This window comes from Antechinus flavipes, chromosome 3 (genome assembly GCF_016432865.1).
Source record: "Antechinus flavipes isolate AdamAnt ecotype Samford, QLD, Australia chromosome 3, AdamAnt_v2, whole genome shotgun sequence".
NCBI lineage: Eukaryota > Metazoa > Chordata > Mammalia > Dasyuromorphia > Dasyuridae > Antechinus > Antechinus flavipes.
Window position 1 is genome coordinate 141,388,392 of NC_067400.1, and position 144,179 is coordinate 141,532,570.

Consider the following 144,179-nt stretch of genomic DNA (forward strand, 5'->3'; position numbering starts at 1 on the left):
ACCTACAGTTCAAGTAGGATTCAGATGGAGCTTCTCCAATTCTAAATACAGTGACCCTTTTATATCATATTTCTTCCCATAACTAATAATTTATTTCTCCCATCCCAATTTTAGATGTGATTATTACTGGGTTTATCATTACACTACTACACTTAACCAAGATGCATTAAAATGCTAGACATTTTTTTTAACTGAGAGAGTCATTACAGTTTAGTCCATTTCAAAGACTAATAAAATCACAATATAAAAGCAGCATCTTTAAAGATATTTTCATTTCTGAGCTTTTTGCAATTTTTATTTTTTTTTAATATTGAAGTATATAAACAAATACTTAACCTGTGTACAGGTCAGCTACATGATGCAGTAGATAAAGTATAGGGTTTTAGAATCATGAAGACAGCTTCATGAGTTCAAATCTGATCTCAGACACTTATGTGACACTAGGCAATTAATTTAAACCTGTTTGCTTTAGTTTTATCTGTGAAATGAGCTGGAGAAGGAAATGGTAAATCTTTCCAGTAATCTTTGCCCCCAAAACCCAAATGGAGTCATGAAGAGTGAGATGACTAAAATAATCAAACAACAGAACTTTAATCTGTTCCTTCCTTTTTTCAATCTCACAGAAAAAAATAATTTTCATCTCCCATTTTGTTATAGTTTCATTAAAGGATCTTTTATTTGAGATACTATTATATTATAGTGGAAAGAAAGGTCAGACAATTTTCAAATACATTATATATATACATATACTTACAAGTGTTAATTATTTCATCTCAAATCATTTAACTTCCAAGAGATCCACTTTCTTCATCTTTAGAATGGGAAGAGTTATAATCTGATCTGAGCTGATCTGAATAAAATCATTTTTATAAATCTAAAAAAAATTATATTGATTTAAGTTTCTACTTTGATAGATTCAGGTAGAATAATCTAACAGATTCAGCAGAATCTGATATATTTAAAATATTAATAATATATATGTAATACTTTATGATGTAGAAATAAAATATTTATACTTTAGAATATTATTTGAATTTTTATAAGACTAGATTTCTATAATTTTTATACTTACCTAAATTCTATGTTGATGAAATGACTATTTTACTACATATGTGGTTATAAAAGGTTTATCTCAAATAAGGTAACTGAATGTTATGTTCTCCCAGGCCTCATCTGAATGAACTAATGGATAAGGTGGGACTGACTAGATGCTCTGGAGAAGCTTCTTTAAAACTTACTGAGATCTTGTAGGATTGATGATGTCTTCGCCAAGTCAGGATACTCCATACTGACAAAATCTCAGAGCATGAGGGTCAAAGACAAAACATAGATCATTAATATAAAAGTCAATTTTTGGAGAAACAATTGTTATTATATCAAGTAGATTGGAGTCTGAGAATGGCATAATTCAAGTTTAGAATAAGAATTTACTAATAAGGTATTACAAGAGCCAAAGGGCAAGCTAGAAGTGAGTTAAAAGTAAAACAAAACCTATAGACCACATTGTTTCTGAATGTGCAAAGAATTCCTACAAACACTGTCACAAACCACACTGTGAACTTCCTTTAAAAGTGGTAATAAGCCACTTAACCCTATCCTTTTGTTTCTTATAAATGAACTTTGTTTGCAAATATTTCTCACTCTTTAATGGCATTTTTCAATAACTCTACCTAATACATGACTCTATTGTATCTTCAATAACATGTTTCTAATTGTGGGAGTGAACTTTATCAAAGGAAAATGTGAAAAAAAAAGTTTGCCTTCAAACACATGAAAAAAATATTTATGTTGAGTGAAAGAAAATCCTGGGGAGAGAAATAATAACTGGTTTCAGACACTAGGTAAAAAATAGTATGACTTTAAATCTCAGTTGTACATTGAAGTTTAATAATCAACTATGAAAATAAAATATTTTAATTAAAAAGATAATTTCTTGATGAGAATTCCCATCTTTGCAATCAAAGATACTAGTCACAAACTGGTTTATGAAAACTGGAATAAACTTTAGTTTTATATTCCCAGAACACAAATCCCAATTTTGTGATTATGTTAGTAGTCTTATCCATCGTGATGCATTATAATGAACAATGTCTCTAGAGTTGAAAGATATAGAATTAAATCCAGCCATTAATGTTAACTACTAATATTATCTTGAGTAAGTCCTTAAACAGTCTAAGATGTTTCCTACTTTGAAAATTAAGCATTTGTCTCAAACACACATATACACACTTACACACACACACACACACTCACTCTCTCTCACACACACATACCCACTCATATAATATTTGCTACCTAGAAAGGCAGAGGCTGGAGTGTCTCTTGTATTTAGGATTTCTGAGCTACATTTTCTCAGCTGATATAATATGTGCACTAACGTCTGCATTGTTCTATCTAGTGTTTTTTTTTTTTTTTAGGAAGAAGAAGTCACTTGCTTGTCCCAGGAAAAATAAACTAACCTACACTTAAAAATGAAATAAGTCAAAGATTCCATGAAAATCACAAAGTTATCTTGCTTTATAAAGAAGAGGTTGCTGAATTTTTGCATACCTCTTTTTGGGGGATCAACTTGGTCCTTATAATTTTATAGCATTTGGCTTCTATCGTTTGGTAATTATGACTTCTGGTATTACTGTTGTTGTCACTCTTTCTGCTTATATTTTAGTAGTCATTATATCCTTTGTGGTCTATCTCCAGACTTTTCTACTCCACTCCATCCTTTAAGCAACTTCCAAAGTGATTATCTAAATTGACTTTCAGATCATGTCACTTTTTGATTCAGTAAATTCATTAGATGTCTCATATTCAGGCTCAAATATAATACTGTCTTTTTAAATCTCCTTTTTATCTTTTAAATCTCCATAATTTTACCCCTTCCTAGCTTTCTAATTTTATATTCTATTCCTTTCTACATATTTTATTATCCCTGGCTTTCTTGCTTTTTCTTATACTTGACACTCCATCTCTTAAATATTCTACTTCTTCACATAGATTTTTCTTATTTCAAGACTCAGCTTTAAGTCCTGCCTTCAAGAGGTATTTCCTGCCATACCATCACAATTGCTACGTTTTTTCTGGGCTTGCTTCCTATTCACATTCTATATTTTTATACATATATACTTATTTGCATGCTAACTCCATCATTATAATATAAACTCCTTGGGGGAAAGGACTGTTTTCTAAATTTTGTTTTTATTCCCAGCATTTGGAAGAGAGTTTGGCAAATAGTAATTCCTTAATATATATTTGTTGATTGATCTTTTCAGTAAGCCAGCTCTCTATATTATTCATATTATTATTTTAGTAATAGATAAAAAAATCCAAAGTAGCACATGGGTAAGGATAGAGATTTTGGATATAGCAATAGCAACCTTTTTCTAAATTGATATTAATTCATTCATGGCTGTACTTGCATCCAGTTATCACACTAAATTTACGGCCACCTAAATGTGTTAGCATTTGTATCAGATCTTTCCATTTTCTTCACAAGACTAATAAGATTATTACTTACAATTAATAATAGCTTACATTTATATAGTACTTGCTGTATGCCAGGCACTGTCATTAAATGTTTTGCAATTATTGTTTCATTCAAATCTTATAAAAATCCTGGAAGACAGTTAATAATAGTATCAACATTTTACATATGAGATAACTCAGCAAATAGATGTTGTGACTTACACAGAGTGACACAGGTAGTAAAAATATGAGATCAGATTTGAATTAAATGGTTTCTTAGTCTGGGCTTGGGGCTATTTAAACTTCACTGAGTAGAAAATTGAGTAGCAAAAACAGAGTATGCTAAATAAATACATTTCTGAAAACTTGAAAACTGATGCAATCAATTTATGTTTCTGCTAATCTAGTTAATTTACTGAGGAAAAAGTTACATTTATCAGGCCTTTTTTATTTTATTTCTTTATTATTAAATTATGTCAGTTGCTTTGGATTTGGTCATGCCAGACTAATGAGAGGAAGCCACCAAATCTGCTCCCAGTTTCAATCAAATTAGAGGCTTTAGCTTTGCCTTTTGCTAGGTGGGTGACTTAGGTAATTGACTATATTTCTGAGTTTTTATTTCTTTATCAACACCCAAGTGACAAATCAGTTCGGCAATTACAAACTGTGTTAGAAAACTCAACCTTTACTTTGGAGAACTGTGGTGATCTGGTTCTTCTCAAAACGCAGCCAGGTGATAAAAGTTCAGATCTTTTATTGTCTCTAATATAGCCCGGTTAGCTTAGAGCCCTCCGAATATCTCCAAATCCAAAGGTTTGTCCTTTAGCCTCTGCCTCTGCTTTCTTCAGCCTCCAGCCAGCACAAAGATGGAATGAATCTCTTGTCTCCTTCACTTGGGGCTTGGCTAGCTTTCTGATGAGTCTTTCAGACCAGCTTGGTCTCAGTGGGGGAAGTGCAGGAGCCCAGCCACCTACCACAGTGGTGTGAGATGAAGATGAATCTGGTTGTCCACTGAACTCTCACTCGTAGCTTCTTCCTCTGAAAACTCTTCTTCTGCCACCAGCCAGCCAAGTGGAAAATATTCCTTCTTGCCTGGGAGAGAGGGCTTCTGGCGTAATTCCGCTGAAATCTCCCAAAGTGCTCTGTGTCTGCACCAGAGTGCTCTTCTCCAATCCAACTGAACTCTCTTCTGCCACCAAATGGAAAATATATTCTGGAATAGATCTCTCTTCACTGGCCTTATATCTTCTGAGAGAATGGGATTATGGGTTTTCTCCCATAGTGCTCTCTGGCCCAAAGAGCTTTAAGGGAGGTGTGAATTCACAAAGTTACAAAGTTTACTTTGTGAAGCTGGCATACTTGTGAACTCCAATGAGTAAAGGTGTAAACACAAGCATTGTACTAATTACTTCTACTTAGTACCTTGTTTCAGCTTCTGTCCCAAAAAATCTTCTTGTAAGATCAGATCAACTCTAATTAGTTAGCAGTTTGTAAAGATTCCAACAGAGAACCTTAAAATGTAAGAAGGAGTAGTAGACAAAAAAAAAAAAAAAACATAAATAAGAATTTTGCAAAGTAGATTATGAGATGAGTTTAGGAGAATTCCAAACAACAATATGGAATTAAGGAACAAGATTTCACTTACATTTGGGAAAACTAAGGAAAGTTGCATAAGCTAAGCTGTCTTGGAAAGAAGAATTTGAAAAGGCAGAAAGGTATGGGGGAGGAAGCAAATATTAGTCATAGCAATATAAGGAAAGAAAGATTACACAAAGTGATATGGGGAGAAAAAAGTATCATCTTCCTAATACCCAGAATTTTTGAAGATTAGGAATGTGGAATAAATAAAAAAACTTCAATGAGAGTTAGATGATGGGTGGTCTTGAATGCCAAACAAATAATTGTTTTTACTTTAATCACCAAGCAATATTTTGTTTTCTGTTTATTTTCAAAAATAATGTTTTAAACAGTCCTACTCATTAGAATGGTTAGTTTTAGAAAATTAAATTAATTAAAATTGATTATTTATTTAATTCAATTAAAATATTTAAGTATCTGCAAAATATAAATCAGTATTGGGGCAGAGGAAATTATAATAAAGGTACTTCAGCCATAAAATGTTTCTAAAAGCTATTTCTCTCCTTCAGCTTTAATTTTTATTATCTAAAGACTAACATTCATATATCACTTATCTAACTATCTGTTATTAACAGTACAATGAACTTCAGGGAGACAAGAATAGAGGTTAATTCTTCCATACACTAAAATTTCATGCATTTTAGTTTCAGGAAAATCTCAGACTCTTACCCAGAAGCAATTTGCAATTCTTTTTAAGTTGAATCTTAAAAGTTTGGTTATCCATTTTCCCATCCAAAATCAGGTTAGAGGCAAGAATTTAATAGAAAACAAGCCTAATAGGTTTCTAGTGACAGGTAAGTGCAAGACCATAACAGCTTTTTTTTTCCCCAGGGTACTAAAATTTAGATAGTTCTGAGAATAATTAAACACATTAAACAATCTGAAAATAAGAGTACTTAATAAACATTAATGATTTGTCTTATTGAAAGGCTGAGTGAAACAGGCAGAACCAGGAAGACATTATATACAATAATAGCAAAAATGTGCAATGATTGGTTCTTCTCAGTGGTTCAGTGATTCAAAGCAATCCCAACAGACTCTAAATGGAAAATGCCCCCTGCATCCAGAAAAAAAAAAAAAAAAAAACTAAGGAGACCAAATGTAAATCAACACATGCTATGTTCAGTTCCTTTTCCTGTTTTATTTTTTTAATCTCTTCCATGCCTTTTTTTTTTTTTTTATGTTGCTCTCTCCCAATGTGATTCTTAAGGCACTGTGTGTAAAAATAAATAAACAAATAAATGAATGAATGAATGAATGATTAGTCCTGTTTTATATAGTCCCCATCTCATGGAACGCCTCATTGCTTCAGCCTACCCTGCTCTGGTATTACACCTTTACTAGAAAATGGTATTCCCACAAGAAATTTCTTGGTTTCTTTATCCCGCTTTTGGCCCTTCGACATTAATTTGTTTTCTGGCTTCATTCTTTACTCCACAAATTTGTCTTTAAAAATCCGTTATGATGGTCTGTTTCATGCTGTTTAGTCATAGTAGTTTTTTCTTAAAATTTCCTCAAGGATTAAAAGTGATAGTTAACGGCTCTCTTAAGTTGTAATTGTATTAGTTCAAAAGGAAAACTGATACCGAAACATGTTTAGGTCCTCAGGAAAAAAAATATGTGTTATCATCAGAGATGATGGAACTTTACACTCCAGCTAACATCATGGTTCTTTTTGTGTCGTGGAATGATCTAAAAAGGAAAATGAAAGCTTTCCTTTATTTATTTATTTTTTTAATGGGTGTCATAGTATATAGAGTGTTGTACCTAGAATAAGATCTGGATTCAAATCCATCATTTAAATTTTTCTTAGCTAAGTCATGTCAGCATATATCTTATATATCTTAGATTCCTCATTTATAAAATATAGATGCCTACTTTCTAGTTTTTGTGAAGATTAAATAAAATAATATTTTAAAGTTATTTATCAAACTTAAAACATTATATAAATTGTTATTAATTATTATTAATACCCTGAGCCCATAGTTTCTAGCAATTATCTTTTTAAAAAAATCTATATCAGTATCACACAATTTTCCCCAATTGACATGGCCATTATTCTGTCCTGTGTGCCAAATATGAATTAATTATTATTAGAAAAATGTTCCTATCTGTGATTTGTATTTTCTGAGGTTGTAATTTTTCATGTTGTTGAAGCATGGGGGGGGGGCAAATTATATAGTTCCTGTACTCAAGGAACTTATATTTTATGAATTATAGGTGAAAAAGCTGAGATCTGAAAATGCTCATTCATTTACCCAAGATGTCAAACAATTAATACATATTATCATTTTTCATAGTAACAATACCTTATTCCATGGTGCTATGTGTTCCACATCTCTCCTCTGCACCTCCCATTATACTATATATAATTCTGGAAATATTTTAAAAACCACAGTATATTACTTGGGAAGTCGATGACTTTTCTTACTCCTGAAATGTTCAGACTCAAACAAAATTAAAACCAGAGTGGGGGCTAAAGCCTAATTTTACTTCTATGTAATATATCTTAAGAGATAGTTTTATGTCAGAGCAAGTGACCACCCAGAAATTAACTGACTATTGGACCGGATGACAAGAGACATACCTTCCATATTTGGAGTTATGTGCCCATGTTACTATGCAGCTGAGGGAGCCGTTAGTTCCTTTTCATTTATGAAGAGACCCTTGTTGAAAGACAGCAATTGAGAAGTAAAATGGAAATCTTGCTCTTAAAACAAACAAAAACAACCCAAAACTCCCACAATAATCTAGGTGGGAACATAAAATGTAACCATAAAAGATAATCATAAAGTTCTAATCTCATAAGACAAATACAATAAAATCAGTAATAGAGATCTCAGAAAGGAAAGATCGCTTCCAGTTTAGGTGACCAGGTAAGGCTTTATGAAAAATCTGAGATTAGCCTTAAAAGATGGGAAGAATTAATGCTATTTCAATGTGTGTGATCGCTATGTCTTTCCCTAAATCCTCCATAAAAGTTCTTTTCAAAGCACTGCTTCTGAGTCTTTAATATCTTGTGGAAATCAATACAGCAATTGCACTGTTGATCTTTAATCCCTCATGAACCTTAATTGATGAGCTTCCTTTTTTTTTTCCAAGATGTATTTGATGAGTTAGGTCTTTTATGCCATTTTTCATGCAAATTGTATCCCAGAATCACAGAATTTAAGTGTTGGAAAAGAACTCTTTGCCTATATATTAAAATAGGCCATGGATTGAAGACTCATCTACATTCTGGTTGCTCTTCTCTAGGCATTCTCCATTTTATCAGTATTTTTCTTCAACTATGGTACTAGTTACTGACTACAATTCTTCATATGAAGTCTGACATTGACAGGGCTATTGAATAATTTTTCATTCATGTCCAACTCTTGATAAAGGTGATGGAGTGATTTGTGATTTTCTTGTTCAACTTATTTTATAAATGAGGAACCAAAGGAAAAAAAAAAGATTAAGGTAATTTGCCCAGGGTTATATAACTAGTAGGTGTCTAAGACAGAATTTGAACTCAGGAAGATGTGTCTTTTTGACTTCAGGCCCAATACTCTCTCTCTTCTACTATCTAGATACCTGATATGAGCAGAGTAAGATTATATCTATCATATTATTGGAAACTATCCCATTCTTAAAGCAGTCCAAGTTTTTATATATATATATATTTAGGATACTATCCCATTCTTAAAGCAGTCCAAGTTTATATATATATATATATATACATATATATATATATTTTTTTTTTTAGGATACCCAAGCAAAGACTTATTCCTACTGAACTTGAATTACAATCTCATAGCACCCTACCACCTCACCCAACAAATATACAAAAAAAAAAAAAATATCGATGTCTGTCCATGCTTCCCCAATTTTAGATATGTGAAGATGATTTTTGATTTTCAAAATTGATTTATTTGGGGGAGTTTAAATTATATCATTGAACTTTGTCTTATTATATTCAGCTTAATGTTGATACTTAAGTTATTGTTGGCCATTTGAATTCATCAAGGATAGCCGGGTGTTTTCTTTGTATGTCTTTACATGTCATGAAGAGGGATTTTTTGTTAGTCATTTGTGGTCTATTATTTACATATAATAGTCATTCTCTCTTAGGGAAAACAAAATAAGATTGAACAATTCTACTGCCTTTTCCTTTCTTCAGTTATTCTTATCCTATCCATATAACAAAGATCTATCCCATCTTTTATTTCTTTTCCTCCCAATATAGCTAAGAAAGCCTTTTTGTAATCCTTAATTTCTAACATCAGTCTCAAGTTTATATGAAATTGAATTTTCTTTATATCATTTTCACAAAATTCTGCTGTTGTTTTATTAATCTTATGTTCCTTGGCCTTGCTTTAACTGTTTCTTTCTTTCATAAATCTAAGGTAGTTAGAAAATTCATTGTGTACCTACATTGATTTCTTCAAGTAGCTATTGTTCTTTTTTTTCAATGAAATTGTTTCCTATTGTATCTTCAGAATTTCATTCTTGAGTATTTCTCAACCCTCTGGACTTACTTCATCTAAAACATTACAATGAGCTAACTATTTAAAATATTTAATTTAACTTAAAACTTTATAATTTATAAAACTTTTTTTTTTGCAATACCCTGGAATGGTTGAAGAAGCAAATGTTTTACAGAAGAAGAAACTAAAACTCAGCAAAATGTATTACTAATGTATTTCTTCAGTACCTGTGTACAGTAGCTATATATTTTCCTAAGTATCTGTGAAAATAGAATTTGAATTCATGGTTTCTGAGTCTTGATTTAGAATTCATTTTGGTATAGTAAGATGTTTTTCACCTGAATAATCTAATTCACAGGCAGCTAAAATGTTCTATGCACAGACAGTACTCTACTGTATGAAATAAATCCCAAGTAACTGCTGTCAAAATACATTAGTAATGTGGATAGTTGTCAGGAAAAGTTCTGCCAAAGTACTGCTATTTCCCCTGATGAAGATCATAAAATCTGATCTGATTGACTTGCAATTTGTTCTCATACCAGTTTAAAAAAAAAAAAAAAAAAAGCTTAGGCATTGAAACTGACACTGACTCAAAAGCTACCTAACAACTTCACAAAAAAGATGGGTGAGGAAAATTTCAGAATTGGGAAAATATCATTATTATACTGTAAATCAATTGATCCTTAATAAAATAAATCTTCTTAACTCACTTGTGTTACATAATATTTTGATGAAAAATTTCCTTAACTTATTTCAGTTTCTTCCCCACTGAAGTACCATTGATGTTTAAAAGATGCCTATGAAAATTGAAAGGAAAAATAAAAAGATCTTGGATCATTAATATTTAAGGGATAATATAAGTATATACATACATTTTATGCATATTCACATACATATGTTTATATAAAATTATGTACATATATTTGTATGTATTTATACTTCAATATACTTAGACTCATTAATTGTATACATGTATATATTAATTTACTATTTACCATATACATATGAAATACAAATGAAATACATTATAAAATAGAAATTTTCAAACATGAAGCAAAATGAAATATTTTTCAATCAACATTTTCTTGTAAAATTTTCTTACATTAAAATATAATAACAAACATTGTCATCAAGGAGATTTTATGAGAGTAATATAGCTGAATAGACTTCATTAAAAAATCTTGGTCTAATACTCTGTGATATAGAAACTCAGTTTTATTGTTCCAAGACACATTTTTTTTTATTTTTGTTTTTAATATCTTTCATAAATGCAAAAATGTTTCAAAGATGTGTAAATCAAAATTGAAGAAGTATGTTATTAACTGGAACTCTGATTAATGAAGCTTGATCTTCAAATCATTCTCCAACTATATAAAAAGAGATTTTGTTAAATTTTAAAATATTCATATGTTTTCTTTTTCTTTAATATTTTCTTTTATTTTATTTAATAATAACTTTATATTGACAGAATCCATGCCAGGGTAGTTTTTTTTACAACATTATCCCTTGCATTCGTTTCTGTTCAGATTTTTTCCCTCCCTCCCTCCCTCCACTCCCTCCCCTAGATGGCAAGCAGTCCTATATATGTTAGATATGTTATTCATATGTTTTCAATTCATAATATTGTTTTCTTTCACACATTTCTCCATTAAAACAAACAAATAAACAGTTTAACATCTATGCTTGGCAAATTTATATCTCCTTTGATGTCACTTGTTTTCACAAAGTAAATGGAAAGTACTCCATTTTTATATTTTAAAAAATTAATTCATACTTATTAAAATTCTTAATATGTAATGTTATTAAACCAGTGAGGAGATTTTGTTTTGAACTTAAGTGTGAAGAGCTTTTATAGGTAACACATTAGCATCTTTTTTTAACATCCCAGAAAATAACAAACAAATTCAGAAGGAAAGAAAATTATCAACATTTCTATATACTAGAGAAGTCCGGAAGAATGAAGCCCAAGAGAAAAAGTCAGACCTGGCAATGAAGAAACTGCTGATAATTTGAAGATAACAATTTCAATTGAGAAAGGAATCAAGAAGATGAAGAAGTTGAGAATTTGGGAGATTAGAAAGTTAGTTCTTCTCTGATTATGGGTTTTTTAATATGAATTTTTTCACTTTATTTTTGTAAATGTATTTTTGTAAAGTTTTTTATATATTGGATAGCTATTTTGATGGCTATATATTGATAATAGTTGTATCTTCATATAATGGGTTTTCTTTGTAATACTATATATTTTGTGAACTTAAAAACATTATATTGCTAAAGTATTGTTTGACTTAAATAAGCTGAGAAAAGTTCCATGACTTTAACAAAAGATAAAGAATTCATGATCTGAATAAAAAATAAAGAAACTTGGATGTGTGGTTAAGAGACTGGGGTTTAAATCTTTCATTATGTTGTTATTAACTAAAAGACTATTCCATCATGTCACCTGTAAGAATCTTATCCTTCTTATCAGTCAAGTGGGGGAAGCAAGATTTCAATTACATACTTCAAAGAATCATCCTCAAAAATGATAATGATGGTTCATTTATTTTGATAGTAATATCAATTCCAATGCACATCATCATTAGCAAACAGTAATTCACAATTTCAAATGTCATGGAAAATATAAAATTGTCTTATAGTAGCTTTTCATTGTTTAAAGAGAAATAAGTAAAAAGAAAGAAAAATGAAAGTCCAGAGAAAATATGGTAAAATTGAAATAATGTTAAATTTTAAGTTAGACCAATTGTGTTCAAATTTTGGAACTGCCGATTACTACCTTATGTGATTTGAGAGAAATTGATTACCTTCTCTTAGTTTTAGAACCAAAAAAAGTTTTAATTTATCTGTATAAGGATTGGACATAATAATAATAATGGTAATGGTAATGATGATAATGATGATGACTTTATAATGTGATTCAGGATTTTCATAGTGCTTTAATTATATTAATACATTTTAATCTTCATAAAACTCTGTACCATAATTACTGCAATAATAATTAGTTTTGTTAATAGTATTGTTGTTTGTCATTCCTTCTCAAACAAGACCATGACATTAGAGAGATAATACTATGGCATGCAAGTGAATTGAATTTTCATGGGAGAGGATTGTGCAAGGGCCACTTTGTAGATGAATAAATTGAAATAGAAAGGGTCTACAAAAGAAACTGTCAAGGAGGAGGTAAGGTTTAGAGCTGAGAAGTATCTTAGAGTACTTCTAATCCTCTAATTTTTTTATACAGATGAGACACTGAAGCCCAGAAAGTCTGGCAAAGATAACACAAATAATAGGTAGTACACCTTAGTCATAATTAACTTCAAACATATGCTAGGCTATCATGTGACATAGAAATTAGGTCTGTTCTCTCCAGTCACTGATGACAGAATTAACAGCAATTAGCAGAAGTTATACAGTTGCAAATTGTAGTTTTTCAATAATTAGAACTAATTAGAACTGTAGTGGGTTATGTAATCATAGAGAATTCAAAACAGCAGTATTTCTTCAATGGAAAGAATCGCTTTCATATTGTCTCACACAGAGAGTTGTAAAATACATTTTCTATATGTCAAAAACAGACATATTATATTTTTAAACCAATACATAGAATTATGATTGCATGATAAGCTATTATCCAAATATTATAAATATGTTAAAAGGGAAAAGGCATTCCAGATGTCTAAGATGCCTGAGGAAGCTGGATGGCAGAGTGGATCAAGCACTGGACCTTGAATCAGGAAAATTTAAGTTCAATTTTGCCTTAGACACTTATTAGCTATGTACCCTTGGACAAAATTTAACTTCATTTTGCTTCATTTTTCTCAACAGTAAAATGGAGATAATAATTATAACTCTCTTCTATGGTTGTTGAAAGGATAAAAATAAGATATTTGTAAAGTGTTTAGCATAGAGTCTGACTCTAGTAAACACTATACAAATTCTGGCTGTATTATTATCCTTACCATTTATTATGTACCATGTATCATTTCAGATAATAAGAAGTTTAAAAATAAATCACACTTGTAAAATTTACTTTTTTATCCATTGGAATGAAGCATATTAGATTTTGGGATAAAAGTGATGTTCAGAGATTATAAATAAATTAGAGGAACATAGGATAGTTTATCTCTCAGACTTGTGGAGGAGAAAGAAATTTGTGACCAAAGATGAACTAGACCATTACTGATCACAAAATAGAAAAATTTGATTATATCAAATTAAAAAGCCTTTGTACAAACAAAACTAATGCAAACAAGATTAGAAAAAAAGCAACAAACTGGGAAAACATCTTCACAGTTAAAGGTTCTGAGAAAGGCCTCATTTCCAAAATATATAGAGAATTGACTCAAATTTATAAGAAATCAGGCCATTCTCCAATTGATAAATGGTCAAAGGATATGAACAGACAATTTTCAGATGATGAAATTGAAACTATTACCACTCATATGAAAGAGTGTTCCAAATTACTATTGATCAGAGAAATGCAAATTAAGACAACTCTGAGATATCACTATACACCTGTCAGATTGGCTAAGATGACAGGAAAAAATAATGATGAATGTTAGAGGGGATATGGGAAAACTGGGACACTGATGCATTATTGGTGGAGTTGTGAATGAATCCAACCATTCTGGAGAGCAATCTGGAATTATGCCCAAAAAGTTATCAAACTGTGCATACCCTTTGATCCAGCAGTGTTACTTCTGGGCTTATATCCCAAAGAGATACTAAAGAAGGGAAAGGGACCTGTATGTGCCAAAATGTTTGTGGCAGCCCTGTTTGTAGTGGATAGAAGCTGGAAAATGAATGGATGCCCATCAATTGGAGAATGGCTGGGTAAATTGTGGTATATGAATGTTATGGAATATTATTGTTCTGTAAGAAATGATCAGCAGGATGAATACAGAGAGACCTGGAGAGACTTACATGAATTGATGCTAAGTGAAATGAGCAGAACCAGGAGATCATTATACACTTCGACAACAATATTGTATGAGGATGTATTCTGATGGAAGTGGCTTTCTTTGACAAAGAGACCTAACTCAGTTTCAATTGATAAATGATGAACAGAAGCAGCTACACTTAAAGAAAGAACACTGGCAAATGAATGTAAACTATTTGCATTTTTGTTTTTCTTCCCAGATTATTTATACCCTCTGAATCCAATTCTCCCTGTGCAAAAAGAGAACTGTTCTGTTTTATAAGCAAATATTGTATCTAGGATATACTGCAACATATTTAATATATATAGGACTGCTTGCCATCTAGGGGAGGGAATGAAGGGAAGGAGGGGAAAAATCAGAACAGAAGAGAGTACAAGGGATAATGTTGTAAAAAAATTACCCTGGCATGGGTTCTGTCAATAAAAAGTTATTATATATAAAAAAGTGATGTTCAAGATCTTTTACCTCATTTTTTTTTCTTATGATGAAGAAACTGAACCCAAAGGAAATTAAATACATTTGTCAAAATCACATGGAGAGAAAATAGTGTTACCTGCTGGATCTAAATCTAAGTTTTCTAATAGCAAATTTTGTATTCTTTGTCCTATATCATATTACTTATACAAATGTTAGCTGCTAGAAATATTATTTCCATTTTCCTTTTTATATACTACAATTTTAACATAAATCAATAGCATTTTTATTTCCCCAATTAGTACTATAATAAATAATATAAATTTAACCTTTTTTGAATTTGAAGGTAATATAGAAGATATTATGTTAAATAATTGAGTTCTCCAAATTTTACTTAACTTTTATGACTGAGCATAATTTAAATAAAATAGCTTAAGGTAAGTATAGCTGCAAAAGCCAAACAGGATAAAAGCAAAATCATATGTGAAAAATACACAAACCTTTTTATTCTAGCAAAAATTGACATTTATGTTCTTTCAATCTTCAGAGAATATGTTAAAATAGAGAGTGTATTATAGGCATGAAGTATAGCCTTTGCAAATTCACAAATAATGATAATGGAGTTCTGAAAATAAAAGATCAGTAACCAAAAAAATACATCAAAGAGAGTACCACATAAATAAACTGATAAGGCAGTTTGAGATTGAGTTGTGAATATCTTTAGATGCTGATTAGAGAAATTTGAAATCATAATAAATGTAATAAAGAGCTAATAGAGTTTATTAATGGTCAAAGAAAATGAAAGCTTCAAAAATTTGATTTAGAAATATTCCTTTATCAGGTGATGAAAGGGGGTAAGAAGAGACTTGAAGAAAAAGGAGAAAGAAGACATTACAGTAAATAAGGAGTTGAAGGGACCCCATAAATCACTAATAGGTACCAGATTGAGATATATAGAAGTAGAATTGATATCACCAGGCAGCTAACTTGATGTATAGAGTGAAAGTAAGGAATGATAGAAAAATCAGATAATAAATGTGGATAATTACAAGAGTAAGAGTTACTTGATACAAGTTTTAAACAGGGATGGGTTTGGCAGAAGGGGAAAAAAATTGTTGAGTTTGAGATATACATGAATAGATCAAAATGTCTGTAAGAATTAGACATTGATGAGATGCCTATCCATGGAGAATGGCTTAAGAAGTTTTGAAGGAATACTATTGTGTTATAAGAAATTAAGCATATAGTTGCATATAACACTCGAACTGGAATTAGCAAGAGCTATGTTTAAATCTAATGCCAAGTATCAGCTATGTGACCTTGAGCAAGTCTCCTATATTCTACTTATATTAGAAACCTCAACTTTAAAATGTGGATAATAATAGCATCCACCTCATACATTTGTTATGAAGATCAAATGGCACATTTGTAAAGTGCTTAGCAAAATGCCTAGCACATCATATGCAGTGATGCTTATTCCTTTCTCTCAATGAGAACAATCTTTCTTTTGAAAACTCCACATCTCTGGCTATTCTCTTTAGTGTTACTATTATTACTTTCACAATTCTTGAAAGTGTGGTTCTGCAAAAAGAATCTAAATTATTTTAGTTCCCTGATGCTACTTCAATTTTCCGACAACATCACTGAGCAAGCTCTCCTTCTTTGAATTTCACTCAATCCTTTTTTCAGCAAATCTACATCACAGTTGCTGCCATATGCAGGCTCCCACATCTCTCTCCATTCCTCTCCCCTACCACTATTTCTTTGCACCAATATTCTTTAACTTACTCACTGATGTGCATAACCTCCCAGTTCATTTTCTATGACCTACTCTACTTCTACTTACACAGCATCTGGAAGAAATCACACAAGGACATTGACTGGGTAAGATTATAAATTTATGTTATCTGGCTTCAAGTTGGATGCTACTACATCAAAGAAGTCTGTTTATTTTCCCATATCAGTTATCCCACTCCCAACAAATGCTATTGTAAACTTTTCCCTCCTTCAAACTCACAAAACTCTTCCCATCAAGAACTAAATAACTTATTTCTTATTTTTATTTGAAAATTGAGGTTATGTTCAACTGCTGAGATGCAGTATAGAGTGAGAAAAATAACATACATGAATGCAGAATATACATATGTGTATATATATGTGTGTGTGTGTATATATATATATATATATATGTATATATACATATACATATATATATATATATATATGTAAAATCTCATTCTTTTTGCCTAGATCAAGAACCCATTTTGATCTTATCTTGGTGTACAGTGTTAAGTACGGGTCAATGCCTAGTTTCTGCCATACTAATTTCCAATTTTCCCATTAGTTTATGTCAAATAGTGAATTCTTATCCCAAAAGTTGAGGTCTTTGGGTTTGTCAAACACTAGATTACTATACTTATTGATTATTTTGTCCTGTGAACCTAACCTATTGTACTGATGACTAATCAATTTCTTAGTCAATACCAAATGGTTTTGGAGACTGCTGCTTTATAATGTAGTATTAGAAGAGGTAAATCTAGACCACCTTCATTTGATTTTTTTTCATTAGTTCCCTTGAAATTTTTGGCCTTTTGTTCTTCCAGATGAATTTTGTTGTTATTTTTTCTGTCAGTAAGATAGTTTCTTGTGAGTCTGATTGGCATAGCACTAAATAAATAGTTTACGTAGTATTGTCATCTTTATTATATTTGCTTAACCTATCCAAGAGCACTTAATATTTTTCCAATTGTTTAGATCTAACTTCATTTGTGTGAAAAGATTTGTAGTTTTATTCATATAATTCCTGACTTTGCATTGGCAGATAGATTCCCAAATATTTTATATTATCAACGGTTATTTTAAATGGAATTTCTCTTTGTATTTCTTGCTGTTGGATTTTGAGTGATGTATAAAAATGTTGATGATTTATGTAGATTTATTTTGTATCCTGCAACTTAGTTAAAATTGTGGATTATTTCTAATAGTTTTTTAGTAGAATCTCTGGGTTCTCTAAGTATACTACCATATCATCTGCAAAGAGTGATAATTTGGTTTCCTCATTACCTACTCTATTTTTTTTTAATTTCTTTCTCAACTCTTATTTCCAAGGGTAGTAGTTCTAATATAATTTGAATAATAATAGCAATAATGGGAACCTTGTTTCACTCCTGATTTTATTGGGATTGCCAATACCTAAACCAGGTAGGTCAAAAACAGAGGAAAAATATTATAGGCCAATCTCTCTAATGAATATTCATGCAAAAATCTTAAATAAAATAGTAGCAAAGAGATTACAGAAAATAATCTTCAGGATAATACCTCATAACCAATTAGGATTTATACCAGAAGTGCAAGGCTGGTTCAATATTAGGAAAACTATTAACATAATTGACTATATCAATAACTAAATTAACAAAAAAAAATGATCATCTCAAAAGATGCAGAAAAAACATATAATAAAATCCAACACCCATTCCTATTAAAAACACTAGAGATTATAGGAAAAATCTTAACTGTAAAATGTGGATAATAATAGCATCCACCTCATTATCTTATCCTTAAAATAGTCAGTAGCATCTATTTAAAACCATCAGTAAGCATCATATATAATGGTGATAAACTGCAACCATTCCCAATAAAAAGGGCAAGTTTTCATAAGGTGGTCAGAAAAAGTAATAAAAGTACAATCTCAAATTCTCTAAAGAGTTTTAGATTTATACAAGCCATTCTCCAACTGATAAATGGTTAAAGGATATGAACAATTTTCAGACATAGAAATTAAAACCTTTTGTAGTCACATGAAAAATGCTCTAAATAGCTGTTGATTAGAAAAACTCAAATTAAGACCACTTCCCACATCTCAGTTTGGTTAACACGACAAGAAAAGATAATAATAAATTTGTAAGAGATGTGGGAAAACTGAAACACTACTATACTGTTAGTAATGTTGGGAATTGATCTGACTATTCTGAAGAGCAATATGGAACTATGCCCAAAGGACTATCAAAGTGTGCATACCCTCTCATCCAGGAGTTTCACAAAGAGAACATAAAAAAGGAAAAGGAGCTCACATTTGCGAAACTATTTGTAATAGTGCTTTTTATAGTGGCAAGGGACTGGAAAATCAGTAGATGCCCATAATTTTGGAAATGGTTGTATTTGCTATGGTATATGAATGTAATGGAATATTATTTTTTTCTATAAGAAATGATCAGCAGAATTATTTCAGAAAGGCTTGGAGATGTTTATATGAACTGATGCTAAGTGAAGTGAGTAGAACCAAAAGAACATTATACACTAGAAGATTATATAATGATCAACTCTGATGGACTTGGTCTTTTGCAACAAGGACATGATTCAGGCAAATTCCAAAAGACTTGTGAAAGAGAGTAATCTACAAACAGAGAGAGGATTGTTGAGACTTAATATAGATCATAACATAATATTTTCATACTTTTGTTGTTGTTTGATTCCTTGTATTTTCTTTCTCATTTTTTTCTACTCTTTGATCTGATTTTTCTGGTGCACATGATAAATGTGAAAATATGTTTAGAAGGATTGAATATGTTTAACTAATATGAGCTTAAAAGGAGGGGGTAGAGAGAGGAAGGAAGAAAAATCTGAAACACAAAGTTTTGCAAGGGTGAATGTTAAAAACTATCTTTGCATATATTTTGAAAAAGAAAGCGATTATAAAAAGAACTTTAGAATTGATTTTATGACATGGAAGATATTGACATAAGGACATCAAACATGGCATCCTTTCATCAGAGAAGGTGCTGTGCTCTTTGAGCAAAGGAAAATTGAATTAGCTAAGAAGAAATGCAAAATGCACAAAGTTAAAGAAGCTATTTCAAATATTTTGTGTCTAACCTGTGGCAGAGCCTTCCAAGTTTATATTGGTGTATCAGCCACAATGGGATAAACTTTAACGTGATTTTAACATAGTGATGTCATTTTGGTCCTCTTATAGAATGAAGAGCAACAAATGATGAATGAAGAACCATTTCAACTCTCAATGTCAGCTCAAGGTTTTGATATTTTCTTTCTGATCAATTTCTTATTCTCATTACCCACAATTTCTGAAGCCATTGCTGCTTCTGCTGTAGTCAGAAGAACCTCCAATTCACACAGCTAGTGTTGCAACTGTATATGCCTCAGCCAATGTCACAGATCATTCCGGTAATAAATTTAAATTGTCTTAAGCTGAAAAAATAGCTCAACGGAACTTTTTTTTTTTAAAAATTATGCTCCCCTTAAATTCAATTTTATTCAGTATTTTAAAGTTGTTTGGTGGGTAATGTTGAGAAATTTTCTCAGAATTACTGTCTCTCTTTTACCTTTTTGTCTGGGACACCAATATTTGAATAAAATGATAAAAGAATTTTGAAATCATCTTTTCCATCCTTTAAACTCTCATTTTCTTACAGAAATGAGCTAAATGTAAAAATGTAATAATAATAAGAAGTTAGATAAGTAGGTTAAGTTATTTTAAAAAGTGTTAGTTATTCAATTTTCTGGGAAATTATATGAATAAATTGAAATTCTTTGATTTCTTAATATTTCAAAATGTTCCATCTCCCTTGAGACTCTACGAATAAATGAGATGAAAAGAGAACTTATTTATAACTAATATCTTATAGAAATCAGAATTTTCAATGACCAATTATATGCATTTTACCTTGTATTTTCATATTTATATTTAAATTTAATATGTTCTTTGAAGAAATGTAAAGTGTTAAATTTGTATTTACACGGAGACTGATAACAGGTAGATTTGCTTTCTTAAATCTTTACCTCAACAATTTGCTGCATCTTGGTATAAAATGTTCTTTTCCCCATCCAGTGTATGTTTAGATTGATTTCCTTCATCAGCATAAATTTCTTCATCTCAATTACCTTTGTCATTATTATTTAATTAGAAGTATTTCTAGCATCCTAGCTAGTTGGCTTTGATGGATGTATTATTTAAATATGAAACAAATATTATTGATAACTTCAGCAACAATAGATGAACTTTTCATTTATTAATTAAATTTTGACAGATGCATTAATTGTCTTTGCAATCAGTAAATAAAAGTTATGTCAAGCCACGAGTTTAATTTTTACCTTCAAAATCCTCATGTTTAATGGAACTTCTTTTAATCAAGGCAGATTTGCCCATAATTGGATTTAGTTATACTTGTGCCAAAATATATTGTAACTAAAGTGACATTTTATTCCATTTGCCCATTAAAACTAATTATGAAAATTTATCTAATCAAGAAATTATTTTTGATAATCACTACACATAATTATTGAGTAAATATAAATACTTAAGATTTTCTAAACAGGATCATAGATTTTCAAGCTAAAATAGAATAGAATAGCAGAATATTATCTGACAAAATTTGCTTCTATGTCAACTAGTTTCATTCAAATTAAATTATGTCATTTGAATTAAACATTGCTTCCAAAGAACTCTCTATTCCTATGTTTAAAGGGAGATTTTGTAACCTGTGTTTATTTTGTAGGAAAAAAAACAAAACACCATCAGAACATGAAGCCTTCTGCATGATAAGTAGAATACTTGAAATCTCATAACCATGCAGAAAGTGTCAATTTTTGAAACTCAAAACCTTCTGGATTATTTGAGTGTCTCTGCCCTCTGACTGAGATCTGGAAGATGGAGCATTAAACTCGTCCCATAGTCTTCCTTTATTAAGTGCTCTTAATTTTTCAGTTAATTTTTCAGTTTTTTCATTAGTAGCTCTTATTACCACCTTAAACTGCATTCAAACATGGGATGCTATAGTTTCGTGAGCTTTTTTCCTATTACTCTGAAATCATCTCTGTCTCTTATTTCTGTGTCTGTTATCTATTCCTGGAATGCTTCCTTCTGATGACTGCGTATTTAAAATCAGCCGTAATCAGGAATTCAGGTTAAGGGGAAAATCTTCAATCTTTATTCTCAGTAGAGGTGAGGGGGGATTGCGATAGCAATATGGGCAAGAAGGATTGTGATAGCAATATGGGCAGTTGTGACAGGAAGCCAGCTAGCAGCAGGAGATCAGAGCTGAAGGGCAGTCGCAATGGCAATACGAGCAGCTGTGTCAAGAAGCCAGACAGCAGTCTCTCTTTCTGCTTCCCTTTCCACTCCCTTGCCTCCACCCAGCAGAATTGTCATTTCCTATACAACACATCAGGACTTGCACAAAGAGTGGGTGGGGGCCATTCTTTCTCCAAGCATATATATTAATAGAGTATGGTCCAATTACTATTTAGTCTCATGTGCTTGGGACCTCAGTGCATCAACTCAAACCTCAGCCCATTACACTTCCCTACTTTTTATTTCTACCTCTTAGTTTTCTTAGGACTGTCAGGACTTAATTCAAATCTTAAGCCTTCCTTCTGAGACCTTTTCTCAGCCTATTCAAGTAATAGTGCTTTCCGATCTACAATGACCTTTCATGTACTCTATGTGTGTGTGTGTGTGTGTGTGTGTGTGTGTGTGTGTGTGTGTGCATGTATATTTATCTATAGTTATGTGTATATATACTATATACACATGTGTGTATTGTTTATGTATGTATCAAATTGTTTATGTTTATCATTGTAATGAAAACTATTTGGGAACATGGGGCATTTTTTGTCTTTCTAGGTATCACTCTGTTACTGTGTAGCACAAGCCCTGAAACATAGTAAGCTAATAAATGTTTGCTTACAGAAAAACTGACTAAATTTTTCCTTTTTATTTTTTTAATTTTTAAAAACTTATTTAGTATTTGATTTTCCCCAAGTACATATTAAAATAATTTCTAACATTTGTTTTTAAATCTTTGATTTCCAAATTAAATCTCTTCCTCTCTCTCCTCTCTCTCAATGAAAAGGAAAGAAAAAGGCCAGAGGAAATGATAGTGATATAACAAAAATCAAGAAAAGAGAATCAATCACTTGGAGAAGAAGGAACAAAAGATACTAAAGAAAATAACTCTTTAGAAAACAGAATTGAACAACTAGAGAAAGAAGTACAAAATTTCTATAATCTTCTCTTCAGTCTTGAATTCTAAACTAGCTGTCCCTCTTCATTGCTCTACAATAATGAGGCCATTAATATTGACAATTAATTTCAAAACTTTTATAAAATGTACTCCTTATATTTATTTCACATAAAATAAGTTCTACACTGGTACCCCAAAGCTCACTATTTCACAAAAGAATGAATGACCTAAACTTTCAAGAGTTCTCCCATACAATCTTAAAAATGATAAATCTTTAAGTTCCTTAATGACTATTTTCTAAAACTTCAAAAATCTACTAAGATATTTTTAGCAGCTGATTATCTGATTTAGTTTACATAATTTTAGCATAACCACAAAAAAGGATAGGGGGAAAGGTGTAATGTATTTTTTCCTTTCTCTTTTCTTATAATCTAACATCCTGTGGAAAGCTTAAAGTGGTAGTTAGTCCTGATTATGGGACTGCTTCAATTATGAAAGTTAATTAATCTTTCTAAATGTTATAAACTTTTTGGCTCAGCTCTTAGAAGTGTTTTTAATGGGCTGTATTTTAAATCTTTCAAAGTAACAAAATCAAGTTTACAACACAAACATGATAGAGACATTTCATATTTTACAAAGACACTGACACAGAAAAAATGACAAGAAGGATACAGACAAAGAATTTTAACACAGTACCCAATTAATTTGTTTGATCAAGGTATACAAGTTACTGAGTCTTGCAATTAGACATGCAGTTGAAGTTTTAGAGTTAGGAAGAGAAGCCAATTACCAAAGGTGTGCAATTAAGAAAGGATATCTTCACCAGAGAAACCTAAGACAAATAAGATCACCAGGTTAGCCACAGAGTTTTGCTCACAAATAATTCTTTGCTCATCCAAGGTTAGTTAGAAGGGATGGAGGAAAGATAAGGGCAGATGACTCACTTAATGAGAGGGGGTTTCACACTGCAGAAATAAATTTCCAGTGGCATTCTAGTCTGTTTCCTCTTGTACCAGAGAGTCCAATGGCCTAGGTCCATGTCCCACCTACTCCTCATATTAATTGACATGAGCCAGGTGGAATTGATCACTAACTTGTCCGTGACTGAATCTGAAGAAATAATGCTAGAAATAGGAAAGCTGAGGATAAAAAAAGAGTTTTAATTTCAAAGTGAGGGAAATGGCTTGCAAACAAGGACATATTTGCTGTAGATCTATCTCTAGTGAGACAGATAAGGCAGTCTTGGGCCATTCAATACTCATACTTCTGTCTATGTACTGAGATGTCACCCTGACAATAAACAGTAACAGTAAACAATATAACAGGTTTGATGCATAGCAGGGATTTATAATAAGAAAAAAAAGTAAGGATTTTTGTTGTGGTTGAAATCATCCAGAATGAGCAAAAATGGTTTCTGTTATATTCTGAAGGGGTGACCCATTCTCAGCAATACAGTAATTCCAAAATTACTGTGCATCTCCAGAAAAAGCAGAGATTGAGTCATTGCAAACTACCACATTTTTTCCCTTCATTTCCTTTTGTGGGATTGGCATTTTTTTAACATGGCTAATATGGAAGTATTTTGAATGGGTGCACATATATAATCTATATAAGATTGTTTTGTTTTCTTTTGCTTTTTTTGTTTTTTTCCCAAAAAGAGAATAGAGTAAGAAGCATTGGAAAGAATTTGGAACTCACTTTTGAAAATGATTTAAAAAAATTGTTCATATATAATTGAGAAGAATATCAATTCAAAAATTAAATGGCAGGACTTCCTTGGGGTGGAACCAAGATGACAGAGTAGCCAGGGAGCAGCTTGAGCTCTCAGTTTCTCTTGAAAATTACATGAATCTAAGGCTCTGAAATGACTCTGACAGAATAAAACCATTCTCCATCTCAAGCTGGACTGGAAAAACAAAGAAAGATTAGTCTCACCAGGGTGAAAAGGGTGGTCATCCCAGCTCAGAAAGACTCTGAGAAAGCTGGTGGGAGTGTGTCTTAATCATAGAAAATCAGCAACTGAGATCCTTAGTCCTGATTCAGTATAGGAACATAGCAGTAGGGCAGTTCCTGGTATCAGCTGAAAAGGCAAACTCTGTGAAATCAGGTTGTTTTCTGAAAAGAGCAAATAAAGCTATCCCCTAGGAACAGAAATGCCCCCCGTGCTCAAAGTCATGGCTCAGAGCTATATAGGAAGCTTAGGACAGTTTTTATCTTACCCCAGGAGCAGAGCTTGTCCATAAAAGTTAAAAAACTGAAATAGTAAAAGAAAAGGAATGAAAATGAGGAAGAAACAGAAAAGAAACTTGATCATAGAAAGCTACTAATAGAGAAGACCAAAACACTAACTCAGATAAGGACAAATGTCCACAGAAGAAATTTCAAAGAATGATATCAATTGGTTGCAAGTCCAAAAAGGCTTCTTGAAAGAGCCAATAAAAGACTATAAAAGGCAAAATAAGAGGGGTAGAAGAAAAAACAAGAGAGGTATGCATAAAAGAGTTAACAATTTGGAAAAGAAAGAAAAAAAAAACTGAAGAAAATAACTTCTTATAAGATGTAAAGGGCAAGAACTCTGTGTGATTGATTTAATCCTAAAACAAGGTGTTAACTCAGTGGAATTGATAATACAATGGTTATCTAGTTTAGTATGGGAATTCTCTAGTTCAGTATGATTGATTTAATCCTAAAACAAGATGTTAACTCAGTAGAATTAAAGTAATGATACTATTAGTATAGTTCTACAAGTTGGAACCACAACCTGGAAAATAGATCCAGAAGAGAGAATTTAAAATTTATTGACCAATTTGAAATCCATGACCAAAAGAAGAGGCTGTATAACATTCTTCAAGAAATCACTATTAAAAACTGCCCTGATATTCTAGAAAAAGAGGGGGAAATACTCATTCAAATAATCCATCGATCACATACACAAAGAGATCCCACAAGGAAAATCCTAAGGAACATTGTTGTGAAAGTTCAGAAATATAATCTCAAAGCAAAAATACTGCAAGCTGCCACAGAAAAACAATTCAAATATCAAGGAGCAGCATTCAGGATTATCCTGGATCTGGCATCTTATACCATAAGGAATCAGAAATTATTTAAGACAAAGGACCTAGAGTTACAATCAAGAATTAACTACCCAGCAAGACTCAGCATCATCTTTCAAGGGATGCAATGAATCTTTAATGAAGTAAGAGAATTTTAATCATTTTTATTGGAAAAAAACTGACTTTTTTTTTTTTTAATTTTATTTTATTTAATAATAACTTCGCATTGACAGAATCCATGCCAGGATAATTTCTACACGACATTATCCCTTGCAATCACTTATGTTTCGTTTTTTCCCCTCCCTCCCTCCTCCCCCCCCCACAGGATGGCAAGCAGTCCTATATATGCTAAACATGTTGCAGTATATCCTAGATACAATACATATTTGCAGAACCAAACAGTTTTCTTGTTGCACAGGGAGAATTGGATTCAGAAGGTAAAAATAACTCGGGAAGAAAATCAAAAATGCAAATAGTTCACATTCATTTCCCAGTATTCCTTCTTTAGGTGTAGCTGTTTCTGTCCATCATTTCTCCAATGAAACTCAGTTAAATCTCTTTGTCAGAGAAATCCACTTCCATCAGAATACATCCTCATACAATATCATTGTCGAAGTGTATAATGATCTCCTGGTTCTGCTCATCTCACTTAGCATCAGTCCATGTAGGTCTCTCCAAGCCTCTCTGTATTCATCCTGCTGGTCATTCCTTACAGAGCAATAATATTCCATAACATTCATATACCACAATTTACCCAGCCATTCTCCAATTGATGGGCATCCATTCATTTTCCAGTTTCTAGCCACTACAAACAGGGCTGCTACAAACATTTTGGCACATACAGGTCCCCTTCCCTTTTTTAGTATCTCTTTGGGGTATAAGCCCAATAGAAACACTGTTGGATCAAAGGGTATGCACAGTTTGATAACTTTTTGGGCATAATTCCAGATCGCTCTCCAGAATGGCTGGATTCGTTCACAACTCCACCAACAATGCATCAATGTCCCCGTTTTCCCGCATCCCCTCCAACATTCATCATTGTTTTTTCCTGTCATCTTAGCCAATCTGACAGGGGTGTAGTGATATCTCAGAGTTGTCTTAATTTGCATTTCTCTGATCAATAGTGATTTGGAACACTCTTTCATGTGAGTGGTAATAGTTTCAATTTCTTCATCTGAAAATTGTCTGTTCATATCCTTTGACCATTTATCAATTGGAGAATGGCTTGATTTTTTATAAATTTGAGTCAGTTCTCTATATATTTTGGAAATGAGGCCTTTATCAGAACCTTTAATTGTAAAGATGTTTTCCCAGTTAGTTACTTCCCTACTAATCTTGTTTGCATTCGTTCTGTTTGTACAAAGGCTTTTTAATTTGATATAATCAAAATTTTCTATTTTGTGATTGGTAATGGTCTCTAGTTCATCTTTGGTCACAAATTTCTTTCTCCTCCACAAGTCTGAGAGATAAACTATCCTATGTTCCTCTAATTTATTTATAATCTCGTTCTTTATGCCTAGGTCATGGACCCATTTTGATCTTATCTTGGTATGTGGTGTTAAGTGTGGGTCCTTGCCTAATTTCTGCCATACTAATTTCCAGTTATCCCAGCAGTTTTTATCAAATAATGAAATCTTATCCCAAAATTTAGAATCTTTGGGTTTGTCAAACACTAGATTGCTATAGTTGACTATTCTGTCTTGTGAACCTAACCTTTTGCACTGATCAACTAATCTATTTCTAAGCCAATACCAGATGGTTTTGGTGACTGCTGCTTTATAATATAATTTTAGATCAGGTACAGCTAGACCACCTTCATTTGATTTTTTTTTTCATTAATTCCCTTGAGATTCTCGACTTTTTATTGTTCCATATGAATTTTGTTGTTATTTTTTCTAAATCATTAAAATATTTTCTTGGAAGTCTGATTGGTATAGCACTAAATAAATAGATTAGTTTAGGGAGTATTGTCATCTTTATTATATTTGCTCGGCCTATCCAAGAGCACTTAATATTTTTCCAATTATTTAAGTCTGACTTTATTTGTGTGAAAACTTTTTTGTAATTTTGCTCATATAATTCCTGACTTTCCTTTGGTAGGTAGATTCCCAAATATTTTATGCTATCAACAGTTATTTTGAATGGAATTTCTCTTTGTATCTCTTGCTCTTGGATTTTGTTGGTGGTGTATAAGAATGCTGAGGATTTATGGGGATTTATTTTGTATCCTGCTACTTTGCTAAAATTATGAATTATTTCTAATAGCTTTTTAGTAGAATCTCTGGGGTTTTCTAGGTATACCATCATATCATCTGCAAAGAGTGATAGTTTGGTTTCCTCATTGCCTACTCTAATTCCTTTAATCTCTTTCTCGACTCTTATTGCAGAGGCCAGTGTTTCTAATACAATATTGAATAATAATGGTGATAGTGGGCAACCTTGCTTCACTCCAGATCTTACCGGGAAAGGTTCCAGTTTTTCCCCATTGCATATGATGCTTACTGAAGGTTTAAAATATATGCTCCTAACTATTTTAAGGAAAAGTCCTTTTATTCCTATGCTCTCAAGTGTTTTTATTAGGAATGGCTGTTGGATTTTATCAAATGCTTTTTCTGCATCTATTGAAATGATCATATGGTTTTTGTTTGGTTGGTTGTTGATATAGTCAATTATGTTAATAGTTTTCCTAATATTGAACCAGCCCTGCATTCCTGGTATAAATCCTACTTGGTCATAGTGTATTATCCTGGGGATGATTTTCTGTAATCTTTTTGCTAATATTTTATTTAAGATTTTAGCATCAATATTCATTAGGGAGATTGGTCTATAATTTTCTTTCTCTGTTTTCAGCCTACCTGGTTTAGGTATCAGTACCATATCTGTGTCATAAAAGGAGTTTGGTAGGACTCCTTCATTCCCTACTTCTTCAAATAGTTTATTTAGCATTGGAGTTAATTGATCTTTAAATGTTTGATAGAATTCAGATGTAAATCCATCTGGTCCTGGGGTTTTTTTCTTAGGGAGTTGATTGATAGTTTGTTCTATTTCTTTTTCTGAGATAGGAGTGTTTAGGATATTTACTTCTTCCTCTGTTAGTTTAGGTAAGCTATATTTTTGGAGGTATTCTTCTATTTCATTTAAGTTGTCGAATTTATTGGCGTAAAGTTGGGCAAAGTAACTCCTAATTATTGCTCTAATTTCCTCTTCGTTAGTGGTGAGTTCTCCCTTTTCATTTTTAAGACTAACAATTTGATTTTCCTCTTTCCTTTTTTTAATCAGATTTACTAAGGGTTTGTCTATTTTGTTGGTTTTTTCATAGAACCAACTCTTAGTTTTATTAATCAATTCAATAGTTTTTTTACTTTCAATTTTATTGATCTCTCCTTTTATTTTTTGAATTTCAAGTTTAGTGTTTGATTGGGGGTTTTTAATTTGTTCCTTTTCTAGCATTTTTAGTTGCAAGCCCAATTCATTGACCTTCTCTTTCTCTATTTTATACAAATAGGCCTCTAGAGATATGAGATTTCCCCTTATTACCGCTTTGGCTGCATCCCATACATTTTGGTATGATGTCTCATTATTATCATTTTCTTGGATGAAGTTATTAATTATGTCTATAATTTGCTGTTTCACCCAATCATTCTTTAGTATGAGATTATTTAGTTTCCAATTATTTTTTGGTCTACTTTCCTGTGGCTTTTTATTGAATGTAATTTTCAATGCATCATGGTCTGAAAAGGATGCATTCACTATTTCTGCCTTACTGCATTTGAGTTTGAGGTTTTTATGTCCTAATATATGATCAATTTTTGTATAAGTTCCATGAACTGCTGAAAAGAAGGTGTACTCCTTTCTGTCCCCATTACATTTTCTCCAGAGATCTATCATATCTAATTTTTCTAGTATTCTATTTATCTCTTTGACTTCTTTCTTATTTATTTTGTGGTTTGATTTATCTAATTCTGAGAGTGCAAGGTTGAGATCTCCCACTATTATAGTTTTACTGTCTATTTCTTCTTGCAGCTCTCTTAATTTCTCTTTTAGGAATTTAGATGCTACACTACTTGGTGCATATATATTTAATATAGATACTTCTTCATTATTCATTCTACCCTTTAGCAAGATATAGTGCCCTTCCTTATCTCTTTTGATTAGATCAATTTTTGCTTTAGCTTGATCTGAGATCAGGATGGCTACCCCTGCTTTTTTGGCTTCACCTGAAGCATAGTAGATTTTGCTCCAACCTTTTACCTTTAACCTGCATGTATCATCCCGCTTCAGGTGTGTTTCCTGTATACAACATATTGTAGGATTCTGGCTTTTAATCCATTCTGCTAACCGCTTCCTCTTTATAGAGGAGTTTACCCCGTTCACATTTATGGTTAAAATGACCAATTCTGTATTACTTGCCATCTTGTTAACCCCGGTTTATGCTTTTCTCCCTTCTTACTCCCTTACCCCCTCCCTTACCCCCCTTCCCAGTATTAAGCTTGTGAGCTCCCCTTGCTTCTCACAGCCCTCCCTTTTTCAGTATCCCTCCCCCCCTTAGAGTTCCCCCCCCCCAACTTACCCCTTTCCCTCCCAGTTACCGTATTCCCTTCCACTTAGCTTATTCCTTCCTTTTTCACTTTTCCCTTCTCACTTTTCAATGAGGTGGGAGAAGTTTCACCATAGATTGAATATGTCTAAAATTCTTCTCTTAATGCCAATTCTGAAAGCAGTAAAATACTCACTATTTTCATTCCTCTCCATTCTTTCTCTCAGATATACTAGGTTTTCTTTGCCTCTTCATGAAATGTAGTACCCCCACTTTCCCTTTTTTTCTAGTACAATGTCCTTTCCACAACTAGTTTCTAGAACAAGGTATACATGTATTCTTTATACATCTTTACAGCCGAAATATAGTTCCCAAGATTAATCTTTACCTTTTTAGATTTCTCTTGAGTTCTGTGCTTGTAGATCAAATTTTTTGTTAAGTTCTGGCTTTTTCATCAGAAATAGATGAAATTCGCTTATTTCGTTGAATGTCCATCTTCTTCCCTGGAAAAAGATGCTCAATCTCGCTGGGTAAGTTATTTTTGGTTGCATACCAAGTTCCTTAGCCTTTCGGAATATCATATTCCAGGCCCTTCGATCCTTTAATGTGGATGCTGCCAGATCCTGGGTGATCCTTATTGTGGCTCCTTGATACTTGAATTGGGTTTTTCTAGCCGCTTGCAGTATTTTTTCCTTTGCCTGAGGGTTCTGGCATTTGGCCACTATATTCCTTGGTGTTTTGATTTTAGGATCCCTTTCAGTAGGGGATCGATGAATTCTTTCAATGTCTATTTTACCTTCTGTTTCTATGACTTCTGGGAAGTTCTCTTTGATAATTTCCTGGAAGATAGTGTTCAGGCTTTTTTTTTCATCATACTTTTCTGGAAGTCCGATGATTCTCAGGTTGTCTCTCCTGGATCTGTTTTCCAGGTCTGTTGTCTTCCCCAGAAGGTATTTCACATCCTTTTCCATTGTTTGATTTTTTTGGATTTGCTTGACTGATTCTTCTTGTCTCCTCGAGTCATTCAATTCCAATTGTTCGACCCTGATTTTCAGTGAGGTATTTTCTTCACTCACTTTTTTAAGATCTTTTTCTAATTGTCCAATTGAGTTCTTTTGTTCTGTGGAATTTTTTTCCATTTCGCCAATTTTGTTTTTTAGAGAGCTGTTTTCTGTTTCCAGTTCACTAATCCTATTTTTCAAGGATTTGGTTTCTTTATCCACTCTCTCTTTAACTGACTTCTCCAGGCTCTTTTGCCAAGCCTCCCTCTCCTTTTGCAGAGCCTCCCTCTCCTTTTCCCATTTTTCTTCTAGCTCCCTTGTGAGAGCCTTTTTAATTTCCTCCATGAGATTCATCTGTGCTGAGGGACATAAGGTCTCCTCTTTCGGGGATTCACCTGGGGACTGTTTGTTTTTAGTCTCCTCAGGGTTTGGAGTCTGCTCTTTATCTGTATAAAAGCTGTCCAGGGTTAAATTCTTTTTCAGTTTCTTGCTCATTCTGTCTATTTATCAAAGACAAACTATCAAAGAAACAGAAGGAAAAAAAACCCCTTGAATGGAGGCTGCTTTCTTTGGGGGAGGGGCAGGGTATTCGTGAGGCACAGGTCCTACTGTGCTATGGCGCCTGCGCACTGAGATCCGAGCGCTCTGAGATCCGAGCGGGCTAAGACACTGTGGGGGAGGGGTGGCCAGGTCCCGAGAAACTCCAGCTGTTTGGGATTGTATTCTTCACCCCCGGTGTTTTTAGCTTCTCTGCTGGGCTGCTGATTTGCTCCTATAGCAAAGCTCTCACCGCAGAGATGGCTGCGATCGCGTCCTACCCCCTCTCCGCTCCACCCGGTTCTGAGCTGCTATCTGTGCTCTGGTTGCTGCTGCTGCCCGCAGACTGCTTCCAAATACCGTCCCCGCCCTCGCGCAAAAACAGACCTTTCTTGACGAGTCTCAAGGATGGTTTCTCTTGGTAAGTAATTGTATGGTTTTTTTTCAGTCGAGCATTAATTCCGAGGCATGAAATGAAATGAATAGTGAGAGAAAAACACGGAGATTACACAGAAGTGTATTTCCTCTCCGCCATCTTGGCCGGAAGTCCGGAAAAAAACTGACTTAAACAGAAAATTTAAAATATAAATACAAGACAAGAGGACCATAGAAAGCATCCAAAGCAAAGATGCAACAAAGTATGAATCAATTCTTTGATGCTTATACTAATTTTAGCCTAACAATTGACAGTATAGCATGATCCATATGAGGAATCCATATTAGTTACATCAAATGGAGAAGTTTTGAATACTGTGGAGAAGTCTCCAGAAAGGTCCACATTGATAATGACATTGAGTCACTCATTATGAGAGTTAGCTTGGCGTTTGGAAGGCCTTGAAGAAAAGTATGAGAGAGGAGAGGTATTAGACTACCTACTAAAGTAATGAGCTATTGTGCTGACTTCATTACTGTATGCATATGAAACCTGGACAGTCCATCAGCACCATGCCAAGAAACTTAATTGCTTCCATTTGAATTATCTTAGGAAGATTCTGAAGATCACCCACCAGACACTGATGTCCTTTCTCAAAATAACCTGCCCAAAATACAAGTTTTATTGCACATAGTGCATTCCATTTCCCTGGCCAGTGTTCATATGCCAAATGTATGCTTGCCAAAAAAACTTTTAAGGAGAACTCAGATAGGGCAAGCACAAACAAGGTGGTCAGAAAAAAAAGAAATACAGGACATTCTAAAGGTCTTTCTTAAGAAGCTTAGAATTGATTGTATGATGTAGAAGACACTGATAAAGAATGACACAGCATAGAATACTCTTATCAGAAAAACTGATGTACCCTATAAGCAAAACAGAATTGAATTAGCTAAGAAGATGCACAAAAATAGAGAATCTACCTCCAATGTTCATAGGTACTATTTGTGTTAAACCTGTGCAGAGCATTCCAAGCTACATTTATCTAATCAGCCAGAATGCAAAACAAAAATGAATCACTCACTCAATGTTAAACAATCAGATTTGATTTTAATTCTCAGTAACACCCCTTTTCCAGATCTATTTAAACATTTGATATGCTCCAGGGAATGTCTTTTCATTGCAGAGGGAAAACACTCACTTCACTTTCTTCATTCTTTGCTAGCCATAATTAAGGGATATTCCACAAACAATAAAAACAATTAATGGAACTGCATATACTTTTTATTATAACTTTTTTTTATTTACAAAATTTCTGCATGGGTAATTTTTCTTTCTTTTTTTTTTAAATTTTATTCAATAATTACTTTATATTGACAGAATCCATGCCAGGGTAATTTTTTTTTTTTTTACAACATTATCCTTTGCACTTGTTTCTGTTCCAATTTTTTTCCCCTCCCTCCCTCCACCCCTCCCCTAGATGGCAAGCAGTCCTTTATATGTTGGATATGTTGCAGTATATCCTAGATACAATATATGTTTGCAGAACCGAACAGTTCTCTTGTTGAATAGGGAGAATTGGATTCAGAAGGTATAAATAACCCGGGAAGAAAAACAAAAATGCAGATAGTTCACATTCGTTTCCCAGTGTTCTCTCTTTGGGTGTAGCTGCTTTTGTCCGTCATTTATCAATTGAAACTCAGGTCTCTTTGTCAAAGAAATCCACTTCCATCAAAATATGTCCTCATACAATATCGTTGTCGAAGTGTATAATGATCTCCTGGTTCTGCTCATTTCACTCAGCATCAGTTCATGTAAGTCTCGCCAGTCCTCTCTGTATTCATCTTGCTGGTCATTTCTTACAGAACAATAATATTCCATAACATTCATATACCACAATTTACCCAGCCATTCTCCAATTGATGGGCATCCATTCATTTTCCAGTTTCTAGCCACTACAAATAGGGCTGCTACAAACATTTTGGCACATACAGTCCCTTTCCCTTCTTTAGTATTTCTTTGGGATATAAGCATGGGTAATTTTTCAACATTGACCCTTGCAAAACCTTCTGTTCCAACTTTTCCCCCTTTTCCCCCCACCCCCTCCATTACATGGCAGGTAGATCAATATATGTTATATATGTATAAATATATGTTAAATCAAATATATGCATACATTTTATATAGTTATCTTGTCGCATAATGAAAATCAGATCTAGAAAGAAAGAAAAAAAACCTATGAAGGAAAACAAAAATGCAAGCAAACAACAACAGAGACAATGGAAATGTTATACTATGGTCCACATTCATTTCTCAATGTTCTCTTTCTGGGTGTAACTGATTCTCTTCTTTGTTAAACAAGTGGAACTGGTTTGAATAATCTCATTGTTGAAGAGAGCCATGTCCATCAGAGTTGATCATCATATAATCTTGTTGTTGCCATGCATAAGGATCTCCTGGTTCTGCTTATTTCACTTAGCATCAATTCATGTAAATCTCTCCAAGCTTTCCTGAAATCATCCTGCTGGTCATTTCTTACAGAACAATAATATTCCATGACATTCTTATACCACAATTTACCCAGCCATTCTCCAATTGATGGGCATCCATTCAATTTCCAGTTTCTGGCCACTACAAACAGGGCTGCCACAAACATTTTGGCCCTTTCCCTCCTTTAAGATCTCTTTGGGATATAAGCCCAATAGTTACACTGCTGGGTGAAAGGGTAAGCACAGTTTGATAACTTTTTGAGCATGGTTCAAAATTGCTCTCCAGAGTGGTTGGATCCATTCACAACTCCACCAACAATACATCAGTGTGCTAGTTGTCCTAAATCCCCTCCAACATTTCTCATTAAATTTTCCTATGATCTTAGCCATTCTCAGAGGTGTGTAGTGGTACCTGAAAGTTGTTTTAATTTGCATTTCCATGATCAATAATGATTTGAAGCACATTTTCATATGACTAGAAATCATTTCAATTTGCTCATCTGAAATTGTTCATATCCTTTGACCTTTTATCAGTTAGAGAATGGATTATGTTTCTTATAAATTTGAGTCAATTCTCTAGATATTTTAGAAATGAGGCATTTATCAGAACATTTGAATGTAAAAATGCTTCTTGGTTTGTTACTTCCCTTCTAATCGTGTCTGCATTTGTTTTGTTTGTACAAAAACTTTTTAACTTAATATAACCAAAATTTTCTCTTTTGTGATCATTAATGATCTCTAGTACTTTTATGGTCACAAATTCCTTCTTCCTCCACAGATCTGAGAGGTAAGCTATGTTGTATTATTGTATTTTATTTATAATCTCATTCTTTATGTTTAGATCATGAACCCATTTTGACCTTATATTAGTATATGTTGTTAAGTATGGGTCAGTGCCTAGATTCTGCCATACTAGTTTCCAATTTTCCCAGCAGTTTTTGGCAAATAGTGAATTCTTATGCCAAAAGTTGGGGTTTTTGGGTTCAGCAAACATTAGATTGCTATTGTTATTGACTATTTTTTCCTGTGTACCTAACCTATTCCATTGATCAATTAATCTATTTCTTAGCCAGTACCAAATGATTTTGATGACTACTGCTTTATAATATAGTTTTAGATGAGGTAAAGCTAAGCCACTTTCATTTGATTTTTTTTTTCATTAATTCCCTTGAGATTCTCGACTTTTTATTGTTTTATATGAGTTTTGTTGTTATTTTTTCTAGATCATTAAAATATTTTCTTGGAAGTCTGATTGGTATAGCACTAAATAAATAGATTAGTTTAGGGAATACTGTCATCTTTATTATATTCGCTCGGCCTATCCAAGAGCACTTAATATTTTTCCAGTTCTTTACATCTAACTTTATTTGTATGGAAAATGTTTTGTAGTTTTTCTCATATAATTCCTGACTTTCCCTTGGCTGATAGATTCCCAAATATTTTATATTATCAACAGTTATTTTAAATAGAATTTCTCTCTATCTCTTGCTGTTGGATTTTTTAGTGATGTATAAAAATGCTGATGATTTATGGGGATTTATTTTGTATCCTGCAACTTTGCTAAAGTTGTGGATTATTTCTAATAGATTTTTAGTAGGTTCTCTAAGGTTCTCTAAGAATACCATCATATCATCTGCAAAGAGTGATAATTTGTTTTCCTCATTACTTACTCTAATTCCTTTAATATCTTTTCACATCTTATTGCCAAAAGTAGCATTTCTAATACAATATGGAATAGTAATGGTGATAAGTGGGCAACCTTATTTCACTCCTGATCTTATTGGGAATGGTCCCAGTTTATCCCCATTACATATAATGCTTACTGATGATTTTGAATAGACGTTACTGGCTATTTTAAGGACAAGTCCAATTATTCCTATACTCTCTAGTGCTTTTTATAGAAATAGGTGTTGAATTTTATCAAATTCTTTTTCTGCATCTATTGAGATGATCATATTTTTTTTCTTAATTTGGTTACTGATATAGTCAATTATGCTAATTGTTTTCCTAATATTGACCAAGCCCTGCATTCCTGGTACAAATCCTACTTGATCATGGTGTATTATCCTGGGGAAGATTTTGTCTAATTTCTTTGCTAACATTTTATTTAAGTTATTTGTATCAATATTCATTAGAGAGATTAGTCTATACTTTTCCTTTTCTGTTTTCATCCTACTTGGTTAAGGTATCAGTACCATGTCTGTGTCATAAAAGGAATTTGATAGGACTCCTTCATTCCCTATTTTTTCAAAGAATTTATATAGTATTGAGGTTAATTCTTCTTTAAATTGATAGAATTCACATATAAATCCATCTGGTCCTGGGGATTTTTTCTTAGGGTGTTGATTAATAGCTTCTTCTATTTCTTTTTCTAAGATGGGACTATTTTACTTCCTGTTCTGTTAATCTGCATACCCTATATTTTTATAGGTATTCATCCATTTCACTTAGGTTATCAAATTTATTGGTATAAAGTTGGGAAAGGTAGCTCCTAATTATTGCTCTAATTTCCTTGTTATTAATGGAAAGTTCTCCCTTTTTATTTTAAGACCAACAATTTGATTTTCATCTTTCATTTTTCTAATTAAATTTACCAAAAGTTTATGTATTTTATTGGTTTTAACATAGAACCAACTCTTTGTTTCATTTATTAATTCAGTAATTTTTTTTTTACTTTCAATTTTATTAATGTCTCCTCTAATTTTTTAGAGTTTGAAGTTTAGTATTTGATTTGGAGGGTTTAATTTGGTCTCTTTTTTAGATTTATTTTTAGTTGCAAGCCCAATTCATTGATCATCTCTTTCTCTATTCCATGCAAGTAAGTCTCTAGAGATATAAAATTTCTCCTTATTACCACTTTGGCTGCATCCCACACATTTTGGTATGTTGTTTCATTATTGTCATTCTCTTGGGTGAAATCATTAATTGTGTCTTTCATTTGCTGATTCAACCAATCATTCTTTCAGATGAGACTATTTCATTTCCAATTATTTTTAGTCTATTTTCCCCTGGCTTTTTATTGAGTGTAATTGTTATTGCATTGTGATCTGAAAAAAATGCATTTAATATTTTTGCATTTGATTTTGAGGTTATTATGTCCTAATATACCATCAATTTCTGTATAGGCTCCATGAACTGCTGAGAAGAAAGTGTACTCCTTTCTTTCTCCATTCAGTTTTCTACAAAGATCTATCATATCTTTTTTTTTTTTAATTCTATTTACCTCATTGACTTTCTTCTTATTTATTTTGTGGTTTTATTTATCTAATTCTGAGAGTGCAAGATTGAGACCTTCCAGTATTATAGTTTTGCTGTCTATTTCTTCTTGCAGCTCTCTTAACTTCTCCTTTAGGAATTTAGATGTTGTACCATTTAGTTCATTTATGTTTAGTATTAATATTGCTTCATTACCTATGCTACCTTTTAGCAAGATATAATTTCCTTCCTTATCTCTTTTAATTACATCATTTTTTTTTCTTTTTCTTGATCTCAGATCAGGATAGCTATCCCTGCTTTTTTTTTTTTTTTTTTAATTTCACCTGAATCATAATAGATTATGCTCCAGCCTTTTACCTTTATTCTGTATGTATCACCCTGCTTTAAATGTATTTCCTGTAAACAAAATAGTGTAGGATCCTGGCTTTTAATCCAGTCTGCCATGCGCTTCCACTTTGTGGGAGAATTCACCCCATTCCCATTTACAGGTAAAACTACTAATTCTGTAATTCCTGCCATCTTATTATGCCTAGATCATACTTTTCTCTTTTCTTTTTACTTTACCCCTCTCCCTAGTGTTTACCTTAGGGGTACCACTTGTCTCAAATAGCCCTCACTCTTTGGAATCTCTGACCTTGAGATTATCTCCCTCTTTCTTATACCTTTCATCTATGCTTTTTGTATTCCTTTTTATTTAGCCTACCCCTTCCCTTTTCATTTTTCCCCTCCAAGTTTTCAATGAGGTGAGAGACGTTTGTAAATCAAATATGTCTAATATTTTCTCTTTGAGCCAAATCTGATGAGTATAAATTTCACACAATATTCATCTCCTTCCTTTCTTTCCCTCAGATACAATTGTTTTTCTTTGCCTCTTCATGAGATGTAATTTCCCTCTTTTTACCTCCATTTTCCCTTTTTCTGGCACAATCCCCTTTTCACCTCTATTTCCTTTTTTATATTATAACAGTAAAATCAAATTATACATGTACTCTCTATGTATGTCCATAACAGAAATGAAGTTCTCAAGAATTCTTTTACCTTTTTAATGCTTCTTTTGAGTCCTACATTTGGAGTTCAAATTTTTTATTTAGCTCTTTTTTTTTCACCAGAAATAAACGGAATTCACCTATTTCATTGAATGGCCATCTTCTTCCTTGGAAGAAAATGCTCGGTTTATTTGGGTAGTTTATTCTTGGATACATTCCAAGTTCCTTTGCCTTTCACAATATCAGATTCCAGGCTCTTTGATCCTTTAATGTGGATGCTGCTAGATCCTGAATGATTCTTATTGTGACTCCTTGGTATTTGAATTTCTTTTTTTTTTTTTTTTTTGGTTGCTTGTAATATTTTTTACTTGGTCCAATAGTTCTGAAATTTAGTCACAATATTCCTTGGAGTTTTAATTTTGGGTCTCTTTCAGCAGGTGTTTGATGAATTCTTTCAATGTCTATTTTACCTTAGAATTCTATGACATCTGCACAGTTCTTTTTGATGATTTCCTGAAAAATAGTGTTTAGGCTCTTTTTTCATCATTATTTTCAAGGAGTCCAATAATACTTAGATTATTTCTCCTTGATCTATTTTCCAGGTCAGTTGTTTTCCCAAGCAGGTATTTAACATTTTTCTTTCTAATTTTTTGATTTTGCTTGACTGATTCTTGATGTCCCATTGACACATTCATTTCCATTTGTTCAGTTCAAATTTTAATGATTTTCCTAATTTACTTTTTTTTTTTTTTTACTTCCTTTTGTAATTTTCAAATTGGGTTTTTAATTGAGTTGTTTTGTTCTCCAGATTTTTTTCCATTTCACAATTTTTTAAGGAGTTTTTTTTTCTTTTTCCAATTCACAAATTCTGTTTTACTAGGAGTTCTTTACCTTTTTCATTTCACATTTGAGAGAGTTATTTTCTTTGTCCACTTTATCAAATCTTTCTTTTAATGAGTTAGATGCCTTTCCCAGATCCTCTTGAAAAGTTTTCTTTTCCTTTCCCTATTTTTCTTCTAGCTCTCTTTTAAGATCCTTTTTGATTTCTTCTAGGAGATCTTTGTCTGTTGGGGATCAGATTATATCAACCTTTTGGGGTTTTGTCTGGAGACAATCTGTTTTTAGTCTCCTCAGGGTTTGAAATCTATTCTCTTTCACTATGGAAGCTGTCTATAGTTAGAACTTGCTTTTCCTTTTTACTCATTAAAAAAAAAAAATTGGAATCTGCTTTTAGGGCATGGGTGTTCTAAACTTCCTCTCCATACCTGGACGGAATAGCAGGTATTCTGGGTTCAGTGGCTATGCTGGGATTGTGCTGAGTCACACCAGGTACTAGGTGGGTGTGGCCAGGTCCTGTGAAAGTCTGGCTTTGTGTTGGATGTTTCATATCTTCTCTTCTGATCTACTGTCTTATAACCAGAGCAAAATAAGCAACACTGAAGTAGAGTTCTCCCTGTAGCTTCTCTGCCTGCTGCTATGGGAAAGGCTCTACCTCAGTGTTGGCTATTCAGTCTATGGAGATCACACCCCTCTCCCCATCTACTCAGCTTTTGCTAGCCTCTGTGTTCTGCCTCCCTGCTTGTGCATGGCCACTTCCCACACCCAACCAAAACAGACCTCTCTGGCAATCATTGATATTATCTTCTGGGGGTTAATTTGCTGCACTCCCAATATTCATGAATTCTGTCAATGTAGCACTATTACAGAGGATGAAGTTCTTATTTCATTTGAGGGTAATAGGAGAGTTCAGAAAGAAGTCCTCTCTGCCAGCTTGGCTTCTCTCCCCTGCATATACTTCTCAACATTTTGCCACTTTTGTGTACAGTATCAAATATCACACACCACTGGCATACTCTTCAATCCTCAAGGCTAGACAGAACTGTAAAGAAGAAAAACTGACATCAAGATGCTTCTCCAAAAACAACAGAAACAGAGAGCCACAGGTAACTCCAGAGAAGTTCTAAACTTAACTTTACATACTATTAATTTTTTGAATTTTGATGAAAATTCACTGGGTTCAGTAGACAGGTTTTATAATCCACTGAAAGGGCAGTGTCCAGTGTGAGCAACTCCAATATGTTTAGATAATCGCCAGGTGATGCAGAGAGATCCAGAAAGTAGTGAATGGAAGGGACCAGACAGACTAACCACTTGAGACAGAGGGTTTGCTTGTATTTCTACAGATGGAGAAAGAATCAGATGGGTGTCAATGAGCCATATCCACCTTGTCTATTGGAGAGAGATGGAAAAAACATTGGGTGGTTCCATCTGACTATGTGTGCTACTGAAAGAGCATGGCAGTTCACCCTATGTGTGTGGAAATTGACTCATGAACATAAAAAATCACTAATGAGACCAATGCAGGACTTCAAAACCTGCAGGAATACCCTGACTTATGAAGTTATGGACAATAGATTGGTTTTTGTTTATCTCTTGGATGCTGAAGAAGGGGTGTGTGTGTGTGTGTGTGTGTGTGTGTGTGTGATTGTTATTTATATACCCTTCTTCTAGGACTCGTGGAAATCTTTTATGATTTCATGGTACATCAACTATTTGCTTGTGTAATTCTTTCCCTGTAGATTTATATTGTTTGCTACATCACTAATTGCTTGTATGATTCCTCTCATATTGATCCATATTGTTTATTACATCACTACTAGCCTGTGCTATATTACTACTTGCTTGTGTGATACCTTCCATGCTGATGGATTTATATATACCTGTTTCAACTAAAATAAAAGACACTGGGAGATATAGAGAGCCACAGTCAGGGGGGAACTCTTGGTGAGAGTTATACCTTGGTGAGGTATAAAACACTTCAGCCCAAAGGGAACCTGCTGACAATGTCTTGTTCAGCTTTCATCTTTCCTTGGAAAATCTCAGTCTCATTCTTCCTGAGAAGTGGGATGGGGGGTGTCTACTTGAAGTAAGGGATACTTACAGTAAAGAAAAGCATTTACATATTAATAGCAGGGTGCTTATAATTAGCACTTGGGGAGTGTACTGTGGTGATATAATGATACTATAATTGGCACCTGCTTAGTATGCTTAGTGATGTAATTGTACTAATGTATTTAGGGGCTGAGAGGACTTGAAATAAACGATCCATCTTTGACCCTTCTCCTGGGTCCCTGCTTCATCACTCCTCCATTATGACCAAAGACTCAGGCTGGTCCCGAGATCCTCCAGAGAGCTAGTCTGGACTGTATATTTTGGCACCCCACCATGGGGGTTCTAAAAAGAACACTACAGTTATGGTATATGAATGTTATAATATATTATCATATATATATGTGTGTGTGTGTGTGTGTGTGTGTGTGTGTGTGTGTGTGTGTGTGTATGTGTGTGTGTATGTGTGTGTGTGTATATATATATATATATATATATATATATATATGTATGTATGTATATCAGCAGAATGATTTCAGAAAGGCCTGGAGAGACTTGCATGAACTGATGCTAAATGAAACAAGCAAAACAAAGGAACCATTGTACACAGCAACAAGAAGAATATGTGATGATCAATTCTGATGAACGTGTCTCTTTTCAACAATGAGGTGATTCAGGCCAATTCCAATATTCTTATGATGAAGAGAGCCATCTGCATCCAGAGAGAGGACTGTTGGGACAGAACTTGGATCATAACAGTATATTCACCTGCTTTTGTTCTTGTTAGAATGCTTTTTGTTTTGTTTTTTGTTTTTTTTTCTAATTTTTTTTTCCTTTTAGATCTGATTTTTCTTATGTAGCATGATAATTGTGAAAAAAATATGTAGAAGAATTGAAGAAGTTTTACTTGCTATCTAGGGGAGGAATTTTGGGGGAGGGCAGAAAGAAAAGATTTGGAAGACAAAGTTTTACAGGGGTGAATGTTGAAAACTATCTTTTATGTGTTTTTAAAATAACAAGCTATTATTTAAAAAAAATATTATCTTCCCATACATTTTGAAAATAAAGTTATTATTAAAAAAGAAAAGCATTGTAGCTAAAAATACAACGATGAAATTATCTTGCTGTTAAGAAACTCTATTCAAACAAGAGCAGAGATGAAATATATAAACTATTCATATAAAGTCAGCAAATATAAATATATACAAAAATGTTACATTTGAGATACTTTAGGACAGAGAGTACTAGCTTTGGCAGAATCAGGATAATGCTTCATAAAATAAATTTATGATATGAGAAGTCAGGTTAAGAAAAAAATTCATAAAAGCATTGAATCAATTATATATGATTTCAGAAAATTTCATTTAAAACATTGTGAAGTATTGGACATCAGAAATCTTGTAAAGAAAAATCCAATATAAGATAGATATAATCCAATATAAACATTAAAGTGTTCTAAAACAAATCTTTTGAATTATCAAATAATGTGGCGAGCCTACCTCCAAATTCCTCTGCCATCCACATGATATCAATCTTCATTTTATAATATAGAGATTGGACAAATATTAATTCTTATTGGCTTACACAAAACCTAGATTGCCCTTTCTTCAGTATAGTGCCTACTATGTGGTGGCAATTGTGCTAAGTCCTGGGGATAGGAACAAGGAAAAAATCAGCACTCTCTGCCTTCAAGGCACTCAAAATAAAATTGGGTAAGATAACACATACAAGAAAGCTGAAAAAGAGGGAGTAGTAGCCAGGGATTCCAGAACAGGAACATTTTTTTCTTGGAATTTTTCTATGAAATTATCACGAAGTTTGCAATCCTTTTATAAATAAGACTTAGGTGGAGTTTATTTTTCCTCTTCCCCTGCCTCCAATCAGAAGTAAGAGGTAATGGAAGGCATTCTATGAAAGTAAAGAATATCAAAACCTAAATCTGTCTTCATGGAGACAAGATTTCAGGTGGTCAACCTATGGAGTAGAAGGCTGTCTTATTCTTTGGAGCTGAAGCCAATTCTGGCTAAGGATGAAGAGTAGAGTTATTAAGAAAATTGTATTCCTTTTATTAAAAAAAAATGGCTGCAAGCTTTCTATGAGGAAGGACTTTGGAGTAATTGATCACCCTCCATTTGTTAACTTCAACATTGTGGTGTTTAAAAAGATTGGGAGATACAGTTTGTGAGTAATTTAATACATTAATTAATAAGGTTATCATGTTATAGAAACCATAGTATCTTCATTTATAATGAGGACACTAACTTTCAAGATTTCTGTCAAAATTCCCTTGTAAGAATTCAAATTGAGCCATGAGTATAAAATAAATTGAATATCCGCTATTGCTTTTATTACATTTCCCACACACACACACACACACACACACGCACACACATTCAAAGTTAGCATCAGGACTGTATGTCTAACACAGGGATAGGTATACTCAGCATTATAACTGAGTATAACTCAGGTTAGATTTCATTATTTTGAAGCCTGAGCAGAAATATCAGGCTGGAAGTGGACTATTTATCCCTGCTCCTATGAAGAGGGGAATACACATGCACATTTGGGGAGTGGGACTTGACTGTGATTCTAAAGTGATCCTTTTCTTTCAGGAATTTGTCAATGCTTGTGCAATTATAGACCATTCAGGGTTTGGCACCACTGATGCATCTGAAGTGATAGCTTAAAGCCAAGAACAACAAATAATTCTTGGAAAGGTTCCCGCATGCTGCTCAAGAAGAAGCACTTGCATTATGCATGTAAAATTTTTTTTAAAAAAAGAGGCAGGAATTGTTCTAACTAATAGAAATAAGTAATGGGAAAAAAATTAGTGTGTGTATACTTTCTTTTCCCTTTCTCTTCCATGAATGACATTCTTGTTATAAATGAATGATTTTGATTGATTGTACTGTGTAGTTATGCTAATTTTAGATTTAACCTATTTGTAGATGTTTCTTTATCTGGAATATATCTGATTTATCTGAATGATAAGGAAAACTTTCTAGGTTTCTGTCTTAAATTTATTTTATCTCTTTCTTACTCTATTTAGGGTAGTCAATCACATATGCAAAAATAAATGGATACACATGCATTCATATATGCATAAGTATATATAATATCTATATAAATTTATATCTATAACTATATACATACATACACATATATATATATGTATATATATATATATATTTATCTAAATCATACAATATATTGCTATATCTGTAGAGATATGTTTGGTGATCAACAAATATGTTGGCCATAGCAACAACTAGAAATTACTTATTAGACTTGAATAACATACTGTCTAGACTGATAAAGGGAATATCACTCTTTTGTTTTCCTTTTTGATCTTTTTATTTTATTTTTTTTCTTTTTGCAAGAAAATTGGGATTAAATGATTGCTCAGGGACACACGGCCAGTAAATTTCAAGTGTCTGAAAACAGATTTGAATTCAGGTCCTCCTCACTCTAGGATTGGTGTTCTATCCACTTTACCACTTTTCACTTTCATGAAATAATGAAGTAGCATGTTGTTATGGATAGCCTAGGTGTTCAAATTCAACTTTTGGCAATAGTTTTATTGTTCCTGGATAAATCAATTAGCTTCCATCCACCTCTGTTAATTATGTAAAATTTAACAACTAAAATCTTGATCAAGACTTCCTTTGAGTGATGATACCATGGATTTGTTGCATTGCATATTCACGCGTGTAAATCTAAATTGATGGCTATATATTCTATCATATATATTTGACATATGCAGTGATAGAAAACTATAATGATATATTGGGAAATAATTATTTTCTTGATTAGAAGAGTGAACATTTTAAACTAGTTCTCAAATTGTTTGAAAATTTCACAGAAGGAGAAAAGGAGAAATCTGAGGGAAAGTGAATAAAAATAGTGGTTTTGAGATCATAACCTCATTATATAAAAAAAAAATCTTGTCATTTCATCAGTATAGGTACTCCCTCAACAAAAATAGTTACCAGAAATCGTGGTTAAATATTATATCTCTTTGCCTTATCTCAGAACTTTGTTAGACTAGTTCTTGGATGACAGTGCATGGCTTGTTCTGTACTTTCTAAACCTGACAGACTTTGGAGTAATAATAAATTATTACTCCACTGGAAAAGAATTCTAAAAGTGAGGCTTTTCTAAAGTTTAAGCTGAATAATCAACATGAGACGTCAGTGGAGCTATGCTATCATTAAAATGCAAAACATTAAATTTCCACCTCTCCTAAATCCACACACTAAAAGTCAACAAATGATCCATCTTGAGTGAGTCAAGCAATTTTACCTCATGCTATGTCAGAACTGCAGACTTAAAACCTGATTCCTGATTCATCGCTTGAGGTTAGGAGAGCAGATCTGGCAGGAAAAATAGGGTATCTTTTGGAACATTGCAATTGATTGTAGTCTAAAAAAAAATATGAGTTGGCATTTCTATGTTGGTAATTCCACTCCTTTCTGACAATTAAGGATTTTTTTTTGTTTGTTTTATGGAACTCATCTGCTTCTTCTAATCTTTTCTAGGGGATCAGTAGCACTAGACTTGTCTTGTTAGAGGAGATCAAATATCACCTAATTATACAATGATAGGAAAGAAGAGATGTCATATCTTTGGCACCAGGTCAAATTCATTAGGGTTTACAAACAATAAGCAAATGAGTCAAAGATTAATGGGTTGAGCAACAATTTAAATATATATATATAATATATATATATATATGTTTGTTTGTATATTTGGAGGAAAAATTGCATTCTTTAACAAGGTAAGTTCAGGAAAATACTAAATTATAAAGATTAGTATAGCATAAAATCAATTAAATTGCAAAATCAATATAGTAGAAATCAAAGGTAATATTAATTTTTGACTTTTCACACTAATATACATATACACACACACATACATATATATATATATATATATAATTGGTTGCCCTCTTGTTATGTCTATATACATAACATTTCTTGCATAGGCCTTTTAATATTTATTCACATTGTGAACACCCTTTCTTCATTACCTCTTTTCTTGGATTGTTGTACTTCCTAATTGATATCCCTATGTCAATTTTCTGCACTCTCCAATTCTTTCTCTAGAAAATTAACTAAACAATTTCAGTAAAACCTAGATTTCACCCCATAATTCAGTGAATTCTAGCAGTTCTCTATGTAGAGAGAAAAACGATTTTTTTTTTTGCAACATTTAAGACACTTTCCAATTTCTCACCAATCTATTTTTCCAGGTTTATCATGTATTACTTAAAAAAATGATTCTACAGCAGAAGTTTCAAAAATGCCCTTCCTAGGCTTCATATGGCATTCAAAATAACCCAATGAAACTTGAATCACATTAAATTATGGTTTCTATGTAATTTTAATGTGTTGTATTTATTTTTAAAAAGAATTGTAGAAAAGCAGGTATTTATCAAAGTCAATATGCATATATATGTCTGTATGTATAATATGGTTTTATCATCCCTATTTCTATATTAATTTCATAACAATGTATAGTCAAATACTCTTCTTACTGTTCTTTTAATAAGAAAATGTATCTCCCAAACTTAATGTATTATTATAGGCAATTCTATTTCTCAAATGAATTTTCTCCCTACCACTTCTTTTAAGACTTTGTGTAGGAAAGTAATGGAAAAAAAAAAACATATTCCACCCTCTTGTTGATAAGTTGAAATATATATTTTATCAAATATTACAGTTTTGCTTCTTCCTGTTGATAATATTCTCAGATTTACAAACAAGGGAAGCAGATAGTGTTCCTTAGTTATTGTCTTTGAAAGGGGCAAAGAACATTGATAAACATTGCATAGTTGATTGAATATTTTTTTTTGGTTGATTTACCAGATCTTCAGCACCTTGGCCTTAATCCTGTGCTGTGGAAGAGGTACTATAAGTGAAGAAGCACTATAAGGTAAATAGATAATTATTCATTTTGCAGAGTTAGAAATCAAGGTTTCTGTGAGGGTAGGTAACAATCTAGATTACCTTAGAATACCCAGACATTTGATAAGATATTCAGAACTAGAACAAAAATGCCTTGATTCCAACTTTGGAAATGAAAATATATATATAAAAAAAAGAAAATTCACCTTTTGCTTATAGCACAATTTAATATGATGCAGTGATTATCAGAATAATTGTTAAATTAAAATCAGAAAATATATTATTGATATTATGTAGCAACTTTATAATATACTACTCAATGAAAAAATTATTAAAACCCAAATTTAGTATGTCAGTTTTTTCAGCTTTCAGTTGTACAATTTGGAAGTTATGGTGCCATTCAAAATAATTGAGGCTTCTATAAAATTTGTGGAAAATTAGTCATTTAAGATATAATTAAAGTGGTTTTTTAATAACTTTCTAGAAGCCTGAAGAAGGTAATTTTTAGTTACCGAAACAGTAATTAAATAATTCAAATTAAAGCAGCTCTTTGCAATATAACATAGGGAACAATGTCCTATTTAGTAATATCTGACTGAATATGATTTCACACAAAGTGAAATACAATTCCATTATAGAACTTAGTGCTCAGTTTCACTGAGGATTTGCCAGTCTCAATTCATCTATCCTTTCAATATTTCACAATTTCATCATTTCATTGAATTCTCTGAATGTTAAAGTTATTTTATTTCTTCTTTCTTTTCTCTTTTTCCTCTTTTTACATGAACCTCAGTACCATCAAACTAAATAGATAAATCACAGGATAGAGTTGCCTAGAGCTTTTCATTGAAGGTCACTGGGAGGGATATGAATTGTTATTTTTCCATGTTGAGCTTTGCAGGGATATATTTATCATCGAAGACATTCACATCTACAAACAGCTTAAATCTCTGCTGTGTTACCAATAAACATTTGATACACCTTCCACTTACAGCAAGAAAACAATTATGGATAGAGTTTTATACTCTCCCTTAGTGTGTGGTTAGGAGAATGATTGGATTTATTGTTGGGAAAAAGCATAATAAGGAAGATTGCTGAAATAGAATAAAATCCACACAATTTTAAATTAAACAGTAATGTTTGATGTGGTATGAAAAATGCTGAACTGAGTCAGAAGATGTGAATTCTAGTTTTGACTTTTCAATTCAGTCGCTCTGTGGTATTAAAAAAAAAAGGGCCTTAGCCTCTGTAGGTAACAGTTATTTCATCTGTAAAATGAGAATAATGGCCTTGGTGATCTTATAGTCTCCTGCTAGTTCTAAAATTCTATGATCCTAAAGAATTTCCTAGATAATCTCCTCAGCCTCCCATTAGGCTTCGAGTTGTATCAAACTTCATTTTCTCAACAAAGACATTTTTAGTGGGGTGTAGAGAGTCAGAAAGGAAAAATGTAAATCCTTTGACTTCTTTAATCCTCTCTGGTCTAGTTTCATATCTAAGTTTTAAACCAAACCTGTTGGCTTTAGTGGTCATGAGCCTAGTAATCTTGGTTTATCATCCTGCAGTTTTTGGTAGCTTTTGACTTATGGAAAAAAGATAGTAAGAAAATGGAAGTAGCTGCTTTTCATTTATTTCTAAAGGAATTGTAAAAGTGTCTTGTTTGTAATTCAGAAATACTGTGGATTAGCTGAAACTTGTAAATTGTAGCTCTTCAATTCCCTCAAAGAATAGAATCTTGAACTGCACTTGGTTTTTACATAACATCTGCTCTCTGTAAAGGAGGCATTTTTCAACTTTGTAACAATTTCCTATACTTCAGTGAGAAGACTATATCTATATATTTATAATACACTCCCTTATATACAAATGCTTTAAGGGAGAGAGAGGTTCACAGAAAAATAGAAGTATCAATTTTAATGGTTTATAAAATGAAAATGATTTAGGTGAATTGAAAAGAATTTAGAAATTATAGTCTATATAGACTATAGACAAGAATTCGAGTTTCATTTGGTGATTTTCTGGTTTCTTCAAAAGCATCAGTTCCCCAAACTTTTCAACAATGGTGTTCAAATACAAAAGAGAATCCTTAAACAACACATAAAGATCTCCATAGAGCTCATATTGACTTAGAAAACCACATGCTATATTTTTTAGTTATTTTGTTAAATATTCATCAATTCCATTTTAATCTGCTTCTGCAAGAATATTGTGTCTGCAATATACCAAAAAGCCCATATTCCAGTTTTAAAGGAACTGTTTTCTTCAATTGATTTTTTTCTCATTTGTCAATTTGTATTTTTATGTGAGTGTGTTCTTCAGTCAATCTTTGTCCTTATTCCCTGCTTTTGACTTTCTCTTCCATACCTCTCATTTATTTTCTCTTTTTTCTTCTACATTTCTTACTTAACTTTTAGAATCCTTTTTGAGCTCTGCTAAGAAGATTTTTTTTTTAGGTTTGAGACCAATTTGGATCCCTTCCTTTTCAGTTTTCTCATATAAACATTTTGTACTCTTCTGAGTTAAAATTTTGATCTTCCCTGTCACCATACTAGCTTTCTGTGACTATAGGTCATTTTTTATTTCTTGCTAATTTTTTTTTTTGCAACCTTGTGGAGATATTTGTATAGGGGAATAGAGAACTTATCACTGATATTAAACCTTGGGTCCTCAGGTGCTGGCTACTTGTTAACCACATTGTCTAGTTGCACCTATTGTTTGCCTTTTTCCCAAGGCTGGCAAATAGCCTTCTGTCTAGGGCTGTTGTTTCCACTATTGACTTGTTGTAATACTGGCATGTTAAACCCTAGCTGAGGTGCCTTGATTGCTGAGGCTGTGCTGTGGTTAAGAGCATTCTACTGGCTTGTCTGGACAACCTCAGCACTGGGCTGCTCCCCCCTTTTACCCAAATGAGACAGATCTTTCCTGAACTCTTTCTAAGTTATCTTAAATTGGATAATTGTTTCAATCCATCTAATTGTGAGTTATATATCACTTCAGAATCTGTATAGAGATTTGAGTTATCATTTTATTACATGTAAACTGGGGATAGCTCAAGATATTTCCTGGCTAATTTCTGCCTTCCAGGCTTTACCTCCTGATAAAGTTCTTAATAAGTTACATGCATCATGTTGACATATAGAAAGATAAAATATTTAATGTTATCATTTTAACTTCATATTTTCTTTTTAAATTTTTTCTCTTTATTCTTGTGCTTGAAATTAAAATTTTCTATTCAATTCTAACATTTTCAGCAGAAATTCTTGAAAATCCTTTATTTTATTAAATATTTATTTTTTTCCATGAAGGATTATATTGAGTTGTGCAGCATATATGGATGGTTCTCAAAGGTTATCTCAGCTGTTTTTTTTTTTTTTTTTTTTTTTTAGAATATCATATTTCAAGCATTTGAGTTCTGGTACATGATAGCTGCTAAATCTTGTGTGATCCTGACTATGCTACATTGTATGTAAAATATTTCATTTAGAATGCATGTTTTATATTTTTAAAATATGAAAAATCTATGTAGATATTTATCTCTCAGTATCTCTCAGTTTCTATTATATTATACATTAAAAGGTTCAATATTATCAGGAAAATTAATTTTTGATTTCTGAAAGGCACTCTGAATTTTCCAAATTTCCTTAGACATAGTTTGTTTCTAATGGAATTTTAGAATTTTAGAAACAATGATGTTTCTAATGGAATTTTCAAATACCTCACTAATTTCTCCTAAGATTTTGTGCATGGTTAAGACAATACAATTAACAGAGATGAGTAGAGAAAGATTTCATTCATGAGATGATTATGAAGTGAATAGGAGAAGTCTGAGATGATAGGTAGCCTAACCAGGCTTCCTTCTAGAGCGTTTGAAGTATATATTATGCAAGTAAGTCCTGAAAGCAAAAACTTTTGCTTATTGATTATGTAACCCTTGTGAATAACACAGAAAATCATTGTCAATCAATATTATGTTACAATTTGATTATCAAATAAAATATATTTTTAGTTTCCAAAACTAATATTTATTTAAAAAAAAACTGGAATGGAAGTCAGAAATAAATTTTTTAAAAAAAGAAGCAAAAAACAACACATACTACTCATTGGGACCAAATCTAATTGATACAGCCTTATTAGAGTTTGAGGTGGGAGAGGTACATTTAAGACAAGCAGAAGAGAGCAATATAATTGCACTTAGAAAGATGATGAAAAGAGAAGAAAGAGGAGCAACAAGAAAAATTGTTAGAAACTAAATGCTTTGTCTTGCAAAATCTAGGTTCTACTAACTTTTGAGTGACTTTAGTGATTTTTCAATTTATTTTGTTGTTTGTTTCATCTTCATCATTCAGTTCAACTAGAGTTCCATCAACCAATAAACCACAAAGTCCCGTGATGACTTCCTCATTTGTATGTCTAATATATTATTCTCCTCCTTGCTCTTGACAACACTCTAATTCAAGATATTTTATTCTATGTTTGGGCAAATGCAATAGCTTTCTAATTGGCTTCTGACTTTTTATCTGAAAATCCATTTTACCATTCATTTTCAGAATCACCTTCCTAATCTTTCTATCTTTCATTGCTTGTGAAAATGTCCCTATTGGGCCTTTATCCCAAAGAAATCTAAAAGAAAAGAAAGGGACCCACATGTGAAAAACTATTTGTGGCAGCTCTTTTCATAGTAATAAGAAACTGGAAACTGAGTAGATACCATCAATTGGAAAATCACTGAATAAATTATGGTATATGACTGTTATGAATATTATTGTTCTGTAAGAAATGACCAACAGGATGATTTCAGAGAGGCCTGGAGAGACCTACATGAACTGATGCTAAGTGAAATGAGCAGAAAGAGAAGAATATTGTACATGGCAACATTAATATTATAGGAAAATCAATTCTGATGGACATGACTCTTTCCTACAATAAGATGATTGATGCCACTTCCAATGATCTTATGATGAAGAGACAACTACACCAGAGAGAGGATTGTGGGAACTAATTGTGGATCACAACATAACATTCTCACTCTTTTTGATGTTGTTCACTTGCATTTTGTTTTCTTACTCATTTTCTTTCCTTTTTGATCTGATATTTCTTGTGCAGCAAGAGAATTGTATAATATGTTTACATATATTGGATTTAACATATATTTTAACATGTATAATATATATCGGATTACTTCCCATCTAGGGGAAAGGGTGGGGGGGAAGGAGGGGAAAATCTGAAACACAAAACTATGCTGCAGTCAATATTGAAGAATTATCCATGTATATGTTTTGAAAACAAAAAAAAAAAACTTTTAATCTAGCTCTCCATTACCTATAATATTAACTTTAGAGTCTTTAGTTTAAAAACAGACAGACCCCTGCAGCTTCTCTCAGTGACAGCTACACCCTCTCACCCCCTGAATGTGACAAAAGGCATGAAGGCATCCTTTATGAAAAAAGTTGTTGAAAGATCTAAAGATGCAATAATAAAAATAATTATTTGAATATGAAAGTAATATTCGATTACATAAAAATTATAAATATTAAAATCATTTCATAAGCTTATTAAAGTAAATAAGGTTTAAAGTGACCTTCAGTCTATAAAATCAAATCAATGAAATAGAAATTATTTTTAGTGAATAAGTCATGTCTCTAGGAATAGATATCTTATTTTAAAAATATTTTTGAGCATCAAGGTTTTTGTTAAATATATTGGTAAATAGACAAGAACTGAACCTAACCACTAACTGCCCTTACATTTCTTATAAGATTCATATTCATATGAAAATTAAAGGAGATAACAATTTAAGACTCAGAATATAAAACTGTTACATATAACTGACAAAAGGCTATTGGAATTTGATGTAAAAAAGGAAGGGGAAAAGTGAATCAATATAATCCAATATAAATTTCTATTTTAATACCTTTCCTGACTTCTCACTACTTTTTGTATGTCATTTATTTTAATATTTAATAACTCTTTTTTAATCCATCCTACTTATCGTTGTTTGCTAAAAGATAATTCTAAAACTGCTAAATTGAACTACTATCTCCCTTTCATAATCATGTAACATAACTTGTTTCTCTTGAAAGCCTTTCATTGCCCTCTTTCAAATAGTTAAAATCAGTATGATCTTTACAAAACTCACTTTAAAGAACAATTATAAGCTTGTCGATTCTAACACTTTGTAAATTTTTATATATCCTTTTTACACATATAATTTTTGACTGTACTTTTGTTGTGCACATGTCATGTTTGCATATTCTGTTTTAGTTATTGGATTTTTTTACTGTATCCACTTACAATGAACATATACTTTAAAACAGAAATAGTGTGCTATCAAGTTTTACTCTCTCCTAACTCTTAGTATATTGGTTTCTAAAAAAGAACAGGAGCTTAATAAATGCATGTTAGATTTAATTTAATTAAGATGATTCTATGGTCAAATGAAAAGTGATACTCAATATTAGATATAGTAATCAATGGATGTTTCAAGAAATAGACAAGACCTGAGCTGACTTCTTAAAAAAGATAAGCAAAGATGTAACACTGGAAATAACTTTCATGGAATGAGCATTATATGTATAAGACAAGGTATTTAAAATATAATCTGATTATGAAACTCCTTGAATGCCACAACTAGGAGTTACTATTAATAAATTATTTAGTTGCACAAAATGTGTGACAGTTCTTTGCATGATATATATATATATATATATATATATATATAATATATATATATATATATATATATAATAAAGATAGAGGAGAATTTATATATAACTGCCTAACTGGAATATCTTTTCAATAATATAATAAATAAGGTAATATGACTTTAATCCAGGTGAATGTGAAAAAAAATTTTTTAAAAATTAAAAGGATTTGAAAACAGATTAGATAAAGGAGGTGGAAAAAGCAAAGATCAGGTTTATATTTCAAGCTTGATTGACTAGAAAAATAGTGATTTAATTTTTTTTTAAAGTTGTTGTATTTCAATTATAGCAATTATCCCTGGTATCAGTGAGTTAGGTCTTGATTAATTCAAATTATAAAACCTATGAAGTAGTAGCATTGTTTCAATTTATATTGCATTGCTAATGTGGTGGCACATTTTACAGAATTATGAATTTGAATAATAGCAATTTGTATGTATACAAGCACTTAATCAGATTCAATAGTAACATTAATTATGGCCCAATTGTATCAATTTTCTTCTTGCAGATTCAGAAGATCTTAATTTATTACTAAGCATTATTCTTAGTAGTGGTAAAATCTAAAACATTAAATTTATGTTAATTTAAAATATTTCTGTTATTCTTTTTTCCTCCTCAAAGCAGCATATAATCAACATATACTATGCTAGACTTTTTATAAATAGTTTCATTCCTTTATTTCATGTCTTGGTCCTTGGATCTGATTCTCATCAGAATTTTTTTAGTGGTTGCTACTGTGTAATTAAGATAATTCACATTTTATAAAAAGAAGTCTACAGGATATCTTTCTATATCTTTCACATTACTCTGAAATGAATCTAGTTTCTTTTTTAAAACACACAAAATAATAGAAAGGAAATAATGAAGATTATGACAATGTGAATATTTATATATTATTCTTTAGATTTCCTGATGTAACACTACTATTCCAAAATGCTGAACACATGTATACATACATGTATGTGTGGCAGTGTGTGTGTTTGTCCAGCAGTACAGAGTCATGGAACTCTCTTATTGAAAGTATGACAACTTAACCCAGCTTAACTGAGGGAGGATCCTGGATATCACCCCAGGAGAAACTCAAGAAATCTAAACTTGCAAAGTGAAAATAGGGATATTATGGAGATTTCCCATTTCTCTAATATCTTCCTCTGGGAAGCCAGAAGCTGTGAGAAGGCAAATGATAAGTGCCCAAAAGGACTATTGAAGGCTGGGGCTCAACTCTTTTTTTCCCTATTATCTTCACTCCAATTTTCACACAGAGAAGGACATTCATCTCTAGCAATAAGGAGAGACTTTCATATCAATGAAACAGGTGTTTCAAAAGTAATGTCTATTTTATGTAGTGAAAATAAAGAAAAATAAATGAATGTATGCATCAAATACATGTAGAAAATACATGATTGGGGTGGAGCCAAGATGGTGGTGAGAAGCTAGGAAGTTGCCTGAGCTTTCCTTAATTTCCCTTGGAAACAATACCCAATTCAGCCTCTACATGGATCCTGAAGTGGCGTAAACCACAAAGGGATGGAATTAAACAATTTATAAGCTTAAAATAACTTCGAAGAACTGCTAGAAAGATCTATCTCATTTGAGAAAAAGGGAGTGCAGGCACAGCACAGATTAAGCAATCAAGACCTCTAATATCTGGCTCAAACAGCCAGTGACACAGCAGACCAATTGTGAGACCTAAAGCCCTATTGCAGAAGGTAAATTGGAAGCCCCAGAACTCAGGTACAATAGACAGAGTAGGCCAGGCAAACCCAATGCTATAGGCAAGCAGTTAATACTTCCAGCCACAGCATGGAAAGTCAGTGACTAGACCGCTGTTACACAGCAAAAGACTTTTGGGACAGTGTCCCCTAGGTTCTAGAAGCAAAGATCAATTTTTTAAAAAGAATAAATATTCAAAAAGAACTCTAACCATACAAATTACTATGGGAACAGGGTAGATCAGAATACAAATTCAGAAGAGGACAGCAATGGCAAAATACCTACATGTGAAGTCTCAAAAGAAAATATAAGGAAATAAAATAATTAAAAAGTTGGATTTTTTAAAAAAGAGATTGAACAAGCCATGAATCAATTTACTAAGGAAAAATCTCCAGTCAGATTGATTTACAAATGAATTTTGAAAAATGTTTAAAGAAAAATTAATTCCAATTCTATATAAACTATTTTGAAATAAAGGCCAAAAAAAATTCCTGACATGATAAAAATATGGTGCTGACACCTAAATGAGGAAGAACCAAAACAGGAAAAAAAATTGTAGAACAATTTCCTTCACGAATATTGATGCAAAAATTTAAAAAAAAATTAGCAGAGATTACAGAAATGTATCATGAGAATAATTGCCTATGACCAAGTGAGATTTCTACCAGGAATGCAAGACAGGTTTGTTATCTAGAAAACTATAAACATAATGTACCTAATCAATAACAAAAGTAATAGAAATCATGTGATTATATCAATATGTTTAAAAGCTTTTTGACAAAATGTGGCACCCATTCCTATTAAAAATGCTAAAAATTATAGGAACAAATGGAATTTTCTTTAAAATCATAAGCAGCATCTATCTAAAACCATCAGCAAGCATTATATGTAATGAGGATAAATTAGAAATATTCCCCTATAAGATCAGAGGTGAAGCAAGTACAATTGTTATCACCACTATTATTCAACATTGGACTAGAAATATAAACTTCAGTGAGAAGAAAATTAAATTTAAGGAATGAGACTAGGAAATGAGAAAACAAAGTAATCACTTTATATAGATGATATAATGGTGTACTTAGAGAATACTAGAGGATCAGATAAAAATTATTGTGTAAAAGTGAAAAACAAAAGAGCAACATATACAATAAACAATAAATAAATCATTTGCATTTTTCTATTCTTATAACAAAGTCTAGCTTTAATAGATATATTTCATTTAAAATAATTTTAGGCAATATAAAATATTTGGTTGTCTGTCAAGACAAACCAAGTAACTATGTGAACAGAATTGCAAAATGCTTTTCAAACAAGTAAATTCAGATCTAAATAATTTGAAAAATATCATTTGCTCATGGGTAGCCTGAAAAAATATTTTTAATAGCATTTTATTTACAGGTTATATGTATGGGTAACTTTACAGCATTGACAATTGCTAAACCTCTTGTTCTAATTTTTCCCCTTCTTTTTCCCATCCCCTCCCCCACATGACAGGATGACCAGTAGATGTTAAATATATTAAAACATAAATTAGATACACAATAAGTATACATGACCAAACTGTTATTTTGCTGTACAAAAAGAATCGGATTCTGAAATATTGAACAATTAGCCTGTGAATAGCCTGAAAAAATATAACAAAAATGGGGAATCCACCTAAATTATTTTATTAAGTGCCATTACAAAGAAACTGCCATTTGTTTATAAAACTAGAAAATATGATAATAAAATCCATTTGGAAAAATAAAAGTTCAAGAATATCAAGGGAATTAATGAAAAAAAAATGTAGAAGGTTTCCTAGTCAGATCTAAAAGCATATTATAAAGGAGCAATTTTCAAAACTATTTGGTACTGGCAAAGAAATTGATCAGGGAAATAGGTTAGATACATAAGACACAAAAGGCAATGACTATAATAATCTAATGTTTGATAAAACCGAAGGCACTAGTTACATAAATTAGAACTTACTAATTGACAAAATCCACTGGTAAAACATAAAATAGTAAGGCATAAGCTAAGCATAAAGCAACGTTTTGCATCCTATACCAAAAAAAGGTAAAATGGGTCTATGATCAAGTTATAAGCACTGATCCTATAAGCAAATTAGGACAATAAGGGAGAGTTTACCTTTTACATTTCTGAAGAAAGGATAAATGTATAACCAAAAAAGAGTAGAGAACATTATGAAATGTGCGTTGGATAATTCTGATTACTTTAAACTAAAAAAAAAAAAAATTGTGCAAACAAAATCAATGTAGCCAAGATAAGAAGAGAAGCCCAAAACTGGGAAACAATTTTTACACCCGGTGTTTTTGATAAAGGCTTCATTTCTGAAATATATAGGGGAATGAATAAAATTTATAACAGTAAGCAAATATAAAAATAAATAAACATAAAGAGGCAGTTTGAAATGAAGAAAGTAAAGCTATGGGTAATCATATAAAAATGCTCTAAATCATCACTGATTGGAGAAATGCAAATTAAAGCAATGTCAGACTATCATATCATGCCTTGGCTAAGAAGACAGAAAAAGAAAATGAAAAATGTTGGAAAAGATTGCGATAACTGGGGGACTAATGAACTGTTGGTGGAGTTGTAAATTGATCCATCCATTCTGGAGAGCAATTTGGAACTATCCAACAAGAGCTTTAAAACTGTGAATACTCTTTGATCCAGCAATATCACTCCAGTATTGTATCCCAAAAAGATAATTAAAAAAGGAAAAAGGTGTTAATTGTTCCCTAGATTTTTGCTTCCATTTTACTTTAGGGTACATTGATTTTATTTATGCAAATTCAATGTAATCAAAATGATCTATCTGACATTTCACAATGTTCCACTAATTTTTATAAAGTTCATAATATTCTCCATTTTTATCACAAATTCATTCTTTCTCTAAAAATATAAAAATAAAAATTCTAATTTTCTTATAAGATCACCTGTTTTATCTAAAAAGGATTATCTGAAAGAGCTCTTTTTGTGGGAGCAAAGAATTGGAAATTGAAAGCATGCCTCTCAGTTGGGGAATGACTAAACAAGTGACACATGAATGTAATTGAACACTTTTATTCTATAAGAAATTTTGTTCAGGCAGATTTAAAAAAAAAAATACAAACCTAGAAAGATTTACATGAACTAGTACTGAGTAAAATGAATAGAACCAGGTAAAGACTGTATATAGGAACAGCAAGATTGTCAGTTAGACAACTATGAGAATCTTATTCTCAACAATAGATTTATTGAAGACAATTCTAATAGAACTTGGATAGAAAGTATCTTCCATACTTTGAGAAAAAAAAAAAACAATGGAGATGAATATTTATCTAAACATACTGTTTTCCTTTGTTTTTGTTTGCTTTCTCAAGATTCTTACTTTTTGTTCTAATTATTCATTCAAACATGATTAATATGGAATTCTCTTTAACAAGAAATTACTTATATGATCTATATCATATTGCTTGCTTTTTGGGGGAGAGAAGAGGAAAGGGAACAAGGGAGAAACATTTGAAACTCAACATTTTTAAAAATGGTGAAAACTACCTTTGCATTTAATTGTAAAAGATCCTATTAAGTTAAAAAAAAAAAAGAAACACATGATGATCTTTAGAGAGAGAAATAATGAACTCTGAATATGGATTTTTTTTAAAAAATATTTTTCTTCTTTTATGTGTGTGTTTTCTTTTTCAACATAGCTAATATAGGTTTTTCTTTTGCATAACTTCAAAAGTATAATTGATATTAAATTGTGTTCTCAATGTGTGGAGGAAGAGGAAGGACAAATAATTTGAAACTCAGAATTTAAAACAAATGAACATTTAAAAATTTTACATGTAATTGGTAAATATCTAAGGAAAAATATGTATGTATATATGTGTGTATATATATATATATATATATATATATAGTTGTGTATACACCCATAATTTAAGCAGTTTCTTTAAAAGAAAATCTATGCCTTCTTTTATGATTTGGTGTAGGTAGGATGTAGCATGTATTTTTTTTAATACAGTTTAGTTTTGCCTTAATTTTTTTTAGTCAGTTAGTATTTTATCCTTCCCAGACTCAAACTTTAATTTTCCTCATTGCTGATTTAAATTAAATGTCCCTAAGAACAAATGACCATTTATTTTTCTAGCCTTATGCCTTTGGTACTTCAGCCCTTAAAGAATTAAAAAAAAAAAAAAAAAGATAACCTAAAGGCCCACACACAGTATAGATCAGAGAAGTCCAATAATTAGTGGATATTTTATCCTTTATAGTCCTATATAATTATTAATTATTTTATCCTTTATAAATCTTATATAATTATAATATATAATATATATGTATAATTATAATGTATTAGAGCAATGATAATGCCCTTACAAGTTGCATATATTAATTTTGAGGTGCCACCACTACTCAATAATGGTAAAGATACCAAAGGCAAATCCCTTTTCAAACCAAAATGCTACTTGTAATTTAATCTTTCTAATTTTTTTATGGATAGATAGAGAGATTATAAAAATATTAATAATGAATCAAAAGATATTTTACCCCAAATAATTATATTGTAATTTCAGGATCATCAATTATAGAAATAAATCATATTTAGATACTTTTCATTTCAGAAATCAAAATTAATTTAATATAATGAAGTCATTTTGTGATTTAAAGAAACAAAACAAACAAAAAACCTTAGAGTGTGCTCTACCAAACACATAAGTTATGATAATCTTGCCCATTTTATATACTGGCTAGTATCATAGAATATGTGCTTATTTGTCCAAGAATTGCATGTTTGTCAGCTCCACTGAGATGAAAGGCTGTATTTGATCTGAAGCAGGCTTTATAGTATACCATTTCACTAAGAGCCTTGATATCACAGTGAATAATATAGAAGTCTGAAAATATGGATTACATGAAGGGCCATAACCATTTAGAAATAACAATTACAATACAAAGTAATAGCATTTTTCCCTCTGAAAGTGTATATAGATAATTTATATTTACATAGAATTTGTATTCAGCAGAAAAAGTTACATGGGTGTAAAACCACCATTCAGTTCTACAGTAAAATTATTATTTGGAATAATAATAAGCAATATGACTACACTTTATTGTGGCATAGATAAAATGGCTTCTTTGCTAAACCTCAGTTTTCTTATCTACCAAGTTATACAAGATAATGAACAAAGTGCTATCTGCTTTTAAAATTCAAAGGATTCTATATTTTGAGGAACTTCAAAATTATCAAGGAAAATGAATGATTGACCCCACCCCTCTTTCTAGCAATGATTCCTATTTCATTAATGAGTGGAATATCTCTAGAGATAAGATACTCTGTGGCAGAATCTCTATTTAGAAATAAATGAGTAAGACTGATAGTCTGTTTTCTGCTGAATAGTAGCTATACCAGTTAAAATTCATTAAAAAATGATCACTTGACTTAACTTTGCCATTAAAAATAGAACAGACTCCTGGGAGCCAAGAAGGTGGAGTAAGCAGTAAATTGCTACAACTCTCCTTTATTCACTCCCAAACAATTGTATCCCGAAACAAATCTTGAAAAGCAGAACTAGCAAAAAAGATGGAGTGAAACAATCTTTTATCCTCAGAAACTTGGAAGATTGTCAAAAAAAAAGTTTATATATCTTACTCAGGCAAAAGAGAGATACAGTCCAGGAGAGGATGTGCCCTAGTAAGCCAGCAACAAGACCCAACTTAGTGAACCAATAATAGATTCTGAGTCCCAGTGCTATGGAGCAGGCAAATGTTAGCACCAAGGCCCTCTGCCTCTATCTTTCAGAAATGCCAGAGAATGGAGAGACTTTAGCTCTAAGAACTATCATAGACTTTACCATTTCTTTGGCAAAGAGGCAACCTCAAGTGTCCAAACCTATGATTAGCATAGACTGGGCAAACAGGCAGCCATCAGCAACCAGCATCATTTGCTTTAATGTAGCCTTGGGGAAATGCAGAAACACCCCATCATTCTCAGCACATATTAGATATCATCACTAGGGGCTTGACTGGCCACCAAGTAAGCTGCTAAACACCCTATGACCTCCAGCAACACTAGTTGCTAAACCCCACCTCCAGCACCAAATAAAATCCTCCATGAACCTCAGGAAAGTATTATTACAACTTCAGGTAAATAACCAGGGTCTGTAGCTCTTGGCAGAAGAAGCCTAGACAAGTCCTTTCCAACTATTGGAGCAGAGCTCGAAATAAAAATAAAATGGAAAAGGCCTCAAAAGATGAACAGACAAAAAATAATAACAAAAAGAATCTATCCATAGAAAGTTATTATGATGACAAGTAAGGTCAAAACACAAACTCAGAAAAAAGGCTGCAATGTCAAAATACTTATGGGCAAAGCCCCAAAGTAAAAAAGAGAAATGGTTTCAAACCCTGGAAAAAAATCATGAAAGCTCACAAAAAGGAGATTAAAAATCATTTGTGGGAGGTAGAAGAAAAAAATGAGATAAGAAATGAGAGTGATCTGCCCTCTTGTCGCTTTCTCTGCTCTTCCCTCTGTCTCTTATTGCTTAACATTTTCAGAAGAGGCCAAAACAAGAAGGGAGGAAGAAGAATTTGGAACTCAAAAGCCTGTAAAAATTTATGCTAAAAATTATTTTAACATGTAATTTTGGAAAAAAAGAGAATAAAAAAAGTAAAAGATAGAATATGTTACCATGGACACTTATGAAGTTTTATAAGTGTTATCTTAGGTTTAAACATCTAACATCGAGATTTATATATATAAAGCATGTGAGATACAAAATATTCTGCCACACCATATTATTAATTCTATATTTTAATTGCTCTTAAAAAGAAATTTTGAAGGAGGTGTAAAATCATATTCTCTTCTCTTCTCAATGCATTCTTCTGTTTTCTCATAACTATTAGTCACTTAATGAACATTTAATGAGCATTTATTGATATATTGTGATATAAAAGAAGTAATGCATACAACTGTTGCCCTTTTATAATGAAATAGTTTAGCTGAGTAATAGAAACAAACATATATTGTTTTAAAACAATTACGGAGTAAGATATTTTAATGTCTAAAGTAACGAGTTATACAATAAAATTTTAAATATGGTAGTACTGCCCAATAGAAGATTTGATTCAAGTCCTATTTTTGTCACTTATTAGCCATGTTATGAACAAGTCTCCTTACTTCTCAGATGATCACTTTTCTCATTTATAAAACAGAGAAAATACTTCACTAGCTAATTCACTGTAAAATTGTAAAACAGAGAAAATAATACTTCACTATATAACTCACTGAAGTTTTAGGAGGTTGAAATTATATGATGTACATAAAGTATTTTGAAATATTACATGAATAAGAGCTATTGACATAGATATTAGTAGTGACAAAGATAATAATAAAGGGGAATTGATTTTTGGTTAGCTTCCTTATCCAAGAAAATACAGAATAAAATTCCAAGATGTTAGCAAAATGTTTAAGTATAAAAAACAAACCACGCACATTATTGATGTGCTATGACATGTGAACTCCATTAAGTTAAAAAAAAAAAAGAAAAAGAAAAAGAAAAGTTTGAAATAAAATAATAAAACTAGCTAATTGTGTTTTAGACTTTAAATAACTATGCCTTAAGAAGTTAGAAGAGATATAAAAGCATAAGCTGGCTGTGGAGAAATCCCCAGAAATAAAAGGGGTAAGGAAGAAGGAACTTCTCTTTTATTTGTTTCTTCACTGACCACGTAGTTTTGAAAAAAAGCTATTCATCTGGTAGAATCCATGTGAGGGACCAAAGAGACACACTCCATGCATATTTGAATATAGAAGCAATAACCCAAAGTAAAGTAATTCCAAAGAAAGGGACCTTGGAGTACAAAAAGAAAAGGAAACAAGAAAAAGACTAAGAAGAATAGATACTAGAAATCTTACTATGCATTATCCCCAGCAATTAGGTTATATCCAAGAGGTGCTTTATATGAACCCAACAAAAGGAAACGTGATTTTCAAATCCAACAGAGCATTAATGATGAGTACCTTTGACATCCAGATGCTTAATTAATGTGCTAAAATATTATTTTATTTTATTTTTTGTGTCCACGTTTCTACTAGAATTTTATGTGTGTTCATGGGAACGTGTACTAATTATTTGGGGGAGGTATTTTGTGGCTATTAATTTTATTGTATATTTACTTACCAAATACTTTTGCCATGTATGAGTTGATTACTAAAGGAAAGCACTGTAGGAGCCCATGAGCTATCTTGTGTTAAATATACAATCTACAGAGATTTTTCCCCTTGACTCCAAAGTAGCACTCTCTCAGGAATTCAGACTTCTATGCAAGTGGGTTGTTGAAGTAGACTAGAGGTGATGTTAAACTGATAAGTGTAAATTGATATAAATCCAGGAAGACTGCCTTGAAAGTAAATTTTGATGAAAGTCTTAAGTTGAGTATTCCATGGATGTAACTTGATAAATAGAATATCAATCATATTATGTGATGACATATCAAATAATTCATTTTCAGAAGAATAATTTCAGCTATAGATAATGACACAACCAAATAACTAATTACAGAGAATATTAGCAATATACATGGTATTAAATATAAATACATTAGATAGACAAAAGCACATGGGCAGTGATAGAAAATACAGAGGTGTGCCTAGAATATTTAAATATGTCTGTCGCTGTGTGCTTGTGTGTAGATATGTACATTTACGTATTCATATGTGTGTACATTTATGCATACATTTTTATACTTATAGATGTATTTATTTACAAGGTATAGATATATATGTGCATATTATGTTGTATTCATATAGTATTTTGTTGTAAAATAAAAAATAGTATATTATAGTAATCCTATTGTGTAATTTTAATTGTCTTATTTCTACTATCTATTCTATAATAAATATTGAACACATATTATATGATTTCTTATGAACAAAAACAGAAAGAATTTCTTTAAAATAAGGATTAATAAAGTTTAAAATATTTTACCAAGTGAAATTGTAGGAATTGAAAAGGTCCTGATGACCTTTTAAATTATGATGAATCAGTCATATCTTGGTTTCCTTCCTCCTGGGAGGCAGGAAGATAACCTTTTCAAAATCCATGTAATGTTCTCTCTATATAAAGTAGTGATATTGTCAGGATCCATTTGGTGGCAAATTATGGTAAACCTAAGCTGTGGTTTGTGGCTTCCTGATGCTGTTATTTTTTGTTGAACTTTGAATCTATTGACTTCAGTTTTCATTGCTCAAGGAAAGAAACAGATACTACAGAGCAGAAGAAGGTATAAAGTCCTTTTCTTTGCAAAACAAAAACAAACAAGTAAAAAACCTTTACTTTTTAGGCACCATTTTCTGCCATTGTTTGTATTTTGTTTGATTCCTTTTTCTGAAAAAATCTTGGAGTCAACAGAATTTGTTTTTATTATCATGCCATGATATAATATGCCCTATCTACTTTGGGTCTGGATATGAAAACTGTACAATTAAAAGCATGACAATCATATTGAAAAAAATCATTGAAAGAAAAAATATACTTTGAATTTAAATTCATACAAAGAAAAAATATATATGAATAAAATAGTCAATTATGGAATGTAACAATAATTATAAAGGAAGAATGCATATAATTTTAAAAGAATGTCTAAGACTGTATAGACGTAAGAATGTCTATAAGAATAACAAGAATAACTTGTCAAAGTTAAATGACATCTTGTGATAAGCACAAATTGTAATTTTTATAAATCTCTCAGAAGGAAGCACTTACGTATATGATTGATGCTGCTGAGATTAAATGTGTTGATTCATAGCTTATAGCAATATATTTTCTAAGAGTAAAACTTGAAGTTTTAAAATTCTTCATAATTTGGGAAAGAATCATTTTAAACTAGTTAAAAGTATTTTATCGTAGAAGGAAGAAATTTTGCTAACCAAAACCAGAAATATTAAATCTCTATATAAACCTAGTTTGTGAACAAATATTATTATTGAAATGCATTTAACATTCTTTCTTCAGTTAATAATTCCCCAATTTGTCTTTTAAGATTTATTACAAATATTACTTCCATTCAATAAATCCCAATGATTAATGTTCTGCTTATTTTATCTAAAACCAACATGTAGCTCTAGATACTTGTACTTAATTTTTAGAAGCTCTTCTTAAAATGGTTATTTACCAGCCTATTTTTGTTCTAAAGAAACACAATTAAACTTCTTTGACTACAGAATTCTATGAGTTTTTTCAGGATTAATAATAAGATTACCTTATTTCATAGCATGCAAATTGTCCATAATTTTTTACATATCTTACTTTTTTCCCTTATTAAATAAATTAAGTTTCTTGAGGACAGGCATAATGTTTGTTCACATGTAGAAATGTTGCAGAATTTTTTTCCCAGAAATTTCCCCAGAAAATAAGAAAACTACTGCTCTTGCCATATATTTAGAAGTCATGTATTACTCTAAAAACTTGCTGGGGTCACTAGAGTTTAAATGATTTGCAAGTAATCACACAAGTGATATATTTTAGAAATGGAACTTGAATTCAATTCTTACTGAATCTGAGATTAAGTTTGTCATTTACAACAATCATAGAATGATACTCACTTTTTCAGCACATACACTAACGTTGGAACAGAACAATCATAGAATGACAGAATTTGGAAATTAAAAAGGGAGATACCAACAACAAACAAATGCACAGTGTAATCCCTACTCTTTTTCATATATCACAAGTAAATACTTCAATGGATAGAGTGCTCATTATTTCATGGGGCAAATGATTCTTACTTTTGGACAGCTCAATTAATTAGGAAGTCTTGTACAACATTAAACCTAAACATGTCTTTTTCTAACACCTAGTTTCTGTTCTCTGGAGCAACATAGAACTTTTTCAATCCCTCTTTCATATGATAGCCCTTTACTACTTGAACACAATTACTGAGATCCTTCTGAATCTTTTTCACAAAACTAACTAAATCTTGCAGCAGATCATCTGATATCATGACTAAAGTTCCTTCATTATTGTGGTTGCTCTTATCTGGACACTACAGTTTTAAATTATAACACATTAATTGTTTAAACACTATTATTTAAATGAGATCTTACAAAGATAGAATATATCTGAATAATAACTTTTCTTGTGTTAGAAAATCTCTCTCTCCCAAAAAAGTCCAAGATTACATTCTGTTTTTTGACTGTCCCTTGCTTACTTGTTTGAAATGTATAATTCACTAAAAGCCCGAGATTTTTTGTTTGTTTGTTTGTTTTCTCTCCAGAACTGTCTACTGTCCTTCCTCTTATGCTTAGAGAATGTATTGATTTTTTTTTTTTTTTACCAATTTACAATCCTTAGTGAAACTTACATGAACTGATGCTAAATGAGATGAGTAGAACCAGGAGATCATTATATATCTCAACAACGATATTGTTTGAGGATGTATTCTGATGGAAGTGGATCTCTTCGATAAAGAGAGATAATTCAGTTTCAATTGATCAAGGGTGGACAGAAGGAGCTACACCAGAAGCAAGAACACTGGGAAATGAATATAAACTGCTTGCATTTTTGTTTTTCTTCCCGGGTTATTTATACTGTTCAGTTCTGCACACATATATTGTATCTAGGATATACTGTAACATACTTAACATATAAAGGACTGCTTGCCATCTGGGGGAGGGGGTGAAGGGAGGGAGGGGAAAAATTGGAACAGAAGTGAGTGCAAGGGATAACGCTGTAAAAAATTACCCTGCTATGGGTTCTGTCAATAAAAAGTTATTTAAAAAATAATAAAAAAATAAAGATATTTAATAGGTCCCTTCATCAAGACTAAGTTGTAAATTACTTGACACTTTCAGTCAACTAACAAGTATTTTTAACTAGGCTTAAATTTTGAAGCTGTTTGTTTGAATTGGAATTGTGATTTTGAAATTGTATGAGATAATTATTTAACTAGTATGCACTAAAATTGTAAACTTGTTTATTCTGGTATAAGATTTTAGAAATATGTGTGCATTAATATTGAAGTATTGCTACTAAAAATTTAAATATATATTTGGTTTGATTTTAAGTTAAAAAAAATTTACAGTCTTTTGTAAATAAGCCTACACTTATCTCTAATGAATTTCATCCTTTTAGAAATTTATTTTATTTTTACTTGTTTATTTAGTTATTTGTTTTGTTGTTGTTGTTGTTGTTGTTATTATTGTTTTTTTTCCTCATATATTTTGAAGGATAGGGCTCCTATATTCCCCATTTTGAAAGTACAATAAGCATTCTCGAACTATATTCTACTATTGTACATATCAGAATTTTTGACCTGTTACTGATCTAAGTCAATTCACTCCTTCTCAGGCATGCTAGTGCCCATATTCTCCTCCACAGTCATCAATATCTGAAATTTCATGCTATTTATGGTTGAGTATGGTTGACTATTTATGCCACAAAACTCCCAATCTCAAGTGATCTCCCAGTATCAGTTTTCCTGGGAGAGGGAGGAGCGATTCATTTACTTAGGGTGAGAAAAGTAGACATAGCAAATATTTTCTTTTCTTCTTCCATATGCTACAAAGCAATATATATTTTTTAAAAATACTGGACTCACTCTAGAATTAAACTTTAATTGGAAAAAATATTGTGGAAATCATAACTCAAATAACTACTATTTCCTATTGAAATTTGGAAGAAAAAATCATTCACAGAGTTTCTTTAATAAAGACCTCATTTATCAACTATATGAAGAAAAAAATTAAAGTTATAAAAAATGTGAGTTATTCCCAACTGATAAATGGTCAAATCATTAAAACAAATAGTTTTCAGAAGAAAAAATTCAGTTACTTCTAATCACATGAAAAATGTTTAAAACAAAATTAATTGTGAACATAAATAACTCAGTGATACTTACCAGATTAGCTATCATTATAGAAAAGGAAAGTAACAAATGTTGGAGGGAAGGTAGATAAATTGTGATGCTAAAGAACTATGGATGAAGTTGTTAATCCAATCATTCTAGAAAACATTTGTGTTACTATGCCTAAAAGGTCTAAAGAGCAATAGCACTACTATGTCTATATACCACTAAGTTCAAAGGAAAAAGAAAGGGATCAATATGTTCAATAATATTTATAACAGCTTTCATTTATTTTTTTTTTGGTCAAAAAGAATTGGGAAATGGACTCTACTGAGATTACTGAAAAATAAAAATAACTATAGTAAATAATAGGTAAGCTTCTTCTTACCAATAAATAACCATTAAAGTAAAAGATTTGGATAAATTTATTTATTCTTTAATCTCAAATTTCTTTTGTATGCTTTCATCGATGTAATGTAATTGATGACTGCAGATTCAGCCAAAATTTAAATGGAACATTATTTCTGAAGAGTGAACTTTCAGGGGCAGCTAGGAGATTCAGTGAATAGAGCACCAGCCCTGAATTCAAGAGGACCTGAGTTCAAATCTAACCTCAGATGCTTAACACTTCCTAGCTATGTGACCTTTGGCAAGTCACTTAAACTCAATTGCCTCAGCAATTTAAAAAAAAAAAGTCATTTTTTAGGATATTTACCTGAGACATGGAAATATGTGCATAGTTGAGAATGGCGCTGTGATAATAATCCAATTAAATTCATTTTGGGCTTTTAAATAACCCCAAAAAACAAAGGAACCAATCAAAGATTACTACAGATTCCAGCAATTTCAACTCTTCTTCCCACATTTGCTTATTTTCTGTGTGACAATGGGCAACTTACTTTAAATGAAAAGTACAATTTGTAAGTACTATGTTTTATTTTTTTTAAGTCACTGAATTTTTGCTTCTTGTGAATCTGCAAATCATAAATGGTTATTCATATTGGCTATACAAGAGAATAACTTCCACAAAAATGTTAATTACTGACTAAATTAGAAGCCAAGATATAGTAAAATATATAGAACCAGTTATCTAAACAAAGTAATGGTTAAAATGCCAGCATATAAACTTGACTTGGTAGCTGTGGGCCAAAAGTACTGTTTTGTCTTTTTTTTTTTTTTTAATCATTTGTAGGGCAAAAATAGGAACAATAATAATTTTGGGGCCCGGAAATCTATTAGTCAAAAAACATGAACAATCACCATCTCAATTATGAAGTAGCTTGAACTCCATATATGACAAAATGCAAAATTAATAAATTGTTGTCTTTACAATCTTGTTGACATACATTATGCTTTCTCATCTTGATACTTTTACTTCTATAATTTTATCTCTTTATTATGCTGCTTGTCCTCTCTGATAGACTGAATATTATTCATCTTTTGCAATCCAATTTCAGTCATAACCTACAAATAAACCTATTGTGACCGCTATGAAATTAATTTCATTGAATCTTGCCTCCAGAAAGTATTGTTTTCCATTTCATTTGCTAATTCAGTACTTTCTAATATCTCTTCATTGTTTTAAACTATCATTTCAATCATTTTTTTCTCCTACAGTTCTAGTCAAGACCTTGTCGTGACATGTTGGTATTGTTACTTTGTCAAAAATGGAATATCCATATCCTCACATATATTGTTTTTATACTAATCAGGAGTCAGGAGCTTGGTTTGAATGGCAAAATCATATACAGATGCCATCTCAGCCTCATTCATTATTTGAAATATATCAATATTAATCAAGATTTTTATTTTTATTTTCAGAACACATTCAATGTGGCAACTGCTTCATCTTCCCTTTACTTTCAATCTTCTTGCCTTTGAATCAGTCTTTTGTGTAAATTACAATTTTTTAAATACAAAGTTGGTCTTAATGACTTGACTTTCCTCTGCTAAAGAAATATATAGTCATTTGCATATAAGCAGAACATATTTTGTTTTCTCTCAAAAAAAAATCTTGAGGATAGTTATGTTCTGACCTCCTCATATCCCATATTTTTTCATTATCACTCAGTATCATTATGCACTAATTATTTTTAAACTTCTCCCCTGTAATGTAAACATATTTTGGAAGCTGTTGAATAAAGAATATGTTGCCTATAAGATATGTACTATTCAATTAATTTTTTAGTTGTACTCTACACATAAGACAGCAAACAGATACTATGCAAATGACTTTCTTCTTAATCTAATTTTCTTAATCTAACAAGCTTAATCCAAAGAAATTTCTTGATGACTCCAGAAAGAATGATTCCTAAACTTTAGATCTTGAAGCTGCCCAGAAAACAACTACAATGATTCATTGTTCTTCCATGTGCTGTTACTTCTTTTTTATTTACAATTGATTTAAAATTGATATTTTTCTTAATTAATAGCTTTTTATTTAGTTTTCAACATTTATCCTTGAAAAACTTTGCATTCCAAATTTCTCTCCTTCTTTTCCCTTCACCCCCTCCACTAGACAGCAAATAATCCAATATAAATTAAGCATGCATAATACTTCTATACATATGTTCACATTTGTTAGCATGTTATTAAGGAGGTTTGATATTTCACAGAGGAGCTCTGAAGTTTTAGAAGTTCTAAAATATCTACACTAAGAGATATCATATGTTGTTCCTGCTGACCATAATCACCATTCTATACTGGCCAAAATAGTAGATGACTTCTTTTTCTATGAAAATTTTATCTTGTGCACCTGGTATGTGCAAAATTATCAGCAGTGGTAGTTTGGATAACAGCTGATGGACTTGTCTATAGCTCTCATTGCACTGCCTACTCTCTCTTCCTCTCCCCCCACCACCGATGCTCCCCATCCTGAGTGAAACAGACCTTTTCTGAAGTTTTCCAAATTATCTTCTGCTAGAAATTTATTAACTCCAAACATTTGCTGGTTCCATCACTCCAAAACCAATTCAGAGGCTTGATTATGTGTTGATCTCCGGAAAGTCAGGAAGAGCTTTAAGATGTATCTCTTCTTCCTCATATTGGCTCCCTCACTCCATCTTACCTTAGGAAGGGAAGAAGATACAATTTCTCCTACCAAACACAGCATCTACAATCCTTCTTTAATATTTTCCATAATCCTTGAGGGAAGTCATGACTTTTTAAGTTCTCAGCAAATAATATGAATTTAGATAGTTTTTACTAAAAAAAAAAAAAAAAAAAAAAAAAAAAAAGATTACCTGGTTGATGATGCCACTGGCCAATCTAATTATTCTGCCTGATTCAGTAATAAATATATACTTTTGGAGATTAAACTTTAAAAAAAAAAAAGAGGACAACAACATAGTATATGTTTTAAATAATGTTAAAGGGAGAAATTTTGTATATACAAACAGACACACAAACACATACATAAACAATAGATTAATTGTTTAAAGTAAAAATAATGGTATAGTATGAAAAATAATAATAATAAGCAAGATCTGGAGTGAAGCAAAGTTGCACTATCACCATTATTATTCAATATTGTATTAGAAACACTAGCCTCTGCAATAAAAGTTGAAAAAGAGATTAAAGCAATTAGAGTAGGCAATGAGGAAACCAAACTGTCACTCTTTGCAGATGATATGATGGTATACCTAGAGAACCCCAGAGATTTTACTAAAAAGCTATTAGAAATAATTCACAATTTTAGCAAAGTAGCTGGATACAAAATAAATCCCCATAAATCCTCAGAATTTTTATACATCACTGTTGGAATCCTTACTAACTGCTAACTAATTAGAGTTGATCTAATCTTACAAGAAGATGTTTTGGGCAGAACCTGAAACAAAGTACTAAGTAGAACTAATTAATACAAGGCTTGTGTTCACACCTTTACTCATTGGAGTTCAATGAGTTCACACCTCCCTTGAAGCTCTTTGGGCCAGAGAGCACTATGGGAGAAAACCCACAATCCCTCTGTTGAAGGAGCATAAATAGAGCTTCAATGGGCCAGTCAAAGAAGTTCTTCAGAGTGAAGAAGCTACAAGTCGAGATTTCAGCGGAGTTACACCAGAAGCCCTCTCTCCGAGGCAAGGCAGAATATTTTCCACTTGGCTGGCTGGTGGCAGAAGAAGTTCTTCAGGGTGAAGAAGCTACAAGTCAAGATTTCACCGGAATGACATGAAGAGTGGTGCTGGCTCTGGAGGCTGAAGAAAGCAGAGGCAGAAGCAAAGGACAAAGCGGCAAGAGCTCTTGGAACCAAGCAGAGAGATAGGCCTCTAAGCTAACCGGGATATATTGAAGATAATAAAAGATCTGAACTTTTATCACCTGGCTGCATTTGGGAAGAAGATCACCACATTTTGGCGCCCGAACAGGGACTTGAATCCTGGACCCTCAGATCCTTGAACTAGATTACAACATTTTGGCGCCCAACGTGGGGCTAACAGACCCCCTCAGTGGATTTCAGTGGAAAAGCTATGATCCTGATTCAAGTGGAAAAGCCTCTGATCCTGATCCAGTGGAAAAGACTCTTCAACCCAGAAATTAGGGTGAGTGCAACAAAGTAGAAGAGTTAAAGTAGAATTTCAGCTAAGATGGGACAAATATTTAGAAAACAGCCTGTTTCTGTTCAAGGAAAATGTTTAGAGAGCATTGTCAAAGTTATGGAAAGCCAAGGTTTAATTATAAGTTTACAGCAAATCACTGAACTTTTACAAACTATAAAGGACATATGTCCTTGTTTCTCTCTTGATAAGGAATTAGATCTAAATGAATGGAAATTGGTTGGAGAGAATCTTTGTCAATTCTATGATAAAAATGGGCCTAACTCAATAATTAATACATACAATGTAATGCAATTGGCTATAAGATGTTATTTAAGTGATAGAATGATGAAAAGGAAAGTACAGGAGGAAGAAGTGCCAACATTACTAGGTCGAATCAGATGAGAATGGAGTTAATTACAATTCTGAGTGTGATACTTCACAGCAGGAGGAATTAGGTGATTCCACATCTCATGACCCTCCCCCCGCAATTAACCCTTCATGGGTGGAACAAGGGGGAGGGAGAGAGACAGAAACATAGTCAGCTTCTCCTGTAAAGCAGAATTTGACAAGATTAGAAAAAGCATTAATTAAAGCAAAAAATGAAGGAGAAGATATATCTGATTTTATAAATGCATATCCTGTGATTGAAGAGCTCAACTCCTCAGGTCAAAAAGAGAGAAAACACTCCTTTTAATTTGGGAAAAATTAAAGATTTGAAAAAGGGTTGCACTCTTTATGGGGCTACATCATCTTATGTGAAGATGTTACAGGATAATTTGTCTCATGAAATCTTAACCCCAAATGACTGGAAATCCATCGCTAAAACATCTCTTGAACCAGGACAAAATTTATTGTGGCTTTCAGAGTTTCATGAATTATGTAGGATTCAAGCCCAACACAATAGGCAAACAGGACAAATCACTTTTGACCAACTAGCTGGTCAAGGTCAGTATGCAGAGAGTTCAGAACAGATTTATTATCCCATAACAGTATATGAGCAAATTTCTAGGGCTGCAATAAAAGCTTGGAATTCTCTCCCTGGACAGAAAGATGAAAATAATGCTTTCACAAAAATAGAGCAAGGTCCCAATGAACCTTTTGCAGATTTTGTGGGATGTTTACAAACAGCTGTAATAAGAACCATTGGAGATAATGCAGCAATAGAAATAATGACTAGACATTTGGCTAAGGAAGATGCCAATGAGGTTTGCAAAAGAATTATATGGGGGCTAAACAAAGATGCTCCTTTGGAGGAGATCATAAGATGCTGTGCCACAGTGGGCACAAATGCTTATTATGCCCAAACTATGATGAACATGGAAAGACAAGGTCCTTCTTGGCAGAGGAATTCTAGAGAAATTCGTCGATGTTTTCAGTGCGGAAAAGTTGGACATTTGAGAGCTCATTGTAGATATGGAGATAGAGTGAGAAGACAGGGTGAGAGAAAACCTAAAACCGCATGTCCAAAATGTAACCGAGGCTTTCATTGGGCCTCTAAATGTATATTGACCCAGAAGAATGAGAGGCAGGGCCCAGCTCCAAAGTATCAATCAAAGGACAGGTGGGGCATGATAGCAGCTGAAGTTACACCCAGAGAGACTTTATAAATTCAGGACTCTGATGTCATCAACCAACAGAAAAGCAATCAGGATTACAGTAGGGAAGAATACAGGCCTTTTAAGACAACAAGGCAATATCCAGTGCAAACAGCTCCAATGTAACTGCTTGGGGAAGAGAATCTGCTTATTTTTCCACAGATGGAGAAAGAATCAGATGGCTGAGTATGAGCCTGTTAAAAGGACTTTTTAAAAATCCCAGGAATCATTGGATTTCCTAAGACAAGATGAGACTGTTTCAGTTCTTGAAAAACTAGCAAGAATCACTGGATTCCTTAAGATGAAAAATTGTTGATGAGACCTTTTTCAGTACTTCAAAGCTTACAGGAATTATTAGATTCCTGGCACAAGAACTAATGGACAATGGATTCCTTATGGACTTTTTCTAGGACTTATGGACATGTGTAAATTTTCAGGATGATTCATGTTATTTGTTACATTACTACTAGCCTGTGTTATATTGCTATGTGCTTATGTAAATTATGTATAATGCCTCCCATATTGATGGATTTATGTATACTATGTATATCTGTTACAAAGTTCTGGCCCATATTGATGGATTTATGTGTACCCCCTCAGAAACCCCCTATGTTTTAAAACAAAAGAAAGGGGGAGATGATGGAATCCTTACTAACTGCTAACTAATTAGAGTTAATCTAATCTTACAAGAAGATGTTTTGGGCAGAACCTGAAACAAGGTACTAAGTAGGACTAATTAATACAAGGCTTGTGTTCACACCTTTACTCATTGGAGGTCAATGAGTTCACACCTCCCTTGAAGCTCTTTGGGCCAGAGAGCACTATGGGAGAAAACCCACAATCCCTTTGTTGAAGGAGCATAAATAGAGCTTCAATGGGCCAGTCAAAGAAATTCTTCAGAGTGAAGAAGCTACAAGTCGAGATTTCAGCGGAGTTACGCCAGAAGCCCTCTCTCCGAGGCAAGGCAGAATATTTTCCACTTGGCTGGCTGGTGGCAGAAGAAGTTCTTCAGAGTGAAGAAGCTACAAGTTGAGATTTCACCGGAATGACATGAAGAGTGGAGCTGGCTGGAGGCTGAAGAAAGCAGAGGCAGAGGCTGAAGGACCAGACCTTTGGATTTGGCGACATTTGGAGAGAGCTCTTGGAACCAAGCAGAGAGATAGGCCTCTAAGCTAACTGGGCTATATTGGAGATAATAAAAGATCTGAACTTTTCTCACCTGGCTGTGTTTTGAGAAGAAAAAGCTCACAACACATCACCAACAAAATCCAACAGCAAGAGATACAAAGAGAAATTCCATTCAAAATAACTGTTGAAAGCATAAAATATTTGGGAATCTATCTACCAAAGGAAAGTCAGGAATTATATGAACAAAATTACAAAAACCTTTCCACACAATAAAGTCAGACTTAAATAATTGGAAAAATATTAAGTGCTCTTGGATAGGCCGAGCAAATATAATAAAGATGACAATACTCCCTAAACTAATCTATTTATTTAGTGCTATATCAATCAGACTTCCTAATGATCTAGAAAAAATAACAATAGAATTCATATGGAACAATAAAAAGTTGAGAATCTCAAGGGAATTAATGAAAAAAAAAATCAAATGAAGGTGGCCTAGCTGTACCTGATCTAAAATTATATTGTAAAGCAGCCAAAACCATTTGGTATTGGTTAAGAAATAGATTAGTTGATCAGTGGAATAGGTTAGGTTCACAAGACAGGATAGTCAACTATAGCAATCTAGTGTTTGACAAACCCCAAAATCCTAACTTTTGGGATAAGAATTCATTATTTGATAAAAACTGCTGGGATAACTGGAAATTAGTATGGCAGAAATTAGGCATGGACCCACACTTAACACCGTATACCAAGATAAGATCAAAATGGGTCCATGAGTTAGGCATAAAGAACGAGATTATGAATAAATTAGAGGAACATAGGATAGTTTATCTCTCAGACTTGTGGAGGAGAAAGAAATTTGTGACCAAAGATGAACTAGAGACCATTACTGATAACAAAATAGAAAATTTTGATTATATAAAATTAAAAAGCTAATGTAAACAAGATTAGAAGGGAAGCAACAAATTGGGAAAACATCTTCACAGTTAAAGGTTCTGATAAAGGCCTCATTTCCAAAATATATAGAGAACTGACTCAAATTTATAAGAAATCAAGCCATTCTCCAATTGATAACTAGTCAAAGGATATGAACAGACAATTTTCAGATGATGAAATTGAAACTATTACCATTCATATGAAAGAGTGTTCCAAATCACTATTGATCAGAGAAATGAAAATTAAGACAACTCTGAGATACCATTACACACCTGTCAGATTGGCTAAGATGATAGAAAAAATAATGATAAATGTCGGAGAGGATGCGGGAAAACTGGGATACTGATACATTGTTGGTGGAGTTGTGAACAAATTCAACCATTCTGGAGAGCAATCTGGAAAACTGGGATACAGATACATTGTTGGTGGAGTTGTGAACAAATTCAACCATTCTGGAGAGCAATCTGGAATTATGCCCAAAAAGTTATCAAACTGTGCATACCCTTTGATCCAGCAGTGTTACTTCTGGGCTTATATCCTAAAGAGATACACTAAAGAAGGGAAAGGGACCTGTATGTGCACGAATGTTTGTGGCAGCCCTGTTTGTAGTGGCTAGAAACTGGAAAATGAATGGATGTCCATCAATTGGAGAATGGCTGGGTAAATTGTGGTATATGAATATTATGGAATATTATTGTTCTGTAAGAAATGACCAGCAGGATGGAAACAGAGAGGTTTGGAGAGACTTACATGAACTGATGCTAAGTGAAATGAGCAGAACTAGGAAATCATTATACACTTCAACAACGATACTGTATGAGGATGTATTTTGATGGAAGTGGATTTCTTTGATAAAGAGACCTAACTCCATTTCAATTGATCAGTGATAGACAGAAGCAGCTACACCCAAAGAAAGAACACTGGGAAATTAATGTAAACTGTTTGCATTTTTATTTTTCTTCCTGGGTTATTTTTACCTTCTGAATCCAATTCTCCCTGTGCAGCAAGAGAACTGTTCGGTTCTGCAAACATATATTGTATCTAGGATATATTGCAACATATTTAACATATATAGGACTGCTTGCCATCCAGGGGAGGGGGTGGAGGGAGAGAGGGGAAAAATCGGAACAGAAGTGAGTGCAAGAGATAATGTTGTAAAAAAAAAATTACCCTGGCATTGGTTCTGTCAATAAAAAGTTATTATAATATAAAAAAAAAAAAAAAGAAAAGGAAAGAAAAAGAAAAATTGAAAGATTCCACCCAGGTACTAATTTAGAAAAAAAAAAAAAAGTGTGCATGCTGAAAACTACCTTTGCATGTATTTTGAAAATAAAAAGCTATGATTAAAAAATATTACATGAAAGAAGTTGTTGCCAAAAAATAGTGTTTTCCTATCATATCCCAATTCATTATGCAATTTAAATGCAAAAGGAATATTTAACTGTTTTTTGTTTTTCTTTCTGTTATCACCTGAGCTCTTTTTCTTTCTGGAACCCTAGGTGTTGTGTTCACTCATTCCAGCCTTTAAGAATTTTGAATGACTAGAAATCTGTGAGCATTAGTATATATATTCTTGTTACTTCTTTGCTGAAAAACCTTACTAGTCCTGTTTTCTACAGTTATAATGAGATATTTAGCCTAATCCCTTCCTTCAGTCTTATCTGGTACTTCCTTCTGCAGGTCCTGGCAAATTCTGGCAGGACTTACTTTATTTTCCAAATGTTCCAGTCAATTATTTTTTTAAAGTAGTTTCTTCCTCTCTTCTCTGCTGGGTATCATTCCTCTATAGAGAATCAGACTTAATTTTCTTAGCAGGGATACCATAGCATGGCCAAATTTGGTTATAATATAATATTTAATTTTATTTTGTTGCTGCTATTCCATGTGCCTTGTTGTAGTTACAGTCTATATTGCTTTTGTGGTTCTACACACTTTATATCTCTTGCATTCACAGATGTCTTATTGTGTTTGTCTAGATTATTCAAGTTTAACATTTCTTATAACACTGTAAAATTCTATTACATTCATGTATCACAATTTGTTTAGCCATTCCTCAAATGATACAGGATATAAATATTTTCAATAAAAAACTTTCTTTGTCCAAATAAGTTTTTTACAACTTTAGTATGATTCTTTTCCTGAAATAATATGATTTTCAAAGGATACAACCATTTTTGAACAGTTAACATTTTGCATTTTTTAGTATAACTCATTTTAAGAGAAATATAAATCAGAAACATGTTTCTCCTGACCTAATATGTAATTTCAATTTGTAAAGTATATATCATTACCTTCCTATCAAATATCTTCTGATATTGATTGACACATCAAAATTATTTTTTCAAAATGAAAATGTGTATTTAGAGTTTATTCTGATTAAAATATACCTTTTTCAAATTATTTTTTTTTATTATAACCATTATAGCCTATTTGATACAAAGTGAGAAAAATATGTTCTTACTTATTTTTCTATCTTTAGAAAAGCAGTTCAAAAGTCCTAGTTTTCTTACATGATTCCTATCTTTAGCATAAAAGTAATAGCTCAGCACATGTTCACTGAAGTGAAATTCTTCTAGAACAACCTCAAAATATAATCTAATCTCAGTCTACAATTGCATTAACCCACTATTAAATAGTATAACAATAATGATAATTTAGGCCCCAGTTATCTACTATAGCAATTAGCACATACATACGTATATTTGTGAATGCATATATACATTAATGAATATATTTTATACATAGCTATCTGAGTGGCACATTTACACATATATATATGTGTTTAAGTATGCAGATGTATTAAACAAAATGGTTTCTAAGTTACAGAAAACAGGTGTTTCAAAACTTAACATACTCCTTTATTTTGCATTTGTATGTTCAAAATGCCATTCAGTAAGAGTTTCAATATTTAAGGCTTCATTACCTCTAGGGGAAAAAAAAATTATGAAGTACTTATTATGTGCAGAGCACTGTAGCAATTGCTGAGGGATATTTAAAGCTGAGCAAAGAATGAATTGATTCTTTTCTTTAAAGAATTCTGCTAACCTGTAACTTTATGAATAGTTAGCATTTTGCATTTTTTAGTATAACTCATTTTAAGAGAAATATCAATCAGAAACATGTTTCTCCTGACCTAATATGTAATTTCAATTTGTAAAGTATATATCATTACCTTCCTATCAAATATCTTCTGATATTGATTGACACATCAAAATTATTTTTTCAAAATGAAAATGTGTATTTAGAGTTTATTCTGATTAAAATATACCTTTTTCAAATTATTTTTTTTTATTATAACCATTATAGCCTATTTGATACAAAGTGAGAAAAATATGTTCTTACTTATTTTTCTATCTTTAGAAAAGCAGTTCAAAAGTCCTAGTTTTCTTACATGATTCCTATCTTTAGCATAAAAGTAATAGCTCAGCACATGTTCACTGAAGTGAAATTCTTCTAGAACAACCTCAAAATATAATCTAATCTCAGTCTACAATTGCATTAACCCACTATTAAATAGTATAACAATAATGATAATTTAGGCCCCAGTTATCTACTATAGCAATTAGCACATACATACGTATATTTGTGAATGCATATATACATTAATGAATATATTTTATACATAGCTATCTGAGTGGCACATTTACACACATATATATGTGTTTAAGTATGCAGATGTATTAAACAAAATGGTTTCTAAGTTACAGAAAACAGGTGTTTCAAAACTTAACATACTCCTTTATTTTGCATTTGTATGTTCAAAATGCCATTCAGTAAGAGTTTCAATATTTAAGGCTTCATTACCTCTAGGGGAAAAAAAATTATGAAGTACTTATTATGTGCAGAGCACTGTAGCAATTGCTGAGGGATATTTAAAGCTGAGCAAAGAATGAATTGATTCTTTTCTTTAAAGAATTCTGCTAACCTGTAACTTTATGAATAGTTAGCAATTAGGTTGATAGAAAAGGACATTAAATGGAGAGAAGGAAAAAGCATGTAGTGGCTAACTTTAAATGAACTTAAGATATACATAGAACATTTACTTTCTGTTTGGATAGATTTTTTACATTACAAAGGATTATACAATAGAAGTTTTGAGTTTTTATGTTCCCTATATAAATGTTCACCAAGGATAGCCCATAAAGTTTTGGTTTTTTTCCCCTCCGGGACCTTTTCTCCTCTCTCTAAATTATTTTCTCCATAATTAAGTCCCAAGAATCAAATTTTCCTTTGTATATTGATGATTCTCTAATTTGTTTAGCCTGTCCTAACTGCTCTGTTGACCTTCCGACTCACATCCTCAAATGATTATTGAACATCTCATAACATACATTTTAAGATAATCTTAAAATCAATATATCCAAGATTGAATCTATTATCTTTCCCCTCACCTAACCCTTCCCACTTTCAAATTATTCTATTGTTTGTAAGGTCACCACATTCTTTCCAGTTTCACAAGCTCACAATCTAGGTATCATGCTTGACTTCTTGATCTTACTTCATCCTTTATTCAAACTGTTGCAAGCACTTCAAATTTTGCTTTTGTATATCTGTTTCATACATTTCAATCTTCCTTCTGGCGTTACTCCCGCATTGATGTAAACCCCGATAACCTCATTCCTTGACTATTGTAATAACCTACTGATTGGTCTCCCTATCACAATATCCCCACCTTTCCAGTCCATCTTCACATAGGGATCTCCCTAAAACACAGATCTGACTATTTCACTGTCCCTCTGGCAACTCAATAAAATCTATTGCCTGGTCATCTTGTCTAGGATATAAAACCTCTGGTTCTAAAAACTCTTCATACCTTTTCCCCTTTTATCCTATTTCTAGTCTTCTTACATTTTTCACTCTTCCTCTCCCCCTTCTCTTACTTATTGTTGTTTTTATTGTTTGTCTTTCTTTCTCAAAGAGGCCATGACATCAGAGAGGGGCTGTTATGACATGCAAGTGAAGTGGATCTGAGTAAGGAAGGGCTGGGCAAGGTCATCAGAGCCATCTGGCTTTAGTGGCAACATATAAATCAGGATGATTGGAGATGGCCCTGCATACAGAATGAGACCTTGGCTTTTTTAAATCCAAAGTCTTTAACAGGTCTCTATATGACAAGGCTTCACTCATTTATGATTAAGGCTAAGTATAAATTAAGGAAAAGAATGACCTCTTTCACCTACTGAAAAAATATAAATGAATAAATAAATGGTCCAGAACTGCTGCTTCTTTTCTATTCCTTGAGTGACACATTTCATTTCCCATCTCTGAATATTTTCACTGGCTCTCATCTCTGTATTTTAATTTCCATGGCTTCCTTGAAGTTCTAGCTAAAATCCTACCTTATAATATTTGGAACATGGTAGATGCAACTTATCCCAGTGTTAAGGAAAAAATATCCTACTTATTAGCAAATATTTTAATTGTTAAAATGACCACAATCAATTTCTTTGAAAATATCTTATTCTTTCAATGAATCTGTTCCTAACATGTAGTCTAGAAGTTTTCTTTTTTTTCTTTTCTTTCTTTCTTTCTTTTTTTTTTTTTTTTTTGGTTGTTGTTCTATCACTAGATAGACAATTATTATTCTGCCTGAAAGGATTTACAAGGATAATTGCAATGCCTTAATTCTCATCACAGGAGGTAGTGATAATTCTGTCACTCTGTATGAAATGCAGAATATTTTGAAGAGAACTTCAAAACATATTTAGGTAATGCTATGCATTTCATTATCTGTACAACATGATTTATGAGGGAAATATTGAAACAAAATAGTAAAGAGGGACTTTTTTTCTCATTCAAATGTTCCACTGTGACAAAAAAAGAAAGAAAGATGTTACAAGTCTACATGAAGGAATGGAAATGGAGAAATGAAGAATCACAATGATTTAAATCACTGGGAGGAAATAAGCCTAATTGTCTTCCTGTGTGATTTCTCCCCACCCCCATATACAGGCACTGACAAATATATATCCATTAATCAAAGGAACCTTTCCCCCCCACCCTCCCCTCAATAGTGGAATCCAAGTTTCAAAGTATTTGTGAGTTATGTAAACATAAAACTGTATATGTGTGTATCTCTTGATGGATGGAGATTACTGAAATATTCCATAGTAATTAAAATGTTATTTTTGAGTCCAAATATATTCTGATGTTCTAGATCTAAAGGGTAAAATAGAAATTGAGAGAATCCACAGATCACCTCCTGAAAAAGATCTGAAAATGAATATTTCCAGTAATATTTTAGCCAAATTCCAGAAATCCTAGGTCAAGAAGAAAATTTGGCAAGCATGCAGAAAGAAACTGTTAAAGTGTAGTGAAGCCTCGATCAGGATAACACAAGATTTAAAATGTTCTACTTAGCATGATTCTTCAAGGAAAAGGGTTGAAATTCAATAAAATAGAGAGTTTTCAATCATTCATGATGAAAAGACAAGAGTTAAATAGAAAATTTGATTTTCAAAAATAGGACTCAGGAGAAGCATAAGGAAGTAATCAGGAAATTGATATCATAAAGGACTTAATAAGCTTTATCTGTTTATGTTCCTACATAGAAGGAGGATATTTGTAACTCAGAACTTTCACATTATAATGGCAGTTATAAGGAATATAAATATATAAATGTAAATACACGCACACATACTCATATATATATGTGTGTGTGTGTGTGTGTGTGTGTGTGTGTGTGTGTGTGTACATAGGGAGCATAAGTGTAAATAACATATGAAGGGCTAAGATTTTTTATTTTTTTTTTAATTTTACATTTTTAAGGGGTAAAGCTGAAATGTACTGGGAGAAAGGTGAAGGAAAAATGGAATCTTGTAAATTACCAGCCATAAAAAGAGACAAGAAAAAGCTTCTATAATAGAGTTGGGGAAAGGAAGGAGAAGATGAGTGAACAAACCTTACTCTCATCAGAATTGTCTTAAAGATGAAATAACATGCTCACTAATATGGGTATAGATATTTATCTTACCCTGCAGATAAGTAGGAGAGGAAAATTTCATGAGCAGAGGGATAGATGATAAAAGAGAAGGCATTTGAGGGAGAAAGTAGTCAATACCAAAACACTTTTGAGGAGGGACAGGATGAAAGGAAAGAAAATATAATAAATGGGGGAGAAAGACAGTGAGCAATATAAAATCTAAAAAGAATTTTGAAGCAAGTTTTTCTGATAAGGTCTCATTTCTCATAGAGGGCATTGAGTCAAATTTGTGTTTTAAAAAAGAGCCCCAATTGATAAATGATCAAATTATATGTTCCATGTACAAAGAGATATAAATTCATACATATCCTTTGACCTAACAATACCACTACTAGGCTTGAGACCAAAATGAATTTTATTAAAAATGGAAAAGGACTATATCTACAAATATATTTATAGCAACTCTTTTCTCAGAGCAAAAACATGAAAATTGAGGGGATACCCATCAATGCTGAATGGCTGAATAAATTGTGGTATGTGGATATGATGTATAATTGTTGTTCTGTGAGAAATGATGAGAAGGATGTTCTTAGAAAAACCTGGAAAGTCCTCCATGAACTCAAGCAAAGTGAAATGCACTGTGTACAAAGTAATAGTAATGTTCCCAGATGATCATCTGTAAATCTGTATTCTCAACAGTACAATTGTCCACTAATACTCTGAAGGACTTATGATGAAAAATTCTATCCATACCCAGATAAATAAGTGATTGTGTCTGAATACAGATTGAAGTGCTCTCTCAGTCTCTCTTTGTGTCTCTGTCTCTATCTCTGTCTCTGTCTCTCTCTCTCTCTGTCATTCTGTCTCTATCTATCTATCTCCTCTTTCTCTTCGTGTGTGTATTTCTCTCTTTCCCCTTTATTTTATTGAGTTTTGTTGTTGTTGTTGTTTTTTGGGGGACAATCTAAGTTTTCTTTCACAGCATGTAAGCAATTTGTCTTTATTTAGTTCCTTGAAATTTGGCTTTGATGTTTACCTCATATTTCTCTTGGCTCATATATATCAAATTTTCTATTTAGTTGCGGATTTTTTGGTAACAATATTCATTGATTGTCCACTTGTTGTTGTTGAGGATAATACTTTATTTTCCTGAGTATAATATTTTCAGCCACAACTTTAGCTCTTTCAATCTGAAATATATAATATTCTAAGACTATTTGTCTTTTATTGTAGTCACTGATAGATCTTGTGTAATTCTAATTGTGGCTTCAGCTTACTTCATTTTTTGTTTGTTTGTTTGTTTGTTGGTATTGGTCATTACTGTTGTTTTTATGGCTTGTAATCTTTTTCTTTGAGCTGAAGGTTGTGAAATTGAGCTGTGTTTCTGTAAGCTTTTGTCAGAGAATCTCTACCAGGAGGTGATTAGTTGATTTTTTTTTTCAGTGTTCCTCTATTGTCGTATCACTTTGGGGCAATTTTCTTTAATCATTTCTTCTAATAATTGCATCAATATGCCTTTTTTTGATCATAGATTTCAGGTAATTCTATTAACATTATTGTTTTCTTGATCTATTCTCCAAATCTGTTTTTTTTTTAACGAGATGTCTCACATTTCATTCCATTTTAAAATTTTTTATATTTTGTGTGATTTTTTTTTTGGTATGTTGTAACTTTACCCAGTTCTATTTTCAAAGTGTAATTTCTTTCCTTAAGATATTGGAACTCTTTTTTTCATTAGTTGGACTTTCTTTTCATGATCTTCTTGTTTTCCTTGGCTTGTTCTTTTTTTGTAGTTTTTTCTCAATCACTCTAATTTGATTTTTATAGTCTTTTTAAAAACTATTTGAGGAATTGTTCTGGGACAGGTGACAACTTAACATTACTCTTTGGGGTGAAAGATAGAGTTTTGTCTTATTTGTGGGGGAAATAGAGCTTTGAATTTTCTTACCTTCTCTACTATCTTCCCAGAATTCTCTTACAAGTTGACCTTTAGCAGAATTTTATTTAAGTTATTTCTGATTTAGTTTATATCTTCTCATATAATTGCAGAAAATATATAGTTAAGAAATAAATATAGTTCAAATTTCTGATATTATCTAATTAATACTGTACAACATATTGCTTGACAAGATAACTGTCTTTTATCTTGACTGTTGTAATGGATGAAAACAGACTTTTTTTTTGCTTCACTTAATTTAAAAACGTGTGTGTGTGTGTGTGTGTGTGTGTGTGTGTGTGTGTTCATTTTTAAACCAGCAGCCTATGGTAGGAAATTTTGAAATTCTAAGGACATCATGTTTTGCAAAGTAATAAGTTATTGCATTACTACAGCCAGAAGACAATATATTTATACAGAAGCATGTTAAATTTGACATGTATTCCAAAGATTATAATAATTATTCTAGTAACATTTTGACAGAAATGTGGATTTAGAGATAGAGTAATTTTTGGATAAAGGTAATTTCTTAATGATTCTGTTCAAAACATACATACATATATAATTTAATACATCTAAATTTAGCCTATTCTAGCACAATTCACTAAACAAAATTAAGATAGGGATTCATGCAAATAACTACCTCAATGTGCATGTATAATTGTTTTCTTCATAAATTTAACTTGAGTGATGCATAAATGTTTCACTATTAGTTTCTGAGAAAGTATTGTTCAACATTTACTTGATATCAAATTTCACAAAAATCATAAAAAGTTTTGAGTGCTACATTGTTCTCACCAGTAGGGCCATTAGGAAATTTTGTCTACTTGATTCACAGCTATGATAAATGCCATTTAAAAATTTAAAAAGTACAAATGGAGCTTATCATTTAACTTTATTAGTTCTAAGTTTTCACAATTATCAAATGAGGCAAATTGAAGTAAATAATTATAGAGTCAGTTACAATTCTAATTCCTTTGATCTTATAACCTAGCAAAAACTGGAGGATCTCATCACAGTTTTTATTGAAAATTAAACACATTTACTGAAAGCTCTCTCTTCCTTGTCCAAGTTTCCCATCACTCAGACACTTCCCTTCACCAACTTCTTTATCTCAATGAAAAGCTAATCCTTCTACTTGACTTCTCTTTCTATTTGTAAATCCTTCAACATGAATTAAAATATATATATATTTTATCATCCCCTCTTTGCCTTTATATATATTTCTTAATTACCTTATTTGTCTTACTAATCTTCACTTCCTGACTAATGGCAGCTTCCATGTTGTACTAAAACACACCATATATTCTCCAATACTCAAAAAAAAAAAAAAAATCCAAAACTATTCACTTGATCCCCACTACCTATCATTCTGTAATTCTTGTGTCTTTTATGATTAAATTTATTGAAAAGGATATCTACAAGAAATACTTCTGTTTCCTTCTTCTAAGTATGTTTTTAATCTTATAGTGTTATTTCCATTCTCATCATTCAAATAAAACATCCCTCTTAAAATTTATTAATGATCACCTAATTGCCACATCTAATGACTTTTTCTTAATCTGCATCCTTTTTAAAAACTTTTTTGTAGGCTCTTCTCCTTTAATGCCCTCTTCAGTTTTGGTGTTAACTGTCATGGTCTCCTGTCATTCTTCTCTTATTTGTGCCTTCCCTTAATGGTTCCTTCTCTGCTTTTTTTTTTTTTTTTTTTTTTTTTCATTTTTTTTTTTGTTTTGTTTGATTGATTCTCGAAGACTTATTGGGTCATTCACTTCCATTTATTCAGTTCTGATTTTTATTGTATTATTTTCTTCAGTTATCTTTTTAGCTGTTTTTGTATTTGGCCAATTGATTTATTTTTTTTATTGTATTTCTTTTTTCATTTCACAAAATCTGTTTTTCAAAAAACTGTTATCTTTTTCACATCTATTTTGTAGGGAGTTATATGCTTTTTCCATTTCACCAAATTATTTTTAAGGAGTTTTCTTCAGATAATTTGTTTTTCCTTTCCCATACCCTCTTGCAAAGATCTCATTTCCTTTCCCCATTTTTCTTCTTACTCTCTTTTAAGAATTTTTTTTATTTTTTATTTTTGAAATCTTCTAAGAAAACCTTGTGAAATGAGGACCGGATCATATATCCTTTGGGGCCTTCTTCTGGAGTTGATTTGCCTTTAAGAAACTCGGGGTTTGAGGTCTGTTTTCTCTTTTTTATAAAAGTTATCTATGGTCAGAGTTCTTTTGTGCTTTTTTGCTCCTTTTTAAAGGATTGAGATCTGCTCTTAAGGCCACGAGGTGCCAGCTGATTTAGTGTGCCTTGGGAGCAGTGTTTCTGACTGAGTTCTGATGCTGGGAAATTGCAGCCAGGTCCCAAGTTCTTCCTGGACTCTATGGCTTACAATTTGCCTTTTGTGTATGCATTTGGGTTTTTTAAAACAAATCTTCTAAATCACATATTTGCAACTAGGACAGAGTAACCTAAGAGCCTCACAGAAAATTCCCCAGAGTGCAGACACAGCAAAACTCTGTCTCCCTTCCCCAGCTCTTTGTCTGGGCTCATCAGACTGCCTCTCCTCTCCCCCTCCCCCATTTAAAGGAAAACAGACATTTTCTGAAGTTCTTCTAAAGTATCTTCTTCTGGAAATATGTTATACTCCAAATATTTGTATGTTCTGTCATTCCAAAATCATTTCTGCTGATAGTTCAAAAAAGAAGATCATTTTTAAGGAAATTTTTTTTTTCCCAGCTGTTGAGTCTCTGTTACATACCTCTCATTTCTTTCTTTTTTCTTTTTTTTTTCAGTTTTTCTTCTATCTCTTATTTGCCTTTTAAAATTTTTATGAACTCTTCCCAAAAACCTCTTTAGGCTTAAGGTCAAATCATATCACTCTTTCAGATTTTCCCCTGTGACATTTTGTCCTTGTCTGAATTGTTATTTTGATGTTCCTTGTCCATATAGTAGCTTTGCATGGTTAAGTTTCTTATCTTTTCCATGCTCATTTTCTTTCTTTCTCTCTTCCCCCTACCTATTTTGTAACTTGTAAGGTAGAGTTCTGCTCCTCAGGTACAGGGGACTTGGTACTAAGCTTTTTGTGCAGATCTGAGCCTTGGCATTAACCATATGGGTCCATTGTTTTGGGGTCTTGCTCACAGCAGGAATAGCCCTGCTCTCTTCAGGAAACAGCCTCGTTTTGAGGGCTGACAAATTGCCTTCTGAGCTTTGCCTGGAGGCTTCCCCACTGGTTTGTTCTGCTACTTAACCAGAGCTAAAGGTCTTAGTTTCTGTTCTGCTATGGTTAAGATCATCTCATTGGCTTTCCCAGACACTATGAGAGCTGGGCTGAACATTTCTTTCACCCCAGTGAAATTGACCTTTTCTTCAAGTCTTTCTAATCTGTATTGAGCTGAAGAATGTTTTTATACCTCTAGACTCTGTTCAGAGGCTTGTTGTTTTTCAAGAAAAACTGGGAAAGCTTAGTCAGCTTCCTGGCTTCACTCGAATTTGACTCTCCCCCTAAAAGTTTATTATATCTTATTTCTCCAAAGTTATATATGTGTTTTCCATTATTATCCTGTAAGTTCTTTGAGGGTAGTGTCTGTTCTGTTTTTCACCAGAAGAATACCATGAAAAAATAGAGAAAAGAGAATATCCATAAGGGAAGAAACAATCCACAATATCAAAGGTTTCAGAAAAGTCAAGGATATATGCATATGAAAATGTATAAATGACATATGTAAGCAATAAAATAATCTGACTAAATGTAGTGAAATTCCACAAGAAATATATTTGAATAATCTAAGGGAAAATATTTCCATTCCAGAACAATTCTATAAGCATAGTACATGATTTCAAAGTAGATAAATGCAGTTATCCAAGAATTTAGAACAAATGTGGCATTAGAGCATACCTTTCAGTAGCAAAAGTAGCTCTTAACTGTGACAGACAACAGATATACAGGTAGTCATTTATTCTAAATACATCTTGAAACAGAAGAGCAAGTCTGAGGGAATCGCCCACCCCCCAAAAAAAATGACAGTTCTTCCATCTTTCATTCCTACTAAAGCTTATCTGTCCACATTATATACTACTATATAGCCTGCTGTTTTGTGACTCAAACAAATGGAATATATTAATTATAACTAGCCAATAACAAGTCAGTGGGAAAATTCCAATGACTACTTACTGTGGAGATTAAATAATTGTGATTGAACTCATACCTTTTCCAGTAACATAAATGACTTAAAATCAAGAAGGAGAGAGTTATGTGTCCCTTAGAAGCTACCATACTTCCTTTAGGCATATCACGTTAATTTATGTAACTGGCATGTGTTCATACACATAGAAAATATATAATATACAGTATGTATCTTCATGCATATTTAATAGATACTATTTATAAAATAGAATTATGTATGCTTGTTGGTGTGAGTGTATGTATACAAAGACATATACTTAGAAGTAGGGACTTTGTGATTTGACTGGTTTAGATATTCTCTCAGGTGAGAAAACTCCGACTGCCAATTTAGGTTTACATCATATCTGTAATTGAATCTTAAGAGATCTGCCTTGAGCACTGGTGATGTGCATGTGTATCCAGAATGTGTCACAGGCAAGAAACTAATACTTTATAATATATCTATAGAAGTATAAAACTGCATAATATTTTAAGACAATATCTGTGTGTATATATGAATATATCAACATATATGTATGTGTATTCATATATGATAATATGCATTATATATGTGATATATGCATGCACACATGAAGACTTTGCTAAATATATCTTTTAATATTTTATCTTTCATGAATTATTCATTGTTAAGCATTTAATGAAAAGTAGGAACTTTCTTAGGACTTCTTCTTAGGAACTTTCAGCTATAAAAGCATCCTTTAGGTTTATTATATATTGTTTTAATTTGTATGTTTTTAATATATGGTTTTGTTTATTCTGTGATAATTCCATAACATTTTAGCATAATTTATTCACAAATTTCTTTTTCCCTTTTAACCAAATTTTGTATCTTACTTCCCTGATTTAATGATATTTCACTTTTTCCAATTACATGTAAAGATAATTTTCAACTTTACATTTTTCTTTGTTTTTAAATTCCAAATTTTTTCTATCTTTTTCCCCTCTTCCATCATAAAAATCATAAGTAATCTGATATATGTTATACACATACAATACTTTTAGTCATATTGTGAAAAAAAAAATCCAAACAAAAGAGCAACCAGGAGGGAAAAGAGCGAAAATAATATGCTTTAATCCATATTCAGTTTCCAATCATTTATCCAGCAAAGCTCCAACATTTATCATTTACTTTTCTTGTCAGTTTTCTTTCTCTAGATGCAGATGGGATTTTCTACCACAAGTCTATTGGAATTGTCTTGCATCACTGTATTGCTGAGAAAACCAATCTGTTATAATCGATCATTAGTTGTCCTGGTTCTATTCAGTTCACTCAGCATCAGTTCATAAAGTCTTTTAAGGTTTTTTTGTAAATATGCCTGTTTATCATTCTTGTTGAAAAATAGTATCCCATTACATTCATATACTGCACATTTTTCAATCCTTTTGAATAGATGGATATCCCCTCAATTTCGAATATGTTGCTACCACAAAAAAGTGCTGCTTTTCCTTTTTTAGGTTTTCTTTGGCATAGACACAGTAGGAGCACTGTTGGATCAAAAGGTAAATACAATTTTATAGACTCTTTGGGCATAGCTTCAAATCACTCTCCAAAATGTTTGGATCAGTTCACAACTCCAGCAACATTGTATTTATGTACAATTTTCGACATCCCCTTCAATCATTATTATTTTCTTTTGTCAGATAAACCAATGTGGTAGGTATAGGGTGGTAGGTCACAGTTGTTTCAATTAGCATTTTTCTAATCTGTAATATTTAGAACATTTTTTTCATGTGACTATAGATGGCTTTAATTTCTTCAACTAAAAATTGCCTACTTATATCCTTTGTCTAATTATGAATTATGAAATGACTTGTATTCATATAAATTTCATGATATTTTCTATTTTTTATTGGTCATAAATGTCTCATTTGATTATAGGATCACCCTTTATGTCTACCTCATAAAGCCAATTATTCTTATTCCAGAGAATTCTTATTCCAGAATCTGCAGTCTTTGGATTTATCAAACAATAGATTACTACTAAACATTGACTGTTGGAATCCTTACAAACTGCTAACTAATTAGAATTGATCTAATCTTACAAGAAGATGTTTTGGGCAGAACCTGAAACAAGGTACTAAGTAGGACTAATTAATACAAGGCTTGTGTTCACACCTTTACTCATTGGAGTTCACAAGTATGGAAGTTTCACAAAATAAACTTTGTAACTTTATGAGTTCACACCTCCCTTGAAGCTCTTTGGGCCAGAGAGCACTATGGGAGAAAACCCACAATCCCTCTCTTGAAGGAGCATAAATAGAGCTTCAATGGGCCAGTCAAAGAAGTTTTTCAGAGTGAAGAAGCTACAAGTCGAGATTTCAGCAGAGTTACGCCAGAAGCCCTCTCTCCAAGGCAAGGCAAGAGAGAATATATTCCACTTGGCTGGCTGGTCGCAGAAGAGAGTTCAACTGCATTGGAGAGGAGCACTCTGGTGCAGACAGAGCACTTTGGGAGATTTCACTGGAATGACATGAAGAGTGGAGCTGGCTGGAGGCTGAAGAAAGCAGAGGCAGAGGCTGAAGGACAAAACCTTTGGATTTGGCGACATTCGGAGGGAGCTCTTGGAACCAAGCAGAGAGATAGGCCTCTAAGTTAACCGGGCTATATTGGAGATAATAAAAGATCTGAACTTTTATCACCTGGCTGTGTTTTGAGAAGAAAAAGCTCACCACATTTTGGCACCCAAACAGGGACTGATTCAGATCCATCTGAACTAGATCACAACATTTTGGCACCCAGTGTGGGGCCTACAAAATCCTGATTCCAGGGAAGGCACCCAGAGAGAACTTTTATAATATTTTATAGAAGAACAAGAACTCCAACATTTGAACCCCGACATTTTTGGCACCCTGAACGTGGGACTGACAGACCCCTCAGTGGATTTTAGTGGAAAAGCTCCGATCCTGATCCAGTGGAAAAGCCTCTGATCCTGATCCAGTGGAAAAGACCCTTCAACCCAGAAATTAGGGTGAGTGCAACAAAGAAATTTTGTTAAAAGAGTTAAGGTAGAATTTCAGCTAAGAATTTCAGCCACAATTGACTACCGGGATAAGAATTCTTGGATAGTTAACCTATTGCACTGATCCAACATTCTGTTTCTTAGTCAGTACCAAATGACTTTGATACCTGCCACTTTATAAAATAGCTTTAGAACTTATATAGCTTGATCACCTTCTTTTGTATTTGTATTTACTTTTCATTAGTTCCCTTGATATTCTTGACCTTTTGTTCTACCAAATGAATTTTGTTATTATTGTTTTTAGCTCTAAAATTTTTTTTAGCAATTTGGTTGGTAAGTAGATTAATTTAAGTAGGATTGTTATTTTGTTATTTTTTAGTATTAACAAAATTTATTCATGGCATTTGTTTATTCCATTTGTTTACATGTGACTTTATTTATGTGAAGAGTGTTTTATAATTTTGTCCATAAAGTGCCATAAAGCAAAATGGGAGAATACCTACAAAAATATAGATTGCCCAGATTATCAAATAGGAAGAAAATTGCTTGAATAGTCCTACTTCAGAAAAAGAAATAGAACAAACAATTAATCAACTCACAAAGAAAAAATCCGCAGGACCAGATGGATTTACATGTGAATTCTTTTTTTTTTTAATAATTATAACTTTTTATTGACAGAACCCATGTCTGGGTAATTTTTTACAACATTATTCCTTACACTTACTTCTGTTCAAACTTTTCCCCTCCCTTCCTCCATCGCCTCCCCCAGATAGCAAGCAGTCCTAGACATGGTAAATATGTCACAATATTTCCTAGATACAATATATATGTGCAGAACTGAACAATTCTCTTGTTGTAAAGCAAGAGTTGCATTTAAAAAGGTAAATGAGGCCTTTATCAGAACCTTTAATTATGAAAATGATTGCCTAGTTTGTTACTTCCCTTCTAATCTTGTTTGCATTAATTTTGTTTGTATAGATTTTTAATTTGATATAATCAAAATTTTCTATTTTTTGATCAAAAATGATCTCTAGTTCATCTTTGGTCACAAATTTCTTTCTCCTCCACAAGTCTGAGAGATAAACCATCCTATGTTCCTCTAATTTATTTATAATTTTGTTCTTTATGCCTAGGTCATGGACCCATTTTGATCTTATCTTGGTATATGGAGTTGTGTGGGTCCATTCCTAAATTCTGCCATACTAATTTCCAATTATCCCAGCAGTTTTTATCAAATAATGAATTCTTATCCCAGAAGTTAGGGTCTTTGGGTTTGTCAAACATTAGATTGCTATAGTTGACTATTTTGTCTTGTGAACCTAACCTTTTCCACTGATCCACTAATCTATTTCTTAGCCAATACCAAATGGTTTTGGTGACTGCTGCTTTATAATTTTAGATCAGGTACAGCTAGGCCAGCTTCATTTGACTTTTTTTTTCATTAATTCCCTTGAAATTCTCGACTTTTTATTGTTCCATATGAATTTTGTTGTTATTTTTTCTAGATCATGAAAATATTTTCTTGGAAGTCTGATTGGTATAACACTTAATAAGTAGATTAGTTTAGGGAGTATTGTCATCTTTATTATATTTGCTTGGCCTATCCAAGAGCACTTAATATTTTTCCAATTATTTAAGTCTGACTTTATTTGTGTGGAGACTTTGTTATAATTTTCCTCATATAATTCCTGACTTTCCTTTGGTAGATAGATTCCCAAATATTTTATGGTATCAACAGTTATTCTGAATGGAATTTCTCTTTGTATCTCTTGCTGTTGGGTTTTGTTGGTGATGTATAAAAATGCTGAGGATTTATGGGGATTTATTTTGTAGCCAGCTACTTTGCTAAAATTATGAATTGTTTCTAATAGCTTTTTAGTAGAATCTCTGGGGTTCTCTAGGTATACCATCATATCATCTGCAAAGAGTGATAGTTTGGTTTCCTCATTGCCTACTCTAATAACTTTAATATCTTTCTCAACTGTTATTACAGAGGCTAGTGTTTCTAATATGATATTGAGTAATAATGGTGATAGTGGGCAACCTTGCTTCACTCCAGATCTTACTGGGAAAGGTTCCAGTTTTTTCCCATTGCATATGATGCTTACTGATGGTTTTAAATATATACTCCTGACTATTTTAAGGAAAAGTCCATTTATTCCTATGCTCTCACGTGTTTTTATTAGGAATGGATGTTGGACTTTATCAAATGCTTTTTCTGCATCTATTGAGATGATCATATGGTTTTTGTTTGTTTAGTTATTGATATAGTCAATTAAGCTAATAGTTTTCCTAATATTGAACCAGCCCTGCATTCCTGGTATAAATCCTACTTGGTCATAGTGTATTATCCTGGGGATGATTTTCTGTAATCTTTTTGCTAATATTTTATTTAAGATTTTAGCATCAATATTCATTAGGGAGATTGGTCTATAATTTTCTTTCTCTGTTTTTAGCCTACCTGGTTTAGGTATTAGTACCATGTCTGTGTCATAAAAGGAGTTTAGCAGGACTCCTTCAATCCCTACTTTTTCAAATAGTTTATTTAGCATTGGAGTTAATTGTTCTTTAAATGTTTGATAGAATTCACATGTAAATCCATCTGGTCCTGGGGATTTTTTCTTAGGGAGTTGATTGATAGTTTGTTCTATTTTTTTTTTTTCTGAGATGGGGCTGTTTAGGATATTTACTTCTTCCTCTGTTAGTTTGGGCAAGCTATATTTTTGCAGGTATTCTTCTATTTCATTTAAGTTGTCGAATTTATTGCCATAAAGTTGGGCAAAGTAATTCCTAATTATTGCTCTAATTTCCTCTTCGATAGTGGAGAGTTCTCCCTTTTCATTTTTAAGACTAACAATTTGATTTTCCTCTTTCCTTTTTTCAATCAGATTTACTAAGGGTTTGTCTATTTTGTTGGTTTTTTCATAGAACCAACTCTTAGTTTCATTCAATAGTTTTTTTGTTTTTTTGTTTTTTTTTTTTTACTTTCAATTTTATTGATCTCTCCTTTTATTTTTAGAATTTCAAGTTTAGTGTTTGACTGGGGGTTTTTAATTTGTTCCTTTTCTAGCATTTTTAGTTTCAAGCTCAATTCATTGACCTTCTCTTTCTTTTTTATACAAATAGGCCTCTAGAGATATGAAATTTACCCTTATTACCGCTTTGGCTGCATCCCATACATTATGGTATGATGTCTCATTATTATTGTTTTCTTGAGTGAAGTTATTAATTACGTCTATGATTTGCTGTTTCACCCAATCATTCTTTAGTATGAGATTATTTAGTTTCCAATTATTTTTTGGTCTACTTTCCCCTGGCTTTTTGTTGAATGTAATTTTCATTGCATTGTGGTCTGAAAAGGATGCATTCACTATTTCTGCCTTACTGCATTTGAGTTTGAGGTTTTTATGTCCTAATATATGGACAATTTTTGTATAGGTTCCATGAACTGCTGAAAAGAAAGTGTACTCCTTTCTGTCTTCATTATATTTTCTCCAGAGATCTATCATATCTAACTTTTCTAATATTCTATTTACCTCTTTGACTTCTTTCTTATTTATTTTGTGGTTTGATTTATCTTATCTAATTCTGAGAGTGCAAGGTTGAGATCTCCCAGTACTATAGTTTTGCTGTCTATTTCTTCTTGCAGCTCTCTTAATTTCTCTTTTAAGAATTTAGATGCTACACCACTTGGTGCATTTATGTTTAATATAGATAGTGCTTCATTATCCATGCTACTCTTTAGCAAGTTATAGTGCCCTTCCTTATCTCTTTTAATTAGATCAATTTTTGCTTTAGCTTGATCTGAGATCAGGATGGCTACCCCTGCTTTTTTGACTTCACCTGAAGTATAGTAGATTTTGTTCCAAACTTTTACCTTTAACCTGCATGTATCTCCCTGCTTCAGGTGTGTTTCCTGTAAACAACATATTGTAGGATTCTGGCTTTTAATCCATTCTGCTAACCGCTTCCTCTTTATGGGGGAGTTTACCCATTCACATTTATAGTTAGAATGACCAATTCTGTATTACTTGCCATCTTGTTAACCCCGGTTTATGCTTTCCTCCCTTCTTTCCCCCTTACCTCCCTTCCCAGTGTTAAGCTTGTGAGCACCACTTGCTTCTCTCAGCCTTCCCTTTTTAGTATCCCTCCCCCTGCCTTAGAGTTCCTTCCCCTATCTTACCCCTTTCCCTCCCAGTTTCCATATTCCCTTCTGCTTAGCTTATTCCTTCCCTTTTCACTTTTCCCTTCTCACTTTTCAATGAGGTGGGAGAAGTTTCACCATAGATTGAATATGTCTAAAATTTTTCTCTTAAAGCCAATTCTGAAGGCAGTAAGATACTCACTATATTCATGCCCTCCATTCTTTCTCTCAGATATAATAGGTTTCCTTTGCCTCTTCATGAGATGTAGTACCTCCACTTTACCCTTTTTCTGGTACAATGTCCTTTCCACATCTACTTTCTAGAACAAGGTATACATGTATTCTTTATACATCTTTATAGCCTAAATATAGTTCCCAAGATTAATCTTTACCTTTTTAGATTTCTCTTGAATTCTGTAATTGTAGATCAAACTTTTTGTTAAGTTCTGGCTTTTTCATCAAAAATAGGTGAAATTCTCTTACTTCGTTGATTGTCCATCTTCTTCCCTGGAAAAAGATGCTCATTCTAGCTGGGTAAGTTATTTTTGGTTGCATACCAAGTTCCTTAGCCTTTTGGAATAGCATATCCCAGGCCCTTAGATCCTTTAATGTGGATGCTGCTAGATCCTGGGTGATCCTTATTGTGGCTCCTCAATACTTGAATTGGGTTTTTCTAGCCGCTTGCAATATTTTTTCCTTTGTCTGAGGGTTCTGGCATTTGGCCACTATATTCCTTGGTGTTTTGATTTTATGATCCCTTTCAGTGGGTGATCGATGAATTCTTTCAATGTCTATTTTATCCTCTGTTCGTATGACTTCTGGGCAATTCACTTTGATAATTTCCTGGAAAATAGTGTCCAGGCTCTTTTTTTCATCATGCTTTTCTGAGAGTCCAATGATTCTCAGATTGTCTCTCCTGGATCTGTTTTCCAGGTCTGTTATCTTCACCAGAAGGTATTTCACATTCTTTTCCATTGTTTGATTTTTTTGGATATGCTTGACTGATTCTTCTTGTCTCCTCGAGTCATTCAATTCCAATTGTTCAAATCTGATTTTCAGTGAAGTATTTTCTTCATTCACTTTTTTAAAATATCTTTTTCTAATTGTCCAATTGAGTTCTTTTGTTCTGTGGAATTTTTTTCCATTTCACCAGTTTTGTTTTTTAGAGAGCTGTTTTCTGTTTCCAGTTCACCAATCCTATTTTTCAAGGATTTTATTTCTTTATCCAGTCTCTCTTTAACTGAGTGGGATTACTCCTCCAGGCTCTTTTCCCAAGCCTCCCTCTCCTTTTCCCATTTTTCTTCTAGCTCTCTTGTGAGAGCCTTTTTAATTTCCTCCATGAGGTTCATCTGTGCTGAGGAACAGATGATCTCCTTTGGGGATTCACCTGGAGACTGTCTGTTTTTAGTCTCCTCAGGATTTAGAGTCTGCTCTCTTTCTGTATAGAAGCTGTCAAGGGTTAAAGTCCTCTTCAATTTTTTGCTCATTTTGTCAAAGAATCAAAGACAAACTAGCAAAGAAAAAAAGAAAAAACTGGAGTTTTTCTTTGGGGGAGGGGCTGGGTGGTGTTACCGAGCTTCCTCTACAGACTGCGGGGGGCAGCAGTGAGGAACTAGCAGGACTGTGCTGCGCCTGCACTCTGAGATCCCAGAGAGTGCTGAGTCACTGTGGGGGAGGGGTGGCCAGGTCCCGAGAGACTCCAGCTGTTTGGGGTTGTATTCTTCACCCCCTGGTGTTTTTAGCTTCTCTGCTGGGCTGCTTACTTGCTGCCAGAGCAAAGTATCCAAACCTGTAGAGAAGTTCTCCCAGCAGAGACAGCTGTGATCACTCCACACCCCCTCTCCAGTCTGCTCCCATGCTCTCACTGCTGCTTCCCTCCATCTGCACCCGATCTAAAACTGTCCCCACCCTCGAGCAAAAACAGACCTTTCCTGGCGAATCTCAAGGATGGCTTCTCTTGGTAACTATTTGTGGTTTTTTGTTTTTTTTTTTTTTTCAGTCAAGCATTAATTCAGTGGCTTGTAATGAAATGATAGTGAGAGAAAATGCGGAGCTTACACAGCTATGTGCCTCCTCTCCGCCATCTTGGCCGGAAGTCCCCTGTTATATCACACTTAACACCATCTGATTCTTTAACATGGAAGCTGTGCTCCTTTATTTTGTAACTGCTTGCAGTATTTTGTGCTTAAACTGATAATTCTTGGATTTAGCTATAATATTCCTTGGAGTTTTCATTTTGGGGTTTCTTTCAGGAGGTGATGGGTGAATTCTTTCAATGGCTATTTAACCTTCTGGATTCTAGGATTTCAGTGCATTTTTCCTTGATGATGTATTGAAAGATGTTGTCCAGGTTCTTCTTTTTGATCATTTTCAGGAAGGAGGAAGAAGGATAAGGAAAAGCAGATTAAAAAAAAAAAAAGAAAAGAGAGAGAGTGGAAGGAAAGGAGTAAATGAGTAATAATATGCTTCAATCTGTATGCAGATAATATATTTCCAATCTAATTCTAATTTTAATGAATTATTTTCTTGTTAGTTTTTTTTTGCTTCTTTTTCAGTTTTGCCAAATTTATTTCTAAGTTGTTTTTTCTTTAGCCAGAATTTGTGCTCCCTTTTCCAATTTATTGACTCTTTCCCCCAATAATTCTCCTCAATAACTTATTTATTTTTCCAATTTTTTTTCTACTTTTCTTACTTGATTTTGAAAAATTTTTGAGCCCTTCCAAGAGAACCTTTTCAACTTGAGGCCAATTCATATCTCCCTTTGACACTTCACTTAAAGTCATTTTGCCACAGTTGTCCTCTTCTAAGTTTGTGTTCTGATCTTCCCTATTACCATAGTAGCATTCTATAGTCAGGGCTCTTTTTAGTGTTTTGCTCATTTTTTTTTTTTTTTTTTTTTTTTATGTTGGGGCCCAGAAGACTGTACCAAGCTTTTTTTTTTTTTTTTTGCCCGTGGAAGACAAGTGCCTTTTTACTGCTTGCTGCACTGTGACCAGGAGTACTAGCTGCTTGTCAAGTTCCCTGGAGTGGTCTTCCCTAGTTACCTCTGTTGTGCTAGGGTTTCAGGGGTTCACACTTTGACTTTATATGTTGGGCCTAAATGTTGGCCCAAATGAATTTGTATCTGTGGTCTTCAGCCCCTAATCTGTGCTGTGGCTAAGATCCTCACTCTAGATTACTTGCACTGTGCCTAAGCTTAATCATGCTTTCCTTTTACTCAAGTGAGACAAAGCTTTCCTGAACTCCTTCTAAATTATCTTAAGGTGGAAAGTTTTTTTTTTTTTTTTTTTTCTATACATCTCTTTGTTGGTTCTATCCCTCCAGAATAAGTTTAGAGGCTTTATTTAATGTTGTTTCTAAGGGAAATTAGGGAGAGTTCAAGCTATTTCTTGGCTTCTCTCTGCCATCTTCACTCCATTGCCCACCCCAGCTTGGAATTTCTAAAATAGTATGCACAATTAAGCATTAGCAATTATATTTTAGAAAATGTTAATACTTGTTTTTCAAAACAACTTCTTGGTTACATATTAATTTTAAAATGCTTAACAAGATTATAATATTTTTTCTGCATGCACTTAAGTGAATATATTTATGGGCACTTTTCTCAAAACTCCTGGACAATTTTAATTTGACCTTTTCTTTAAATAAGAATGCTAATGTATTTTTCCAGACAAATTTAAATCTGTTCTAATTGATTATGAAGGTAAAAAAGAAGTTTTCTATTGTACTCTGATTTTGTACAAAAATTAATGTATTATTTATTGTGAACTGTGTCAAATTTTAAATTAAATTAAAATGTACATATCTACATATTTTTTCATATTACAAAACATTCATTAAATTAATGTTTATAGATAGAATGTTATTTATAGATTATTTATTCAGTTTTAATACTTCTAAGTTCTGCTTAAATTTTCAGATATCATTTTAGTATGGGAATGATTCATGATAACTTCCTTTTGATTTTAAGAAAAAAATTTCTAAAGTTGACTAAATTGCTATATATTTATACTATCCTGATCAAAATTAGATGGTACAAAAAAGATGATTAGGAATCAGCAAGAACCCATTTAAATTCAAACATTGCTTTTTTACTCTGTACCCATAGGAAAGCAATTTAATTTCTTTCAATCTTTATTTCTTCATCCACAATATTCACAGAAATAATACTAGAAATATTTTCCTCAAAGGATTATCCTAAGGGTCAAACTAAGTATTCATATTCAAACACTTTGTTAAATTTATAAATGTCAGCAAATATTTACTTTTAAAGATGTCTTTGTAAAGAGTTCACAAAATCACACATTTTATGTCATTAAAATATTAATAATCATTTACAATTGCCAAAGACCTTTTAATTACTATGCAAAGGTTTTAATTCTCATGTTTTCTAACCTCTCTATATTATTTGATATTTTTGACCAATATTTTCTCTTAGGTACTTATCTCATTAGGAGTTTTCAAGACTCTTAATTTTTCCCTTCTTTAAAAAGTATTCTTTAAATTCCTTGCTGCACCTATATTCATATCCCATTTATTTTCTAAAGATGTATGTATCCAATGCCCTCTGATCATGAGATTTCTTCTCTCTTGTCCTTTCATATCATTTTTACTGATTCTGTGACTGTATCAGTGTTTTTAACAAAGCTGTTGTTCATATTTGAAGTGCATTGTTTTATTACCTTTACTTCAACCCTCAACCCCAAACACCACTTTCTTTAGTAAAACTTTTCCAGCATCCTCATTTGGTACTATTACCTTCATCATCTGCAATTTTTTTTAATATAAAAAGCATGTGCATTTATTTATTTGTGTGTATTTTGTTTCTATCTGGTGATAAATTATTTTCAAGCAAAAATCCTCCCCCACCAACCCCATTCCAGGTTTGCAGCATATAGAATTTTTTTTTCAACCTTAGCATGCACTTTTTAAAAAAAAGAAGTTAACTGATTTAGTTTCTGATGGCTTGTTGGTGATTTACTTAATGATTCTGCTTCTTTATCTCCCCCCCTTTTTTTCTGTTCTCAGATCTAAGCACAGTATCTGGAACTGTCCATTAATAACATTTTGTTAACTTGGTAAGAATATTTTCTAGCATTATATGGGAGATATAAGCACATAACTTTTTTAAAAAAAGAATCACAATATAAAGACCTAAGTCAATATTTATTTAGGATTCACTATGTGAATCCTGAGAGATTTTAGCTTTTTTAAATGTTCAAAAGAATATACTTTATTCTTTTCAATTATGTTCATGATATAAAAATTAAAAAGAAATTTTTATACTCTTAATGACTTTGTAGAAAAAAAAAAATCTGCTGAAAGGGATAACCTGAAATGTAGGGTATTTAAATTGTTAATGTTCTTTGTTTCATAGAAGATAAGACCACCATGTTGCATTTGAAAGTTTTGGCTAGGAAATTAACAATTCTGGGTAGCTAGATGGCTTAGTGCTTAGATTTCTTGGCATTGATTCAGGAAGGCCTGAATACAAATCAAAGCTCAGGAATTTAACATTTATGTCACCTTGAGTAAGATAAGTCACTTTACCTCTACCTTAATCCACTGGAAAAGGAAATGGCAAAGCACTTCAGCATTTTTTTTCCAAAAAAAAAAAAAAAATCTTATAGAAAATATGGTTCTCAAAGTCATGAATGGTAGAAATAACCGAATATCAAAAAAAATTGAAAATTCTACTGCAGCAGATTTTGGTTGCTTTTTTTAATAAAGCAAGACTAAAACTGGTGGAGAAAATTGTTGTGTTCCAGCTATTTCTTAGAATAAAGACTCATTTTTTTCCTATTCTTTCTTTTAAGATACAGAAAAGCTAATTATAGGCAATTATACATCAAAAGGTAAGGATAAACTTCAGAAACTAATCCATTCTCTTAGTTAAGGAATAGAGCTCAGGGGTTTATGATTTTAATTTACTAGAATGAAAGCAAGGTCATAATTGAAATATTTATTAGAGCTTTAATTAAATAGCAAGTGATTAAATGGAATAGTTGATAGGAAGCTTTTATTTAGATTTCACACATCTTTAAATCTTACTTCAAATAATATTTTCTAATATTTTTAATTGTTTACCAGTGAGGTAATAAATGATTATTTTAAGGAATATTCATGGTTATTTAATTTATTCTTTTTCACTGTACAATAAGTAATCACTTTTCTCCTTTTTACTCCTTTATGCCAAAGGAATAGTTAAATTTTATCACATGTTCTCTATGACTGATGACTGTCTACTCACCAACATAACAACATTTACAGAGGCAGATAGATGGCACAGTACTTGAAACACTGGTGTTGGAGTTAGGAAAAATTGAGTTCAAAACCCATCCAGACACTTAACTGTTTTGTTATTCTGCCAAGTCACTTTAATCCCTATCTACCTCATTTTGCTCAGCAGTAAAATAGAATTAATAATACTTGCCTCTGAGGGTTGATGTAAAGGTAGAGTGAAGTAATATTTGTGAATATTATATCATTTAGGCATTTAACACATTTCCTGGAACATGGTAGGGACTACTTGTTTTCTTCCCTTATTTCCCTCCCACCTTAAAATAACATGTAATTGTCTAAAATTTGAGTCAAGATATAACTAAAAGGAAAAGTGCCTAGGCATTTGAAAATAGTTTTAGTAGCTGACAATATCCCATGTACACACTGTGTGCTATGCTGGAAATAGAACTGAACTGCCAAGATAGAAAGCTACATTCATGGTTCTACTTTGCATCTTTCTGGTTATAAATCTTAGATAATGAATTCCTTAAAATTCCAGAGTCTCTCTTTTTTTAAAAAATCTTAAAAAGAAGACATCAGGTAATGAGATTTCAACAAATACTTTCATATCTAAAATGTAATAATTATCCAGTGATATAAAAAACTGGTAGGAAACCTGTTATATGACAGACACGGGCATAAACACACACACACACACACTTATGTGTATGTATATATATATGTATATATATATATATTTACATGCATATGTATACATATTTATATATGTAACATACATATTTATATATGTAACATACATATTTATATATGCAGACACATGATATTATTTAATCTGTGTATAACATGCTTATGTATATGTCTGTATTCTATTATTTATATATACATATTCATATATACATATTTTTGATTTCTATTTTTAATAGTTGAGATAATTTATTTTCATGCTATCTTTATTTCTAAATATATTGATCCCCATTTACACTTTCTAGAGAGTCATTTTTTCTTGAAAAATAAAATGGAAAGAAAAGACTTACGTAATAGTCTAAGAGAATATGAAACTAATCACATATCCTACATTCTAAAACAATAATCTCTAAAAAAAAAATTAAGGAAAAATGAATTAGTATTTTCTTATTTACTTTGGAGACACATTTGTTCATAATTATGTAATTTTCAATTTTATTTTTTTCCACTATCACTGAAATAAATATTGAGTAAATTATTTTTCCTGATTTTGCTCACTTTATTTTGCAACAATTTATTTATTTATTTATTAATATTTTATTTTATTTAATAATAACTTTATATTGACAGAATCCATGCCAGGGTAATTTTTTTACAACATTATCCCTTGCACTCGTTTCTGTTCCAGTTTTTCCCCTCCCTCCTTCCACCCCCTCCCCTAGATGGCAAGCAGTCCTATATATGTTAGATATGTTTTGCAACAATTTATATATGGATTACAATACTATTTTTTTAAATGCAAGGTAATTGGAACAAACTTATTTGCCAGGGTCATATAGCTAGAAAGTGTTAAGTGTCTGAGGTTGGATTTGAACTGGATTCCTTCTTATTCCATGGCTGATGCTGTATCCAATGCCCCATGTAGCTGCCCCTCCCATGATAATTTTACTGTTCATTTTTCTCAGATCTTATACTGCCATTAGTTTAACCAACCAAAAATGACAAGTATCTATACTTCCCCAAGTTCTTCATTAACAAATGCTATGCACATTTTGAAATACATGTTTTCTTTTTCTAATTGAGTTGAGGATACAGATCTAGAAGTGGAACCTCTGATTCAAGGGCCATACATATCTTCACTTTGTAGCAAAATCCCAAATTTATTTGTGGAAATGTTGGGCCGATTGATAACTTTATTAACAGTTTATTTCTCTATTTTCTCACAGTAACTCATGCCAAAATTGACTATTTCTATTGTTTGTCATTTTTGCCAATTTGGAGATCATGAGATAATAGGTTAGAGATATATTTTATTTTAAATTGTTTTAATTTTATTTATTTTATTAAAAGCCAAAATAAAGAAAAAAGAAAAACAGGGGGCAGTGAGGGGGTGCAGTAGATAGAGCACCAGTGCTGAAATCAGTAAGACCAGAGTACAAATATGACTTCAGACATTTAACACTTCCCTGTTATGCGATCCTGGGCAAGTTACTTAACCCCAATAGCTTTGGTCAAAAAAAAAAAAAAAAAAAAAGGAATGCAACCAAAAACAAAACAAAATAAAACGGAACACTGCTGTGTGCCCAACAGAACATTAGAGAGGATTCAAAATCTATAACAATAAACCAGTTCAAGAAAGTATATATAACAATAGAAGAAATTATACTCATCTGTCCTTTACTTCTGTTTATGTTGCTCTTATGTTCTTTGTACCTTTTTTATTTTATTCTTTTTTTCCCTCTTTAGTCATCTACCTTCCTAAAGCAGGCTACAGTTAAATAAGAATATATTTATTTATGTATACATATATAGATACTCAAATACCTATCTTTTCTAGACCTGCTAATTTTTTGCTGCAATTATACTTCTTAACTTATTGATATTTTTATCTTAGTTTTCTTATGTACAGGAATTGTGCCTATTCATGTTAATTCTTTTGTTATTTTCAATTATTTTTAAAAGCTATGTGTTAATAGCATTTCATTACCACACGATATTTTGTTGCCAATTTTGCCAATCAGACTCTTGAGAGATATTTGATATACAAATGTTGTTGCTAAGTAATTTTTCAGTCATGTCTGACTCTTGATAATTTTATTTGGAGTTTTCTTGGTAAAGATACTGTAGTCATTTGACATTTCCTTATTCAGCTTTTACACATGCAGAAAGTGAAATAGAGTTAAATGACTTTCCCAGAGAACACAGTTAAGAAATGTCAGAGCCTGGATTTGAACTCATATCTTCTTGACTCCAAGTCCAGCACACTATTCTCTGTGTTATCTAACTGCTCATATTTAAAGGTTGATAGATAGATGATAGATAGATAGATAAATATTTGTCTATACCTGTCTATATCTAAAGAGCTTCATGTGCCCATGCATATAAACATATGTTCATTTATAGACAAAATTAGCAATGTACATATATATATATATATATATATATATATATACACATCCATATGTATGTACATACTTGCATGTATGTACATGCATGCCTGAAAATTGATAATCTTTTTTCTAGAATTATATTTAAATTTTATAAATCACAATTAAGTTATAGTATTGGCATAAATTTATGTCTCTTCATTATCCTTTCCTGTTCTGCTTAATGAGAGTATATTTGACCCACAAAATTAATTTGATTCCCTATTTTTGTTTCCCTGTTCTTGAGAATAATGTGACATAATGAACTTTTTAAATGAAACCTCTTTATAACTTTTGTTTTGTAAATGTCATTGCATTTGATCCTGAATCAAAAATCTTGAAAATATGTGTTGTTGTTATTCTTGCCCAGTCACACATCCAGTTTCAAAAGTTAAGTTTCGAACTTAGATTTTCCTGACTTCAATTCACATTCTCTTTATTTTCTTATTTTAACTGCCCCAAATAAAAGTGTGAAACATTGTGCAAACATATAAGATTAAATATGTATATTAGCTATTCTTATTCTTCTAATTGTTTTTGTTGTTTTTATCACTACTATTGCTGCAACTGCTGCTGCTATTACTACTTCTCTAGGTAGCAAAGTAGTAAAGATTAAAAAAAAAAGCACAAAGTGGATAAATGTGAGATTCCTTCATTACTCCTTTTCTTCACACTGAATTTAATAATGTCTTATCCTTCTGCTGACTGAGATGTCTGTGAATTTTCTTACCTTTTTTTTTATGAGAATTTCTCAAATTTCCCATTTTTGTTCAATAATCTTATTCTTCTTTGATTATTTGAGTTTTATAGGATATATATTTTGGTGTTACAACTTTGATTTTTTGTAATATATTATACATTTCTATTTTCCTTTCTAATTTCTGATGCATTCTGAATGAGTCTCTTATATTTGAATTAAGTTTCTTTGCATTGAAATTCTCACTTCTTAACAAAAAGTGTTTATTTAATTTTCACAAATTAACTGTTTTAGTGTTAATTTTAGCGTTAATAATGCAGTGTTTTTCTTGAGCTATGTAAGAATAACTCTGGAGAGATATTCTATCATATATTTGTGGTTTTTCTCTCTCTGATATGTGTGCTTTTTAACAATTCTATATTTACAAACTTGAATTTATGACCTAACTTCATTTCTACTTTTTATTGTTGTATCACTTTTATAACTTTAATAAATTTGTGTTTGTTATTTCATCATTTTTGAGTAATCTATAGAATTCTTGTCTTTCATCATGCAATATTGACTCATATTTATGCATATTATATTTGTTCAATATGTTTTGGTTTTACAGAACTTTGAGGTTTTAGTTATTCTTCATTTTCTTTTTTAGCCCTATTCATTTGCTTTAAGTGTATGTGTATATATGCCTTTGTGTTTGTAGGTATACTGGGTTTTTATTTGGTTTTCCTTCCAGATATGTTAATGTTTCTTCATTTTTGTTTAATTTCTAGTCTCTCATTCTTTAAGCATTTAATTTCCCTGAAACCCAAATACCCAAAACATATATTGCTTCTTAGATACAGCTACTTTTCATTGGGATGTATGAGAAGACAGCCAATTAATTTCATGATATTAGTAAACTCTAGTGGGAAAGGATTACGTTGCATTGTAGACTTTCAGTTCTCTATAACACTCAAACTTTAGTTCCATTCTTTTTATATGTGGAGTTATGTGTCACATCATGTATGTCAGTTTTTAGTTCTTTTGTCCATTTCTCTGTTTCTCCTCCTTTTGAGTCTCAAGAGATTCCATTTTTTCCCAGTAATTCCTGAGAAATTTTAGGATGTGTCACTGACAAGAGAGTTAGGTACAGCTAGACCCTGATTCAAAAATCATCAATTTTATTTTTGATCATTGTGGCAGATGCAGACAATTAGTGTGAAATTCCAGAAGCTCTTCAAGTCATAGTATGATGGCACATAAGACCATTTCACTAGGATTTAACTTTATACATTTTATTTTATTAACTTTCTAAGATTTCTTTAAATCTTGTGCATAACTACTCTCTTCTGAAATGTGGGAGTAGAAGTTAAGACAAAATGAATATTTTGTCACCTCACTAGAAATGTGATTATCACTTTAATGTACTTATCTGGCTAGCTCATGCAGGACTGACACATTTGAGACCTTTCTGGATTAGAAAGAGATAGTATATAATTATGGATTGACTTATATAGTCCTATTATGAAATGCTTTTAAATTCAATAGGAGGTTAAACATATGGAAGGCTGCACTCATTGGAACTTCACAGAAAGCAGATATTGGAGCAGGACTTGTTATTGGATTTGCTTGTCAAAGTAATGTAGGGGACAGGGACACAAGATCAAGTTCTAAGAGCTATTTAAGTTTATGCAAATGCAATTCAAAAATAATTTTAGAAAGGGGATTTATTTCCTATTCATTAATGAACTCAATCTCTTGTTTTAGCCAACTTTACTAATGTTTTGATTATTCCAGACATGATTATAGCATTACACAAGATTATGCCTGGGAGCTTGAAAAATTTTACAGTCAGTTTTGCCCTTATGAGTGTATAAATAATGAATACTAGAAACGATATCCAGCCAAGCCCTTGGGGTGATCAATGTAACTTTAATTAGTTCAATTCTGTCAATTACCATAGAGAAATAAAGTATATAACTGTGTAAAAAAGAAAACTTGACACAATTTGATATGGCAACCTATTTTCCAAAATAAAATCTTTATAGCTGAATAGTTGTAATATATTAAATATCTCTAACAGGTCAGAAGAGAAGCCAAAAGAAAAACACATTTTATGCAGTTCCATTAGAGGTAAATGAGGACAAAATTATATTTATCATGTATAAGGTAATTGTGTTAATTTGAATTGTGTTAATAAGACACTTCTAAGAACATATATTTGTATTAAAATATTCAAATATAACCCATTCTGTTGGAATCCTTACTAACTGCTAAGTAATTAGAGTTGATCTAATCTTACAAGAAGATGTTTTGGGCAGAACCTGAAACAAGGTACTAAGTAGAACTACCCATAATCCCTCTCTCTGGAAGGAGCATAAATAGGCCAATGGGCCAGTCAGAGAGTGCTTCAGAGAGGAAGACGCTACAAGTCGAGATTTCACCGGAATGACATGAAGATTGGAGCTGGCTGGAGGCTGAAGAAAGCAGAGGCAGAGGCTGAAGGACCAGACCTTTGGATTTAAAGACATTTGGAGAGAGCTCTTGGAACCAAGCAGAGAGATAGGCCTCTAAGCTAACCGGGCTATATTGGGATAATAAAAGATCTGAACTTTTATCACCTGGCTGTGTTTTGAGAAGAAAAAGATCACCACATTTTGGCGCCCAACGTGGGGCAAACAGACCCCTCAGTGGATTTCAGTGGAAAAGCTCCGATCCTGATTCAAGTGGAAAAGCCTCTGATCCTGATCCAGTGGAAAAGACTTCAACCCAGAAATTAGGGTGAGTGCAACAAAGAAATTTTGTTAGAAGAGTTAAAGTAGAATTTCAGCTAAGATGGATCAGATATTTAGAAAACAGCCTGTTTCTGTTCAAGGAAAATGTTTAGAGAGCATTGTCAAAATTATGGAAAGCCAAGGTTTAATTATAAGTTTACAGCAAATCACTGAACTTTTACAAACTGTAAAGGACATATGTCCTTGTTTCTCTCTTGATAAGGAATTAGATCTAAATGAATGGAAATTGGTTGGAGAGGATCTTTGTCAATTCTATGATAAAAATGGGCCTAACTCAATAATTAATACATATAATGTAATACAATTGGCTATAAGAAGTTATTTAAGTGATAGAATGATGAAAAGGAAAGTACAGGAGGAAGAATTGCCAACTTTACTAGGTGAAAAGGAGGATGAATCAGATGAGAATGGAGTTAATTACAATTCTGAGTATGATACTTCACAGCAGGAGGAATTAAGTGATTCCACATCTCATGACCCTCCCACCACAATTAACCCTTCATGGGTGGAACAAGAGGGAGGGAGAGAGACAGAAACACAGTCAGCTTCTCCTGTAAAGCAGAATTTGACGAGATTAGAAAAAGCATTAATTAAAGCAAAAAATGAAGGAGAAGATATATCTGATTTTATAAATGCATATCCTGTGATTGAAGAGCTCAACTCCTCAGGTCAAAAAGAGAGAAAATACACTCCTTTTAATTTGAGAAAAATTAAAGATTTGAAAAAGGGTTGCACTCTTTATGGGGCTACATCATCTTATGTGAAGATGTTACTAGATAATTTGTTTTATGAAATCCTAACCCCGAATGACTGGAAATCCATAGCGAAAACTTGTCTAGAACCGGGACAAAATTTATTGTGGCTTTCGGAGTTTCATGAATTATGTAGGATTCAAGCCCAACGCAATAGGCAAATAGGAGCTGTTGTACAAATCGCTTTTGACCAACTAACTGGAGAAGGTCAGTATGCAGAGAATTCAGAACAGATTTATTATCCCATAACAGTGTATGAGCAAATTTCTAAGGCTGCAATAAAAGCTTGGAATTCTCTCCCTGGACAGAAAGATGGAAAGAATGCTTTCACAAAAATAGAGCAAGGTCCCAATGAACCTTTTGCAGATTTTGTGGGACGTTTACAAATAGCTGTAATAAGAACCATTGGAGATAATGCAGCAACAGAAATAATGACCAGACATCTGGCTAAAGAAAATGCCAATGAGATTTGCAAGAGAATTATATGGGGGCTAGACAAAGATGCTCCTTTAGAGGAAATCATAAGACACTGTGCCACAGTGGGCACAAATGCTTATTATGTCCAGACTATGATGAACATGGAAAGACAAGGTCCTTCTTGGCAGAGGAATTCTAGAGAAACTCGTCGATGTTTTCAATGGGGAAAAATTGGACATCTAAAAGCCCAATGTAGATACAGAGATACAATGAGAAGACAGGGTGAGAGAAAACCCAAAACCCCATGTCCAAAATGTAACCGAGGCTTTCACTGGGCCTCTAAATGTATATTGACCCAGAGGAATGAGAGGCAGGGCCCAGCTCTAAAGTATCAATCAAAGGACAGGTGGGGCATGATAGCAGCTGAGGTTACACCCAGAGAGACTTTAGAAATTCAGAACTCTGATGTCATCAACCAACAGAAAAGCAATCAGGATTACAGTTGGGAAGAATACAGGCCTTTTAAGACAACAAGACAATATCCAATGCAAACAACTCCAATGTAATTACCAGATGATGAGGAGAAATCCCAAACTTGGTAAATAGAAGGGAATTAGATTAACTGCTTGGGGAAGATGATTTGCTTATATTTCCACAGATGGAGAAAGAATCAAATGGCTGACAAGGAGACTGTTAAAAAAGACTTTTAAAATCTTCAGGAATCATTGGATTTCCTGACACAAGAGGAAACTGTTTTAATTCTTGAAAAACCAGCAAGAATCATTGGGTTCCCTGAGATGAAAAATTGTTGATGAGACTTTTGCAGTACTTCAGGGCTTACAGGAACTATTGGATTCCTGGCACATGAACTAATGGACAATGGAATCCTATTGGACTGTTTCTAGGACTTATGGACATGTGTAAATTTTTAGGTTGATTCATGTTGTTACATTATACCATGTATATCTGTTACAAAGTTCTGGCCCATATTGATGGATTTATGTGTACCCCCTCAGAAACCCCCTATGTTTTAAAACAAAAGAAAGGGGGAGATGTTGGAATCCTTACTAACTGCTAAGTAATTAGAGTTGATCTAATCTTACAAGAAGATGTTTTGGGCAGAACCTGAAACAAGGTACTAAGTAGAACTACCCATAATCCCTCTCTCTGGAAGGAGCATAAATAGGCCAATGGGCCAGTCGGAGAGTGCTTCAGAGAGGAAGATGCTACAAGTCGAGATTTCACCGGAATGACATGAAGACTGGAGCTGGCTGGAGGCTGAAGAAAGCAGAGGCAGAGGCTGAAGGACCAGACCTTTGGATTTAAAGACATTTGGAGAGAGCTCTTGGAACCAAGCAGAGAGATAGGCCTCTAAGCTAACCGGGCTATATTGGGATAATAAAAGATCTGAACTTTTATCACCTGACTGTGTTTTGAGAAGAAAAAGATCACCACATTTATTTCATCCAAGAAAATGACAATATGCCACAACCTATGGGATGCAGCCAAACTACATAAAAATATATATAGAAAGAGGAGATCAATGACAAATATATGTCTTTTTTAATCCAAAGGAAATGTAGATCGTCTGTAATTACTTAATTAATAGCCCCAGTTATTTCATCAATAAAATGAAATTGAATAAAGTGAAAATAAATCAGGGGTGCTTTAGATGGTCCTTGAACACACACACACACACACAAAACACACACACACACACACACACACAAGACTTCATTCTATTGTAATTTATTTGTTTTGAAATATTACATGCCTTGGAGAGCAATCTGGATCTATGTCCAAGAGGCTATAAAACTGTTCATAACCTTTCACCCAGGAGTGCTACTACTGTGTCTGTATCCCAAGGAAATCATAAAATGTGCAATGTGTTTGTAACAGCTCTTTTTATGGTAACAAAGTATTGGAAAATGAGTAAATGCCCATCAATTGGGGAATGGTTGAATAAGCCATGACATATGAAGGTAATGGAATATTATTGCTCTATAAAAAATGAAAAAGCTGATTTAAAAAAGGCCTGGAAAGAGTTACATGAATTGATTTTGAGTGAAACAAGCAGAATCAGGAATGCACTGTACACAATAACAGCAAGAATGTGCAATTATCAACTATGAAAGATATGGTTCTTCTCAGTAATTCAGTCATCAAAAGCAATCCCAATAGACTATGGACAGAAAATGCCATCTGCATCCAGAAAAAGAACTGTGGAATTTGAATGTAAATCAAAATATGTTAGTTAGGTCTACTTATTTCTGTTTTTTTTCTTCTCCCATGTTTTTTCCCTTTTGTTCTAATATTTCTCTCCCAGCATAATTTATAAAGTAATGTGTATTAAAATAAGTTAATTAAAAATTTAAAAAGAGAAAAAATGTAATTCAACAGATTTAATTTTAAAATCATTATTTTAAAGAATTCATAGGCTTATTAAGCTGTGAGAGAGGGGCATCACATAGATGTAAAAGATTAAGATACTTTTGGCTAGATGTTCTCTACATTATTTAAAATCTTTTACCTGATAAACAATTGATAGATTGAAAACTATTCCTCAAGCCAAGGAATTCAGGTTTGAGAAAATTCTTTCATAAAAAATTAATATCCTCCCTTTTCTGGGCCTCCCCTAACTCAACTTCAACCCCTCATATCTCCTTTCTTGTCTTCGCTACACTCTTTCTTGTTTGTAGAGAAAATTCAAACTCATGATGTGAAACAGAGGGAACTTGGCCCCAACCAGATGGTACAAAGCAATGCCTTTTTTTTTTTTTTTGATTGGTTATTTATGAAATCTGTTTTGTGTATGCTGTGAGCTACATAGCTGTAAATCACATGAAGATATTTCATTTTCAGTTTGAAGAAATGTGAAATCGAAGCTCCTGTGAAAGAGGCTTTCTGAAATGAGCTTGGATTGGTTGGGTATTGGGGAAAATATAGGACTTGAAACCACAAAGCTGGTTTCAGGCTGGACTGTGGTATCTATATAACTATGGACAAATAATTTAAACTTCATTCTAAAATTTAGTCACCTTTAATGTAGAGATTATAAATATTATGCTAGCTACCTTTCAGGGTTGTTAGAAAATGTAAATATTAGAATGCTATTTACAAGTGGGAGTTTCTCAATAGGTATCTAGTAATACAGAAGAAGTCAAAGATATATCCCATATTTGCATCAGGGACATTATTGGTAAGTCATTAATTACAAACTGAAAAGCTATCTGCAGGAAGCCAGCACTGATTATTTGAATAGCAAATTCATTTTAGTGACTACAGATCTATCAAATAACTAAGCTAATGGCAAAAAGTCAGAAAATCAATGACATAATTTACTAGTTTTATCTCATCAAATTAATGAAAGGTCTTAACAATCAGTTGTTATAGAATTATGGGAATTCCCCAAAGAACCAAATGGATTATTTGATAAAGATAGATTATTATTTTTAGTAATTTTAAAAGTTCTAAGTTTTATATTAACTATTATTTTATCAGAAATCTTTCTCAAAAGGAAAAAAAAAACAGAAAAGAAAGGGGTTTGTTATATGTATGACAGTTTTACAAATTACATACTACCAGATATATTGTAAAGTTTGAAAAACTCAAAAATTAGGACCATATTTTGCAACATTTCTATTAAAAATTTTTAAAATATATCATTTTACCAGAAATAGAAGCATAATAGAAAGGGGAAATAGCAATATTTCCTATCTATTTCTTAAGTAAAATAACTTTTAGTGGTTTATCATTAAAATGTATGGAATTTGCATTTCATATATAAATTTATTATTATTCTGTGTTTGCAATACTATGTTCTAATACTGTTTTCTTTTTCCTAGGTCATCATTCATCTCCTTCATCCTGTTTCTGACCCTTGAATAATCTAAAAATCCATCTTCCTTTTTTTTTTTCAGAGATAACTTTTGATTATCAATTTCAGTTGACTCAAGGAAACATAATTTAATGAAGGAAGTATGAGTGGAATAATTAAAAAAGCAAATGTATTATGATGTAAAATTAAAAATGAAATTGTAGTAAACCAATTTTTTAAGACAAAGACTGAAACCAACCAATTGGGAAGACATTTTATATTGATATTTGGGTAGAACTTTTATTTCAGTGGAGAGAGTCACCTCATCTAATGGTAAAGAGTATCTTTTATTTTCTTTATTTCTTATATGTGATTTTTTTTATCATATTTCTTCATAAATCTTCCATGGACTTCCCCCTAGACATCTTTCTCTGTATGTACAATTGAAAAACAAACCAATATCATCTTAGATTCAAATTGTGAAATAATGGATATTTCATAGAATAGAAGTATCTGCAGAAGGTAGATTCATGCAAATAGACTCTAGGAAATTTATTGCAAAGACACTTATGAATAGGTTTCAACTAGAACTTTCAGCAATTAGTGAAATTCATGGCTTTTTCAATCGAAGAATTTTAACAGCTATGTATCACTCCATACATAGTTATTGTATGAAGTCACAGGAGACCCTTTCAATAAACAACTGAAGCTTTGCTGCATTTGAATTATTCAAAAGTGGAATGATTACTTCAAAAGATACTGGATTTATCTTAATTGGAAATTTTTTATAGTACCATTCTGAACTATTCGGGAAAATATTATAGAAAGTAAACTTATTTATGGGCAAATTAATCTAAATTTTCTTTGCAATCCCATCAATATTTTATATTTTAGTATTCTGTGAAATTATCGAATTCCATGATTCATAGTCTTATAGGATCACTAGTTACTATTAAAGAGATAGACCTTCATGACATTATAATTTGGATGCTGTAGTGACGAAATTCCAATTCTAGGTTCAACTTGTTAGGCATATGCATTGCATCCTATACGATACACAGGCCCAGAAGGAAGCTTCTGTTTGGAAAACTAGGTCTAGAAATTCTATTTTTGATAATCTACTGTCACTTATGTACTTAAACCCAGTCTGCTATAGTCTCCACCTATTTTTGTGTCTCAGGTCGCATAATTTCCTAATGCATTTAGGTTCCTAGAGGGGCTTAATGAACTTCATTTTTCTCTTTAAGAAATGAGTCTCCATGGGTAATATATTTCTCTAGGGCAGTTTTTCTTTTGTCTTCTCTATCTCTAGCTTTCCTTTACACGCTTTTTGTAGGGATTTAGATCACATATGACTAGCTGTGGCTGAATCAATACTACTTAATGTGATGTTAAAAAGTCAATAAAACCCATAGTAAAGCAAGTTCACAACATATAAAAGAGGTATTATCAATGCTAGAACAGTATCCTCATTCATAGTAGTACAATACACAAGAAATTAACTTTGACAGGGAACCTTTTCAATGGAACCTCAAAGAAAGCCCTATTATTTTCAACTTTCTCAGGTAAAAAATTTCAGTTCCTAGAAATTACAATGTGGTAACAATGTAGTGCCAAATGTTGTACCATTTCTGAAGACATGAAATCCCCACACTTCTAGATGCTTCACTCAATGCATTTGTGACCTTGTCATGAATATTTTCTCCAGTAAATTTCATCTATCTAAATATTCCTCAAACATGAGTTCTTAGATGGTATAGAATTATAATTCATAGGGCACCTAAATTGATAATCTTTTATGATGTTTCATACTTCTCATCATTATGATATTTATGAAAATCTCCAACACATATTTGTAAATGTCCTTTGAATTTCATGCCTTCTTTAATATTTAAAATGGTAAATCTATCTTTGCTGAGGAATAGGGCAAGAATCCAAGACTCAAAACATTTTTAATGCTGTTAAATATAATTAATTAGTATTAGGTTAATCTGTTTCTCAAATGCTTCCAAATGTCTGAAAGAGCCTCTTTGCTCTTATACTAATCCCATGTCATAAACAATAATTTTTTTTTATTCTTTTGTTATAAAGGAATCACAGACAATTCAAATATGAATCAAATGATAAAAAACATAGCCTCTGAAAAAAATGGTTATTGGCAGTGAGATTGAGATTCATATTTATAATGACAATACTACCTAATACTATTCCGTGCCATACCAATCAAACATTCAAGAAATTATTTTATAGATCAAGAAAAAAAATAACAAAAAAATTTATCTGGAAAAAAAAAAGATCAAGAATTTCAAGGAAATTAGTGAAAAAAAAATGCAAATGAGTGTGGCCTATCTGTGCCAGATCTAAAACTATATTGCAAAGCAGTGGTCATCAAATCCATTTGGTATTGACTAAGAAATAAAGTAGTCAGTCAGTGTAATAGATTAGATTCACAGTACAAAAAAGTCAATAACTATAGTAAGCCCCAAACCCCATCTTTTGGAATAAAAAAACTCATTATTTGTCAAAAACTGCTGGGAAAATTGAAAACTAATATGGAAGAAACTAAGCATTGACCCACACTTAACACCCTATGCCAAGATTTGATTGAAATAGGTTCACAATTTAGACATAAAGAGTGATAACATAAGCAAATGAGAACATAAGGATAATATACCTCTCAGGTCTGTGGAGAAGGAAGGAATTTGTGGATTAAGAAGAACTGGAAATCATTATTAAAGAAAAATAGATAATTTTGATTACATTAAATTAAAAATTTCTGTAAAACTAAAATTAATTCAGACAAGATTAGAAGGGAAGCAATAAACTAAGACAACATTTTTACATTCAAAGGCTCTGAAAAATTTCCAAAATATATAGAGAATTAAATTTTAAAAAAATCAAGGTACTCCCCAATTGATAAATGGCAAAGGATATGAATAGACAATTTTCAGATGAAGAAATTAAAACCATTTCTATTTGTATGCAAAATGCTCTAAATCACTATTAATCAGAAAGATATAAATTAAGACAATTCTGAGATATTACTACACACCTCTCAGATTGACTGAAAGAAAAGACAATGACAATTTTTGGAGGGGGTGTGGGAAAACTAAAACACTAATACATTATTGGTGAAGTTGTGAAGTGATCTATCCATTCTGGAGAGTAATTTGGACTGATTCCCAAAGAGTTATCAAACTGTGCGTAACCTTTGATCTAGCAGTGTTTCTACTGGGATTGTATCTCAAAGAGATCTTAAAGGAGGGAAAGAGACCCACATGGGCAAAAATGTTTATGGTACCCCTTTTTGTAGTGGCAAGAAACTGGAAACTGAATGGATGCCTATCCATTAGAGAATATCTCAATAAGGTATGGTATATGAATGTTATGGAATATTATTATTCTATAAGAAATGATCAGCAGGAAGATTTCAGAGAAGCCTGGAGAAACTTTTATAAACTGATGCTAAGTGAAATGACTAGAAACAGGAGATCATGATATACAACAATAAGATTATACAATGATCAATTTTGATGGATGTGTTCTTTACAACAATGAGATGATTTGGGCAAGTTCCAGTGATGTTATGATGAAGTGAGCCATCTACACTCAGAGAGAGGACTGTGGTAACTGAGTATGGATCACAATGTAAAATTTTCACTCTTTTTATTGTTGTTTCCTGGCATTTTATTTTCTTTTTCATCTTTTTTTTTTCGTTTTTGATTTGATTTTTCTTGTGTAGCAAGATAATTTTATAAATATGTATGCATATCTTGGATCTAATATATTTTTATCAGGTTTAACATATATTAATTACTTGCTATCTAGGGAAGGGCATTGGGAAGGGGGGGGAATTGGAACAGAAGGTTTTGCAAGGGTTAATGTTGAAAAATTATCCATGTATATCTTTTGAAAATTAAAAGCTTGAATAAAAACAAAACAAAACAAAATTCCTATTATATTCACTTATCTCCAATCAGTATTAATTAGTTCAGTGTGATTCTATAGAAGTAATGATTGCTAGCAACCATTAGTGATATACTCAGCAAGTAACTTATATAACATTTAGTCAGTCTAATCAACAAAGATAAGCATATAAATTATCTATCTTAATACATATTTTATGTATCTGGAAAATATATTAGGCCTGAAACTTAAAACCCAAGCTATAGAACTCACTGACTTTTATAATATTCTCTTGCCTAACAACAAAAATGCTGACTAGAGAACTTCTACTCTTTTGAATGAGGAGGACATGACCATGACGACCAGGGGTCGGATGTTTTGACATGATATGGACAGTCCTCTAACTTATTTTTGTAGATAGGAACCACTCTATCTTGTCTCCTAGAAGGCCAAATGCAATGATCCTCTGTATTTTGTTTTGTTTATTTTGAATATCTGAGTATCAAGCACTATAAAACTAAAGCCCTGCAGACTGAATATATCTCAGATCAAGAGAAACATATAAAATCCACTTCAGTGGAGGGGTCAATAGACATTTTCATAAGATACTATTGTGTTGTAGCACTGCCTTTATGATTTTTCTTGCATAATATTTTGGAATTTTTTGGATGCCACATTAGAAATATGACAAATAACAACTCAGGTTTCCTGACTTCTGCTTCAATATTCTTATTACTCATTTAATGGAAACAAAACATTCTGAATTCTATCTTAGTTTTTTTCTTATATATTCTGTTTGATAGTATTAAAATGGAATGTAAAAAAAGTCCTATTTAATAACATTTTACATTGTTTTCTATAGCATAACAACACACAAGTATGTATATCAACATATGCATTTATATAAATGCATATTTATACAAACATATAAATTTATAATTATATTTGAGTGTATATTTCAGAAACACATGTATGTTTCCCAAGACATAACCCACTAATTGTAAACACATATCTTTCCTTCTGAACCACAATTTATTTTGTTGTTTAGTATTCCTGTAAACTTCAGAAAAGCAAGATCCAAGTTTCATTTAATTTCTACTTCTAACTACTTTTAACAGAGTGATTTATGCAGAGGAATTCTTTGTTCTTGTTGACATATTTTTCATATTCTATTTTTATCACTTTCTTATTTCTCATGAAAAAAGAATTGTTTAACCTTCAATGAATTTTTATATCATATTTAAAATATCTTCAATATTAATGTTGAGCTAATAGATAAAATAGTTAAAGAATTAATTAATAATTCTTTAGCCATTTATTCAGTATAATTGCATGCATTTACCTAATATTGTTCTGTTAAAATATACTCATTTGCAACTAAAAAATTCTTTATGAATTCTTGATTTTTTTAAAGGAAACTGAAACCTAAACTTCTTCTTATTCCTTCAATTATTTGATAGGAAACGAGATAGCAACTAGTGTTCAGATGTCATTGTGTCTTTTCCTGAATGAGAAAACTCCCTTTGGAGAGTGCACCATCTCTGCAACCTATAATCATAGAGAATTTCCTGCATTTGATGATTTGCTGAGTGGCATAACAAATTTATAAGTAAAAACAAGAACAAAGTAAGCAAGTGCAATAAGACTTGCAAAGGAAATTGAGTCTACCACTTTTGATATATGCAAAAAATAAAACTCAGTGAACAAGTAACTTTTCCAAGTTCACACAAGTAGTGACCATGAGAGGTAGGACTTGGACTTAGGCTTTATCATTCAAGAGTCAATGTTCATTTCACAATATTTGGATCATAAAATTAGTATATTCTTATAAATTACAAAAACAAGAGGAATTCCTAGCATCACAATATAACAATATTGACTGGAATATCCTTTGACTCAGAAAGCAAAAGGCTTCTACAAATAAAAATTCTTTACATACAAAGATGACTATAAACTAGTTCTTGAAAAATATGCTATTGTTTGAAGAATCTATTTTTCTTTAATAGAGCTGAAATAGAATGATTTTCCCCATCTTGAAAAAAGTTATGAAATATTGAAATATGGGGAATTAAATAGAACTGAATTTCATTTTAAGATGACTCATGATTACATGTCTGGATATATCACTTAGAGTGAAATCATGTTTACCACATCATATTTATTTATATTAACAATTTGTAATTATAAGGAATTTGAATCACTTAATTGAAAAAAATTACCATTTTTCTTTCATTTAGTCACAAAGAATATATTACTTCTGCTTAACTTGTTTCAGTCAATCAGTCTATGTAAGGTTGCCAGGTCAAGATAGACATATTCCCTGTGAAACTACCTATGAAATTACTTAGAAAGATGAATGGGTTTGACATCAGTATGACAGCCATAGAGATGACTCCACAGCCATTAAAGAACAACAGCCACAAAAACCATGATAACATTGATATCTCTGGATGATAACACGTTGAAAAAGAAAAAAGAAAGAAACAGATCTTTCTAAAATGAATAAAACTCTTAAACATATCAGTGCCCTGCAATTCAGGTAAGAATAGCTAGATAGGTGTTCCAATAGGAGAATAGTGTGCATAAAGATGATTTGAGCCATTTTCTGGGAGAGAACCAAGATTATGGAGTGAAGCCAGGAAAATGATTGAGCTCTCCCAATTTCCCTTGAAATACACTTGAAACCAAGCCTCTGAAAAGAATCTAACAGAATGGAACCCTTCTCTAGTTAAAGAGAAACTGGAAAAACTTCAATAAGAGTCAGTCTCACTGGGGTGAAAAAAAGTGTTTAGCCAAGCTTAGAAAGACTCTGGGAAAGCCAATGAAAGGTCTTAATCACAGCAAATCAGCCACTGAGACTCTCGGTCATTGCTCATAGGCACATCGATATAACAGCCTCCAGTCCCAGATCAGAAGTCAAATTCTGGAAAGCCCATACAGCTTTCTAAAAAGAGCAAGCAAAGCTACCCCCAGAAAACACAAGAGGCCCCTGTGCTCAAAACCAAAGCTCAGAATTTCACAAGAAGATTGGGATAGTTTTCCTTTTACCCCAGGAGCAGAGCTTGACGATGAAAGTAAAAAAAAAGAAACAATACCAAAAAGAAAGGAAAGAAAACAAGGAAGAAACATAAAAGAATCAACCATAGAAAGCTACTGTGGTGACAGGGAAGACCAAAACACTCACTAGACAAGGACAAAATGTCCAAAGTGCAAATCTCAAAGAGCGATACAAATTTGTCTCAAGCCCAAAGAAGTGCTTCGTAAAAAGACTTTAACAGACAAATAAGACATTTAGAGAAAAAACAGAGAAATGAATGAGTTATACAAGAAAGAATCAACAGATTGGAAAAGTAAGGCAATTCCTTAAAAATATAATTGGCCAAATAAAAAAAAAATCACTGAGGAAAACAGCATCTTCAAAAGTGGAATTAACCAAATTGAAAAAGAAATACAAAAGCTACCTGAAGAAAATCAAACATTAAAAACTAAAATGGGGCAAATGGAAGCTAATGATTCTATGAGACATGAAGAATCACTCAAAGTAAAAATAATGGAAAAAAAAAACATGGGAAAAATGTGAAATACCTAATCAGAAAAACAAACTTAGAAAATAGATGTAGAAGAGATAGTTTAAAATTATTGGTATACCTGAAGACTATGACCAAAAAAAGAAGCTAGATAGAATTTTCAAGGGATCATCAAGGAAAACTGTAGCAATATTTTCAAAACAGATGGAGAAAAACTTATTGAGAGAATCCATTGATCACCTTTGAAAAGTGATGCCACAAGGAAAACCCTAAAGAACATTGTTACAAAACTCACAAAATAAAATCTCAAAAAAATATTATAAGCTGCCAGACAAAAGCAATTCAAATATCATCGAACAACAATCAGGATTACACAAGATCTGGCAGCTTCTACAACAAAGGATCAGAGGACCTAGAATAGCATTTTGTAAGTCAAAAGATTTATGATTACAACCAAGAATTAACTGTCCAGTGAGGCTGAGCATCATCTTTCAGGGGAGGTGATGGATCTTTAATGAAGTAATAGACTTAATCATTTCTATTGAAAAAAAAAAAAAAAACCTAGAATTAAACAGGAAATTTAATCTATAAGCACAGGATTCAAGAGAAGCATGGAAAGATAAATGGGGGAAATTATATATTATTTAAAGGTTAAATTATTTTTATCCCTAGATGGGAAAACAATATCTGTACCTCTTCAGAAATGTATCTGTTACTGGGGCAGACAGAGTATCACATGGATAGAGAAGGTGGTTGTGAATGGACTCTGATATGATGACATAAAAGAAAAAGGCATTAAGGAGGACTGTAGCCAAGATGGCAGAGAGGACACATGTTTCTTTCTGACCTCTCCTACTACCTTCACATTAATTCCAAAATTCAGTCTCTGAAATAGTGCAGCAAATTACCAGCAGAAGATAAATTTTGAAGATCACCAGAAAAGGTCTGTTTTGAATGGATAAGGGATGGAAGGAGGCCAGGCAGAGGTAGGGAGACAGAACACAGAGGCTAGCACATGCTGAACAGACCAGGGCAGGGTTCAGTCTCTGTGGGGCATAGAATCTACAGGGAGGACTCTACCACACTATTAGCTACTCTACCCTGGTTGCAAGCCAGTAGATCAGCAAAGAAGTTATAAAATATCCAACACAAACACAAAAGATCAATAGTGAATCCCAAAGCCCGGGAAGTTCAAAGGACCTGGCCACACCCACCTAGCAATGGCAATGAGTCAGTGCAATCCCAGTGCAGTCACTGTCACTTCCTGAGCTATAGAGGAAGCTTGGAAACTCCTTGCCCTAAAATCAGATCCCAACAGTTTTGTTGTTGTTGTTGTTGTTGTTGTTGTTGTTGTTGTTGTTGTTGTTGTTGTTGTTGTTTTGTTTTGTTTTTGATGAGTAAAAAAGCAAACCGGGCTCTAAACATAAACAGCTTCCATAATGAAAGAGAACAGATTTCAAATCTGGAGGAGAGTAAAAGCAGGTTGTCCCCAGATGAAGCCCCAAAGAGTGATATAGGCTAGTCCCCACCATACAAGGTTATCCTAGAAGAAATTAAAGAGGATCTTAAAAGGGAGCTAGAAGAATGAGGAAAGGAAAGGAACACTTTGCAAGAAGGTCTAGAAAAGGCATATAACTAATTAAAAGAAAGATTTGATAAAGTGGAAATAGAAAACAATTCTGTGAAATGTGAAATGGAAAAAGTAAAGAATTCACAGGAAAACAGAATTTGTGAATTGGAAAAAGAAAATAACTCCTTAAAAAAATTCCATGAATGGAAAAAAACTCCCTAAAAAAAATACTCATTTAAAAACTCATTTGGACAAATACAAAATAAAAGTGAAAAAAGTAAATGAAGAAATGAATTCATTAAAAATCAGAACTGAATAAATGGAACCAAATGACTCGATGAGATGTCAACAATCAGTCAAAAAGGACTTCCGGCCAAGATGGTGGAGAGGAGGCACATAGTTGTGTAAGCTCCGCATTTTCTCTCAGAATCCATTTCATGACAAGCCTCTGAATTAATGCTTGACTGAAAAAACCCACAAATAGTTACCAAGAGAAAACATCCTTAAATTTGCCAGGAAAGGTCTGTTTTTGCTCAAGGGCAGGAATGGTTTTAGATCGGGCACAGGCTGAGGGCAGGCAGGGACAGCGAGACCACGTGAGGCAGCTCACAGCCAAGCAGACTGGAGGGGGCTGGGATGTGATCTCAGCCGTCTCTGCAGGGGAAGCTTTGCTACAGGATTGGATACTTTGCCCTGGCAGCAAGTCAGTAGCCCAGCAGAGAAGCTAAAAACACCAAGGGTGAAGAATACAACCCCGAACAGCTGGAGTTTCTCGGGACCAGGCCACCCCTCACCCACAGAGTCTCAGCATGCTCTCAGAGGCTCAGAGCGAAGGTGCAGCACAGTCCTGCTAGTGCCTCGGTTCTACTTCCGCAGTCTGTAGAGGAAGATCGGTAACACCACCCAGCCCCTCCCCCCAAAAAAGCAGACTCCATTTAGTTTTTTTTTTTTCTTTTTTTTCTTTGCTAGTTTGTCTTTGATTCTTCTCTGACAAAATGAGCAAAAAATTGAAAAGGACCTTAACCATTGACAACTTCTATATGGATAGAGAGCAGACTCTAAACCCTGCGGAGACTAAAAACAGACTGTCTCCAGGTGAATCCCCAAAGGAGGAGATCATCTGTTCCTCAGCACAGATGAATCTCATAGAAGAAATTTAAAAAGCTCTCACAAGAGATCTAGAAGAAAAATGGAAAAAGGAGAGGGAGGATTGGCAAGAGAGTCTGGAGAAGTCATCCCACTCACTTAAAGACAGAGTGGATAAAGAAATCAAATCCTTGAAAAATAGGATTAGTAAACTGGAAACAGAAAATAGCTCTCTAAGAAATAAAATTTGCAAAATGGAAAAAAAAAAAATTCCATAGAACAAAAGAACTCAATTGGACAATTAGAAAAAGATATTTTAAAAGGGAGTGAAGGAAATACTTCATTGAAAATCAGAATCGAACAAATGGAATTGAATGACGCGAGGAGACAAAAAGAATCAGTCAAGCAAATCCAAAAAAATCAAACAATGGAAAAGAATGTGAAATACCTTCTGGGGAAAACAACAGACCTGGAAAACAGATCCAGGAGAGACAATCTGAGAATCATTGGACTCCCAGAAAAGCATGATGAAAAAAAGAGCCTGGACACTATTTTCCAGGAAATTATCAAAGAGAACAGCCCAGAAGTCATAGAAACAGAGGGTAAAATAGACATTGAAAGAATTCATCGATCCCTTACTGAAAGGGATCCTAAAATCAAAACACCAAGGAATATAGTGGCCAAATGCCAGAACCCTCAGATGAAGGAAAAAATACTGAAAGCGGCTAGAAAAACCCAATTCAAATATCAAGGAGCCACAATAAGAATCACCCAGGATCTAGCAGCATCCACATTAAAGGATCGAAGGGCATGGAATATGATATTCCGAAAGGCTAAGGAACTGGGTATGCAACCAAAAATAACTTACCCAGCTAGAATGAGCATCTTTTTCCAGGGAAGAAGATGGACATTCAACTAAGTAAGCGAATTTCATCTATTTCTGATGAAAAAACCAGAACTTAACAAAAAGTTTGGTCTACAAATATAAAACGCAAGAGAAATCTAAAAAGGTAAATATTAATCTTGGGAACTATATTTTGGCTATAAAGATGTATAAAGAATACATGTATACCTTGTTCTAGAAAAGAGATGCGGAAAGGACATTGTACCAGAAAAAGGGTAAAGTGGGGGTACTCATGAAGAGGCAAAGGAAACCTATTATATCTGAGAGAAAGAATGGAGGGGGATGAATATAGTGGGTATCTTACTGCCTTCAGAATTGGTTTTAAGAGAAAAAATTTAGACATAATCAATCTATGGTGAAACTTCTCCCACCTCATTGAAAAGTGAGAAGGGAAAAGTAAAAAGGGAAGGAAGAAGCTAAGTGGAAGGGAATATGGAAACTGGGAGGGAAAGGGGTAAGATAGGGGAAGGAAATCTAAGGTGGGGGGAAAGATACTAAAAAGGGAGGGCTGTGAGAAGCAAGTGGTGCTCACAAGCTTAATCCTGGGAAGGGGGAGAAGGGGGAAATAAGGGAGAAAAAGCATAAACAGGGGTTAGTTAACAAGATGGCAAGTAATACAGAATTGGTCATTCTAACCATAAATGTGAACGGGGTAAACTCCCCCATAAAGAGGAAGTGGTTAGCAGAATGGATTAAAAGCCAGAGCCCTACAATATGTTGTTTACAGGAAACACACCTGAAGCAGGGAGATACAGGCAGGTTAAAGGTAAAAGGTTGGAGCAAAATCTACTATGCTTCAGGTGAAGTCAAAAAAGCAGGGATAGCCATCCTGATCTCAGATCAAGCTAAAGCAAAAATTGATCTAATTAAAAGAGATAAGGAAGGACAGTATATCTTGCTAAAGGGTAGCTTGGATAATGAAGCACTATCTATATTTAACATATATGTGCCAAGTAGTGTAGCATCTAATTTCTTAAAAGAGAAATTAAGAGAGCTGCAAGAAGAAATAGACAGCAAAACTATAATAGTGGGAGATCTCAACCTTGCACTCTCAGAATTAGATAAATCAAACCACAAAATAAATAAAAAGAAGTCAAAATACTAGAAAAATTAGATATGATAGATCTCTGGAGAAAATGTAATGGAGACAGAAAGGAGTACACTTTCTTTTCAGCAGTTCATGGAACCTATAGAAAAATTGACCGTATATTAGGACATAAAAACCTCAAACTCAAATGCAGTAAGGCAGAAATAGTGAATGCATCCTTTTCAGACCATGATGCACTGAAAATTACATTCAACAAAAAGCCAGGGGAAAGTAGACCAAAAAATAATTGGAAACTAAATAATCTCATACTAACAAATGATTGGGTGAAACAGCAAATCATAGACAAGATTAATAACTTCACCCAAGAAAATGATAATAATGAGACATCATACCAAAATGTATGGGATGCAGCCAAAGTGGTAATAAGGGGAAATTTCATATCTCTAGAGGCCTATTTGTGTAAAATAGAGAAAGAGAAGGTCAATGAATTGGGCTTGCAACTAAAAATGCTAGAAAAGGAACAAATTAAAAACCCCCAGTCAAACACTAAACTTGAAATTCTAAAAATAAAAGGAGAGATCAATAAAATTGAAAGTAAAAAAACTATTGAATTAATTAATAAAACTAAGAGTTGGTTCTATAAAAAAACCAACAAAATAGACAAACCCTTAGTAAATCTGATTAAAAAAAGGAAAGAGGAAAATCAAATTGTTAGTCTTAAAAATGAAAAGGGAGAACTCGCCACTAATGAAGAGGAAATTAGAGCAATAATTAGGAGCTACTTTGCCCAACTTTATGCCAATAAATTCGACAACTTAAATGAAATAGAAGAATACCTCCAAAAATATAGCTTGCCCAAACTAACAGAGGAAGAAGTAAATATCCTAAAAAGTCCCATCTCAGAAAAAAAAATAGAACAAACTATCAATCAACTCCCTAAGAAAAAATCTCCAGGACCAGATGGATTTACATGTGAATTCTATCAAACATTTAAAGAACAATTAACTCCAATGCTAAATAAACTATTTGAAAAAATAGTGATTGAAGGAGTCCTACCAAACACCTTTTATGACACAGACATGGTACTGATACCAAAACTAGGTAGGCTGAAAACAGAGAAAGAAAAGTATAGACCAATCTCCCTAATGAATATTGATGCTGTGGTGAGCCTTTTCTTCTCAAAACTCAGCCAGGTGATAAAAGTTCAGATCTTTTATTATCTCCAATATAGCCCGGTTAGCTTAGAGGTCTATCTCTCTGCTTGGTTCCAAGAGCTCCCTCCGAATGTCGCCAAATCCAAAGGTTCTGTCCTTCAGCCTCTGCCTCTGCTTTCTTCAGCCTCCAGCCAGCTCCACTCTTCATGTCATTCCGGTGAAATCTCCCAAAGTGCTCTGTGTCTGCACCAGAGTGCTCCTCTCCAGTCCAGCTGAACTCTCTTCTGCGACCAGCCAGCCAAGTGGAAAATATATTCTCTCTTGCCTTGCCTGGGAGAGAGGGCTTCTGGCGTAATTCCGCTGAAATCTGACCGAGAGCCTCTGTCTGTTTCTTTTATACAAGAGAGATGAATTGTGGGATACGAGAGAGAGGGATTATGGATTTTCTCCCATAGTGCTCTCTGGCCCAAAGAGCTTCAAGGGAGGTGTGAACTCACAAAGTTACAAAGTTTACTTTATGAAGCTGGCATACTTATGAACTCCAATGAGTAAAGGTGCAAACACAAGCATTATACTAATTAGTTCTACTCAGTACCTTGTTTCAGGTTCTGCTAATCTTCTTGTAAGATTAGATCAACTCTAATTAGTTAGCAGTTTGTAAAGATTCCAACAGATGCTAAAATCTTAAATAAAATATTAGCAAAAAGATTACAGAAAATCATGTCCAGGATAATACACTATGATCAAGTAGGTTTTATACCAGGAATGCAGGGCTGGTTCAATATTAGGAAAACTATTAGCATAATTGACTATATCAATAACCAAACAAACAAAAACCATAGGATCATCTCAATAGATGCAGAAAAAGCATTTGATAAAATCTAACATCCATTCCTAATAAAAACACTTGAGAGCAAAGGAATAAATGGACTTTTCCTTAAAATAGTCAGGAGCATATATTTAAAACCATTTAAAAATTAAAACTGGGAACCTTTCCCAGTAAGATCTGTAGTGAAGCAAGGTTGCTCACTATCACCATTATTATTTAATATCGTATTAGAAACACTAGCCTCGGCAATAAGAGTCGAGAAAGATATTAAAGGAATTAGAGCAGTCAATGAGGAAACCAAACTATCACTCTTTGCAGATATGATGGTATACCTAGAGAACCCCAGAGATTCTACTAAAAAGCTATTAGAAATAATTCATAATTTTAGCAAAGTAGCTGGCTACAAAATAAATCCCCATAAATCCTCAGCATTTTTATACATCACCAACAAAACCCAACAGCAAGAGATACAAAGAGAAATTCCATTCAGAATAACTGTTGATACCATAAAATATTTGGGAATCTATCTACCAAAGGAAAGTCAGGAATTATATGAGCAAAATTATAAAAAAGTCTCCACACAAATATAGTCAGACTTAAATAATTGGAAAAAAAATTTTAAGTGCTCTTGGATCGGCCGAGCGAACATAATAAAGATGACAATACTCCCTAAACTAATCTATTTATTTAGTGCTATACCAATCAGACTTCCAAGAAAATATTTTAATGGGACTCGGGAGCCAAGATGGTGGAGCAGGCACACACGACTCTCTAAGCTCCTCTCATTACCTTCATAACCAACTATTTAATCCAGCCTCAAAAATAACTCTTCACTGCTTAAATTCATGAAGATAAGAAGCACTACAACTTACCAGCCAATCCGGAAGCTCGCCAGGAAAGGTTTGTCCTGAGGGGCCAGGAACAGACTAGCACAGGCAGCGAGAGGCTAGCATCCTGAGCAGACCAGGGGCGGGGGTGACCTCTGTGGCTAGAGAAGCTATAGAGACCACTCTGCTATAGGCTAACTGCTCTGCCTTGATTACAAAGCAGTAAACTGGCAGAGAAGTTAAAGCCTAAAACAGAGGGTCCTCTAAAAAACGCCAGAACCTAAGGAGATCTGGCTGTAACCCCTCAAACCCGGAAGTGACTCAGGCAGACTTAATCGCAGCCCTGTGGCCACATCTGACAGTTCCGGGATTTTGCGGGGGCAGTTACTAATCTGCACGACAGTGGGGCACAGCCTGGGCAACCTCTAATAGGCAGTGTGGGGGGCTCAGCCTGGGGTAATAGAACCTTCCCAGCTGCCTGTGCTTCCTAGGCAGACACTTCCGGACCCTGCAAATCCATTCACTCCTCAGCTGCTAATACCCATAGCCCCAGGGCAGGGTTTGGCTTGGGGCAGTGAAACTCTCACTGCTAAGTGTCTAGCCCCAGGGCAGTCATTATCTCACACAACTGAGATTCTTTGAAAGGCACTTTCCCAGCCAGGCCCTGCAGGCCTCAGTTACTTTCGGGTGGGGAACTCTTTCCCAGAGCACTCCAGTACCTCCCTGCTTTTTGTAGACGTTTGGCAGGACAGCTACCCATCCATATACCTTTCACTGCTCTGAAGAGGAAGCTAGTAACCTCCTGGCTCTGAAGGCAAACCTTACAGGCTTTAACAAAATGAGTAAAAAAATCAAAAGAATGATTGATAGTTTCTATACAGAAAGAGAACAGCTTTTCAACCCTGAAGAGACTAATAGCAAACAGTCTCCAGATGATTGTTGGTCTCCAATACAAAAGGCTCTCCTAGAAGAGACTATTAAAAACCTTAAAAGAGAGCAAGAAGAGAAATGGGGAAAGACACATAACTCACTAAAAGAAAAATGTGATAAAGTGGAAAAAGAAAACAACTTCTTGAAATGTGAATTGGAAAAGGTAAAAAACTCCCAAGAAGTGCAGGGAAACAGAGTTTGTAAATTGGGAAACAGAGTTTGCGAGTTGGAAAAGGAAAATGACTCACTAAAAAAAAAAAAAAATTAGTGAAATGGAAAAAAATTCCATAGAGCAAAACAACTCAATTGGACATATACAAAAAGACGTAAAAAAAAAAGCTAATGAAGAAAATAACTCACTAAAAATTAGAACTGAACAAATAGAAATGACTGATTCATTGAGACATCAAGAATCAGTCAAGCAAAACCAAAAAAATGAAAGATTGGAAAAAAAATGTCAAATATTTACTTGGAAAAACAACAGAACTGGAAAATAGATCTAGGAGAGATAACATGAGGATCATCGGACTACCAGAAAATTATGATGAAAAAAAGAGCCTAGATATTATTTTACAGGAAATCATCAAAGAGAACTGCCCAGAAGTAATAGAACCGGAAGGGAAAATAGGCGTTGAAAGAATTCATCGAACACCTTCTGAAAAAGACCCTAAAATAAAGACTCCAAGGAATACTGTGGCCAAACTTCAGAATTTCCAGACTAAAGAAAAAATTTTACAAGCAGCCAGGAAAAAACAGTTCAAATACCGAGATGCAACAATAAGGGTCACGCAAGATCTGGCTGCCTCAATATTAAAGGATCGAAGGGCCTGGAACCAGATATTCCGAAAGGCTAAAGAACTTGGAATGCAGCCAAGAATAAACTATCCAGCTAAGCTGAGTATTTTTTTTTCCATGGAAAAGATGGATATTTAATGAAATAGAGGAATTCCATCTGTTTCTAAGGAAAAAACCAGACTTAAACAAAAAATTTGATCTTCAACAACAGGAATCAAGAGAAGCAGAAAAAGGTAAAAGGGACTCTTGAGAACTGTATTTCTATTGTGAAAATACATAAAAACCATATGTATAATTTGATCTTACCGATATAACATAAAAAAGGGAAGTAGAAATGGAAAGAGGATAGCATCAGAAAAAGGGAAGAAGGGAGATAAAAAGAGGGAAACTACATGCGACAATGAGGCAAAGGAAACCTATCACATATGAGGGAACTTAGAGAGGGAGAGGAACATTGTGTGAATCCTACTCTCATCAGAGTTGGCTCAAAGAGGAAACAATTGACATATTTGTTTTACTCAGATTCTTCTCTCACTTCATTAAAAAGTGGGAGAGGAAAAGGGAGAAGGAAAAAGAGTAATAAGGGAAGGGTACAAGAAAGGGGAAGGGATTCAAAAGGAGGAGGGAGGGATACTAAAGAGGGAGAGCTGCATGATGTTAGTGGGACCAATAGGGAAGAAGGGAAGGAGGGCAAGAAAAAGAAAAGTATAATCTGGGGATATTAGGATGGCAGGAAATGAAGAATTGGTTATTTTAACCGCAAATGTGAATGGGATGAACTCTCCCATAAAGAGGAGGCGGATAGCAGAGTGGATCAAAAGTCAGAACCCTACAATCTGTTGTTTACAGGAAACACATTTAAAACAGGGAGATACATACAGACTAAAGGTAAAAGGCTGGAGCAGAATCTATTATGCTTCAGGTGAAGTCAAAAAAGCAAGGGTAGCCATCCTTATCTCAGATCAAGCAAAAGCAATGATTGATCTAATTAAAAGAGATAAGGAAGGAAACTATATCTTGCTTAAGGGTACTAAAGACAATGAAGGAATATCAGTATTAAACATATATGCATCAAGTGGTATAGCATCTAAATTCCTTAAAGAGAAGCTAAGAGAGTTGCGAGAAGAAATAGACAGCAAAACTATATATGGGAGATCTCAATCTTGCACTCTCAGATTTAGATAAATCAAATCACAAAACAAATAAGAAAGAAAAAAATTAAAGAGGTAAATAGAATATTAGAAAAATTATGTATGATAGATCTCTGGAGAAAACTGAATGGTGACAGAAAGGAGTATACTTTCTTCTCAGCAGTTCATGGAACCTACACAAAAATTGATCATATATTAGGACATAAAGACCTCAAAATTAAATGCAGGAAGGCAGAAATAGTAAATGCTTTCTTTTCAGACCACAATGCAATAAAAACTACATTCAACAAAAAGTTAGGTGTAAATAGACCAAAAAGTAATTGGAAACTAAATAATCTCATCTTAAGAATGATTGGGTGAAACAGCAATTATAGATACAATTAATAATTTCACTCAAGAAAATGACAACAATGAGACATCATATCAAAATTTATGGGATGCAACCAAAGCAGTAATAAGGGGAAATTTTATATCCTTAGAGGCTTACTTGAATAAAATAGAAAAAGAGAAGATCAATGAATTGGGCCTGGAACTTAAAAAGTTAGAAAAAGACCAAATTAAAAACCCCCAATCAATTACTAAACTTGAAATTCTAAAATTAAAAGGAGAAATTAATAATATAGAAAGTAAAATAACCATTGAACTAAAAAATAAAACTAAGAGTTGGTTTTATGAAAAAACCAATAAAATTGATAAAACTTTGTAAATCTGATTAGAAAAAGAAAAAGGGAAATCAAATTGGCAGTCTTAAAAATGAAAAAGGAGAACTTACCACTGATGAAGAGGAAATTAAAGAAACAATAAGGGGTTACTTTGCCCAACTTTATGCCAATAAATTTGATAACCTAAGCTAAATGGATGACTACCTCCAAAAATATAGGCTTCCCAGATTATCAGAGGAGGAAGTAAATTGCTTAAATAGTCCCATTTCAGAAAAAGAAATAGAATAAGCTATTAATCAACTCCCTAAGAAAAAGCCCCAGGACCAGATGGATTTACATGTGAATTCTACGAAACATTCAAAGAACAATTAGCCCCAATGCTTTATAAACTATTTGAAAAAATAGGGAATGAAGGAGTCCTACCAAACTCCTTTTATGACACAGACATGGTACTGATACCTAAACCAGGTAGGTTGAAAAAAGAGAAAGAAAATTATAGACCAATCTCCCTAATGAATATTGATGCTAAAATCTAAATAAGATATTAGCAAAAAGACTACAGAAAATCATTCCCAGGACAATACACTACAATCAAGTAGGATTTATACCAGGAATGCAGGGCTGGTTCAATATTAGGAAAACTATCAGTATAATTGGCCATATTAATAATCAAATTAACAAAAACCATATGATCATCTCAATAGATGCAGAAAAAGGTAAAAGGGACTCTTGAGAACTGTATTTCTATTGTGAAAATACATAAAAACCATATGTATAATTTGATCTTACCGATATAACATAAAAAAGGGAAGTAGAAATGGAAAGAGGATAGCGTCAGAAAAAAGGAAGAAGGGAGATAAAAAGAGGGAAACTACATGCGACAGTGAGGCAAAGGAAACCTATCACATATGAGGGAACTTAGAGAGGGAGAGGAACATTGTGTGAATCCTACTCTCATCAGAGTTGGCTCAAAGAGGAAACAATTGACATATTTGTTTTACTCAGATTCTTCTCTCACTTCATTAAAAAGTGGGAGAGGAAAAGGGAGAAGGAAAAAGAGTAATAAGGGAAGGGTACAAGAAAGGGGAAGGGATTCAAAAGGAGGAGGGAGGCATACTAAAGAGGGAGAGCTGCATGATGTTAGTGGGACCAATAGGGAAGAAGGGAAGGAGGGCAAGAAAAAGAAAAGTATAATCTGGGGATATTAGGATGGCAGGAAATGAAGAATTGGTTATTTTAACCGCAAATGTGAATGGGATGAACTCTCCCATAAAGAGGAGGCAGATAGCAGACTGGATCAAAAGTCAGAACCCTACAATCTGTTGTTTACAGGAAACACATTTAAAACAGGGAGATACATACAGAGTAAAGGTAAAAGGCTGGAGCAGAATCTATTATGCTTCAGGTGAAGTCAAAAAAGCAAGGGTAGCCATCCTTATCTCAGATCAAGCAAAAGCAAAGATTGATCTAATTAAAAGAGATAAGGAAGGAAATTATATCTTGCTTAAGGGTACTATAGACAATGAAGGAATATCAGTATTAAACATATATGCATCAAGTGGTATAGCATCTAAATTCCTTAAAGAGAAGCTAAGAGAGTTGCGAGAAGAAATAGACAGCAAAACTATAATAGTGGGAGATCTCAATCTTGCACACTCAGATTTAGATAAATCAAATCACAAAACAAATAAGAAAGAAATTAAAGAGGTAAATAGAATATTAGAAAAATTAGGTATGATAGATCTCTGGAGAAAACTGAATGGTGACAGAAAGGAGTATACGTTCTTCTCAGCAGTTCATGGAACCTACACAAAAATTGATCATATATTAGGACATAAAGACCTCAAAATTAAATGCAGGAAGGCAGAAATAGTAAATGCTTTCTTTTCAGACCACAATGAAATAAAAACTACATTCAACAAAAAGTTAGGTGTAAATAGACCAAAAAGTAATTGCAAACTAAATAATCTCATCTTAAAGAATGATTGGGTGAAAGAGCAAATTATAGATACAATTAATAATTTCACTCAAGATAATGACAACAATGAGACATCATATCAAAACTTATGGGATGCAGCCAAAGCAGGATTAAGGGGAAATTTTATATCCTTAGAGGCTTACTTGAATAAAATAGAAAAAGAGAAGATCAATGAATTGGGCCTGGAACTTAAAAAGTTAGAAAAAGACCAAATTAAAAACCCCCAATCAATTACTAAACTTGAAATTCTAAAATTAAAAGGAGAAATTAATAATATAGAAAGTAAAATAACCATTGAACTAAAAAATAAAACTAAGAGTTGGTTTTATGAAAAAACCAATAAAATTGATAAAACTTTGGTAAATCTGATTAGAAAAAGAAGAAAGGGAAATCAAATTGGCAGTCTTAAAAATGAAAAAGGAGAACTTACCACTGATGAAGAGGAAATTAAAGAAACAATAAGGGGTTACTTTGCCCAACTTTATGCCAATAAATTTGATAACCTAAGCTAAATGGATGACTACCTCCAAAAATATAGGCTTCCCAGATTATCAGAGGAGGAAGTAAATTGCTTAAATAGTCCCATTTCAGAAAAAGAAATAGAATAAGCTATTAATCAACTCCCTAAGAAAAAGCCCCAGGACCAGATGGATTTACATGTGAATTCTACGAAACATTCAAAGAACAATTAGCCCCAATGCTTTATAAACTATTTGAAAAAATAGGGAATGAAGGAGTCCTACCAAACTCCTTTTATGACACAGACATGGTACTGATACCTAAACCAGGTAGGTTGAAAAAAGAGAAAGAAAATTATAGACCAATCTCCCTAATGAATATTGATGCTAAAATCTTAAATAAGATATTAGCAAAAAGACTACAGAAAATCATTCCCAGGACAATACACTACAATCAAGTAGGATTTATACCAGGAATGCAGGGCTGGTTCAATATTAGGAAAACTATCAGTATAATTGGCCATATTAATAATCAAATTAACAAAAACCATATGATCATCTCAATAGATGCAGAAAAAGCATTTGATAAAATCCAACATCCATTCCTATTAAAAACTCTTGAGAGTATAAGAATAAATGGACTTTTCCTTAAAATAATCAGTAGCATCTATTTAAAATCAGCAGTAAGCATCATATGTAACGGGGACAAACTGCAACCATTTCCAATAAGATCAGGAGTAAAAAGGTTGCCCACTATCACTGTTACTATTTAATATTGTATTAGAAATGCTAGCTTTGGCAATAAGAGTTGAGAAAGAGATTAAAGGAATAAGAATAGGCAATGAAGAAACCAAATTATCACTCTTTGCTGATGATATGATGGTATACTTAGAGAATCCCAGAGACTCTACCAAAAAGTTATTAGAAACTATATCTACACCTTCAGCAAAGTTGCAGGATATAAAATAAACCCACATAAGTCATCAGCATTCTTATATATCACTAACAAAACCCAACAGTTAGAGTTACAAAAAGAAATTCCATTTAAAGTAACTACTGATTGTATAAAATATTTAGGAATCTATCTGCCAAGGGAAAATCAGAAACTTTATGAGCAAAATTACAAAACACTTTCCACACAAATTAAGTCTGATCTAACCAACTGGAAAAATATTAAATGCTCTTGGATTGGGTGAGCAAATATAATAAAGATGACAATACTACCTAAATTAATCTACTTATTTAGTGCTATACCAATCAGACTCCCAAAAAACTACTTTGATGAATTAGAAAAAATAACAACAAAGTTCATATGGAAAAACAAAAGGTCAAGAATTTCAAGGGAATTAATGAAAAAAAAAAATCAAATAAAGGTGGCCTAGCTGTACCAGATCTAAAATTATATTATAAAGCAGCAGTTACTAAAACCATCTGGTATTGGCTAAGAAATAGACTAGTTGATCAATGGAATAGGTTAGGTTCAAAGGACAAAACAGCCAATAACTTTAATAATATACTGTTTGACAAACCCAAAGACACCAGTTTCTGGGATAAGAATGCATTATTTGACAAAAATTGCTGGGAAAATTGGAAATCAGTATGGCAGAAACTAGGCATTGACCCACACTTAACACCGTACACCAAGATAAGGTCAAAATGGGTTCATGACCTAGGCATAAAGAATGAGATGATAAATAAATTGGAAGAGCATAGGATAGTTTACCTCGCAGACCTGTGGAAGAGGGAGGAATTTATGACCAAAGAAGAACTAGAGATCGCTATTGACCACAATATAGAAAATTTTGATTATATCAAATTTAAAAGCCTTTCTACAAACAAAACAAATGCAGACAAGATTAGAAGGGAAACAATAAACTGGGAAAACATTTTTTACAATCAAAGGGTCTGATAAAGGGCTCCTTTCCAAAATATATAGAGAATTGACTCTAATATATAAGAAATCAAACCATTCTCCAATTGATAAATGGTCAAAGGATATGAACAGACAAGTTTCAGAGGATGAAATCGAAACTATTAACACTCATATGAAAGAGTGTTCCAAATCATTACTGATCAGAGAAATGCAAATTAAGACAACTCTGAGATACCACTACACACCTGTCAGATTGGCTAGAATGACAGGGAAAGATAATGGGGAATGTTGGAGGGGATGTGGGAAAACAGGGACACTGATACATTGTTGGTGGAATTGTGAACACATCCAGCCATTCTGGAGAGCAATTTGGAACTATGCTCAAAAAGTTATCAAACTGTGCATACCCTTTGATCCAGCAGTGTTTTTACTGGGCTTATACCCCAAAGAGATACTAAAGAAAGGAAAGGGACCTGTATGTGCCAAAATGTTTGTGGCATCCCTGTTTGTAGTGGCTAGAAGCTGGAAAATGAAAGGATGTCCATCAATTGGAGAACGGTTGAGTAAATTGTGGTATATGAATGTTATGGAATATTATTGTTCTGTAAGGAATGACCAGCAGGATGAATACAGAGAGGACTGGCGAGACTTACATGAACTGATGCTGAGTGAAATGAGCAGAACCAGGAGATCATTATATACCTCAACAACGATACTGTTTGAGGATGTATTCTGATGGAAGTGGATCTCTTCGATAAAGAGAGCCTTAATTGATCAAAGATGGACAGAAGCAGCTACACCCAGAGAAAGAACACTGGGAAATGAATATAAACTGCTTGCATTTTTGTTTTTCTTCCCGGGTTATTTACACCTTCTGAATTCAATTCTCCCTGTACAACAAGAAAACTGTCCGGTTCTGCACAAATATATTGTATCCAGGATATACTATAACCTATTCAACATGTAAAGGACTGCTTGCCATCTGGGGCAAGGGGTGGAGGGAGGGAGGGGAAAAATCAAAACAGAAATGAATGGAAGGGATAATGCTGTAAAAAATTACCCTGGCATGCGTTCTATCAATAAAAAGATATTAAAATTAAAAAAAATATATATTTTAATGATCTAGAAAAAATAACAACAAAATTCATATGGAACAATAAAAAGTTGAGAATCTCAAGGGAATTAATGAAAAAAAAATCAAATGAGGTGGCCTAGCTGTATGCCAATAAATTTGATAACCTAAGCTAAATGGATGACTACCTCCAAAAATATAGGCTTCCCAGATTATCAGAGGAGGAAGTAAATTGCTTAAATAGTCCCATTTCAGAAAAAGAAATAGAACAAGCTATTAATCAACTCCCTAAGAAAAATCCCCAGGACCAAATGGATTTACATGTGAATTCTACCAAACATTCAAAGAACAATTAGCCCCAATGCTTTATAAACTATTTGAAAAAATAGGGAATGAAGGAGTCCTACCAAACTCCTTTTATGACACAGACATGGTACTGATACCTAAACCAGGTAGGTTGAAAAAAGAGAAAGAAAATTATAGACCAATCTCCCTAATGAATATTGATGCTAAAATCTTAAATAAGATATTAGCAAAAAGACTACAGAAAATCATCCCCAGGATAATACATCATGATCAAGTAGGATTTATACCAGGAATGCAGGGCTGGTTCAATATTAGGAAAACTATCAATATAATTGACCATATTAATAATCAAATTAACAAAAACCATATGATCATCTCAATAGATGCAGAAAAAGCATTTGATAAAATCCAACATCCATTACTATTAAAAACTCTTGAGAGTATAAGAATAAATGGACTTTTCCTTAAAATAATCAGTAGCATCTATTTAAAATCAGCAGTAAGCATCATATGTAACGGGGACAAACTGCAACCATTTCCAATAAGATCAGGAGTAAAACAAGGTTGCCCACTATCACCGTTACTATTTAATATTGTATTAGAAATGCTAGCTTTGGCAATAAGAGTTGAGAAAGAGATTAAAGGAATAAGAATAGGCAATGAAGAAACCAAATTATCACTCTTTGCTGATGATATGATGGTATACTTAGAGAATCCCAGAGACTCTACCAAAAAGTTATTAGAAACTATCTACACCTTCAGCAAAGTTGCAGGATATAAAATAAACCCACATAAGTCATCAGCATTCTTATATATCACTAACAAAACCCAACAGTTAGAGTTACAAAAAGAAATTCCATTTAAAGTAACTACTGATTGTATAAAATATTTAGGAATCTATCTGCCAAGGGAAAATCAGAAACTTTATGAGCAAAACTACAAAACACTTTCCACACAAATTAAGTCTGATCTAACCAACTGGAAAAATATTAAATGCTCTTGGATTGGGTGAGCAAATATAATAAAGATGACAATACTACCTAAATTAATCTACTTATTTAGTGCTATACCAATCAGACTCCCAAAAAACTACTTTGATGAATTAGAAAAAATAACAACAAAGTTCATATGGAAAAACAAAAGGGCAAGAATTTCAAGGGAATTAATGAAAAAAAAATCAAATAAAGGTGGCCTAGCTGTACCAGATCTAAAATTATATTATAAAGCAGCAGTTACTAAAACCATCTGGTATTGGCTAAGAAATAGACTAGTTGATCAATGGAATAGGTTAGGTTCAAAGGACAAAACAGCCAATAACTTTAATAATATAGTGTTTGACAAACCCAAAGACACCAGTTTCTGGGATAAGAATGCATTATTTGACAAAAATTGCTGGGAAAATTGGAAATCAGTATGGCAGAAACTAGGCATTGACCCACACTTAACACCGTACACCAAGATAAGGTCAAAATGGGTTCATGACCTAGGCATAAAGAATGAGATGATAAATAAATTGGAAGAGCATAGGATAGTTTACCTCGCAGACCTGTGGAAGAGGGAGGAATTTATGACCAAAGAAGAACTAGAGATCGCTATTGACCACAACAAAGAAAATTTTGATTATATCAAATTTAAAAGCCTTTCTACAAACAAAACAAATGCAGACAAGATTAGAAGGGAAACAATAAACTGGGAAAACATTTTTTACAATCAAAGGGTCTGATAAAGACCTCATTTCCAAAATATATAGAGAATTGACTCTAATCTATAAGAAATCAAACCATTCTCCAATTGATAAATGGTCAAAGGATATGAACAAACAATTCTCAGACGAAGAAATTGAAACTATTTATAGACATATGAAAATATGCTCCAAATCATTATTAATCAGAGAAATGCAAATTAAGACAACTCTGAGATACCACTACACACCTGTCAGACTGGCTAGAATGACAGGGAAAGATAATGGGGAATGTTGGAGGGAATGTGGGAAAACAGGGACACTGATACATTGTTGGTGGAATTGTGAACACATCCAGCCATTCTGGAGAGCAATTTGGAACTATGCTCAAAAAGTTATCAAACTGTGCATACCCTTTGATCCAGCAGTTTTTCTACTGGGCTTATACCCCAAAGAGATACTAAAGAAAGGAAAGGGACCTGTATGTGCCAAAATGTTTGTGGCATCCCTGTTTGTAGTGGCTAGAAGCTGGAAAATGAAAGGATGTCCATCAATTGGAGAATGGTTGAGTAAATTGTGGTATATGAATGTTATGGAATATTATTGTTCTGTAAGGAATGACCAGCAGGATGAATACAGAGAGGACTGGCGAGACTTACATGAACTGATGCTGAGTGAAATGAGCAGAACCAGGAGATCATTATATACCTCAACAACGATACTGTTTGAGGATGTATTCTGATGGAAGTGGACCTCTTCGATAAAGAGAGCCTTAATTGATCAAAGATGGACAGAAGCAGCTACACCCAGAGAAAGAACACTGGGAAATGAATATAAACTGCTTGCATTTTTGTTTTTCTTCCTGGGTTATTTACACTTTCTGAATTCAATTCTCCCTGTACAACAAGAAAACTGTCCGGTTCTGCACAAATATATTGTATTCAGGATATACTATAACCTATTCAACATGTAAAGCACTGCTTGCTATCTGGGGCAAGGGGCAGAGGAAGGAGGGGAAAAATCAAAACAGAAATGAATGCAAGGGATAATGCTGTAAAAAATCCCCAGGACCAGATGGATTTACATGTGAATTCTACCAAACATTTAAAGAACAATTAACTCCAATGTTATATAAACTATTTGAAAAAATAGGGATTGAAGGAGTCCTACCAAACTCCTTTTATGACACAGATATGGTACTGATACCTAAACCAGGTAGGCTGAAAACAGAGAAAGAAAATTATAGACCAATCTCCCTAATGAATATTGATGCTAAAATCTTAAATAAAATATTAGCAAAAAGATTACAGAAAATTGTCACCAGGATAATACACTATGACCAAGTAGGATTTATACCAGGAATGCAGGGCTGGTTCAATATTAGGAAAACTATTAGCATAATTGACTATATCAATAACCAAACAAACAAAAACCACATGATCATCTCAATAGATGCAGAAAAAGCATTCGATAAAAAGCATATATTTAAAACCATCAGTAAGCATCATATGCAATGGGGAAAAACTGGAACCTTTCCCAGTAAGATCTGGAGTGAAGCAAGGTTGCCCACTATCACCATTATTATTTAATATCGTATTAGAAACACTAGCCTCGGCAATAAGAGTCGAGAAAGATATAAAAGGAATTAGAGTAGGCAATGAGGAAACCAAACTATCACTCTTTGCAGATGATATGATGGTATACCTAGAGAACCCCAGAGATTCTACCAAAAAGCTATTGGAAATAATTCATAATTTTAGCAAAGTAGCTGGCTACAAAATAAATCCCATAAATCCTCAGCATTTTTATACATCACCAACAAAATCCAACAGCAAGAGATACAAAGAGAAATTCCATTCAGAATAACTGTTGATACCATAAAATATTTGGGAATCTATCTACCAAAGGAAAGTCAGGAATTATATGAGCAAAATTATAAAAAAGTCTCCACACAAATAAAGTCAGACTTAAATAATTGGAAAAATATTAAGTGCTCTTGGATCGGCCGAGCGAACATAATAAAGATGACAATACTCCCTAAACTAATCTATTTATTTAGTGCTATACCAATCAGACTTCCAAGAAAATATTTTATTGATCTAGAAAAAATAACAACAAAATTCATATGGAACAATAAAAAGTCGAGAATCTCAAGGGAATTAATGAAAAAAAAAATCAAATGAAGGTGGCCTAGCTGTACCTGATCTAAAATTATATTATAAAGCAGCAGTCACCAAAACCATTTGGTATTGGCTAAGAAATAGATTAGTGGATCAGTGGAAAAGGCTAGGCTCACAAGACAGAATAGTCAATTATAGCAATCTAGTGTTTGACAAACCCAAAGCCCCTAACTTCTGGGAAAAGAATTCATTATTTGATAAAAACTGCTGGGATAATTGGAAACTAGTATGGCAGAAATTAGGCATGGACCCACACTTAACACCATATACCAAGATAAGATCAAAATGGGTCTATGACCTAGGCATAAAGAACGAGACTATAAATAAATTAGAGGAAATTTGTGACCAAAGATGAACTAGAGAACATTACTGATCACAAAATAGAAAATGTTGATTACATCAAATTAAAAAGCCTTTGTACAAATAAAACTAATGCAAACAACATTAAAAGGGAAGCAACAAACTGGGAAAACATCTTCACAGTTAAAGGTTCTGAGAAAAGCCTCATTTCCAAAATCTATAGAGAACTGACTCAAATTTATAAGAAATCAAGCCATTCTCCAATTGATAAATGGTCAAAGGATATGAACAGACAATTTTCAGAGGATGAAATCGAAACTATTAACACTCATATGAAAGAGTGTTCCAAATCATTACTGATCAGAGAAATGCAAATTAAGACAACTCTGAGATACCACTACACACCTGTCAGATTGGCTAAGATGACAGGAAAAAAATAATGATGAATGTTGGAGGGGATGCGGGAAAACTAGGACACTAATGCATTGTTGGTGGAGTTGTGAAAGAATCCAACCATTCTGGAGAGCAATCTGGAATTATGCCCAAAAAGTTATCAAATTGTGCATACCCTTTGATCCGGCAGTGTTTCTATTGGGCTTATATCCCAAAGAAATACTAAAGAAGGGAAAGGGATCTGTATGTGCCAAAATGTTTGTAGC